The sequence below is a fragment of the Drosophila innubila genome, assembly GCF_004354385.1.
Source record: "Drosophila innubila isolate TH190305 chromosome 3R unlocalized genomic scaffold, UK_Dinn_1.0 2_E_3R, whole genome shotgun sequence".
NCBI classification, from domain to species: domain Eukaryota; kingdom Metazoa; phylum Arthropoda; class Insecta; order Diptera; family Drosophilidae; genus Drosophila; species Drosophila innubila.
In genome coordinates this window covers 8,755,360-8,877,255 of record NW_022995380.1, presented here as the reverse complement: position 1 = coordinate 8,877,255, position 121,896 = coordinate 8,755,360, and the positions used below count along the sequence as shown (strand labels likewise).

The window sequence follows — 121,896 nt, the reverse complement described above, 5'->3', positions numbered from 1 at the left end:
AATAATATTGCCAGTACTAATGCTTATAATAATAATAAAATTATTGTTTTTTGAACATGCCGTTGACTCCTTTGCAGATTCGTGAAACAGCCGCAACTCCAAGTCTAACATTTAATACCCTACAATTTACAATTCATTGACAGCTCATATACGCAGCTGACGACGTCGACGTTGACGCCGACGCTGGCATCGCTGCTACCGGCCTGGCTTTGAGTCTGGCTTGGCGAGTTGGTAAATGAAGTTACCTGGCCTTGTCGCGCGCCAGTCTGCGCTTGGTAGTCAACGCTGCCGCCTCCAACTCGCACAATCTTGATCACAACGCGCACAATCTTGTCGACGCTCCAAGCTCCACGCTCCACGCTCGACAGTTGACATTCGGTCTGTTATATTTTTGGCAAAAGCGCTAACTTGCGTGCCATCAAAGCGGCTTAAATTATAGAATCCCATTTGCTTTGCGATTTATCAGCCAAAATGTCACTGGCAAACTTCAAAACGGTAATTACGAAACGGGAACCAGGTTAACAAGTGACCAAATTAAACTTACAATTATTGATCTATTGATATAAATTCACGTATGCTATTTGAAATGATATTTTATATAAGCTAAATCAAATGCAAAATAAAAGAGTTTGAGCTAATTAATCACAGTGACAAACATATACAGAAAGGTATTTAAGATTAGTTCACTTCGGCATAGTTTTTAAGACAATACATAATATAAATATTTTAAATATGTTCAGTGATCTTAAATCTGTCTCAAAGTTAGTGTTTACAACTCGTACTAAAAAGTTGCATAGCTCGATCAGAATAAACAGTGATCATCACATCAAATATCAAATTCTAAGATTTTTCATCTTTATAATGATCGAGTCCTATCCAACAGTCTTACATAGATACTTCAATCAGGTTCTTTTATAGTACTTACAAGCTTTTACAAGCAAACCATGATCTATATATTAATTATACTGCAAAAGATTCGGTGATTTTCAAATAATGTTTATTCTAATTAGATTAATTTATAGATTCTCATTAAATGTAAAAGATTTTCAGAGGTTCCGATTCAGATTTTATTGATTCTCTATTAATATATTTGCAGCTCCTGGCGCTACTCTGGCTCTGTATTTGCCTCGGATTAAGTGTCCACACAGCGGAAGCAGCGCCCGCTGCACGTTATGATGATAATTTTATTGATTATCCAACGTCACCCAGTGAAGTGCTGCCCATTGATCCGCTGTTAATCTACCCGGAGCCACGAGAGATGTATTATCAGGCACGTACCCTCAACGGGAATGAAGATCGGGACATAATCTTTGTGAAGCTACTAAAGGGCAAGACGAGTGGCTATCGACCCAAGCAGCAACGACTCGTGGAAAAGGAGAAGGAGCAGCGTCGCAAGGAGCTGAGCTTCAAGGATATATTCTTTGTGAAGGCGCGAGCCAATGGACAATTTAGTCACGAGCGCCTTAAGGTTTACCGATTGCCAGAGTTCTATGCCATCAGCGTGTTCCGCAACGATGAGAAATAAGAAATAAGAGAAGCGGGAACGGGTTGCATTTTTACGATGTACAAATGTTATTTAAGTTATGTGTAAGACGCTATAAATAAATACCTCAACAGTTGTTTAAGTGCTGCGTTTATGCCTGTAATCATATTGAGGGGATCTTATCAACGACACTTTGTGCGAAAATTTATGTACATCCCATTTACATATTCATAAAGAAGTCGCCGCAGGTCGTCAATGCTGAAAGATGGGCGTCAACTTCAACGCCAGAAGCTATGCCAATATCTCTTCTAAAGCTTCACTTTAAGCATTTCTCGTCGAATTCACGTCAAGTCACAATTAATAACTGTCAGTCAATTGGTTGCTACAACCACAACCAAGAAAACGCTCCAGCTTCAGCAAAATCTTCAACTCCAGCTCTTCACAGCCAAGACCTAATCTCTTTTGTCATTGCGAATCAAAAAATTACGTCAAAAAAATCATAGAAAGTCACAAAATGATACAAAAGAACATGAATGTGAAAATAGATATTCAAGTCGATTCGTAAATACCCTACCGAAGATTTACACAAGGGGAATTTGCTAAAGACTCATGCGTATTTTTGAATTTCCAACGATGCGTCATGAGTTTAAAATTTTACAAAAATCTTGTTAAAACGGGAATATTGCTAATTGGATTATCAGCAAAAACAAAATGTGTAATAATCCAACGGGGGAATTTACTTTATATTATAGGGAATTTATAATATTTTTAATTGCGTCAACAACTTTCTGAGTGACCCACAAGATCCACTTTTTGAAAGCGACAAGCAATTTATCTAATGCAAACCTAATGACGACTTTCGTCCAAACATTTTTGTGACATCCCCACGTACCTATATTTAAAATTCCGTACAGGCGTTTGCTCCAATTTTCACCACGAGGAGCTTAGAAGACAATTGACAAAGGGCTTGAGGTTGTCACAATTTGTGTATATTTAATTAATTACTTGACAAATCAGAGCAGAAGTCGGCTCTAAAAAGATGCTTATAATAAAAAGATTAATTAGATTTAATTGACCATGAGACGCGGTGCGATGTTCATGGACATGAGCTCCTGGAAGAGCAGTTTGGCCGCATACGGCAGACGCACCTGCGATATTTGCGTCTTGTTCTTGCAACCCTTGCACTCGAACGTGTTGTTGCGCAGATTGGCAATGGCAATCAGGCCACAGAAGTTGCAAATGTGCACGCGATACGGATCGGACACTTCGAACAATCGCTCACGCAGGAATTGTGCGGCGCCGTGAGAGATTTGGCAATCGCGCTCCATTTCACCGAAACGCAGGCCACCATCGCGGGCTCTGCCCTCCATAGGTTGACGCACCAGAATCTGTACGGGACCACGAGCTCGCGAATGGATTTTGTCATCCACCATGTGCTTAAGACGTTGATAGTAGGTAGGGCCAAGAAACACCTGAGCATTGATCTTGCGTCCCGTGTGTCCGTTGTACATAACTTCATTGCCACGCAGATGATATCCGTACTCCTGCAGGAACGTAGAAATCTTCTGTACATTAACAGCATCGTTAAAGGGCGTAGCATCGCCAATTTCGCCCTTATTGGATCCCAGCTTGCCCTGCAGGCACTCGATCAAGTGACCAATTGTCATACGAGATGGAATAGCATGTGGATTAATGATAATATCAGGAGCTAGGCCCTCGCATGTGAATGCCATGTCCTCTTGTCGATACTGAATGCCGCATGTGCCCTTCTGTCCATGACGCGAGGCAAACTTGTCGCCGATCTGTGGTATGCGAACGGAACGCACACGAATCTTGCAAAACTTGTAGCCCTCGCTGTTCAGTGTCAACATTACTTGATCCACAATTCCCGTTTCAGAGTTACGCAAGAATGTGGAGGCATCTCGCTTGGCAAACCGCTTCGTATTGCTGTCCAACTCATCCTCGTTCTCAGGCAATGTAATTGTCTTGCCAATGACAACATCATCGCCAGAGACACGTATACCCGGTGCAATGATGCCATCGTCATCCAGTTTGTCGTAGTGAGCATTGCGCATGCCTTGGCAGGTGCCACGATGTGGTTTCTCAAAGTTCTCCTCCTGATCGCCGACGCGCTTGTTCTCCGAATCCTTGTACGAACGATAAAACACTGATCGGAAGAAGCCACGCTCGACAGCCGAGGCGTTTAGAATGACAGAATCCTCCTGATTGTAGCCAGTATAACATAAAATTGCCACAATCGAGTTAATACCCGCGGGCAGCTCACGGAAACGCAGATATTCCATGGAACGTGTGGTGACCAGCGGCTTCATTGGATAGTATAACACATGGGCCAGTGTGTCCATTCGCACATGGAAGTTGGTGATGTAGACGCCCATAGCTTGTTTACCTACAGATCAGAGAATAAGAATTTTAATCAGTGAATGGAAGTTAACCAATAGAATAGATATACTCACCCATAGCACTTTGATAGGTGTTACGTGGACTCTGGTTGTGATCGGGGAAAGGTATAATGGAGGCACAGACGCCCAATATCATGGCCGGATGAATCTCACAGTGTGTGTATGTGGTACAGTAGGCATAATCCTTGTCCTGCTTGAGATCATAGGGCGACATGGCAATCATCACCGTCTCCTCCTCCAGCGTGTCAATATATTCAACGACACCGGAGGCCACCAGCACCTGCCAGCTGTAGTTGTTGTAGTCGCGTTCCTTTAACATTTCCACATGCGTTTTCTTTAAGAGCAACGTGCCATTTTCCACAATGAGAAGCGGTCTACATATGCGTCCTGCATCCGTATAGATCCTGATCTCACGATCACGAATGTCGCGAATCATCGATACCTCCGACACGATGATATCCATCTGGCGACGCAGTTTACGCAACGTGGCCATCAACTGCTCCGGATCTCGATGTATGCCTACCCAGCAACCATTCACAAAGATTTTGGTTGCATCGGCAATCGCTGAGGGCGCAATTTCCTCCAGATTCTCCATGGACCACTCCTCCAAGAACTCCAAGATCGGCGACGGCTGTGAACCCACCGAGATGTAAGCCATGAGTGCCAAGTTCTTCACCAAACCGACAGCAGCTCCCTCGGGTGTCTCTGCTGGACACAGCATTCCCCACAGTGTGTTATGCAGCTGACGCGGCTTGGCCAACTTTCCATCGCGTCCAATGGGCGAGTTGACGCGACGCAAATGGGACAAGGTCGAGGCAAATGTGAGACGATTCAACACCTGCGAGACTCCGGCACGGGCCTGATGCGCCTTCTTCTGGTCACCCCAGTTGCCAGTGGCCAAGGAGTAGCGCAGACCGTCCGTAATAATGTTGGTCTTGATGGCCAGCTCCAAATTGAAGTCCTTGCCGCGATCAATGAACTTTTGTGTGTACATTCGCACTTCCTTCATCAAGTTCTTGAAGAGGCCACGGAAGAGGAAGGCCAACAGCGGACCGGCCAAATCCAAGCGTTTGTTGCCATAGTGATCACGATCGTCGAGCTCACGTCGACCCAACGAGGCCAGCAACAGTCGATGCACCATGTAGCCCAGAAAATAGGCTTTCTTTGTTTCACAGAAATCGGAGACGCCCACATGTGGCAGCATCTCCTTCTGCAGAATTTCCTTGGCGTACTTGATACGCTTGTCCTTGGTGACGCCGGGTCGTGCACCGCGAGCGCCAATGAAATTGAGGGCAACATTCTGCTCCTGCACTACGAAGGCCTCATCCAGTGAGGGCTTTACCATCTCCATCATCTCTGGATCGTCAAAATCGTAGATAATGTGCTCCAAGATATCGCGATCGGCCACGAAACCCAAAGCACGAAATACAATCATAATGGGTATCTCCTGTTTAATATATGGCAGAATAGCAATGATGCGCTGTCCAATCGCAGACTTTTTAATGTTCTGTGAGCCACGCGCCATCATGTTCACCCAGAGCGTCGACGTGGGACGCGAGCTGTGTTCCAGACAGGAGCGAATCTCCGTTTTGAATGCGTACTTGCCGTCCTTCATGCTGAACACATACACCGTGTTTGTGGCCATCTTCTCCTGCGCAATCAACACCTTCTCCGATCCGTTAATAATGAAATAACCACCGGGATCCAGTGGGCACTCGTTTAACTCGGTCAAATCACGATCGGTTAACTGGGAAAGCAGGCAATAAGTTGATCTCAACATGATGGGAATTTTGCCAATAAATGTTTTCTGATGCTGTGTCTCAACGGGATCCAAGCCTTCCACGTTCTTTGTCTTTGTGATATCCACATAAAGTGGCGCCGAATAGGTAAGATTCCTCAAGCGAGCCTCGTTCGGCATCATGGGACTCGGTGAACCATCCTTCTCCCAATGTGTGGGCTTCGACAGATAAATCTGCTCGAACTTAAGGGAGAAACGCGGTGGCGTCTCCACCTCGCCTGACGTGTGCTGTGCCTCCGCTTGTAACTCAATAGCTGGCGAATCCTCCACAATGCGCTGCACGGACATCTGAATGAACTCGTCGAAACTGTCCAGCTGCTGACGGACCAGACCCTTTTCATCGAAGTACGCGTTGATCACAATCCAGCAGGCCTCCTGCCACAACTCGTGCGAAATCTCCTCCGCATTCTCCTCCTCGTACATCTCTACAAAAGGATTTGTTTAATATTTGAATTTGTCTAGAAGAACGCTAGCGTTCCGGCCGCCATGTTCGTTTTTTTTGCTGGCAAACAGCGTGCGTTGCAATTTTGGTAGCAATGTTTCCTTACCTTCCTCATTGTCGTACATCATGTTGCCCAAATAGCTTTAATGCACTGGGTGTGCGTAAAACCAATTAAAATTATTATACACTTCTTACAACAATTAAAACCTTATGAAATTGTCACACAAAAAATTCCACAACAACGCAAACTTGCGGCGTTTTTCTTTGGGAATAGTGATGTGCGAAAATAAACATCGTGTTACCGGTGTATCGGTAGTGGGTAACATTTTTATATCGATACCACTATTGCAAATATTTGGTCGGCGTTTACACGGGAAATTATTATCTTGATATCGCTGTCTTCCAAGGAATTATGCTTCAATCAGTTGCGCATTTCATGGTCTACTGGTCATATGCAATGCAAATTAAGCATACAGTACACGAAAGAAATAGAATTTCATGAATGGATGATTTTCAAGCTCATGTTTTTACGCTCCATGAGTTATGCAAAAAATGGTGCATAGGCAAAGCCCCTCATTTTACAATTAAAAAGAGTTCATGAAATTGGAAAATGCAGGTTCAATTGGTCGATAATATTTTAATGAATTATCGTGTATTTTGAAATCGATATTTCAATATTTATATATCGAAACTGATAATAAACAGCTGTTTATCTCGGCGCATGTTTTCTTCTTGTTTTATTTTCTTTTGTTATTCAACGCTGGACTTCTAATGAGATTCTTTACAAAAGGTGGTCGGTTTCTAATAGCCGGCATTCTGCCGGGCATTGACCGTAATGCCGATGATATTGTCGATAAGGAAAGCCCAACTTACAAGTCGTTTTTGGAAAACAAGAGACCGGAAGAAACCGGCATGGAACGACTAAAACAAATGTTTACCGTAGAGTAAGTGGCGCATTAAACGAGCTACATCTACATATATCCAAGATCTTAACAAAATAATCCCATTTCTAATTAGTGAATTTGGCAGCATATCATCAGAAGTTAACTCTATATACCAGGCAGGATTTCTGGGATTTCTTGTGGGAGCCATTTACGGAGGTGTTACACAATCGCGGGTCAGCTACATGAATTTCATGGAGAATAATCAAGCCACGGCTTTCAAGTCACATTTGGATGCCAAGGTGAGAATTCATGTAAAATACAAATCTATTACTATGCTTACTCCTTTGATTTTTGCAGAAAAAGCTGCAGGATCAGTTTACAGTGAACTTTGCCAAGGGCGGATTCAAATGGGGCTGGCGTGTGGGTCTCTTCACCACATCCTACTTGTAAGTGTGCTTTTGTAATACACCTAAGAAAGCTCCTAACTAGAATTCTACTCCAAAAGCGGCATCATCACCTGTATATCTGTTTATCGCGGCAAATCGTCCATTTACGAGTACTTGGCAGCAGGTTCCCTCACTGGAGCCATGTACAAGGTAAACTTGGGTTTGCGGGGCATGGCTGCTGGAGGCATAATTGGTGGATTCATGGGCGGCGTTGCGGGCGTGGCTTCGCTGCTGTTGATGAAGGCATCAGGCACCTCCATGGAGGAGGTGCGGTACTGGCAATATAAATGGCGCGAACAGCGGGATGATAACATCCAACAAGCGTTCAGGAACCAGGCCCAAAAAGATGCTCCAGAACTTTTTACAGCGCACGACACTCGCGTGGGCGAAAAGATCACATTGGACTCGGTCAAATGAATAATACACTTAATATTTGTTAGGTTTTATGTTGAAATATTTAAAGTTTAAACAATATAAGTTTAGTTGACTTTTATTTAAATAATAAATTGCAATTATGTCCATTTGAAGTATTACAGACAAGAACACAATTAAGGAAGCCCAAATTGGCTACTGCTATGCGTTGTTTCAGTTTATGCTTAGTGCAACTAAGGATACAGATATGACTCGGTAACAGACATGACATAGGAAAGACATGAAAATGGAGCACTCGATTTTCTCGCTACAATAAATTAAATGCTTTGATAGGAAACGAAGAAAAGAAAAGTGTAAACTTTCACTCGATGGGTTTCAGACTTCGTCTTCGTTGGAGGGTCGTGTGAGGCGTTTTGCCCCGCGATTCGGTGGGCCCTTTGGTTTGGCAAATGCTGGTCGATGCAATATCTTCTTGGGATGCAGTTCGTCTTGCAGGAATTCCTCGGTGAGTTCGTTGCCGCTATCTATTTCCAACTGCAAAGTATACACAAATGTGTTTAAAAATCTTTAAACCAATTTCAGTTACTCACCTTTTTGATAACATCTACTCCTAGAGCTGTGAGTTGTTCCAGAAAGGGAGCCTTACAGCTCGAGTACATCATGCGCTCGCGCACGGAGCAAGAGTATCCTGGCATTGAGTATATGAATACAAAGGACTCCAAATAGTCGCCCTCGTGAGTGTGCTTAAACAGATACAGATGATAGCGCGCATGATCTTCGGGCACCTGTTTGGGCAGATCACTGAGTGCCATCTTTGCGGCATGGGAGACATGTATGCGTTCCTCTTCCAGGCTGATGCGGAACTGCAAGTAATCATAGTTGCCACGCAACAAATCCTCCACTGCCGCGAGCGTTGCATCACTCAGTGGACAGGATATGCCACCCAGGGTCTGGTGACGTGTCTCCGTCGATATTTCGGTGCGCACCTCCGATTTACGCAGCTCCTGAATCTCCTCCTCACGTGTAGTAAGCGGTGCCGGCGCAGCAAACTCACGCTTATGCTTTTTATATCCCTCCAGGGTGGTCTCCTCCAAAGTCGTAGCGTGCAGCTCCTCTGTGATGTACGCAGTGCCGAATTCGGTCTTTAGCGTTGCCTTTGTCGAAGCGTAGACCATTTTCTGGCGAATGCTTGCCGTGTCCGGTATCCAGCTTATTAACAGCCAGCCATGGCCGAGCGGTATTTTGGCATCCAGGCGATACAATATATAACAGGGAACATTCTCCTCAAATAGCGGTCCCAGCAGCTTGTCGTAGTCGCGTTCCCAATCCTTTTTCACGTCAGCTGTATTTCTGCAGCTTAGCTGTTCTGCGCGGGCGAATCATTTAGCGGAAGTTTTGTTAGTTATCAGAGCGTATAGATACATACACACACATACGTATCTTAATCTATATGCATGCATATTCCACTCACCATTTTCAATTGATACTTTTATCACACGAATTTTTCCATTTTTGGCCTTTCCAAAAACTTTCGATAGTTGCTCGTTGGCTGTCAAGAATTAGAGCATTTAACTAAATCGTTTTGATTTTTCTCCGTTTTATAGCTTACCCTTAATGCCTGTCTGGTGCGACATGATTAACTAAAATTTAGCACTTTATACTAAATCTTAATCGGCGGAAAAAAATGTATTACTCACAAAATGAGCAGAGATGCCAGCTCTCTTGTTTTCCAGCAGACTGGCAGCACCTTTGCTTTGTTTACGTTTTACAGCTAAACCCTTTGTTATCTGGCAGCACTAAATAGCTCCAATGTGACCATTCAAATTGAGGGCAAATTTAATTTAGTTATAAAAAAATTTTATTTTAAATGAAACAAGATAGCTATTACTGAAAAAAATTTTAATTTTGAGTACAAAAAAAAATGTAATTTAAAAATAAAAAAAAATTATATATGAAATTCTTATTATGAATTCAAGGCTGCCAGAAGCACTTTAAGGTTGCCAGACGTTCAAATAAACGGACTGCAATAGGACTTGAATGAACGAACGAACTAAAGTGAAATTTGTTCGTTCATTCGCCTCACTGAATAGTTCAATTGAACTTGATCCGAAAGATTCGAACAACTCTAACATTGCGTTCTTTTCACGTCTGTACAATGTAAACAGAAACTGCATTTAATTGCATTTAACGCGACGCAATCCACATCAAAATACATTTCAAGTGCAAGCGGGTAGTTAATCAAGTGAGTGCACCCAAAAGTTAGTCGCACATTTGCGTGCAAAACACCAAACAGGGAACGCTCTAATTACCAATCAGCACAGCGCTGTCTTTGTCTCTGCCGACGTCAGCGTCAGCGCCAGCGCTTGACTCCGCCCTACAAATGACTGTGTTTACATCCGCTTGTAGTTTTGTTGTAATGTGAAAAGAGAAAATAAGTAATAGTGGAATCTCTGTAAATGTTCCTTTACAGCATCCATGTTAACCGAAGCCCCAATGGCCAGTGACAACATAATGGACGAACTAGCATCTTTGATACGCACCGAAATTCCCGATGGCCGCCAGAGTCTGCGCGACAGTTATACGAATCTTGAGCGGGTGGCCGACTACTGCGAGGACACCTACTATCGCGCTGACAACAAAAAGGCGGCCCTCGAGGCAACCAAGAACTACACCACCCAATCCTTGGCCAGTGTTGCGTATCAGATCAACACGCTAGCCTACAGTTACATGCAGCTGTTGGATTTGCAGGCGCAACAGCTCAGCGAAATGGAATCGCAAATGAATCATATTGCCCAGACGGTGCATATACATAAGGAGAAGGTGGCCAGGCGGTAAGTCAATGAAAGCAACAACCACATACAGATTAATCTCACTCGCAATTTGCACTTGCAGGGAAATTGGCGTGCTGACGGCAAATAAGGTGAGCTCGCGTCAGTTCAAGATTGTGGCGCCCATCAATCCTGAGAAGCCCATCAAGTATGTGCGCAAGCCCATTGACTACTCTATACTGGATGAGATTGGACATGGTATCAACTCGTCGGTCCAGCATGTGGTTCGACAAAAGCATCGTGGCTCGAGCCATGGATCTGTGCAATCATTGGTGCCCCCGTCGGTGGGTCCGCCGCCTACCACGAAACCGCCAACGCCACCGCAAATGTCGCGGGCCGGCAATACAGGCACTCTGGGTAAATCGGTGAGCAATACCGGAACACTTGGCAAGAGTTCGCGAGAATATCGCACTCCGCCTGTGGTCAATCCACCGCAAGTGCCCTCGCACTATGCACCCAACTATCCAATTGGACATCCCAAGCGTATGTCAACGGCTTCGTCAACCATCACCACCACCACCACTGGCGGTGGTGCAGCGGGCAATGAGCGTGCCGCTGGCTACAGCGCGCTGCCAATGCCGCCAAGCCAGCAAATTGCCACGCATGTGAATCTGCCCTCGGCGGGCATGATGCAATCGCTGCCACCACCGCCGCCTACCACATACGATGACAGGAGCAGCATGCCACGTAAGTTAAGCCATTTACTTGAATTGCAACAATGGACTAACAAATCCTTTTCAACTCTTAGCAGCGCCTCCCTCGCCGTTAACCGTCTCACAGCACGAGATGACGGAGCAGAGTCACATTGGCATGCACACGTTGGGACGCAATATCAACAGGTAAGTCAATGCACCTTTCATTCCTTCCAATCACTTGTTATTGTATATATAACTCATGTCAAACTTTCCATTCAATCTGCTTCCGCTCAGGAATCCTAATAGGTAAATTGCATGCATAATTGAGTTGAATAATTTAATAGAATCTATTATTAATTCTTTACGTTTGCATAGGAATCATTTTAGCTTGAATTTTGCGCGTCCTGGGTCGCAATCACCACCATTGCCACCACCACCGCCGCCAGAGGACGAGCATCAGGACTTTGGGCGTCCACGCACCTCAACTGGGCCCCAACTGGCGCCCATTGTACCCGAGGATCAAAACTTGCCTGGTTGGGTCCCTAAGAACTACATCGAAAAGGGTAACTCTAAAATGTTTTATACATACAAAGAATATTTATTTATAGTAAAATCTTTTCAGTGGTAGCTATTTATGATTACTACGCCGACAAGGATGATGAGCTCAGCTTCCAGGAGAGCTCGGTGCTGTATGTGCTCAAGAAGAACGACGATGGCTGGTGGGAAGGAGTTATGGATGGTGTAACCGGTCTGTTCCCTGGCAATTATGTTGAGCCATGTGTCTAAGCACTGCCAAATGGAATTAACAATTTACAAAACAACAATAAGACGATGACAATTTGAGCCTATTGATAATTATATACAACTACAACAGCAACAACAACTAAAGCCACAGCCACGCTCGAGAAAGTATTCCATATATAGCATATAGTTGAAAATATGAAGAAAAATCGTCAACACACATGGTCCTATATATACACACAATCCAGCAATGATTGACTTATTGATCAATCGATGCATTTATCTGAGCACTTTGCTATTTTATACGTAAACTATAAACTAACTAACTTAACTTAATAGCCGAAAATAGCCCAAAAAACAATGAAAATTTCAAGAAGTATATAGATATATTATGACCTACATAGTAAACTGACATAGACGAATTCGGCCCCTCCCGCCTTTGCTACGTCAAGACGTATTTAAATATTTGCCAGTTTTGTTTTTACTGCGCTTGCCCAACCCACACCAGCCAGCCCCCTTTTCCAAGCCATGTCGTAGGTTATACGAATTTCAGTTAGCCTTAAGTATTGGCAAGTTGGTATTGCGTTTTTCTATAATGAATAATTACACATTAATTAACAATACAACAATATGCATACTAAATATTTAGTTAAAATGAAATTACAACAAAGAGAAAATCAAATTTATTAAATATACTTATATAAATATTACCCAAACCACATGCATTATATGGTATAATAGCTAATAAAAAATTGCAATTTTCAAAACCATCGTTTTTGTGTTTGACCATGTAATTTGGCCATCGACTGACCTTTTCGTGTCGGATGAAACGAAGCTACAAAAATCTTTTATTTAAATTTTGACACGGCGTGAGAATGCAAATGTAGGTCCTTGGCATGCACATGTGAGTGACGCATGCCTCGTTGTGGCATGAGGCACGAGGCACAATGGTGCTGTTGTGGGTGCCCCAAATGAAATATTTACAAATGCCAACACTCATCGGACTCGCGCCCAAATCTATCAATCAATCATATATTGAATTGGGAGCTCATAAAATATATTCCAATTCAATGTCGTGCTCGGTTAAGGAAATCCAGCTGCTTGCTGTGAATGTGGCAAGGACTAGGACGTCGAAGGACTCGGAAATGAACGCTTTCGTGATGATATGTGGCACTTTTTATTTGCAACATGTATAATCAAACTATTCCCCTTCAAATGGAGGCAAGTCGATGTGGAGTGGAAAGTAGCGGAAATGCTTTAACTTCTTTAGCCAGGTTCCACTGTGTCATGGCAAATGATTTGCATAAAAAAAGTGTTAACACGGCTAGCGAGGGTCTATTCAAAAAGTTCGATTTCTCTATATATATTAAAGTAAATAGAATTTCTAGAAACTAACAAGACATTAGAAGGACAACTAGTAGATGTTTGACAATTTGAATATTTAAGTGGTAGTCCAAGTGACTTTATTGGTATTCTGGGGTTGGAATCCGCGTATGAGGCAAAAACTGTACAAGCACACTCCCAGAGTGAGAGCCAGAACTGGCCAACGCCAAAGAAATGTATGCAAAATGGCGCATTAGCATTTCAACAATTCGAAAAACGAGGGAAAAATAAAACACAACAACTAAAGTAACAACAATGAGAACTAAGAAATTGATTGAGCCACAACACCACTAGACCACCACAGGACCCACCCAACTCTAGACTATGCCTATAATTTCGTTCGTTCTGACCAGAATGAGGCAGACCAGAGTCCAATGGTGTCGCTCGCCTTTCAGTTTTGTTCAGTCAGTCCACGCGAACGGTTCACCGGCATCGCGAGTAACACGTTGAGAGTTTTCCCCAGTTTTCCCCCACACTGTTGTCCCTTTAAACGTATTCGAATAGTTTGCGAGCAAACAACATTTCTGAGTGCGGAATTTTGCAGAGGTGCTGAAAAACTTTACTTATCAAATGGCCAAAAGTTTTGTGGTTTTATATAATCGATGATAAGTTTGGGCTATTTTTATTATGAGTAGTTGTTGGGTTGACGGGTTCCTTCCTTGCGGGTTCCGCATATAATTGACCTACTTGGTCGGCTTATCGCGGCGCTCATCTCCATTTACATTGGATTTACTTTGAGTTTTACTGTAAAATATTACATTATTATACTCTGCTTTCATTTATATCGCAAGGGTATTATTCGTTTGTAAAAAAGAGCAAAGATCGAGGATTACATTTTTTTTTTGTTGGAAATCGAAGTACAGGTTAATATTTAAGAAGAACATGATATCTTTTTCCATCAATCGTGAAATTTATGTATTTACATTACATATAAGATCAAAATGAATATTAAAACAAAGTTTATAATAATAATTTATATTTAAACATATGATGTTCTATAAAAATGGACAGTAAAAATACATAGATAAACAACTCAAAATAAATCATAAATCTAATTCCCTTCTGGTTTGCTTTATCTCCTACCAACGAACACGACTGAGAAATCATTTATACTTTCTGCGCTTTGGACTCTGTTTTGATCACAGTGGGGATTGTGGATGCTACAGTTGTGGACAGTTGCATCCATAACGTTTCCTTGTATTTGTGCTTTTTTTTGTATAAGTCCCCAGAGTAGGAGTAGAACGCATTTAGATTACAGGGTATCTGCAAGTCGCGCTCCCATTAAATTGTGCATCCATGTTTTGGTTTCATTTTGAGATCGGGGCCAACGCCGCCATTTTGTTTTGAAATGTGCGAAATATGCGAAAACTTCTGTAGCTAATATAAACAATGCGGAGAAGTTGGCCCACTTAAAGTCGGGCCAAGTTCTTGAGATTGCAGCACGCACACCTCTTTTGTATACTTTTCTGGACTTTTTAATTGCGGCCATCACTAATTGCCTAACTTGAAGGTTGAATGTTGGCACTAAGGTATTCAAAAGTGACGTCAGAGTGGCGTGGAAAATCCTCTTAGCAAGGATTACACTTAGTGTAAGAGGTATGCGTACACTTACTTTATGATTACGCATACTCATTCCATTTGATGAGTTCTATAAATAGCCGTCAGACGGACTCCCGACGTCCCTGCGGTAATTAACTGTTCACCGCAACAACTGACCATCAATCACGCTCCCCCCTCTCCTTTGTCGGTATGTAATTATTATTGTTGAATAATTTTTTTGTTTTGCCTTCATTAAACCTAATGGAAAGTTAAGTATTTGAAGAACCGAGCCGCGCTTTCATTTCTTAACAATCTGTAGAATAAGTAAAAAGTAAAACATATAACTTAATTATCTGCATTATTAACTTTAATGGATTTGATTCAATAATGAGATTGTTATACTTGGTGAGCTAGATACAAAACAGATATATATTTTTCTACGCCGTTGATAAATTTATAATAATTTAATTCCAATCTATTTTTAGACGTACAAAGGATAAATAGTTCAATTGCTTAGCTTTCATAGTTATCAGATAATTAAATGTGTTTCAAGCCACAGTATTATTCAATAGCAAAATTCAATTGCCTAAAATAACACATAATTATTTACAGATTTGTCGCTAAACAAATATTTTAGATATCTGATTTACCTTTAATATTTATGTCTCTATGTAGTCACTAGCAAATTTAACGTTTCTTAAACATAATTTCAAAATAAATAATTTAACACAAATGACTATTTGGTTTTAGTGCCATTGAACTTTTAATTAGGAAAAGAATCCCTTAACAAATCCGAATTATTATTGTAGATAGCTAAATCAAAAGTGAATAAATTAAAGGAATTAAATTAAATTCTATATTATTTGGGACAAATCACAGCAAATAAAATATAACGAGTGATGTATTTTAGTGACTATTCTCATGCGAATTTGGCTAGACAGTGATTTAGGCTAAATAAATGTAAACTAAGCACGTTTACCGCGTAGATATTTGTGTCCGGTAGATGGGTGGGTTTTTTGCCCCTTATGAATATGGAAAAATGGAAAAGCTCATTGAGGGCACACGCCCTGACACACCATTATTTATATAGAATGTACACACTGGCTTCTAATTATCCCTACTACGAATCAAACCATGCTAGTGACATGCTCTAACCACAAAACGTGTGGCTGCTTCATCGCTTAGAGCGGCTCGCTTTATGGCTATCGCAGAGTGGTATCTACGCTAAAAGGGTGGGAACGAAGGGGAAGGGGATAGGCGACAGAAACAAAATCAAAATGCGGCATTCCATAGTATTAAAGCATTAACAACAAGCGTGCCATAAATCCAAAGACACAAACTATATTGCTGGACTTTAGCTGGACACCAACGAACTCCTGGTTGTCGTGTCTATGGGCAATTTACACAAATTCAATATACCACAAAGTCACAAAGAGGTAAAAAGGGAGGGAGTCAGATGTAGGGAGGAAAAACAACCAAACAGCACAACATAGAAAAATAACAGAATGCGAAACAAGCTGGTGAAACAAGAAAGGCTGAAAAAATATTGCCTTATTTTAGGACAAATTTTAGTTGCTCGCTGCGAATCGATTTTAATATACAAACTTGTTTTAGATTTCTACATAGATATATCGTTAAGGGAATTCCCCAATTGACTGAACTTGGAGGCCTGGTCTTCCATTGACACTGTAGGCCTGTAATTTGAAGTCCACCTTGTGTTTGTTTGCTGTAATTTGTGTCACATGAACATATAAAATATTTATGATACGCCTTTCACTCTCTCTGTTGGCCAACAAGCTTACATTGCTGCCTGCACACTTTATAATTGATTCGCTTTTAAGGAAATTAACCAATGGAGGGAAATTGAGTATGCAGGTGTAAAGTGGTGACTGCCCAGGAGGTCAGCAGGTGACGATATTAATTAATAATAATCATTTCAATTGAAAATGTCAAAATATAACTCAATTCGAACCTATTTCTATTTTAATCTAATCCATTATTGATAGTCCTTTAGTATATATATAATGGATTATTTTGAATCTTACTTTCACATACTAAAATTTAAACATATTAGAGGAATATAAATTCAACGAATTTTGTAATGAAACTGAGCTTGTAAAACTGTTTTACTAAAACATATTTCAACGATTGATCTATTCTATCCAAATATTTTTATTAAGTCCATTATTTTAATGTTTAGTTAAAAGAGGAATTTGGACTTTTTCAGAGAGTTGTTAAGACATTCAGGGGTGCCACAGAAATCGAAACCAACCGAAAATCTCCCAAAAATGTAGGGAGATTTGAGAGATTTTTGGTTGGTTTCGTTTTCTGTGGCACCCCTGATAAAGTATTTATAATACGGAGTTAAGATAGGGCTTAACAAAATCCTATTAATGCTTGAGTACACATTTTCTTTTCAAGGATAAGAGTTGCTTAGCTTTTGCATAAGCAACGCCTTGGATTAGGTTAGTCATGAGTCCGATGATGTTACCTTTTTTGACCTGCCATCGAACTCTGGAGGTCTTTGGGCCCATTGATTTGCATGCAGAGACACGCAGTAACACGTCGACGTATTCAAGTTCACGGCTTGAGTTAAAGCACACGCTAACTTGGCCAACTCAAAAACAAAGCCCACAGGACTTTCGTCCCGACATCGCATTAGTGCCAACAACATCGATTATCCAAGTCGTGTTAATGCCGGGAGAGACCTTGGCGCGAAAGTTTACAATCCATTAAGACGGGGCATTTCAATGTATCGACGGGGGCGGGGGTGACACGCCCAGTTAATGACATTTTTACGATTGTTGACAACAAATTGACACCATTTGTAATCATTTGTTTTTGTCGTTGGCTGCTTTGCTTAGGTTATCGGCACGTCGAGGCACGTGGCAGACCATTGAAGGACATCTGATCTGATCAAAGGATGGCAGCTAGCGCCGGGGCCAACAGCTGGTCGGGCAGCAGTGGGGGCAGCACATCCTCGCAAGGACGCCAGCTGGCGACCGCTCAACCCGCCCAGGAGGAGCGTCTGGTGGTGAGTGTCAAGCAATTCCGTATTTTAAGCGATTACATTTCAAGGATTTCCCTACTGACTAGGTGGCGGTGCGAGTGCGTCCGAGTCTGGAGGCCTCTGAACGCTGCATTGAAGTCATCTCAGGCGGCTCCCTGCTATATGACGATGGCGGCAAGAGCCGGCCAAGGAAATACACCTACGATCATGTCTTCAAGGAGAACGACACACAAGAGCAAGTCTATAGGACAACGACCGCACCACTTGTGAGGGATGTCCTCAATGGCTACAATGCGGCGGTGTTTGCATATGGAGCAACTGGCTCTGGAAAGACGCACACAATGCTGGGTCCTGTGCCGCGCAAAAAACCCTCAACAGCTGATCGCGGACCATCAACAGCCGCAGGATACGAAGCGGATGTCAATAGCCAGGACATTGGCTTGATGGTGCGTGCCATTGAGGATATCTTCGGATACATTGAGGCAGCTGGACCGGAGAGTGCCTGCAAAGTGTCCATATCGTATTTGGAAATCTATAACGAGCTCATACGGGATCTACTCAATCCGGGCGGTCCGCTGGAGCTACGAGAGGATCTTCGTGGTCAGCGTATTACCGTAGCTGGCCTTTCCGAAATAACCACGTCCAGTCGCAAGGAGGTGGTGAGTCTGCTCGTTAAGGGCAACAAGGCGCGCACCATGGAGCCCACGGCGGCCAATCAGACATCCTCTCGGAGCCACGCCCTGCTCAGCATCACCGTGCAGACGCGTACGCCTCTGGGCACCAAGCAGGGTCGACTCTTTCTAACCGATCTCGCTGGATCGGAGCGAGCCAAGAAGACTAAAAATCGTGGCAAGCGGTTGCAGGAGGGCGCCCACATCAATCGAAGTCTTCTGGCGCTGGGCAACTGCATCAATGCGCTGTCGGGTGGAGCCCGCTATGTGAACTACCGGGACTCAAAGCTAACACGACTGCTCAAGGAGGCACTCAGTGGTCGTTGCAAGACGGTGATGATTGCCCACGTTGCACCAGAGAGTAAACATCGAGATGAGACCAAGAATACTCTGGTGTATGCGGATCGTGCCAACAGCATCACCACCAAGCTCCAAAGTTCCGTCTACATCGATGAGTTCAAGAACTTTCCCACCAAGCACTACCAGAGTCTCGTCTCTGAGCTGCGGGACGAGGTCACTCGCCTGCGCACCAAGATGCTAACCGAGCGTCCACGCAGTGGAGCAGCTGCAGCCGCCGCGGCAGCCGTCTCAGCTCAACAGCCGCCCAGCGGGGAGCTGAATGAGCAGCGGAAGACAGAGCTGCGATATCTGCGAGAACAGATTGTGTTGACCTTCAAGCAGCAGATGAAACTGCGACGCAAGCTGCTTGAGGCAGAGAGTCATCTGCTCGGACTGGAGCTGGATGCCGAGCGGCAGCACATGATCATCTCGCATTGGCAAGGACGCATTGGCAAGCTCTACGATGCACCAGGCGATGATGGTGAGTAAACCAAACTCTACTCCTAACTATGACATAATAACCCTTATTTACCCTCGCAGATCTGGAGTCGGAAGGTTCAGTAGCTCTGAAGAATGCCTGGGGTGAACTGGCGGCCATTGAGAAGGAGACGCGACGCTATAAAGAGATACGTGAAAGCACAGAGCACGAGTTGGAGCTGTGTCGTCAGAAGGGTGTCAAATTGGAGGATGTAAGAGTCTAATCTTTCCTTGTCACCCAAAATGTATTCCTATATCTTATTTCAGGAGCTTCCCGAACGTATTACCAGCGACGAGGAGCGCGAACTGCTCGCTCTGCTCTGCCGAGTGCACGAGCTGGAAGCGGATAAGGTCTCGTTGCAGGCGGAACGACTGGCACGTCAGGCGGAGCTGCGACGTCGTGATCTGCAGTTGCTGCGTGCCGAGCGGCAGCGACGATTGTGCGAGGATATTATTAGTTCGCAGCGTCGGCTCATCGAGGAAGGCAACGTGGAGCTGCCGGATGAGCTACGAGAACTCTACGGTCTTTATCAGCAGGAGATACATGCCGGTGTCGTCACGCCCAGCACAAGCAACTATGAAAAGAAGCTTCCGCCCATCTACACAGCTGGGTAGGTTAGCTGACAAACCTCCAAAAACTAATGGCAGTGTATTAAGATTGACTCATCTCATTGTAGCTCCGACTCACCCGGTTCCAGCTCGAGCTCTGAATGGTCTCCCGCCTCGCCATTGCCCGCCATCGAGGGCCATGCCGAGCACGTGATGACAGAAGGTCCGGATCGCCTAATGGGTCCGCCTGTCAATCCGCGTCTGCCACGTCTGTCCACTGCAGTGCCCGCCACTGGAATGCGTCGTCCCTCGTTACGACTGGGAAAGCAGACGCATCCTTAGAAATCGAAGCGCCAACTCTGTTTGAGTTGCTCAGGTATAGTTTGTAAAGGTTTAGGCTAGGATTAGACAGGCGGCACAGTTTACAGAAATGCTCTTTATGTTAAATACATTAATTACATATCTAAATATCGAGTACATATCTTTAATAAAAGCGTATATAACGGAACTAAATCACTTGGTTACTTTGAATATAAAATTAAATGGTTGACAATTTGCACAATGCGTTATTCAGGTTTTTCAATTTATTTGAATTCAAAATAGTGATGTAAACTCGAAAATTTGGTTCTGCATCAAAATTAGAAAATCCAATTATTTTCATCACTGTCGACTTTTTCCACATTTTTCCCTTCAGAATTTATCAAAGTGATTTGGGAAAACTTGATTTAGTTTTATAATTATATTTAAAGCTCGATTCACAGTTTGAATTTACAGCTCTTATTCAAAAAATCAATCGGAATACCCTTGATGTGTGACCACGACATTGTTTTTATTTCAACAGTCTGGCAACGAATACGGTTTATATTTGAAAACGACGTAGTTTTTTCCAACAGTCTGGCAGCTTTAAACGAATAAAATTATGCATAAAGTTGGCTGCGTTAACCGTTACACGAATGGAAGCAGAAGACAATTGCGCGCCAGCAATAAATTTTCGATTCAATAATTCTGGCAAATGGATACTAATACAACAAACGGGGTGGGTACTTTTTATATTTTTATATTTACATGTGTAATATCCTATCAAAATGTTACCATTAAAAATGTTTTAAGTTGTCAATGGCATTTCAGTAACACAGCAGATAACACAATTTTTTTTCATTGTAATTGCGCGGAACCAAATCGAATTCATTGCGACATTCAAGCATACATACACACATACACTTGTAAGCATTTGACGTTTAAATTGCCAGCCCTTTACTCATTCGAGGGCTTCAAAAGGTTCGCGCCGTGAACACTTCCTACGCAACAAAACTAAGGTCACTGCCGGCAGTAGAATTTTAGTTTCTTGTTTTGTTTTTTGGTTGTTTTGTAAGTGGGTCAGCAACAACAAACAAAAACAACGCGAGAGCGCACAGATGGAGTGAGAATAACAGCAAGAGCGAGAGAGGGCGAGGGAGAGTTCATGTAAGAGCGCAACGTGGGACAGAGAGAGCACGCTGAGAACGTGAGAGCATGCGTTGCTAGGGAAAATTTATCTATAAAGTTGCTCAAATGTATCTGGCAGTTTGATTTTCATTATTAGATACACAGCTGTGTGCCCTGTGCGTGGTTTGCTTCCGTTGGCCCTGCCACTGGTACTTGGAAATTGTAGCTCGAACTGCGAGCAGGTTGCTGTCGAATAAGAATAACATCATCAGTGAAAAACATAAATAGTGAGAAATCAAACAATAAACCAAAGATCCGTGCAATTAATGCACAATTAATCACAGCAAATATTGTGGAAAAGTCGTGGATATTTTGAAAAGCACAAATAAGTGCGCATTTTGAAAGAGCTGCATATGCGTTAAATTAAACTCATTTATTATTATCATTCAATGAAAACAAATTAAGTGTTTGCATGGGAAATAACTTGTCAACGGGAGGAATTGTACGGATTGACCGGGGAAGAATCGTGTTCTTTGATAGGCCTATTGAGTCCCAGGTAAGTAAGTGAAAATGGTGTGGGTTAAGCCTACCATTGTCCATTGCATCTGTGTGGGTGTTATGTTGGTCAAAATGCACTTCTTTACTTGTATCTATGTACATTTGTCTATGTATGCGTTGTAAACAATCCAGGCTCAGCGTCTGCGTGAGCGTTGTTGTTGCATTGCAACGGCCAATGTAAAGGCTGCTGCCCGGGCAATCTTATCACCTGTATGACTGCATTGCGGTAACCGTGGCTGGTTTAAAAGTACCCTATTAAAACCAACACAGCTATGAATTTATGTTGGAAATGCTTCTTAAATGAATATTTCTATAATACCTCCTACTTAAAGTTTTTTCAGTTTAAATATACTCATTTAATTATTTGAAACATTAACAAAAAGCATCTTCTATCTTTCACATTTTATTTTATTTTTAATATATAGATTTCTTAGTAATGATCTTCGTTGACTAACTGAAAGTTATTTTGAAATTAAATTCAAATTAAAAATGTCTTTCAGTTAAAATATAATTTAAATATTTAGAGATATTATTTTACTGTTTGAAACAAAAATGTAGATTGGATTTAATTAAATTCGATATATCGTTGACTAAAATTTGAATTTGATTATTGGTATTTGATTATATTGTTAGGGTGACCTTTACTTGTATACTGTATTTTATGGTAGAATTTATGTGGGCACAGGCTTTGGCCCTCGCAGGATGAAAAGTCATTTTCCCAACTGCACCTGAGTGGGTGCTGTGTGGGTTAAGCTGCATTTTGCGCACCTGCAGTATGTGTGAGTGGTTGAAAATATCCGGGCTTGAGTTGAGTTGCCCAGGCAACCAGCCAAATTCCCGGAATCCAGGCAGCTGTGGCTTTTGTCTAAATTTAGCCTTTATGTATAAGGACAAACGCAAGCCTGGAAGTATGTAACAAAAATAAATGCATGGAATGCAATTCTTAAAGCTCTATCGCCATAATATTAATAATTTAATTCAAGGAGAGTCCTTAGTTAGTTAATCCATATTCTAACCTTTCCTATTCATTCTTTCCAGGATCTTAAAGTGCAGTCAGGGATGGAGTCTCTATCTGCAGGTAGCGAAGAAGCGGAGACAGCGACGATGAGCGGAACCCACATCGAGCAGTTGCCAAATGATCTCTGGATAGAGATAATGTCGTATTTATCGTACTTGGATCTGCAGCAACTTCGCCTGGTCTCGTGGCGCTGTCGTGATTTGGTTAATCGTCGCTACTTTCTGAACAAAGGCAAGGTGATAGTGACGAAGGATAATCTAAAGGAAATGAAGCTGCATGTGGAGCGTGGAAATTCCTATCTGAGTTTTGAGTTCGTCGAGTTGCGCAACTTGACGCAGAGTCCCGAATTGGATCAGTTTCTGAAACTTGTGGGACCGGAGGTTAAGGATATAATGGTGCGTCACTCGCCGGTTTTCCGGAATATGGATGGAAAGCTGCCCAATTTGAAGATACTGAAAATAGCCACCACTAGCTTCTTGGAGGATGCCAGCATGACGATCGATGGTATCAATTTAAAGCAATTTCTTCATTTACATGGTTTCGAATGCGATGGCGTCAGTCTGGACTCATCGCTGAAGCTGTTGATGCTGATGCAGCTGCGCCGTATGGAGAATAAGGTGCGTTTGCGACATCTGCAGTTCGAGTATCGACGGAACAATGAGTCAGCTCTGCTGCAGGTGCTCTACGATCATGCACCTACCTTGGAGTGTGTTGACATCTTCTTCAGCTGCTCGCCTGGCATCGATACGGAGGATTGGTGCTTGGCCTTTGAGCTGATGGGTAAACTGCGCTCTTTAAAGCTCTCTGGCAACTGCCATCTCGTTCTGCTGGATGATATACTCTACTCGATTCCGGAAACAGCACAGCTCCAGCATCTGGATCTCACTGGGATGCTCTCACTGACCAATGACATGTTGATACTTATTGCCAGTAAATGGCACAAGACTCTCCGCTCTCTTGATCTCATGTTCTGCGTGCAGCTGGACGTGCGTTGTGTCCAGGCATTAAGTCAGTTAAGCGGTTGCCTACAGTCCTTGACCATGGCCTATTGTCGTGCTTTGACCGGGCGAGGATTAGTCGAGGGACTCACATCTCAGATAAATAATACTCTACAGGAACTTTATCTGGAGGATGTGTGCTTTATTGATGAGTCATCCATGTGCACAATGATAGAGCGTTTACCCAATCTTCGCAAGCTCAGTCTGGACAACTGTCGGCAGGCAACCACTGACAAAACTCTTGCCACAATCTTTCAGCATCAAACTCGATTGCGTGTGCTCAAGATTGATTACTGCGCCAAGATTACGGATAGTGGCTTCATTGGCTTTGGGGAGGAGCCGTATCCCATCACTCGGCTGAGGGGTCTTCATCAGCTGAACGTTCGAGGATGTCGCCAGCTCACAAATGAGCTGCTTGAACAGGCTCTATTTCTTCCGGAGTTACTCAGCCTAACATTGGACTATTGCAATCGCATGGACACGAAGGGCATTGCTGCAGTTAGCGTCAATTGTCCCTCCCTGGAGTTTATCTCTTTGGCCAGCTGCTCACTGCTAAATGATGAGGCAGTGCTTCATGTTGTCAGGAATCTTAAGCGTTTGCGCACTCTCACTATCAGCAACTGTTCCATGCTCACCTTGCAAGCATTTCATCATATTGCCAATGAAGCTCACAATCTACGGCACCTCGTGGCTTGCAGCATTGATGGACTTGATCACGAGGCCGCTCAGAAGGTTCTGGAGCAGCAGTTGCCAGAATTGAAGCAGGTGATGCTATAGCAGGAGAGGCTCGTTCACTGACTAGACGAGAACAATCCCCACGAAGGCTGGGGAACTGACGACGAGGACGAAGCTGAGATTATCGAAATTGAGGTATAAACTGACGCAGTACACGGAGCACATTGAGAAGTAGATGAAGGAGCAGATGGTGTAGCAAGAGAAGAACAGAATCAAGAGCTGAAAGAGACGCAAAAGGAGAGGGTTTTAGAATTCAGAACAGACAAGGAAGGAGAAGCAAATGAAAGTAGCATAAACATTAATTGCTTCTTGTCAAGAAGAAGAGACACAACAATTCGTTTAAGAAGAGCTGGAAGCTAAACAAAGGAAGAGAAAAAAAGCATTTGAAGCATGAGCAAAGCAGTGCAATATGATCGAATCTGTTTATTATTTACAACTAATTTCTAAGAAATTAGACTATCATTTGTTTTCATTTTAATTTATATTGTATTCATATTGCTATGAAGTTCAAATGTGAGAGAAACTATTGTTAAAACCGGGGGGAAATTATAGAATTATTTATACATCTAACGTAGTTTTAATTTTTACTTCGTATAGCCATAACACTACCAACTAAAGGTTTTCAACTCAAACAATAATATGTTACAAATACAAGCCAAAAAGAAAAAACAAGTCAAAGTACTTAAAATTACCTCCTAATTGAATGTAACTCAACATTTCAAATATGTTATCCAAGATTCCTCAAAGATAACACCAGGCAGCTATGCAATATACTTATAACGAATAGATTTATAACAGATAATCTTTTTATATATATTATCTGGAAAAAAACAAGCATAAACTAGACTTACCTAGACAACTTATCGAGCTTGAATAAGACTATGATTGTGAGTTTGACACATTTAAAAAATTGAAAGATTTTTGATATTTGAGTTTCCAGCATATACAAGCATTAATTGCTAAAATACTTATAATATTTACAAGAATATATACCTTTAAGTAGTACTTATTACATATATGTATTTATGTGCTCATTCTCTATATAATACTACAAATATTGCCGGCCATAGTGAACTTGCTGAGCTAACTGAGTGTTCAATGTCTAAACGATTTTACTCAAGTTCTTTCGATGAAAGCTAAGAACTCATATTTACACATATATACGATGAAAAACTAAATACCTATTGATTGTAATTGCCCGAGTTTTGGCCATATTCACACGTATTCACAAAAATAAAATAACCATGCACATATTGCGAATATAAGCCAGTTCTCAATTCCACAATCTTACAAATTTCACAGAAATCTTAACTGTGCCAAAAAGTATGCTACGCCAATTTTTGTGGAATCGAGAACTCGCCTTTAATAATACCCATACAATTTAATCGATTTTAAATGTATCCGCAGAATGTATGTTACAATGTAAGACGATAAATACCGAAATGAATTAAATGAAATTTGATTTCTGATGGAGGCTGGTAGGATAAGATATTTTCGTTTTATTTTTTATAAATGTATATCCATATATCCCCTATACTTATACAATACATGGCATTATATATTATAGATATTAAATATATTATAAGTATCATACTTAGCTACAAATATTCTCTACATGTGTTGGAGAGTTTTAAATATCATATAATTGATCCTTTTTCAAATAGGTTGCATATTTTAACAATTGGAAAATGCCTATTAAAATAACTAAAAAGAAGAATCCGGTGAATATAACTGGTAATGGCTGGTTGAAAAAGTGTCCAGTGTTTTAAAGATATATTTAATTATTGAATTTTACTATGCTATAAAAAGAATATATACAATATATTCATATAGTACCCTCTACATATATTTTTATGTATTTTAACAAAGAATATTCAATCTGTTCTAAGTTGACCTCAAACTTACATATAGGTTTACCAATACAATATAATAAAATTGATGTCGCACAACTAAAAAGGGTGTTTCAATACGTTTTTCTTAATTTTAAAGAAGGCTTTTGAACTTGAGGTGTCCTAGCTGGTTAACATAATCGTGTATTTCATGGCATAAACATAGTTAACACAAATGCAAAGTACTTTAGCTACTTGAAATTCGTTAAACACTCAAAACATTCAAGTTACGCTTTATAAACTGACAAAAAGATGCGGTTGCATTTTGTTAGACAGAGCTTTTGAAAGCACGAGTGCAAGCACTTGTCAAAGCTTGTACAAAGCTTCAGACGACAAAAAAGCAAACAAACACACTCGAAGACGGGGAAGAACACATTGAACCCGTGTGTGTGTGTGTGTGTGTGTAAGAGAGAGAGTATGTGTACGACCATTTCAAAGGCAGTGCACGCACTTTGACATCAATGGTTGGGAGGGGCGCTGGGACGTAGGGGCCGTCGAGTTAGTTAGTGTGGCGCTAAACGAAATAAAATAAATGAATGAATATATGACAGGGCCACAGAAAATGTCACTCATCAGCGTTGAGCATGTGGGAACCAGGGAGTGGAAAAAGAAAAATGGTGAAAAAGAGCGAGAATGTGAGAAAGAGAAGACAATGGAGGTGGGGGTTGCCAAAATGACAAAACGCATTCGCGTAGAGCAAAACATATTTTCCTCTTTTTTGTCAATGTGGCGTTTCTTATTGACTTTTATACCCTGTAGCGAGGGTATAGTACGCATGAGCAAGGTATGTCACTAGTCAAAGGAGTCGTGTCAAAAAATATATAGAACTGATCTTAGAGAAGGTAAGAGCTAGAAGCAACAAATGTACAGTAACATTAAGTTTATTTTAGTTTTTTCCAAGGCTGCAACCCGGTACTGAACCGAACCTCGTAGAACCGGTTCGGTTCTGGTTTTAAAGCAGCCTGAACTGGATCATGAACCGAGCCCTTGAAATTGTTTACTTTGCGATCCCGAACCTAAGCCGAACCCCTTTTTAAAATAAAAGGTTCGGTTCGAAAAAAAAATAATTACATTTAATTTATGGTTTTCTAACATTACGCAATCATTTGAGACTTCGGATTAAAATAAGTCATATTTAAATCTTCAAATAAATTTAAATTATCATCAAAATTTGATTTCTTACAACAACAAAAAATTAACTTAGTTCAAAATGTTGAGAAAAATGTATAACAATACAAATATTTTTTTATATGAAATTGAACCAAGGTTCGAACCCAAACGTTGGGTTCAGGGAGTATATAAACCAATTCGCGAACCGCCGAACCGAACCTTTAACAAAATTTTGGAGGTTTGCAGCCTTGGTTTTTTCAATATTCCCCTTTTCACGCAAATTAAATAGATCGTATGAAGAGAGTATTTTTTTTGAGCTCATATGATATTGATTTCACCTGACAAAATTCATTAAAATCAGATAATAAATTTGGAAGATATTCAAAAAAGAAAAATATATGATTGTGTTTATTTATATTTGTTGTTAGGGTATCAAATGAACTAAGCACAGAGTATCTCGTAGTCTGCACTCTCAACTGAAGCTTTTTTACTTGTTGTTATTGCCTTTGGGGCAGCGTCTTTTTTTTTCTTCTTGCCGCTGTGGCCCAAAAATACACTAACAAAATCAAACTGAGAGCGAAATACTTATGAGCATGCACATGTCAGTCCGCAGAGACGCTGGCAGAAGCAGCGACCGAGACAGCGACAGAGACAGAGGCAGAGACAGCGACGTCGCTCATTGTAGATAGAAATCTGAATGGAATTACCGCGTAGCTGCTTATCAGATAGGTTTAGAGCGAGCAAGCGTACGGTTCGAATTTGGATTGAGATTCGGGTTCGCAGACAAATTGGCAGCTACTTCAAATGTTACCTGAACTTATTGTCAATGTTATAATATGTTGAGGTCGGTTATAGTCAAGTAAAGGCTGTGAAGTGCCGGATATATCGCCGGTTACGTTGCCGGGTACGGTTTCGATTAAGGCTCGGAATTTGTCTCCAAGTGACAACCTCGATGACTGAATATCGTTTATATGTTGCGTGTTAAGTTGCTTTTTTTTCTGTCGGTCGTGACATCGAATTATAATAATTAGCATAAAGGGAGACATTGCCAGGTAAACGACGAATCGGTATCCAAATTCTAGCAAGTGGAAATTTTGAAAAAAAAAAATAAGAATATAAACAAAGCGCTCAAATTGAACAGAACTGAAACGAGAAATTCCAACACAACATGACACCGACCCCACAGCCAGCATCGATCGATGTTGCCAATCAAAGTGCCGCAACAATAACTCATTCGCTTGGCGCCCAACGAGATCCCCTGGCCATTGTAATACCCGTAACGGTTGTCTATTGTCTCATCTTTCTCACCGGCGTGGTGGGCAACATAAGCACCTGCATTGTGATCAAAAAGAATCGTTCGATGCACACGGCCACCAATTATTATCTCTTCTCGCTGGCCATATCGGATTTCATACTCTTGCTGTCGGGCGTGCCTCAGGAGATGTACTTTATCTGGTCCAAGTATCCGTATGTCTTTGGGGAATTCTTTTGCATCGGTCGCGGTCTGTTGGCCGAAACGTCAGCCAATGCCACAGTGTTGACCATAACGGCATTTACGGTCGAGCGTTACATGGCCATTTGTCATCCATTTTTGGGCCAGGCCATGAGCAAACTGAGTCGCGCCATACGCATCATAATCCTCATCTGGCTGCTATCCGTGCTTACGGCTGTGCCACAGGCAGCCCAATTCGGCATTCATCACTATACGGGTGTGAAGAAGTGTGTTGTGGTGCGGGTTATAGTTCAGCACTCCTTTGAGCTGTCCACATTCATCTTCTTCTTTGCACCCATGTCCATAATCCTGGTGCTTTACCTATGCATCGGATTGCATCTGTATCGCTCAAATGTGATTGGAGGCGGAGGAGCGGCAGTTGATGGCAGCCAGCGAAGACCGCAGACCATGAAGACAGTCCAGAGCGATACCATACTCTATCGCTATGCCGGCACAGGCTCCATTTCGGGGCCACAGCTCAGCTCGGTGCGGGGACGTCTCAATCATTATGGCACGCGACGAGTGCTAAGGATGCTGGGTGAGTTATAGGCTTTCAGTTATGCAAACGACTTATGGCCACAGGCTGTGCCTTAACTATTAACTGCTCAACGGCTCAATACCCGGCCATTTATCTAGCCCAGCAAGGGGTTTGGGGGATGATGGCACGTTTAATCAGCCATTCACTGGCCAATTTATCGCGTCTGACATTTATGAAGCGCGTGTGTCCCGAAAAAAAAGAAATAAAATAGATATAAGCCCATAGAGAGTACGAGTGTGTGTTATTAGTTCGTTGTACAATTGTTTGTTTATTTATCTTGTCGTTTTTATAGTCGCCGTTGTCATCTGTTTCTTTTTGTGCTGGGCACCATTCCATGCACAGCGTCTGATTGCCATTTATGCGCCCGACCATGGCGCCCAGTTGCACGATCAGCATGAGCTTCTCTACACGGTGATGACCTACATCTCTGGAGTGCTCTATTATCTCTCCACCTGCATTAATCCTTTGCTGTACAATCTCATGAGCAACAAGTTTCGCGAGGCCTTTAAGGTAAGTTTGAATCAACTATGAAGCTGAGCTCTAACTGAAATAATTATTTTGCAGGCTGTGCTGTTTGGCAAAAAGTATTTGAAAGGATCACTGAACTCACGACATCAGCTAGAGTCTCGTCGATTGCATCGCACTACAACACTAAACTCATCAACGCAAACACAACGCGATTCGAACGAATCGAAGCAGACAATTATGGAGGTTTGTGGCACACGTCGTATGAGTAATATTTTCATCAAATGTTTACACGATCTTGTTTACTTTCTCTCTATCTCTCTCTCTTTTTGTAGACTACTCTCAGTGAACGGGTGCCGCAAGCCAAGTCGCAACTTGTTTCGTAAATTGCAATTGCAGTTTGCAATTTGCAATGCATAATGCAACTAATTATAGTCATTTCAGTTGTCTTCTTCTACTTATATCAATATTTATCAATTGCCGCAAATCTGTCGTATTTGTGCAATTTTTATTTTTGCTGAATAGTGTTAATTTATTATAATCTATCCATTGTTTATAAATTAACCCCATTGTTTAGCATTTAGTTTTATATTGTTGTTGTTGACAAATATTGTTATTTTGCTACTGCTACCAAAGCATTTAGTACAAGTTCTTATTTCGATTATTTATGTCTGAGGCGATGCAATCAAGCATTTAATATTTATAATTCTATATTGATCACCTAATGCTTATAATTTTTCCTTTTTAATTGAGTTGTTTAACTAGTCTCTCATATCTCAAATCAACAGTATAATAATATTATTATTAATTAAGTTTAAAATTAAACGAAAACTATTAAATATATATTACACCAATACAGTTTATTAATCAAATTAAATTCGAAATATAATCGGCTTAATAAGTTGATTAGTCGGTTGACTTCTTAAGAATAATTTAATTTTAATAACAGTAGTCATTCGATAATTGAATATTGCGCAAATGAAAACTGTGATTTTATATATTAATTTATTATATACGTTTAATTTTATATTATTATTTTTTTATATTTATGTGTGTTGTTTTTAATGAAACAAATATATATAAAAAATCATATAACTTAATTTTGTTTATCAATATTCAAACCCAAACATAATATAACAAATATAAATGTTCATTCATATTATCTAGAGCTAATTGTTTTAGTAAAGAAGGATGTTAATCTTGAGCGTTTACAGTATTTCCAATAGGTTTTAGCCGACAAATTATGTAAAATTATTTACAAAACTTATTTATAAACAATTGATTTTCTATTTACACAAGCAAAGTATTAACTTACATAGACTCTGTTAGCTTAAAATTAAATTTTAAATATTACAAGCACCTAAATTTAAAAATATCTTTTGTTAAAGTTCGCATGCATTTTTGTTGATAAACATTTTCCGATTCACATACTTAAGAATGATTGAGTATTATTTTTGCTATTTTTTAAACATCAAGTGGGAAATTGAGCGGAAAATGGGCGATAACTGTTACTAGGAAAAGTTTTAACTGACCCTGGGCAAGATTCAATTCAATTACGTAATAAGATGATGTGCTGGTGAAATTGAAAGCTTTGTTTTGTATTTGATCTTGTGTAGAACTAAATACTTACCAATGACTAAATATGTATAAACTAAAGTTGTATATTTACATATGTACTGTTATTATGTTGGCCATTGCTAAGGCTTCGACAAGTTGTCTATTTTCAGCTCTTAAAGATGTCAGCTTAATTAAAGTGAAATATGTAATTTGGATTCAATGAAATGCGCATAAACAAAATTATATCGAGTTCAATTGGACATGCGAATGGAACTGTGAATAGAACTGTGAATGCTGTATGAATGAATAAATAATATGTTAATGAATCAATTCCCCTTACTGCCCTAGCTGTCATACTTTATGTTGATAATCGTCCAAGGTCACCAGAATAGAAGTGCACACAGGGCGTATGAGTAATGTGTGAGAAGTTGGTAGTCGAAAGTGCATTTAATATGAAAATGCAATCAGCAAAATGGAATTATTGGCCAAAACAAAGTGTAAATACGCACACACACACACCCACACACACACACCCGTCACACATTCTCTATTCGCAGCTGTGATTGAATTCACACCCCTTGCTACTGCATCCAGATATTATCGTAGCATTTGCTTACGTACAAGAGTGCGTGAATTTGTTCCCTGTGCTCATAAATTCTATTCAAATGCGTCATTTTTATATGTGGAATACAAAGCGCAGCATGCCATAAACACCATAAACTCCAAAAAATGTGTTGCAAACAATGAGTAAATGTGTGGTGACAGTGATAGGCTCAGAGATACTCTGTACGAGTTTACAATAAACAGTTTATGTGCAGAATATGCGAAATATGCAAGCTAATTATTTACTCAATCACCTCTAAAAAGTATGCTATTCTTCATTAAGTTTGCTGATTCTTAGCTAATTTAATTACACAAAGAAGTATTGTTCCGAAGATATAATTTGATCAATAACTATTTGGTATTGATTTTATGGAACGTTGTGAAATATTCTACTGTATATTTAGAACAATAATAGTCTTTTGAATAGCTGCTATGCTTAGTAAACAAAAATAATGAGTGCGGATCAGTAAAATATACAAAATTAAAAATAATCTTAAAGTGATTTTGATTTAAGTGCACACTAAATTCGGTGTCTCTAGCTTTTATAGTCTGTGAGATCAACGCATTTATGCGGGTAGACAGACAGTTGGATTGTTAATGATGACCAAATATGTTTATAGTTAGATTAGAAGCTCATTTTTTCTGTATCTCAGACATGCTGGCATAAAGTTATTTAGCCCATTTGCAATCAAAAATATTTACAGGGCATAATTATTATAACCTTTGCATTTGGTATAAAAAGTTTCCATGTACGTGACGTCCAACTAAAAAAAAAACAAAAAGCCAATGGAATAATGCGGCAAAAAATTATGGCAAGCAAAAGGAAATAATGCACACACGCACACACACTTACAAACAAACATAGACACAAACACAGACACACGCATAAGCTGTAATTTACGGACTCTCCCACTGGCAGAAAGCCGCCCGCAAAATGACGTAGAAAGTGTGAAGTATTTTGATTTACGAGCGAGTCGGGAAATAACAAAAATGACAGCAACAACCACAAAATTGACAGCAACAAAGAATGAGAGCAAAAATTGCGCTGGAATTAGCTGCCTGCAAGTGCGGCAAAAAGCGACTCGCAATGAAACGTTTAGACAAGAAGCCAAACAGGAAACAGAGAACAGAAAAACACATCCGCAAGCACACAGATACGCAGACACACACATATACAGATATACAGTTAGTAGTTAGTGCGCCGCAGTGCCAACAGGTGGCGCTGACGTTAACAGCGTGGGAATTTCATCAAAACAAACGTGTTAACATGCACAGATACAAATACACACACCAATATTTAATTACTATTTATAAAGTGTTTCTAAAGTTCAGTAAATTTAACCATTTTTAGAGTAAACTAAATACACATAAAGTTCAGTAAATTCAACAATTTTTAGAGTGAACCCAAATCGAAGTTGGCTATAAATTGGGCTAAAAATACTTTTAAATCGAGTAGGCCATGTACGTAGCTGCTTACAATTTCTAATATATCTTTAGATTAGTCTGCTTCTGGCAATCGAGCTGAACTGTCCTAAAATCTCCAAAAAACTTAAAAAAAAATCAAAAATAAATAATAAAAATATTATAAATTTGGTAAAAATTAAAATTAATTTAAATTCCGATCTCATTCATTTCAAGAATTTCCATTTTATTTCAAGTAGGACAATGTCTAGCGTTATCAAGAAGGTGCTACCTATGCTGGATCGCATTTTGATAATGCGGGCTGAGGTGAAGACCACAACAGCTGGAGGCATTCTGCTGCCGGAGGACTCAATGCCCAAGGAGATGCAGGGCGTGGTCGTCGCTGTCGGACCCGGAGCACGCAATCCCGCCGGAGCTGGCCATCTGCCCGTTGCCGTCAAGGAGGGTGATCGCGTCCTTTTGCCCAAATACGGCGGCACTAAGGTCGACATGGATGACAAACGGGAATATGTGCTGTTCCGCGAGAGCGACATTCTGGCCAAGTTGGAGTAATGCCAACACACACATTCGCACACACACATATACAGAGACTCATATACCAATATACACGCACTTCATGTTTAACCGTAGAAAGATATATATATCGGGGCTGCCGACACTACAAACATCCTGATCCGCACACGAACACCCTCATATCTCTACACACACACACACACACACACACACACACACACACACACACACACACACACACACACACACACACACACACTTGCGTTCGAAACTAAATGATTGATGAAATGTTGTATTTGGTAGCTAAAACACAACTACAATTAACAACAACAATCATAATTATTAACATTTTAACTGTATGAGATGAGAATAAACAATTGTTCATTTCGCGTTTTTTCTTTGAAGAGCATAAAATTTGTGTGTTTTCCTTTGGGCTTGCAACCTGCTACTTGCAACATGGGCAGTTGCAACAAGTTGTCCTCAGTGTCCATAACTTTTGTCGTATTTCAAACCAGCCCCCATTCCAACCTCGGCCCTATCCAGCCCCCAAGTCATACGTCAGCCTGTTGCTGCCCCATTCGCAACGCTCATTGGCGGCATTCACTTCGTGCGTTGGCGTCCTCGTATCGCACTTCGGTCGCCTTCGTATTGCATGTCGTTATCAATTCCGTGGCGTTCTAACGGTTACGGTAACCCAGTCTCGATATAAAAGCCGCCAGTCTATCGCATTTTGTTGGCAATTCGAAAAGTGCTTCTAACCCAAACGCAGTTGATAACAACGTCCAATACTGTTGCACCAAGTTCAGTGAAAAGTGCATTTTAAGAGTCGCAAACCTAAAAAAAATCGTACAAATTCAATCTAACTTTCAAAAAATTGTGTTTAGTTTGTGTGAAGAAAAGTTCAAAGTCAAAATGTGGTACAACAAATTTAACTGGACTATTTTGGTATTTCTGGTGCTCTTTACACTCGTGACAGGTAAGCAACAATTAAAGAATTTAATCTATTAAATAATGTTAATTACATGTATGTTAATATAATTTTAAAGGAGGATCTAATTTCTAATAGTCTTCGCACTTTCGTGATATATGTTGCAAATGAATCAATTTGTTATGTAAATAATTTAAAAAAACTTTAATTAATTTGACTAATTTAATTAAAACAGCTCTACATTTTTGAGTTAAGATACTGCGATGTGTAACTTCTGACAAATATATATGTTATTTATATACGATTCAGTTACAAATTTAAACTATTCAGCTAGATTCAATCATTTATTTAGCATGTAATAATAATTTGTACAAATTTTGCGCAACCAAAAAATTATTTCCCACACAGCCTTAAAATATGCTTCAGAAAATAATTGAAATAAAAATTGTAAGAGCCTAGGTTTAATATCATTCATAGATACATGTAATGTATAATTCATGCATAACATGAATAATAATAATATTGATAGATGTATTACATATTTAATGCAATGAATTGAACCAATTAATTTACCAATTTTTCCACAACTAATAACGATCATCACAACAGAAAAATTTTTATTCAGCCTTAGGTGGTAGAATTTTTAAATATTTTTGATATGTTTATGTTGCTTAGTAAGGCAGAAGGACACTTATATTTCATAAAGTAAAATTAAAAACAAATTTCTTACTGATTAATTTAGAAACAGCTAGCGAAGATATGAGTAATAATAAAAATTGATGAATGACATTATATATAAATTAATATAATAAAATAAATTTCACAGCTTGAAAAATGATTCAACCTTCTCCTTTCATCATTTGACACTTGCAGCCTGAAAGTATGCATCAGAAAATAGTCGAAATTTGCGAAATTGAACATGTAATTCCAATTGGAATGCGTCATGCAAGTTCCTTCTAAGAATTTCCCGCGATATTGCCTTGTGATATCGGACACGTATCCGTAACCCGTATTCCGTATCAATGTAGGCCATAAAGTGACAAACTACCTTATTAATATATGTTGTTATTACAAACTGTAATACGTATTATCTATTTTATGCACATTTTCCTGTTGCTCTTTGGTCTCGCCATGATGCCACGCCCCATTCGCCTTTTTTGCGGTGTTTCTATAATTTGGTTACGTTGCGTTGTCACCTGGCTCGATTGTCAGACAAATGCCTCAATGATTTTAATTGCAGTCGTAAATTAATCCAAATTGCGTGCCAAATAACAACAACAACAACAGCAACAATAGCTAAAGGGACTTTAGCAACAACAGCAACAACAACGGCAACAAATAGGAGCATTGGTGAAACAGCGTAAAAACGTGTGAACCACTCAAGCTGTGCCGCCTGCAAGCGTCAAATTGACACCACTGCAATTGTGGGTGTTGGTGGCTTAGTTCGGGTTATGCTTACACACACACACACACACACACAATCCCGACAAAGAGATAGGTGTTGATGTTGGGTATAAAAAACGACAAGCACAACAACCATTGTTCCAGTTAAGATTGTAATTATTGGCGGCATTTGACTTTGAAACAAATCGCAGATAAGTAATAAATCGTTGGGTTGGGTTAGGTTCAGGTTGATTTAATAGAATCTGGAAAAGAAATTAAAAGCCTAGGCTAGAATTACATAACCATACAAATTAGATAAAATTGTCAGTTAATTAATATAATATTTAATTATAGACCTAAATAAAAAAAGATAGAATGCCAATTTCTCTAGGATACACAGATGAATTAACAATATATTTAATGTAATGTTTGTTCTCCGGATATTCATACAATTTTTTTTAATTTATATATTTGTTGATCCGGAAAAGAAAGAAGAAATAAAAAGCTATAATATTAGCGTCTTTCTTTTATTAAAGAATTGCATATCCAAAAAAGATTAGAAGCTGTTCAAATATTTTAAATAGGCTTAGACTTGATTCTTGATAAGCTATTTTATAGCAATTTTCACCCAATATTAATATCTTTTTTTCCACTTGGAATTAGTAGTGGAATATTCAGCAGCTTTCAGTTGCTTTAAGTCTATAATTGTCTATCATAACATTAAACGTACTTAAGATAATAAAGTAATACATTACTTTAATTAATTTTGATATCAGAAACACGATCTTTTTTTTATAATTTATTTCAACAATTTGAAATCCCAAAACCCATTTAGTTTAATAGTTAAACAAGTTGTTGATTGTCAAGAATATTTTTAACAGCCAAATTTAAATGCAGTGTGATTCCCCTGTCAAAATGTAAAAAAAGAACATTTGAAAATAGAAAAGGAAAGGTTATAAACTTGTACCGTTCCGGCTAAGATTTTTTTATAGAGAAAACAATTAAAAATAAGTTTATTGCCTGATGGCTCATCAGTTTCTACTTTGATGTGCGACTTTTGTTGGGCAATAAAAAAAAGAAAAAATGACGTTAGGTAAGAGAGGGTCAACACAAACGCAAGTTGACCATTGACTAGCGTCACAGTCAAGGGTTGACCCCATTAAAGTGGATGGGCATGTTAATTAGAGGCTTCAATGAAGTCCTTTTAATGACAGCCCCACTCGATGAGGGATCCAAAGATCCTGGCTATCTCTGATGGCCCGTCAACCGCAATTAATCCACGGTTTAAGTAATTGACAAATGATTACACGTTTAACATATGGCAGCCAAAGGGCAACAGGGCGTTAGCAACAGTTGAACGCGTCGAGTCGAGTGGAGTAAAGTCATAGATAGAGTCATTGTTGTTCAACAACAACGTGATAGAACATTTATTTTTATCAATGGCTTATGCAAAGGTCTTACCAACATTTCAGTGCAGCACACATCTGTGGCATGCCTGTTGCCAGGAGATGCTGACGCTTGTTGTTGTTGCGTAAACTAATGCTCTGGGTTCCCATCTGCCTCTTATGTTGACTTTTTGACGCCTCGTCAAGTCAAGCCAAGTCTTTTGTGTTGATGGCCGACTTGGCTATCCATTTGTACGATTAGTTTCTCTGGCCAACACAATGAGCTGCATTATCAAGGACATTGCATAATAGTCCATCTCATTCTACATGGCTCGTAGCTACGAGTACTTCATGTTAACCACGCACTTCATGCCACCTGAGTGCTGCTTTCAACACATTACTCAGCTGCTCTCGCTTATTACCTGGCTGCTCATACGACTCTCTGTAATGGTTCACATATATCAAAGGTCACGACACAACATAACAGCAGCAAAAATAGCAATAATAACAACGCCAACGCCAACGCAGCCTTTAACTTTTTTAAGCCAAGACATTTGCCCCGCTGTTTGACTTTTTAAGCCCTGTTGTTTTTTTTTACTTCCCCTTTTCGTGATCAATGCAACTCAGCGGGAGTTGAGGGGGCTTTCCTGACATTCTTTTGCAGCATAAATTCACAGACAAAGCTTAACTCTTCAGCTTGATGATGATTTGTGTTAAATTAGTTGAATAATAAATATTTTCACATTTGGTTTTCAGGCTCCTGCCTGGAATATGGACACTCCTGTTGGGGTGGTAAGTACTTTTTTACTCTCAACACACACACAATTTTCTTACCTAATTTTCATTTTTCCTTTGCTTTCACAGCACACGGCAAACGCTCGGGCAACAGGGCAGTAGTTGCAGCTAAGCAGGTGAGTTATCAATTACACAAATTGTATCTAATGTCGTTGATAGTCTGGTATAAATAACCACAATTAATTTAATCTAATCCAAACATAATCTGTATATTAAATATAGAACTAAATCAACGGTTTAACCAAATCAAATTAAATTGCGCCGTTTGTACGAATAATTTATGACATGACCAGGCAAATGTTTAAGGAAGTTATTATTGGAATGTTCAACCAAGCTGTGCTAGTCTTAATAATGCATTTAATGTGACACTTCCGGGTCAATAGCGTACTTAAAGCCATTGAAAATCGAACTTAATGATCTTCCTGAACTTTCCACTCCTATGACTCATCTCAATAACCAAGCGATTTATTATGCGACAAATATATTGATCATTGTTTTTGATTTTACAAATTTTTGGGAATTAAATTTGCTTGAAATCAAAACGGAATTTATTTCTTACTTTTTCATTTGCAATATTATTTTATAAAAAAATATTTTACAACATTAATAAGTATTTGAAAAAAAAAAACGCCTTAGATATTGAGTTGAAAAGTTCGTAAGTCTATGTATAATACAATATTCCGAGTTAATTCTATTTAAACTTCCTCCCAAAACTTTGCAACATATATAGCTAATTTGTAAAATCAAACATTTTTGACTACGTGTATACTCATTACTGTAAAATAGCAATTAATTTCAATTTTTTCTACATAAATTAAAAATAGTTATTAATTTCAATTTTTACTATAAAAATCAAAAATACAAATTATATGTCTATTTTTATTGTAAAAATTGAGAGATAAAAATTGAATAAAAATTGAATGTAAATATCCTTTAAACAAACTAGTGTATTTCCAAAATCTAAAAATATTTATGATGTGTGGCTCAATAATTTGATACATTACACGACCTTAATGGACGTATATTAAGGGTATTTGAGGTATTGATATTTGCACTCAATTTTTATTCTTCAATTTATATAATAGAAATTGACAAATTATTTTTATTTATGATTTTTATAATAAAATTGAAAATAAAAATTATATTTAGTTTTCACAGTTAAAATTGAATTATTAATTATGTATTTTTAATTTTTATTATAAAAATTTAAATTAATAGTTATTTTTCAACTTTTTTATAATAATTGTTTTGTTTTCAATTTTTTTTAAATTCATAACTATAATTTGCAGTCCCTGGTTTAAAATGTTAAATGATCACTTTCTTTGCTTCTTCTTTTATCTATAGGCTACACCCTATGGCGATAATTTAGCTGACCAGCTCCTCGACAATAACAACAATAACAATATTAACCTTATGGATGACGACAGCAACAAAAGCGACAACAACAATAATAATAATAAGCTCAATGATTTGTTGCTGCCCTCAGCGGCCTTGCCACCACCAAGGGAGGAGGAGGGGGACGCAGCGTTGTCGCGTGATTTCAACGATGGAGGCAAATGGAGGCAGCTGCTGCGCCAGCACCGCTACCAGCTGAAGCAGCTGCAGCGTCAGTTCGATGCCACCGATGCGGCTGAGAGTTGGCGCAAGTTGCAACAGGCGATGGCCGAGGCAGAAAAACAGCGACGACAACAACAACAACAGCAACAGCTGCCAATTGGCGATTTCTTTGAACTCAAAAAGTGAACTTTGACCCGTAATTGCTAAATAAACAAACGATACACACACACACACACACACATGCATACACACACTGAAACGAAAACAATTAAACGATATTTATGCCATCATTCCGAGTGATCTGCACACAAGCCTCGCATTGCATGCTATGGCCTAATTAATAGCACAAATTGCGCATACGCAACGTTGGTCAGCAGGCAAAGCGAAAAGATACATCTACCTATATATGTATACATTCATAATAAAATTAAATGTAATTGAAAATAGGTTTTTTCTTTTGTTGTTTCGTCTCATTGTTTTTTATATGTAAAATGTGTATTTAATCTGTTATCTGTAATATTTAATGTTTAATATTTAATTGTGCAATTATTAACCACACATTATATATATGCATTATTCATATATGTTGCAAGCACAATATTGCGTCACTGGCTGGATGCCGCAATATTGACCACAGTTGTTTAAACAATTCTATATTAACTTAACTAATCGTTACTCTTATCTACTTTAATAATAACAAATAAAACTTATAACCTTACGACGCGACTCAAAATACGACTCGTTTTGACTTATTTAGGCCTTAATTTTGGCAGGTATTTGGAAACAGGCAGCATCGCCCTGTTTATCGCCGAGTCCCCAATGTATCTCCAGACTCACAGTCGGATAGACTGGCAGTATCTTGAAGCTATTCTTGTAGGTGTATGTCTCGCCGGCCTTAAGGGGGCAACCGACCTTTTTCTCACCGGTCGCATCATAGATATGGGGACAGGCGCTGGTGCCATAATACCCTGGGAATGGCAACGGCACATCCAATATGATACCCTGTATGTCTGACGTGAGTTCCGTAAAGTCGCGCTCCGGCTTCAACTTCATTGTAATGCTTGCCTCCGTGTTGCGCTTCAAAATGCATTTATTCTTGGGGCAGTTGGAAATCGTCACTTCATCGGAAGTCAGCGCACGTGACTTGGCTGCAAGTGGCAAGCAGTTAGTTGCAACACTGTAGGCTAACAATGTGCTACTTACATTTGGGACATGGCTTCACATCTGTCGCCGTGGCAAGGCCGAGAAGTGCAGCAACAGTGCAGATCAACAACAGCGATGTATTATGCCTCATTTTGGCTGTAAGAAATGATATAATTTTAAGTAAAGATTCACGGCGCATGCTCGGTTTGCAATTGACCAAAACTGGGCTTAAACCACAAGCAGTTAAAAGTAGTAAATGTAGAAACCGGTTGAAACGAAAGATTGACCTTGACTTCAAAACGTCAAACGGATTATTTGCAATGAGATGAAACTGACTGTGGCTCATAGAGTATCTTTAAGATACTTTACATGTCATAATCTTAATTGACACTTGACTTGGCAGTCCAAAGTCTAGTTCACATGCACTTTTACATAAGACTCGAACTCTAGCTCTTAATAAAGCAATAGACACAGCTACAGCAAAAGTATCTTTTCAGCAAGTAAATGCAACTTATTTTGCTAGACGAATATTCAGTTTGCTCGCTTGCTTACAGCACAATGGTAAGTTTTGTATCGTCGGCTTTAATTTAATTGGTTGCTCACACTGCACAAGCGTAGATACAAAATGTATCTATGTATCTCAAGCTTAAAGCACAACTGACGACTGTCAAACGACAACTGAGCCAGCGACGCCTCTGACTTGAAGTATATATAGATATAAGAGTACAACCGACAGACTGATCGCTGACTAATCAACCTATCTCAAATGGACGCTTTCCGATTTCTTTGGCAGTTTCGTATGCGTGTGGCATACAATTATCTCTAGAGAAGCTACAGTGATATACTAAAGAGAGAGAGTGGGAGGGAGATGAACTGTTTGAGATGCGGTATTAACGCAATTTGTGCAATTGGTCGCATCAATTGGACGCATCCGTGACGTTCTACAGACAATTTGATTAGCTCTTTTCTAAGTCTGAGCGCACATACTGTGTCTCTACTGTACCCATTTGTTGTTTATTTGTTAGATGCGTTCATTTACACTCGCCAAAATCAGCTGTTTACGTTGTGCAAACAGCAAAAACGATTCAATATATCAACATAACTGTGCAAGTCAAGCCAAGTACTTCCCTAAAGCCTATTTAGGCTTCACACAATGGGAAGTGCTAATGCCTGACCAAGGCCAAGCCCAGACTTGAGACTTCTCGAGTAAATGAAACTAAAAGTTTTTATTAATACGTATACCAAATACAGTTTCCAATGATACGAGTATACAATGTCTATATCTTTTATCTTTTACTGATCTCTCAAATATTCATCCGATTTCTAATAAATATGTGTGTATTGAAATTATTTGATTTATCTCTTACAAAATCAGTATTGAGTTCACTCATAGATTTATTCCTAAGAATTGATGCTATACATTGCTGATAGATATCTTACAGATATCTTATTTTAGATCTTTTCTTGATATATTCTATGCCACTTTTTATATATAGATCTTTATTTATATATTAGAGATCACTTAAATATCAAATATTCATTCAAATTAATTTTAATTATTTATAGCATATCTCATATATATTTTAATGATTTTTTCACAATACCTGATTGCAATTGTAATTACAACATATCCCATTCAAGTGCTCAATCAACTTCGTATACAATTACACAAATAGACATACGCTTTTAGAGGATTCCAAATTACAAAACCAAACAAAACAATTATTCACTAATAACGATATAAGAAAAATTTATATACATCTACTTATAGGTCTCTAGGCAGTCAAGAACTTAGCATACAATCATCGTCCGTTTTATTTATTTACTGTCTTAACGCCTACGTGTAAAGTGAGTCATAAAATATATAATTTTTGTGTACATTAATGGTATTCAAATGCAGCTAATGTATTTTATTTTTATTTCAACTGAGTAACAGTTTATATATATTCATAAAATATTTACTTTTAATAGAAGATTACGGTAATTTTAAATAATGACGTTAATAATTGCATTTTTTTTATAATTGTTAATTTTTAATTGTGGAATATTATCAATATATTAGTTTTTAATTCTGAATTAATTTCACATTATAATGAGAACGAATCAAAATTAGAAAAAGTCGGAAACAAATAAACATAATGAATTTCAAATCCAAGAAATTAATAAATTGACATTAGTTAAATATTAAGCTAAATATTTCAAAATTCTTGTTCGTTATTTGTAAAACGTATAGAATATTAAGAAGGTTGGTTTAAGAAGTTTCCGCTGTATTTTAAAAGTATTACATTCTCTCGTAATTTGCCAGTTAATGACGAAGCGGTCCACAATTGTTATGCAGAGCATGACATTAAGATTAAATATTAAAATTGTTTTTAGTTGAACTTTAAACACCCAATGATTGACGCAGTCAGGAAGTCAAATTTACTTGGGGCGTGAGACGAGTTTTAAAGAGCTTTCAAACAGCTGATCAATAGTTGTGGAAAGCTCACCGCATTAGCATATAGAAAGTTGACCAAGCACTAATCTCGATATTTAAGCACATTTCATTAATTCCAAATAAAATCTAAAAAGTTACTCACGTTTTTCGAATCTTCGGATCGACCGCTCTGAGCACAGTTTAAAATGCAACTAAAAACTGAAAGCGAAAACTGCTTCAGCTTTATACGTATGAGAATTTGACAAAATGAGTGAATGATGACTGACGACGCTTATTGTTGTTGTTGTTGAAAAGCGACTAAGCCGGTTTAAGCATCGCCGCTTTACACGCTTTACACAAGATTTGAGATTTGTTTTTTGTTGTTGTTGATATTTTTTGTGTATTTGCTACGCATGCGACAGAATTGAAAATTTCCGGCCTTTTGTTGCTCACTATGCAATCCGCTCACACATACAAAATAAGCACAGACAATCGAGACTGCTCGACGCGGACCTACCCTGTACACAGTTCGAGCTAACCAAGAGACCTTGACATGCCAAATATATCTTTGTTTATATGTCTGAATCTGTTTATCTGAATCTACGCTCTTTCAACATATGTTCTATGAATGGCTTGCGTGTTATTATCTGACTATTGTAAAACTTACAGAATACTGAAAAAGCACACAAATGCAAGCATGTACCTATAATCAAGACATTATATATTAAAAATGCGATTGAATTGTTATATTTTTTAGGGAAATTAAAATAATATTAAATGATAGATTTCACCCTGATCAGTGATGTTTATTACTTATAATAATAGATTTTGTGGTCTTTCTATAATATACATTTGCAAAACTTTAAACTTTTCCCCGCTAACACATTTTATATTTACAGGGTATGCGCTTGAGTCTATGTTAATATGTAAATATATGTTACACGGTGTGTAATTGTGCTTGTGCGGTCAACGTACAGCCTAAGGAGCCAAAGCAAAACAGTTTAAGTATAAATAATTAGGTGCAATTGATTTAAAAAATATTTTCGTAACACTTTACTTATGAAATTTTACTGGAAATTTTACTCAAAGTATGAAATTAAATGTTAGCGATGGTCTTTTGTTTTTTTGTTAGAGTTTTGTTGATGTTCGGATTTTTGATATCAAATTTAAAATAGATTACCTATATTTAATTTAATTGCGAATTTAAAGCGTTTTGTCATAATCGATCTTATTGCTTTGTAAATCCATTTAAATCACCCACCGTTTCAGTAATTTTCTCGCTGAGCATTTTGCGTTAACATTACATAGTTCGTTTATGTATCTGTTAACTTAGCCGCTTATGTTAATATTAAAAGGGGGTGAGCAATAACATTGCTTACATTTGGAAATTATTGGTTTTTTAAAATCGCAAAACAATCGCAATGCAAAACAAAATCGAAAAGAAAAATAATATTTAAAAATAGTCCGTTTGACCTGTGATTTATGTCATGTTATTAGCATTTTGTTATTGTTTGTGCAATGGAGCTGTAACACGACCACTTTGAGTATTACAGCTGCTGTTGTTAACTGTAACATTGTGCCATTTTGAGTATTACAGTTGCTGCTGCCAATGTTAATATTGTGCAACTCTGTGATTTAGCTGCAGTAAGAAGAAGACTTTATTAGAAACTATATCGGAACGCGCACAAAATGCAATAATACAGCAAAACTAACCAAAATTTGTTCGTAATGCGTTAGCTAGCGCAATTGTGTTAATTAAGTGATCTTTTCTATTGTGTTTTTTATTTTTTTTTTGCCTCGATTTGCATACGCTAGAAATCAAAGAAAAAAAATTACTTCTAAATTGGCACCAATACATACATGCGGGACACAACACGCACATCTATAGGGCCTGTGTTGTGGACTGCGTTGGATTGTGACTGCGACGGCGACTGCGACAGCGGCTGCGACTGCTGCTGCTCTGCTGTGGGCAACAATAAACAATGAAAGGTGCAAGTGAATCAAATTGTGTAAAATAATTATTATTATGTGCTTGGCTTGTTGTTGTGGCGGTGGAGCTCTAAGTGTGACGGACGATGAAGCGCTGCACCAGACAGCGAAAAGAAAAACAAACTAATAAGCAAGGCCAGCAGCAGCAACAAGAACAACAACAACAATAACAACAACATTAATAATATCGCGCAAATACATACAAGTATAGTGAAAAAGCAAGCAAGAAATATCGTAACGAAATACACTGTGTAACAGTGGCAAGGTGTTTGTGTTGTGTGCAAATAGCCAAAATTACGTGGCTGTTGCCATTAGCCGCCTAACTGTACACAGTGCCGCCCTCGACATTCCTCCTCCCCCCGCGCATTCTACTACTACCATCTCTAACATAGCTATCCTGCCGCAGCGCATAGCAAAGGAGTAGCAGCAGCAAACCCAAGAAGAAGAAGAACAACAACAACAGTGGGGAAACAACCACCGAAATGTCGTCGCTCAAGGTTGCTGTGAGGGTTCGCCCCTTTAACTCGCGGTAAGTGGGACTCAAGTTATGGCTTTTGTATTGGAATTAGTTCGAATTGGAACTAGAATTCAAATTGGAACTGGATTTTATCTCGATAAGGCGGCAATTCGCTTAAGTAAACGCCCCCCAACTGGCATAAAGAAACTGTTGCGCATTCCCATTTAATAAAAATTGTAAAATTGTATTTGTAAAACCATTCACCAAAATTATTTACGCTGCTGACGTAGCCAAGTTCTTTTTGGACCACAAATTGGGCAAGCAAACGACAACACAGTACGTTGGCCCTCTTCAGTTTGCCTAACGGCTACTTAAAGCCGCATTAAACAAAAATCTTGATGTTTTTCGAAGTTTTTGTCGTTGTTTTATTAACCTGGTCTAGCAAGCGTTTTTTTGTATGTTTATCGTGTTGTTTGTTGGCGCGGTCATTGCTTTTGGCACAGTTACTATACTTGGCTTAAACACGTACAAACATATAAATGTATTTGTATTTGTAATTACAAAGCGAACAAAAGCCAGAAAAGATATTTGTGAACGGGCAACAAAGAAGATGAAGCTTTCTTATGATGTCATTCATCTCAATTATAGCAACAAATATTTTTTTATATACAAATGAGTTTAGCTTCACCTTTTATTGGCCTTTCATGGTGTTAATTGTGCATGAAAAATTTGTTATATTAAGGTGAAAATAGACTTCATCAACTCCCTCTACTTCTCTCTTTCTCTCGCTTGCTCCATCTCGCTCTTTAATCCACCGTCAGTGACGTCATCGGTCATCTGCTTTGTTTTTGTGTAAAGCAGTTCACAAATGTTCCCCACTCCACAAATATACACACACACACACACACACACACATGCAAACACTCATACTTATTAGTAAATACATATTATTAAGCACTTTTGCTGTTTTGTTTAGCGTGAATGCAAATTTTTCACACTGAGAATATTTATTCATATTTGTAAAATAGAAAACAGGAAATGAAGTTCATTTTAAAAATGTTCTTTGCATATTATTTAACATTGATTTGTCAATTTTATTTCTGTTCTCTAAGCCCGACAAGACTTACTGTTGTCGTTTGATAGCATATACTATCTTATCTGTATTTTATTATAAATACAGCAGTCAAAAATAAAATTATAGATTAAATGCTAGAGTAATTATAATAATTTGTATTTTTTTTTAAACTTAAATCAAAGTTTAAAAGATGTAAACCTACATAATTACAATTGTAGCTGATAAAATTTCTACAAATAGTTTTTAAATATATTAATGCAAATTATAGAAAAAAAATCATTATCTCTAGCAACTATATGTAAAATTATTGACAATGAAAATAAATAAAATCATAGTCCACCGTAGGTAAAATGATTGTCATTTAATATTCTTATATATTGTATATTCTTAATCTGGCTTAACTGAACTTGAAACAAATGGAACATAAAATACATTTTTTGCAGTGTAGTCATGGAAGAGCGCGCTTCTCTATCAAAAATCTGACAAAATATAATAACGATGTTTATTATTTAATACTATATAAAGTTCAACTCGAATTTTCTTTGGGTTTTCATCTTTTCTACACATATTTCAACTTAGATATATAAACGTAGATGTACGATGAATTTACGAATATTATGCATGATATTATGATCACGCGATTTTTAATAAAGCAACTTCCATATTCATTGTGATGTTTGCCAACGATTCATTCATTTGTTTTGTTTTTGTTTTTATTTATTTTTTTTGCTGCAGAAATATGAGTCAGATATTTGGTCATAATTGAAGGCGCTGCAGTGTTTATGCTTGTGTTTGTGTTTGGAATTGAGGCACAAATCAGTGCCACAGATTTAGATAACTTGCTGAGGGGAATGCGCAATAAACTGAGTGAAAATGCACAGAAAACCAAACAGATTAAAAATTAAAACCACTCGCAAGCAATGAAATGAGTGGAGAACAACTCATACCCATACACATACTCATAGTCATACCCATACTCATCCCATACTCACAGTTAGACTCGTCAAATACAAGTACATGTTGAAAGTGGAGCGTAAGCATGCCACCAACAATGCGCATTGAGCCTATGAGCAAAGAGGAACGACCTAAAATTGCTGAAATAAATGGGGACAAGACGCGTGCAGATAAAAAAAATAAAGAAGATGTACTGAAATAGTAGTAATAAACAGATACTTGCATCGTTTGTGTTGTTGCTGCGGGGCCATTGACAGAGTGAGTCAATGTGGCAAGTCTTTTGAATTGGGTGGCACATGCAACTGCGTTGGGTGTATCAAGAACTCGATATCAAAGTCAAACGATTACCCCCGTACCCATATTCAAAAGTTCTAACTGACCGAGTCGAATCTTTTTTGCAATCAAGTTTTCATTTAATGATTATCTACAAACCGGAATTTTATTTGTGTTGCTTTGCCGCCTGGAAAAGTCATGTGAATTCTCGTGTCATTCAACATTTTCAGATCATGCAAAACGCTTATAAATAGCGCTATTTTATGGCCAAGTCGTTGCGAGCTGCTAGCCAAGTTAATGGGGCCCTAGGAAAAATGCTAACAACGATAACGACATCTGTATGATGTCAATTAGTTTAGGTTTATTTTCTATCGGCCAAGGTCATTTACAGGGTGTACTAATGTCTTCTCTCTCCCTCTCCTTCTCTCTTCACAGTGAAAAGGAAATGGACTCTGAGCTCATTGTGGAAATGGAGAACAAAAAAACGCGGCTGGTGAAGCCTCGTTTGCAGTCCATACGCGATGCAGGTCGTGAGTCTCATCACGATTTCACCTTTGATTATTCTTATTGGTCATTCAATGCCGAGGATTCACACTTTGCCACACAGGAGCAGGTGTACAACGATCTGGGCACCGATGTCGTCGATTGTGCCTATGAAGGTGAGTAGTTGACATTTAGTGTGTCATTTACATATATTTTGTTGCTTGTAAAATGACAACTTAAATGATGGCAACTTAATTAAAATTTTTTAAATTGAAATAAATGTGTTGGTAGTAAATATTATTAATAATTCTTAAGGAGCTCTGAATTGACAAAGTCTGATGACGATGACGTCATTTTGTGACGTACTTACTGTCAAAATGGCAAAGTAATCAAATACAAGTTGCTCAGCTCAGCTTAAAGCTTGCAGTTTTTTTTTCGGCCATGACATTGGCTTTGTTGGCTTTTTGTTGATGATTTGGCTGTCAGACAGGTTGTCGATTTGCTGCCTTTGATGTGATTTGTTTACATTTGATTTAAGTTTTTAGCTGAAATTTCCCTGTTTAAATATGAAAAAACTTGTCTAATAATGAAACTAGCCCACAAAAATTTGCTCTACTCGCATTTAAATTTTCGCGTGCTCGTATGTAGTATATGCCTCAGTAATCATGCAAATTTCCGCCTAACGTTGCGGCTACGTAATATTTTTCCTCGATACAAACAGAGAGAGAGAGAGAGAGAGAGAGACAAAAGAGAGAGGGTCAGAAAGAGAATATTGATATCAGCTGAATTTGGTCCCGCTTTGAAGGGATTGTTTTCGACACGATTGTGTCATGTGCCTAACTCTGATTTTCATAAGTGCGTAATATTTTATGCGCTTTCACTCGCGGAAAACTGTAACAGAAGTCGAATTTCTTTTATTGTTTGGCGAAAAACTATGCCGAAAACAAAACAAAAACAAAAACTAACTTTCGCCCACAACTACAACAACAATAACACAAAATGGCAAGCGAAATGGAACAGCTGTTTAGCTGTTTGTTGCAGCATCTTGTTGTTGTTTGCGTTATTGTTGCTGCTGCTTGGCACGCTTTCAATATCAAATTGCTCGGGCCACGACTGGTCGAGTGGGAATGACAAAACAAAACAAAAACTGCAAGTGATGTCCACACATAGAGCCTGGCTTTGAATACTTGATGACTGGCTAAAAGCGACAGTAACTTGGCTAAGCAATTGTTGTTGTTGTTGTTACTGTTGCGCCACTTGTGCGGTCTCAGATGACGCCGTCGAAGCAATCTCTTGCCTAGACATCAAACCCAACACAACAAGCTGTTGTGGTGCTTAAACGCCCATTGGGTGGGACTCATCTGTCTGTCCGTCTGTCTGTCCGTCCGTCTGTCCGTCTGTCTGTCGACTGACACTTGAGCTGTAATTACAGTAAAAGTGTTTTTTGCCTGATCGAGAGGGGTCATTCACAGATGTGCAATGCCTGTAGCATCCCATGACTTTTTCACAATTGTTTAACCAAGTCTTTATCATACAATTCAATCATGTGATTAAAAAAGTGATTCACATATTCGGATTCGTTTTCCTGTATTGTTTCTAATATAATCCTAATGAGTGTTTTTTTTATAGCCATAGCTTATATAATGTTATATTATTATTGGTCTTTGGTGAGTAAGGTTCTTAGGTAACAATGAAAACCATAATATTATCCACTTAATAGCGGATAAAAATAACAGTCAATTTTCATACGATTAGACCTTGCATTTGAAGTAAGATTGAAGCTTAAATTTAAAATTGTTTCTGTGGTTCATTTTATTATTATTACATATGTAAGTCTTCTATAAAGCGAAGGCTTTATTTTTAAATCATACCCAATTATACTGAGTTTCCGTTTATTTTATTCTATTTAACCATCTTATTTGTATTGTGGCATTATATTCATATTATTTCTCTTTCAAATGAGCATTTATTAGAATAGTAACTGTTTAAATAAATTTGTAGTTTTATAGACCCAATTATTTTTGATGATATTATTCGCAAACTATTTTTTTGAAACATTTAGAAAAATTACTTCCAGCGACCTATATTGTCTATCTAAATTACATTGATAATTATTCTAGTCAAAGTCGAAAATATACAATTTCAGAACAACTTGAAACTTGAGCCCGAAGCTTCGCTTTAATGACAATCTAATACAGTAGACAGCTGACCTTGTTCTTTGAAATTTGCTACTTCTCGACAAATACTATTACAAGCATAATTACTTGCAAAACGATTCCTTTTCTAATGCCTTCCAGTTACTTTTCAATTAAAAGTTGACAGTGAGTTAAAATTGGTCAAGCGTTCTAATGCAATGTGAGCCTTAAGTCGGATTATGAGAACGCAATCCTTTGACCTTTTTTTTTAATTTTATTTTTTATTCATTTACAGGTTACAATGCCTGCGTCTTTGCCTACGGACAGACGGGTTCGGGCAAGACGTTCACCATGATGGGAACACCGAAAAATCCCGGACTTATACCACGCATCTGCGAGGAGCTGTTTGCAAGAATGCGTGTGAGCCAGGAGTCGGGTACGGGATATCGGACACATGCCAGTTATCTGGAGATCTATAATGAGAAGGTCAAGGACCTGCTGGCGACACAGAACACGGGACATTCGTTGCGAGTGCGTGAAGATCCTAAATTGGGTCCCTACGTCGTGAGTTTGTCGCAGCATGCGGTGTCTGCCTTCGAGGAAATCCAGGTGAGTTGGAGAGTTGTCCAGTGGCTTAGAAAGATTCTAATACTTATCCTTTCTTTCAGGAGTGCATTGCACGTGGTAATGCACGTCGCACTACGGCCAGCACAAACATGAATGATACGAGCAGTCGGAGTCACGCCATCTTCACGATCACATTTGTGCAGGCCGTCTTCATGAATGACATGCCAAGCGAGACAGTTTCCAAAATCCATTTGGTCGATTTGGCTGGCAGGTGCGTAAGCGGAGCATGAAATTGTGATTCCAACCATTAAAATGTATCGTTTCTTTATGCAGCGAGCGAGCGAATGCAACGGGTGCAACGGGGGATCGGCTGAAGGAGGGCGCCCACATCAACAAATCTCTCGTATCGCTGGGCAGCGTCATCTCAGCATTGGCGGAACAATCGAGTGCCGCCATCATGCATAACTCTACCTCGATGGCCACAACTCCAAATAGTGCAACAAAGCGCGTACTTTACATTCCGTATCGAGACTCCATACTCACCTTTTTGCTCAAGGATAGTTTGGGTGGCAACAGCAAGACAATCATGATAGCTGCATTATCGCCAGCGGATTGTAACTACAGCGAGACGTTGAGCACACTGCGATATGCGAATCGTGCCAAGAATATTATTAACACGCCCACGGTCAATGAAGATGCCAATGTAAAGCTGATACGTGAGCTCAGGGAGGAGATAAACAAGCTCAAGTCCATGTTAACTGGGGATACTGTAAGCATTTCAATAACATAACTTATTATACCCTATACCATGATGATATTGTAGCCTTTTGAATTTATTTTATTCTGTTAAATATAATTCCTTCTCTTGTTCTCCTTAGCACTCGCTGCAGCCTTCACTTAAGGTGCTGGCTGATCTGCAGAAGAAGGAGGCGCAGGAGAAAGTGCTCACAGAGGAATGGACGGAGAAGTGGAAAGTGGCCCAGTCCATATTGCAGGAGCAGAAGAGTCTGGGATTGCGCAAATTAGGCGTTGGCGTTGTCTTAGATTCAGAAATACCACATTTGATTGACATACACAATGATATGACGACTGGAGTCACACTCTATAGCTTAAAGGAGGGCGAGACATGCATTGGCACGGAGGATGCCGAAGTGGCGCCCCATATTGAGCTAGTGGGTGATGACATTCGACCACAGCACTGCAAAATTGTGGTAAAGGGAGGTGTGGCAACTCTACATCCTTATCCCCAAGCTCAATGCGCGGTGAATAACATTTCTATCGACAAGCCTAAGCAGATCTCACAGGGGGACTATATACTGCTGGGACGCAACAAAATATTTCGATTTAACAATCCCAGCGAAGCAGAGAAGCTGCGCAAGGACTTAACACGTTCGAGGTTGGATATCTATCTATCACAATCAAATCTGCTTACCTCGTCCAGGGAGAATTTGCCGGATATTGAAAAGGATACCATGACGGGCAGCATTTCATCGCCCCATAAACGCACTCAGTATTTTCCACAACAACCCATTTCCCGCGATGATCCCGAACTGCAAGATGAAAATCGCAAAATACTTGACACCATTGAGAATGCCTTGAAACAGCTGAATGTGGTAAGTAAAGCGTCAAGATCGACCTAATCATTATTATACATGCTTTCCACCTTGTCAGGAGCGCGTTCAGATGCACGATCAGTACAAGGCGAAGGTGAATCAGTTGACGAAGGAACTGAGGCGCCTTGAGCTGGACAAATTGGATGGCATGCAGATATTGAACTGTCGCGAACAGGAACTTATTGCCCGCAAGGAAATGCTCCTCTGGGAAAAGAATAACGAGAAGGTTCAGGTGCGTCCTGTATGATCGACTATAATTCGCATGGAACAGATTCTTGTGTTTGTTATTTTATGCTTAGATTATAGTTTTTTGTATGTTTTGGACTTTTTTTTTATTACTTTTCTGTTCGTTTCATTTTCGTTTTAGATCGACATTGTGTGTAGGCAAATTTTGGCGTTTCAAACGCAGCTCGACTCTAAGAAACGTGATTTCTCTGAGTATGTAGCGAAAGAATTGCAGGAACTGCATGATTGTGGCACACTGGATGAGGTTTGTTTGCTTTCTTTATAATTTTTCTTATTTAAATATATATTCATTTGCTTGTCCAAAAACGTTGCTGTTGAAATGTTAAACTTATTTATTTTACAGATGGGCATAAAGATTGAGGAAGGCACTCCGCTAAACGATGATCTTTTGCTAAAGGTGTCCGAGTCACTAAATTCGTTTTGGATCATCAAGGATACGGTGCGAAGAAACGTAAGTATGAAAAAAAAAATGCAGAAAAGTTACTCGAATAAATTGAATTGTCTTGCAGAATGAGGAGATATGCCGGCTGGACGAACAGATAGCCGAGAAGGAACGCATACTTAATGCAAGCACCAATAAAATCGCAGAAGTGGATGAGGCCTTGCTAGAAATCCAAGCGCAATTGGAGCGCCTGTGTCAGGAGCGTGCTGAAAGCGAGAGAGAATCCCAGGCAAATCGATCAAAAAAACTGAGCCTGCAATTGCAGGCGCAGAACTCTAATGATATGGACGATGTGTCCAAGTCGGACACGTATAAAACATGTGATACTTTCCACTCTGACTTCTCGTCGCCCACAATCACGGAGGGACAGCAGTCGCCGCTGAGCAATTACTCGTGTGAGGCCGGATATGATACTCAGGATACGCGCAAGGATGACTTATCAGGAAGCAGCGAGGATGCTTCGCGCACCTGCACGGCGGGTCCCAGCAGCGGAAGTGGCAGCATCTCAGTTGGTCAGCAGATGAGCGACAGTGGCGTCGAATTGGACAGTCGCAATCCGGCGCAACTTCAAAATAAAGTCAACGGTAATAAGCGTAGCGATGAGGAGACATGCTCCTGTTCGTCCGGCGAAAATGCCCGAAGCACAAGAATGTCACGATCTTACTGCCCGCTACATGTAATGCGATGCAAGATTGCTGCACAAAAGGCATTGATTATGAAGAATCTCGAATCGGATGTTAACAAAACAGAGCTGGATGAGCAGATTGCCGATTTGCAGGATCTGCAACGAAGCTACATTCAATTGGAACAGAATATGCTGCAATCGGTGCAGGATCTTGAGACGCATTCTACGTGCTGTGAGGAAGATCGAGCCACCCAGATGACCAGTTCCAACTCGGAAATATATCCGCCAGGCACGATCAGATCGTGTTGCTCCATTAGCGAGTTTTGTAAGTAAACGATTAAAGTCTCAGTGAACTTTAAAACTAATTAGATCGTTTGTTGTGTTCATAGCTGAAGGCGAACACTTTATAACCATACCAACATTTGTTATGCGCGGAGCTGGCAAACAAACTCACTACGAGTACGAGGTGCGCATTGCACTTCCAGATGGCAAGCTCAACATATTGCGTCGATATAGTCGCTTTCGCGAGTTGCATCTGTGCATGAAGCACTGCTATGGCGCCACGGCAAGTCTGCAATCATTCTCTGGCTATATTTTTGTTGTAATCAATTATTTTTTGTTGTAGATCTCTGCATTGCCCTTCCCACGCCGGGAACTTTTCGCCTCTAACAGTGAGCCCGTGGCAAAGCATCGTCGCCGTCTGTTGGAGCTCTACCTGCGACGCCTTTTTGTCGTCTGCTCGAAGATACCGCAATGCCCAATCTATGCCGGACCTGGTGGACCGGGCCTCACCCGTGCCTCGCTCGTACAGCTGTCGTCTTTTTTCAAGAAAGGCCTGTTCGAGAACGGAAAGCATGGGACGGGATAATAGTTAACCTACTGCTGAATTATCTCCTGCCTACAGTGTGTCTATTTATTTATTTGTACTACCTGCTGAGCTACATGACCGACAACATGGACATGTTTTGACTAGTTAGCCCAAGTAATTAGCAATTTGCATAGACTGTAAGACCTTGTATGTGTATAAGACCACCAGTGTCCTTCCAATATGTTATTATTTTAAAAACCAATATGAATATATCTATACATGCATAGAACTCTATTCTGTATAATTAATCATCAGTGTATGGAGCCTTACCTTAAACTAATTGTAAATCTAACTGCCAACGGCATTATTGTATCTTTTATTATAAACATATACGTACATATACATACAATATTTTCTTCCACACAGTTGAGATTTGTCAACCAATAGACTTTGTTGGTTTGGTCATTTGTTTGGTTATCAGAGGGCGATTGTCCATTTTAAATAGCTAATTTGTTGTCTAGTTAAATATTGCATAAGTTATTCCAGTTATTCAGTCTGTGATTACGAATTTGAAAATGATTGTTATATGACAAAAATCCAAATGCAAACAAGAAGTACGAAACTGAACATTTCACGAGAATGAAAATCTAACTACAATATATGTATTATAGCTATAAAAGTACATTTGAATAGTTGTGTAAGTTAGTAGAACACTGATGGGTCATGGGTAGGCAGATATTTAGCAGTAGGTGATAAGCAATATATAGCATATAAAAACACACTTAATCATAAGCCGAATGTCGCAATAACACTTTACACTAATTATGAGTACAACTAACAGCAACAACAAACATAAAATGTTTAATAAGGCTTAGGTTAAGATAATTGATCGTTGAAGTTGCAGTTGTCTTTGCTCGACTGCGATTACCGAAACAATAATAGTATAAATGTATCAATAAACTCTTTTCATATGGAATTAAAATGTACCAGTAACATTCTTGAATTAACGACTTTCTTAAATGTTAAGCTTTAAGCTTTTGTTGAGCTTTTGCCGTTGCTTGATAAATTTAAACGTTGAGTAGGCCTATTTTTCCTCCAACATCGCCTGCATTTTGAACTGTATTAATATTATAGTATAACTGATGATGGTAACAACTATCTGTAATTCAAAAGAATAAGATAAAGCAAAATTTATTTAAATTCATTTCACTTACGCCTGCAAAGTACTTGAGATTAATGTCGAAAAATCCACCGCAAGTAAATCTCAATTTTAAATGCTCCATCTGCAAGGCATACTCCATAAGGATCATCTTGAGAGGCTGCGGTGTAACCAGTCCAGACCCACCTCGAATACTATGAAGAATGCGGCTAAAGCTGTTGTACTGCAATACATAAATGAGCCCTGCGAGGGAAATACTATTCAAAAATGTACTTACAGTTTTGATGCAGTTGTGACTGATCCAGCAGGGTATAAGGAGATTAAATAGTAGTATCAGCAAGTGACCAATGCGGGCTGTAATCACAATATATATAATTTGTAATTCTAATATGTTTCTAAGCTTACAGTAACGACAGCAATCGTTTGGATTGACAGCCTGCATATAGACCCAATTGACCCTATGCAGAATACAAACGCCATTATGAAGAAAGAACAGCATCATTGGCAACATAAAGTATTCTTCCAATTCAGTCACAAGCTTCCAGATGCGAGCAAGTAAGTGTTTATTCTTTCGCATAGCTTGAACCAGCGCTTGAAGCAGGACATGTTGTTCGCAGACTGTCAGCTCCTGTTGAATCTGAATGAGCTTGAGACGCAAACGTAGAAGCAGCTCCTGAATTAATATTACAAGCAAAGTATATTCTATGCTTTTACATTGCGTTACAAGCAGTATAAACTCGGTGACGATCTTTTCGTGCCATGTCATGAAGATTGTAAACAATGCGAACGTTATACGTGGCATGGCTAAAAACAGGAAGATTATCCACAATCCGATGCGTTTGAAAAGGTAGACTCGAACATTAGAATGCTTTCGATGACTGCTGAATGCATGAAATGCTGTATCGATGTCCATTTCCAAGGAGGAAATTTCCCAATAAATGCGACCCAATTTATGGTAATAGATCAGCATATAAAATGAATTGGTGGCCAAAAGAAAAATGTAGAAAACCTTCTGAACCACTCCCAAAGCGCTGGTGAAATCTTTCACCGCTAGCTCTTCAATCTCGACGTCAAGTATAATAATGTTCACGTAGCTAACATAGACACTTAGTAGACAGGTGCAGCAAGTGTAGCAGCTGAAGATGAGCATCAATAACTTCCATTGAAAGGTGCGATGACTTCCCTCATAACTGCTAGGAGGTGGCGTCAGGCTGAGGAGCGAGAAGAGCTGCAGATAGGGACGCGCTGAATCTAATAGTTGACCCTTCATGACGAGAGTGAAGCTACGTTTTGAAAATGTTACGCATACGCCGCATGGTCGCATTGCCGCAACGTTGCTTGCGATTAATTGTATGGATAAGTAAGTGAATTCAGACTTGTGTGAAGATGCTTAACTAATTGCATACACAATTTTTATAAACATATAGTACTTTTCCAAATGGATGTCCGGATAGATAAAAGTTAAAAAAATTAAAGCAATAATAATTTTGTCAATCTGTATATATTATTACAATTAATGTCATGTTCATACAAATTGTTTTCCGAATTGAATAATTATTTGGTTTTTGTGAAATTCAATGATGCTAATTCCAAAACACGTGGGGCAATTTCGGTCGCTATACGGAACTCGTTTTTATTATATGGCTTAAGAATACTTTTTTTTAGGAAACTGCTAATGGATTCTTATCAATGTTACCATTTTATATAAAATTTGATATTTTGTATATTATAACTAAAAAAAAATTAGTCTTAATGCTGAAAAATTTTTTCACTTAACTTTTTATATTTATTTATTTAAACATTGTTTTAAAAATATTTTTTATATAATTTATCTTGAAATTAAGGTTGCTCATAGAGTTTAATAAACAAACTTCATACGAAATTTAAACGTAATTGTTCAGTTGAGAGTTCTCTTAAATATTAAGCTTTAAGCATTCATTGAGCTTTTGCCCTTGCTTGTTAAACTTAAGCTCAAACGTTGCGTAGCCGCCTGTTTGGCCTCTAGCATCGCCTGCATCTTAAACTGTATCAATATTATAGTATAACTGATGATGGTGAGAACCATCTGTAATTCAAATGAAGCATTAAAAGTAACATTATTTAATATTAATTTAACTTACGCCTGCAAAGTACTTGAGATTAATATCGAAAAATCCACCGCAAGTGAATCTCAATTTTAAATGCTCCATCTGCAAGGCATACTCCATAAGGATCATCTTGAGAAGCTGTGGTGTAACCAGACTAGAACCACAGCGAATATTATGAAGGATGCGACTAAAACTGTTGTACTGCAATACATAAATGAGCTCAGCGATTAAAGTATTATTCAAAAGTCCACTTACCGTTTTTATGCAGTTGTGACTGATCCAGCAGGGTATCAGGAGATTGAATAGTAGTATCAGCAAATGTCCAATGCGGGCTGTTATCATAATACATGCAAATTTTTTAATTTGTAATTCTAATATGTTTCTTAGCTTACAGTAGCCACAACAATCTTTTGGATTGTCAGCCTGCATATAGGTCCAATTGACACTGTTCAGAATCCATACGCCATTATGAAGAAAGAACAGCATCATTGGCAACATAAAGTATTCTTCCAATTCAGTCACTAGTTTCCAGATGCGAGCAAGTAAGTGTTTATTCTTTCGCATAGCCTGAACCAGCGCTTGAAGAAGGACATGTTGTTCGCAGATTGTCAGCTCCTGTTGGATCTGAATGAGCTTCTGACGCAAACGTAGCAGCAGTTCCTGAATTAATATTACAAGCAAAGTATATTCTAAGCTTTTAAATTGCAGTACAAGCAGGATAAACTCGCTGAGGATCTTTTTGTGCCATGGCATGAAGTGCGTAAACAAAGGAAACGTTAGACATGGCAAGGCCACAAACAGGAAGATAGTCCACAATCCAATGCGTTTGAAGAGGTAGACTCGAAAATTATAATGCTTTCGTTGACTGCCAATTGATTGAAATGCTGCAACGATGTCAAGTTCTATTGAAGAAATTTCGCAATAAATGCGACCCAATTTATGGTAACAGATCAGCATATAAACAGAATTGGTGGCCAGAAGAAAAATGTAGAAAACCTTCTCAGCCATGCCCAAAACGTTACTGAAATCTTTTACCGCTAGTTCTTGAAGCTCGACGTCAAGTACCAATTTGTTTATGTAGCTAACATAGACACCAAGCAGGAAGATGCAGCAGGTGTAGCAGCTGAAGATGAGCATCAATAACTTCCATTGAAAGGTGCGATGACTTCCCTCATAACTGCTAGGAGGCGGCGTCAGGCTGAGGAGCGAGAAGAGCTGCAGATAGGGACGCGCTGAATCTAATAGTTGACCCTTCATGACGAGAGTGAAGCTACGTTTGAAAATATTACGCATTCGCCGCATGGTCGCATTGCCGCAACGTTGCTTGCGATTAATTGTATGGATAAGAAAGTGAATTCAGACTTGTGTGAAGATGCTTAACTAATTGCATACCGATTGTCATAAACATACTATATAGTAATTTTCCAAGTGGAAGTCGGGACAGAAAACAGTTACCTGTATAAGTTTAAAAATAAAACAAAGACAACAATTATTTTGTCAATCTATATATATTTATACAATTATTGTCATTCCCATTCAATTTTTTTTCGATTTGGATAAACATATGTTTTTTTTTAATTCTATGATATAAAGAGCCATGTAATTCTAATTTCAAAACAAGTGGTGGAATTTCGGTCGCTATGCGAATCTTCTTTTTATTATATGGCTTATATTAAATCCATATAAATATATATATAAATGATATATATATGTAAATTTATTATGTGACTTACGAAATAATTTTTATTTAAAAACTGCAAACTAATTCTTATCTATGTTACCATGTTATATTGAAAATTGGCAGAAGAAGAGTCTGATATTCAATATATTATAACTAAAATAAAAGTAATTTTTAATGTTAAAAAAAGTTTTTCATAAAGCTTTTTTAATTTATTTCACTAAAACTGTCTTTTAATCATAGATGTGGGTGTGGCGACTTTTATACTCTGATAACCTTCCAAATCTAAACTATTTTTTAACCATTTTTTAGATAATTGATCGTTAAAGTTGAAGTTGTTCAACTGCGATCACCGAAACAATAATAGTATACAATTTGGAATAAACTAATTTCATACGAAATTGAACTAAGAGTTCTCTTAAGTATTAAGCTTTAAACTTTTATTAAATTATTGCCCTTGTTTGTTAATCTCAAATTCAAAAGTTGTTTAGCCGCCTGTTTGGCCTCCACCATCGCTTGCATCTTGAACTGTATTAATATTATAGTATAACTGACGATGGTGACAACTATCTGAAATTCAAATGAAGGATTAAAAGTAACATTAATTAAAGTCCGTTTAACTTACGCCTGCAAAGTACTTGAGATTAATATCGAAAAAGCCACCGCAAGTAAATCTCAATTTTAAATGCTCCATCTGCAAGGCATACTCCATAAGGATCATCTTTAGAAGTTGTGGTGTAACCAGACTAGAACCACAGCGAATACTATGAAGGATGCGACTAAAACTGTTGTACTGCAATACATAAATGAGCTCAGCGATTAAAATATTATTCAAAAGTCCACTTACCGTTCTTATGCAGTTGTGACTGATCCAGCAGGGTATTAAGAGATTAAATAGCAGAATCAGGAAGCGTCCAAAGCGCACTATACGTAAAATATCATTATTATCTATATTAAGTATATTTTTTGCAACTTACAGTAACGACAGCAATCGTTTGGATTCACCGCCTGTATGAAGGCCCAATTTACAATATGCAGCATGCACACACCATTGTAAAGGAAGAACAGCAACATTGGCAACATAAAGTATTCTTCCAATTCACTCACAAGTTTCCAGATGCAAGCAAGTAAGTGTTTATTCTTTCGCATAGCTTGAACCAGCGCTTGAAGCAGGACATGTTGTTCGCAGACTGTCAGTTCCTGTTGAATCTGAATGAGCTTGTGACGTAAACGTAGCAGCAGCTCCTGAATTAGTATTACAAGCAAAGTATATTGTAAGCTTTTAAATTGTAGTACAAGAAGTATAAACTCGGTCAGGATCTTTTCCTGATAGGTTATGAAATCCGTTAACAAAGGGAACGTTAAACGTGGTATGGCCACAAAGAGAAAGATAGTCCACAATCCAATGCGTTTGAAGAGGTAGACTCGAAAATTATAATGCTTTCGTTGACTGCCAATTGATTGAAATGCTGCAACGATGTCAAGTTCTATTGTAGAAATTTCACAATAAATGCGACCCAATTTATGGTAATAAATCAGCATATGAGCAGAACTGGTTCCCAGTGCGAACAAGAAGATGATCTTTTGAGCCAGTCCCAAAGCGTAGGTAAAGTCCTCTACCATCAGATCTTTAATCTCGACTTCAAGTATCATAATGTTGACGTAGCTAATATAGGCACCCAGAAGGCAGGTACAGCAGGTGTAACAGGTGAAGATGAGCATCAACAGCTTCCATTGCCAGCTATGATGACTTCTCTCGTAGCTGCTAGGGGGCGGCGTCAGGCTGAGGAGCGAGAAGAGCTGCAGATAGGGACGCGCTGTAGCTAATAGTTGACCCTTCATGACGAGACTGAATCGAATTTTGAAAAAATGAAGCATACGCCGCGTTGGTGCTGTTCTATGCGATTAATTACATAGATAGGTCAGCGTAGTCAGGCATGTGTGAAGAGTCTTAACTATTGACACAGTCAATTATCATATAAAAATATTAAATTTTCAATTGGGACAAGGACATTGAACTAAAAATAGTCTGTTATAATTTGATTATTAGAAACTTTGAAAACATACATTTTTTAATCTGTATAATAAATCGCTCAGCATTTCTCATACAAATTAATCGCAAACGCTTTTAGAAGCCCCTTATCATCCGATTGGGAGTACCAAAAGCCCAATTTGTTCCTTACATAAAAAAAGCTGTTCTTTCAGCATGTCTGCGTGTTTCAGTCACTATGCAAAAAAGGTTTTTGATATACATATTTCTTAAAAATGATAATTTTTTTTTTAGAAATGCAAAGTCATAGTTACTATATTATTATTTTAATTATTATAGATGATTATACAAGCCAACAGCCCAAATTTGAATTGAACCAAACCGACTTTTTTGGATAGATATGAGCCCCAAACGACGAAAACCATTTTTTTTTCTACGGGAAATTTTTTTTTATAGAATTTTTTAAAATTTGGCATTCTTTTCATGCCGTTTTTTAGATGTGCGCCCACTTTTGTCATTTCATCATTTCTTGAGAGTGCCAATACCGATTTACTTTTTATGAAAGCTAATAAATGTATCTGTAATTTATTCATACACAGTCTAAGATTTAATCCAGTAGTTTAATAGCTATTAATTTTTGAATTATGAAAATGTTGTTTTTTTAAAGCTTTTTCTTAAAAATCTTTTATTACTTTAAAATTCAAGGAAAACTCGAAAACATTTCTGAAAGTTAACATTGGTAAGCTTTACAGCTCCCGTAACTGTTTAGCTTAAGCATTCAATGAGCTTTTATCGTTGCTTGATAAACTCAAACGTTGCGTAGCCGCCTGTTTGGCCTCCAACATCGCCTGCAGCTTGAACTGTATTAATATTGTAGTATAGCTGATGATGGTGAGAACCATCTGTAATTTAAATGAAGGATTTAAATTAACATTAATTAAAATCAATTTAACTTACGCCTGCAAAGTACTTGAGATTAATATCGAAAAAGCCACCGCAAGTAAATCTCAATTTTAAATGCTCCATCTGCAAGGCATACTCCATAAGGATCATCTTGAGAAGCTGTGGTGTAACCAGACTAGAACCACAGCGAATATTATGAAGGATGCGACTAAAACTGTTGTACTGCAATACATAAATGAGCTCAGCGATTAAAATATTATTCAAAAGTCCACTTACCGTTTTTATGCAGTTGTGACTGATCCAGCAGGGTATCAGGAGATCAAATATCAAAATCAGGAAGCGTCCAAAGCGCACTATACGTAATATATAATTATTATCTATTTTAGGTATATTTCTCCCAACTTACAGTAACGACAGCAATCCTTGGGATTGACCGCCTGTATGAAGGCCCAACTTACAATGTGCAGCATGCTTACACCGTTGTAAAGAAAGAACAGCAACATTGGCAACATAAAGTATTCTTCCAATTCACTCACAAGCTTCCAAATGCGAGCAAGTAAGTGTTTATTCTTTCGCATAGCTTGAACCAGCGCTTGAAGTAGGTCATGTTGTTCGCAGACTGTCAGTTCCTGTTGGATCTGAATGAGCTTCTGACGCAGACGCAGCAGTAATTCCTGGATTAACATCACAAACAATGTGTACTCAAGACTTTTGAATTGCATCATAAGCAATATGTACTCGGTAAGAATCTTGTCGCGCCAGGCCATATAGTTCGAGAACTCAGTAATATTAAGACGCGATAAAACCACGAACAAAAAGATGGCCCACAATCCGATGCGTGTGAAGAGGTAGACTCGAAAGCTAGAATGCTTTCGTTGACTGCCAAATGATTGAAAGGCTGCATCGATTTCCAGCTCAAAGGAAGAAATTTCCCAATAAATGCGACCCAATTTATGGTAATAGATCAGCATATAAACTGAATTAGTTACCAAAAGAAACAAGTAGATAATCTTCTGAGATAGGCCCAAAGCGTAGGTAAAGTCCTCTACCATCAGCTCTTTAATCTCGACTTCAAGTATCGTAATGTTGACGTAGCTAATATAGGCACCCAGAAGGCAGGTACAGCAGGTGTAACAGGTGAAGATGAGCATCAACAGCTTCCATTGCCAGCTCTGATGACTTCTCTCGTAGCTGCTAGGAGGCGGCGTCAGGCTGAGGAGCGAGAAGAGCTGCAGATAGGGACGCGCTGTAGCTAACAGTTGACCCTTCATGACGAGACTGAAGCGACATTTGAAAAAGTACGTATACGCCACTTGGCCACATTGCTGCGTCCTAGCATTCGATTAATTATATAGATAGGTAAGCAAATGCACACTTGTGTGAAGATGCTTAACTATTTGCTTCGCCAATTGTCATATTAACATTTGTAATTTTCCAATTGGAGATATAAATGTGGATAGCAACTGATTTTTTGTTGTGACCATATAGTAATCAATAATGCCCCTCTTTTCTCTTTCTTTGTGTTTGGTCTGGTTAATTTCTGCATACGTTTGCCAGCAATTTTCCACTTCCATTCTTCATTTACCCACTTGTAAACATAATTGCACTTCTTGTGCGCTACGATGTGAAAACAGTAGCAGGATATGCATTCACACACATACTTTAACATACATATGTGCCTGCAACATGCATAAGAACGTGGACAAGCCAAATCAAATGAAAACACTCTATCTACTCAACTAGAGTCCAGCCGGAGTGAGAATCCGCCAGCTAATCTCGAATGCCCTCGTTGGCTGACTGGCTGGTATTTCACTTAGCGGCAGCAGCAATGACAGGATCGTGTGTCCATTTTAATTTGAAACTACTTCACTTTAGTTTATCCTTTCAATGGGTGAGTCGGTGTATGTGTATGTCCTTTTTCAAGTTCTTTTCTTTTCAGCTTGATTAAGCACTTTGTGTAAATGGAGCACATGCAAATGTCACATGCACATGCCCAATGGCATTTTTAATTTACCAAGCTCGGGAATTAGTGTCAATGCATCCTAGAATAAAGTATTTTCATCTGGTTGAAGTTATCCATGGAATTGGAGTTAAACTAGTATTTGTAAAGTCCTCTTATGCTCCCCATTCATGCAGCAAACAATTATTGAAGTATAATAAAATTATATAAATTTGAACAAGCCACAGGAAAACGGATGTGCTCACACAACCAACACACACCACGCACACACAGGGGGATAAGCTGACACAAAAGCCAATCGCTTTACATCGCTCACGTTCCTTTTTGTTGTGCTTATTATAAACACTCCTGGGTATTGTTTAAATTGCATTCTGTTAAAAAAAAAACAATATATAATATTATAATAAAAAAATATCCCATATATTTTATTTGCAAAGGTAAATAAATTCGCGAGTAAGCTGACTTCTGAATGTGTGCGTGCAATAAACAAATATATTTTTATTATTTATGTATTCATGGCCATTAAACGGATATCCGTGGCCATTGCGCGTTAAATTGCAATGCATCCCGTTTTACCCCTCCTTCTACCCTTACTATAATCTTATATATATATGTATTTGTTTATCGACGACTTTAATATGCATTTCAGCGTCTACATATGGCAAAGGCAGCACTCACATGTTATTAAATTACAGCAGAAATTAACAAAAATTACGTGAAGCTTAATGAATTTTCACGATTTTTTATTCCGACACGATGAGCTCAGCTCATGCTCGCCTGCAAATCTGTTTAAGGACTCTACATGGTTACAGAAACTATCAGAAATTTAACGAGCTGATCGTTAATTATTTGCAATTATTTGTTTACATTGACAAAAATTACGCAAACTACGTGTATTAATTATTTAAGTACTGATAAGTATGTTGGTTTATCTTTACTCATTAAAAAAGCATATCCAATAGAAATAGAAAGTGAGTGCATTATACAATATTATCTAATAAATGTAGTAAAATAAAGTAATATATGTGTTTATTTAACTAGTATTAACATAAATGTGGTTAAAGGCGAGTTTATTGTTCTATTAAGCTGCTTCCATTTATTCATTTCTTTAAATCACTTTTTCAGTACTACATGATGAATTGAATTATTATATATTATCCGGAAGCAATTTTACAGTCTCTACGTATACTTAATAGTCTAAATAGGTGATTAATCAAATTGAAGATAATTTGATTTTAAGCTCTTCTTAATTTAATTCATTTATTAAAGTTACTCAAGACCTCCTTTCTTTACTTTACATCAAATTATTCTGTACGTTTACTTAATAACACTTAAAGCCTTGGCAATGTTAAATTGAACGAAATAGCGCAGGACCTGCACCTTTAATTGATAAGTGTAACAAATTTTTTGCATTGATGGCTTACACCATCAGATAAGTTGGCTAAGCAAAAGAAAGTCAACAAAAGCAAAAAAAACCATAAACATTTCGTTATCGCTAAAAAGCGAATGCTTAAATTCCAAATAGCGGCAGAATTTTTCTTGAAAATTGTAGGAAATATCAATTGTCATGCTGGAAAGAGAAGATTGGCGGTGGTTTGTGGTTATCGCTGGTTGGGTGGATATCGCTCTTGGTGACTTTAGTCTGGCTAGATGTTCAACTGCTCGGCTTCGATATGTAATCAATGCTTTCAAATAACTTTGCAATACTCAACACGGCTTTTGTTTTGTACAATTCAAGTGCGGGAGCCCAATCCCAAGAAGCAGGAAAACAATGGAGCGTAAGTGAAGTGTGGAAGTCGAGTAATTGTGCAGTGTGTGTGAGTGTATGTGTGTGTGTGCTTGTTTTCCTTAAGGCGCACGAAAAAGGATTTCAATAATGCGCCGCACAATCTGTGCTGAAAGCTTAAACAATAAAAATTGAAAATTCCACAAAGCCTCATACGTACTCACATGATGTGGTTAAGCATACGAGTATTATCAATAAAAGGGCCCATCTCAGTCTGTCTCTCCGTCTATCTGTCGGCCCCTGAAGCCGCTGGACGAGTTACATTTGCGGTTGGCAGACTCAATACATATGTATGTATCTCTCTTCAATGTTACAACAAGACAATGCAGATTAGCAGCCTTAGATTGGAGTCAGACACAATGAAGACTCTTACGGAATACAGACGGACCTCAAGACCACTTGGCTTTGATTTAAACGAATAACAAGGTTCAATTCAGGCACCCATATCAATTGAAAGGGAATTTTCAAGTATCACAGCCGAGGACAAGAAGCACGTTCAACATATGAATATGAATACGAGTATTGATTCAAATGGAAATCAATTTCCTTTACATAACTCAAGTAGCAGTTGTATAGTATATTCTTCTTGTGTTTATTCTGCCTACTATATTTTGTTGGGTAAGTGATTATCCTGCAGTTACTCCTGCAGTCTGTTGTCTTCTCGTTTTGGCCTGCGGCTTATTTGAAAAGTTAGTTTGCCTGATTGCCAAAACGTATGCAGTTGGCAGTAAATGTCTTCCTCTACACCTTCTGTCGAAATTTATGCTGTACATTTTAAGCTGCAACTGATTTATGTTAATGGTCTTGCCAAATATTTGCAACCACTTTAGCAATATTGTGAACACAAATACGAATATGATCATTATTATTAGTCATGTTTGCCTTCGTAGTAAAACTGTCACACGTGTCTGGCCTGCAGTTGGCAACATTTGCGACAGTTAAACAAAAAAGTAACAAAGATGAGTTTGATCAACAACATTGATTAAGAAATGACTGTGTAATCAGCAAATATCCTGTAAAGTTCGAAAGAATTATACAATATTGATTTTTATACGGATTCTTTTAATTTTTTTGCATAACAGTAAATCTCATTTTATTATAAAAAATTCAAAAATGTTCATTTTTAGCAATCTTAATCTCCAGCCAATACATAACCTAAAATCTGATGATTTATTCGAATAAATTGTGAATGTTAAAAACTCTTCAATAAAATGTCCGTTTCTGTTTATATGAAAAATAAATTATTAAGATTTATATGTTGAAAAAAGTAAGCATACTTATTAAAGACATTTTAGAGTATAAGAGCATACAAAAACTAAGTTGAGATGGGACTGAAGTGAACGTGCTGTGCAGCGGACAAACGCGAAACGTGACAGACGTGATGTTTATGTGAAATACTCATACAGAATCCATCGACATAACCAACATAATTTGCAAAGTGGCAAAAGGGAGAGGAGAGAAGTAGAGAGCGATTTTCGTAGTAGGGCAAAAGGCAAATGGACTAATAGCAAACTAAGCAATAAGCTTTACCGATTGCGACTTGAATGGCGACATCAGCTGTCGTTTGTCGTTGTCGTTGGCTGAACCGCTTTAGCATTCATATGCATATCAGAGAACTGCAACGGGTAAGAGATGTTCGATCAGACTCGAACATTGACTCGTACTCGTTGTGATTTTTTCACTTTGTTCAAGCGATCGGAGCGGATCGTTCGAACTGAGCGTTTGATTCGAACGGTCAGCTCGAATCAAATCGTCCGCGACCATGCTGATCGTTTGTGAGCGTTCGTTTCGATCGAGTCACGAGTCATGATCGAACTTGCTGGTTGATTTGATTTGATTCATACCCGTTTTGTTCAAACGATCGGATCAATCAACGAGTCATACTCGAGTTGACTCGTTCAGAAAATGTGCGAGGCAGAGCGCGCACGTGGCAGCGTTTGCGCTTGCAATGATATGTATTTATGCGCGTAAATATGTATATAAATGCAATAGTATTTATGCTTAAGACGTTTATTGTAAAATTTATTACTGGCTGCGTATACAGACATACGTACATACATATGTATATACATACATACATGCAATTACACATGCCCATAATATAATAAAACTATTTTAATTTGTTTAAAGACTGGAAAAACTATCAAACTTTAAATTATTTAAAATAAATTATACTTTTATAATAATAATTAATTTAATTTTTTCATTTTACTTTTAATTTAAAACTTAAATTTTTTACACACATTTTTCACCATTTTATTTTATATTTTATAAACTATTCTAAGTTGACATTAAATAAATAAAAAAAATTAAAACTAAATAAATAATTAATAATAAATAAATAAATTATAAATAATAGTTTTAATAAAATGTGTGTACATAATTGCGTTATATAAATATGAATTTGCATAAATATAATATAATTACATAAATATAAATGTACGTACATGTATGCGCACATTTATTTAGAAGAAGAAGCCGGAAAAAAAATACAAAATCAACAGTGTCGTTTTCGATCATACTCGAACAATCACAATCAAATCAAATCAGTCAGCAAGTTCGATCATGACTCGTGACTCGATCGAAACGAACGCTCACAAACGCTCAAAAATCATTTCGTTCATTGCTACTCGAACGTGATTGGATCGAAACGAACGCTCACAAACAATCACAATCAAATCAGATCGTATGACTCGAACGCCACTCGACCCGAATTGTTCGAAAGCAAAAAAATCATACCCGCGACTCGATCGTAAACAAAGAGACCCGTGACTCGATCGAGCCCGTTGCGACCGAGTCTCTGAGTTGATTTGATCGAACTTGTCGCTCTGGTGCTCAATCATACTCGAACATACCCGTTGCAGTTCTCTGATGCATATCCCTGGCAGCAACACTTAAAGTCAGCCGAGTGCCCAGGCAACTACGTGACAAGGAGTGCCACGTTTACTTTTGTCTCGCCCGCTTTTCCCATCGGAAACTTGTCGCGCATATGTCGCCAAGACGGTGTGATGCCACACGGCAACGGTGGCATCTCCTCTTTCTTCTAACCCCTCTCGTGCTGCTATTCGTAGTGTAAATATTTAAACAATAATAAGTTGGCGGAAAAACGCAGGAAAGCTCTTGTGTTGTCGCGCGGCAAAATGGCGAAAACTTTTGTTATCTTTTCACCATGAAAATGGCACAAAATAGGTTTGGGCTGTCTGTTGGTCGGAGAGCACAGAATGTTTACTGCACCGTGGTAGGTGTTAGGACGGGGTGGAATAAGTATACGCCGAGTGTGACGTGTTGAGTGTTTGTCTATGCTGCGATATATCGCATTTCATGTTTTCAATTAGCGTTCATGTCACTGCGTCGTATGAGTTGGGACTAAATTGAAATTGTATATGAGCTCAGGGGAGAATTGCGCCTCAGCCAGGGCATCAGACACATGATTATTGGATCGATATGAGCACAAGAACCTATTGTAATACTCTAAGATGAAACAAACTAGTAACTACTAAATAAAATACTTAGGCGTACTTCTAAGTCAAAGAAATTAGGTAAAGGAGTCGTTATTAATATTAATACTATGCTACAAATTTTGGATCATTTAGTAATTTAAATTATTAAACTAATCATGTAAAATTCTTTTATTTAACCTTGAATTTTAAAAATTAATTTGGTTACCTGCTCTCAGCTGAAAGAAAATATATTAATAAACTGAAGCAATAGTTTTATTTGGTTTAAGTCCTCGTCCAATTTAATCCAAATAAACCAGTCCGGTTTTTTTAAAAACTCAAAAAAATAGACTTTACAAAAGTATATTCGAGCCCACGAAATGGAATAATTGAAGAAATTCGGCTTTAAGTAAAACATTAGTCCAATCGTGCCTCTGAAATTCTGAATAGATTTCATATATATTGTGTTTATGTATGTAAATGGGTAAGAAATGTATAAAGGGTTATATTTATGCAGTTGCTGCCTTAAAAATATTGTCGTACCCATAGTCAGCGCAAACGAACTGCGCCCGTTTTCCCAAAATATCATTTGCATAAATGTCAATCATACGCCGCGTGTGCCACAATGTTGTTGACTTTGGCTGCCTGAAGTCTCTTGCAACAAAGTACACGAAACATATTCGTTGTATGCCCCATTTTATATGGGGGCACAATTTACCTTAGCCTTACCCTTACCCTTCCCTCCCATTCCCAGCACGTGTTGGGAAAGTAAAGCGAATTTCGCTACTCGATTTGCGTTTTATTTCAAAATTGAATTTCAGCACTGATTATGTACAATGTATTCGTGTATTCGTTTGTGTGTATTCACTCCCATGGGTATTCACTTTCAGTATTCGTTTGCTCTTTTTTCTCTGTCTGTCTTTCATTTGCTTTGCCCAGGGTGCATAAATAAGCAAGCGCCACTCAATTATTCGTGTTGTGGCTGAATCTATATTCGTAATCCTTTATCCGTGTACCTGTGACGTGCCGATTTGATTTGCTTTTCCAGTTTATTGTTAAGTCACTCACTCTAGACACAGATGTAGCTTATAGAGTTTATATACAATGTACATATCTCAATATTGGCATGATAAACGCAACATAGGCCTTATGTTTATGCCAATGTTCTTGCCGCGATTTAATCGAAGATCTCAAGTTATTCGGATTAAACTTCAAAAAGTGTCTAATACTTATTGCTGTAAATTGAGCGAAAAATCAAGCAAAAATTTTCTTTGTTGTTATCTTTGGGTTGAATTACAAACCTTTGGCCCCCGTCCCCCTGGCAATCGGGGAAAGTTCGAGGCTCGATGGGAATTCATTTCAGCTGTATGAAACGACGCCAAGAATTTGTCTGCATTTTGAGGCCATTTAATTGTGGCCCATCTCATTCTTTTTATTTGCAATTTGCCTTTGAGGTTTGTCGTGTTACATTTAATTGAAAATATCTGTTCCACAAAGTAGCCCTCAAACCATATTCTTTTTTGTGTTTTTCTTTCTGGAATGTTCAGCTCATTAAAAAGCAATTGGTAAAGTTTATTCACCCGACGCAGTCGAAAATTATTGGAAAATTGTTAAGGTCGTTTAAAATTTGAAGTATTATGGATTTCATTACAGCTGCTGATCATATGTACATTAGATTTTACAAAAAAAAAAATATCAATTAAAATTAAATTGTGTACTATTCATATGTTTTGTTTAACCTATTTTTTAAGTTTGAAATTTATTCATATTATTGTCATTAAAATGATTGATGCCAAGACCACGAGAATTGATAGACATTTGATGTTGCTAATGAAAAGTCAGTGAGCTGACACGCCAGTGGATAATTGGGTTAACTAATTATATTTTGATCGTTGCATTAAAATTTATACAAATAAGCCTATAGACGCAGAGTGCTTTTAAATTGCACTTGAAGAGTTATTTAAAACGGACAAATTAAAAAACCAACTGAACAGCTCGCAGTTCAAATTAAATATATTTACTCATACTAAGAGCACAACATTCAACGGAGCTCCAATGACAATCATGATGTTGCTGCTGTTGATGATGATGATTCATCATGAACAATGTCAATTTTCCATCCGTATTTAAATTGATGGTAAAAATGTCAGCAACAGTTACCCTGGCAGCTCCACGAGTTAATCGAAAAGTAAAAATAATAACGAGTTGCAATACATTGTCTGGACGCTTTTCTACTGCGCTTAACTACAGTGGTTTCTCCTTAAGCAGAAATGTTTGAATATTTGAGACATATGTGTAAAAAAGATATATCAATATTTTTGCTATCTAAATTAAATATTATAAACTGTGAAATATATAATCTTTATATTTATTAATTTTATGATTATTATAATTTTTATTTTTTTCCAAAATTTCTTTGTAATAAATATAAAAAAAAGGTTTAAAGAATTATATATTTGTATCATATATTTCTTTAAAAAGAAAGCTCTATAATAAACTGGATTATTGTTAATAAAAAACCAAGATTGCAAGTCTGAAGTTCAGACTCTGAACCTCATATAGATACAAAGATATAATTATACATAAACGGTTTCTTCTCCTTTCATATGAATAACATCACGCACCTTTGTTGTTAATAATTATTAAAATATCAATTAAATTGGCATTGTTGACCTTACACAGGTGTCTTTATGCCTATGTGAGTGTGTGTGTGTGCACTTCATATGTATTTGCATAAGTATATGGATTCTACCGGCCTTAATTAGCATCATTGCCAACGGGAAAAGTTGGTCAACGAGTTGACTTTGTGACAAACAATCAACCCATTTTACTGACAGTTGCACTTCTGGCAATCAACAGCCTGGCAGCTGCAAATCCTTAAAATGGGGCCAAATTCAATATGATGCACATTAATACATATGCACTATATATTTCTGAGGTCAGTTTGGGAAAGTCAAGTTTTAACAATATTGTACATTCTGTATGTGCATCACGAATACAAAAATGAAGCCCACACACTGAACTATACTGTAATTAAGGTACAGTGGACATTCGTATATGCGAATAAACTTACATCTTGTGAAATATTTTGAAAGTTACAAACAAGCTACTAATTTTAGCACTATAAGCAACACCATAATTTCAGTGGTCTATATTTGTGCTCGTTTTCTTAAGCTGAAATTAAGATGTTTTAAAATTCTCTTATATTAATCTTTCTTTTATGCTGGCAGGTGCATCTCCTTCATAAGACCAAAAAAGTCTATAATATTTTAATATTGAAAAGACTCTCGACCTTATTGATGTTCAGCATAATAATAACTTTTATGTTGTATTAAAATGGAAATTTGAAAAATTCAGAAGTTCCACTGTAACAAATTTATTTAATTTTATGGAAACCAAAACACAATAAAATATGTTATATTATAATGAGGGAAAATGAGCTGCCTTTTTTTTGTTTATTAATATTGAAGTTTTAATATGTGTTATGAATTAATTCTAATAAAATATTTCTTTTTTATTTGTGGGATTTATATTTTGTATGTCTATGCATAATCTCTTATTTTTTTTCATTTAAATGCCTAAGTTATTTGAAGTGCTTTTTGGTCTATTATTGTAAAATATTTCATTACTGGTATTAAATTTTTATTGTTTTCTGCATTTAGCTGAGTATCATGTTTATGACGTAGCAATTAGGTTAATGTCCAACTAATAATATTATTTTCATTTATCTCCAGCGGCTGATAACAGTTTTAAAAACATTTTTTTTGTAAGTTTTGTTTTATTAGTTTAAAATGTTATAAATATTTTAAAACATCTTTTGCGATTCACAGAGCTATTGATAATTTAATAAGTTCTTCTTGAATATGCACATCAACAAATTCAAACAAGAAATGGAAATAGGTAGTAAAAAGGGAAAAATGCAATGGCCATAAATTGAATGCGGTCACAGTGAATGATCAGTGAATTGGTCAACCATTTGGTTAACCCAAATGGCAGCAAATTAGAGCTCAAGTGTTTTCAGCTTGTTCTAATTCTTCGCCTCGCTGCCCGTTGAAAAATCGAAGTCACTCTCGCTGCCTGCCACAGGAGTTGCTCCCGCAGCAGCAGCAGTTGTTGGTGTGGCGTTGTTGTTGCTGGTGGCGTTGTTGTTGGATGGTGCCTCCTGGACTGGTTTTGCGCTTGAGCTATCATCCGTTTCGCTGCTGTCAACGAAATTAACGCGCTTCTTCTTCTTCTGCTGTTGCTGTTGTTGTTGTTGTTGCTGCTGCTGATGCGCATCATTAGACGTCGTTTGTTTGTCTGTCGTCGCAAGTATCGATGTGGGTTTGACAGGTTTGGCGGCAAGAGCCGCAGTAGGAGATAGTGAGTGAGTGGCTTCGCTTTTTGCATCAACGCCGCCATCAATGGGTGGTGCGAGTGGCGCGGTGGTTGCTTGCTCCACTTCCTGCGGCTCGGCTGCTTCGCTGCTGTTGTTGTTGTCGGACATTGGATATGCGGCTTCCTGTTGTTCCTGCTGCTGTTGCTGCTGTTCATGTTGCTGTTTCTGCTGCTGCTCGGCATAGTAGTCATAGTTTGTTGTACCGGCATCGTAGTCGTGCCCCGCGTAGCTGCCATCGGGGGCATACTGCGTGGCATTGGGATCGGCAATATATTGGCCAGTTGTCTCGTCGTATATGTAACCTGGATAGGCATTGGGATCATAGCCAGCTGCATATTGCGACGCATCGTAGTTGCCGTAATCCATATTGGAGTATTCCTGCTGTGTTGCCTCTGCATCAGCAACAGTCTCCGCAGCAGCTCCGGTGGCAGGCGCAGTCCCTGTTCCAGTTGCAGTTCCAGTTCCTGCCTCAGTTGCTGCATTTGCATCCGTTGCATATTGCTGATAGTCTGTGGGATTTCCGATTTCACTGTATAGTGGCTCGCTCGACTGTTGTTGCTGCGGCGGCAACTGTTGCAGTTGGCTGGACTCAATGCTGGCATAACTGGACTCACCTGGTTCCCCATAACTAATGGCATCATACTGCCCGTAATCGAGCTGTGCCTCATGTTGCTGTTGTTGTTGTTCCGGCAACGTTTCCACTTGCAACTCGTGCTGATGCTGCTGCTGCGGTGCGTGCTCGAATAAATCCAACGTTGCTGTTGTTGCTGTTGCTGCTGCCGTTACTGCTGCTGCTGCTGGTGTGCTTGTTGCTGTCAAACGTTCGCCGTAAATGGCATTTTCAATATTCTCAATCGACACTCTGGGCTTAGCAGCTGCCTCATTGCCGTTGGCTGCCATTGCTGCCGTTGCCATTGGCGTTGCCGTTGGTGACAATTGATTACCTCTTGCCAGCTGCTCATCAACCGCAGCCGCTGCCTTTTGTAAAGCTGCACGGCTGGCTTTGACTTCGTCTAGCAAATCGTTGCTGATGCCAATGGAAGCACTACCACTGCCAATTCCACTCCCACTCCCACTTCCATTACCACCTCCACGCACGTTCAGCTCCCGTTTGTCTTCGAATTGTTCTCGGGGCTTTGTCAGAGTTGTTGTTGTTGTCGTTGTTGGCGGTGGATGCCAGGGTTGATCGATTTTAAGCTCGCCAAAGTATGCTTCGAAGTTGTGTTTTTGCTGTGACTGTTGTTGTTGCGGCTGCTGCTGCCGCTGGAATGGCTCATTATGGCCAGCGACACTTGGCGATATTTCATGCTCGACTTTAGTCAAGCGTGAATTTGGCCAAGTATCCTGCTGCTCCATTGTCTCCCTCTGCTGCTGATGCTGTTGCTCCTGCGACATTTGCGGTCGTCCGCTTACGTCATCGATGTCGCCGACTGTTGCAGTCGCCAGCTCCGTCAACGTTGCCATCTTTGGCAATTTATCAAATGTCAACGAGGATGTTGCCAACGTCGAGGATGTGCTGCTCAGTTTCCTTGCACTGTTGTCTTTCGGCGTTGTTGTTGCTGCTGCTGCTGCTGCTGCCGCTGCTGCTGTTGTTGTTGTTGCTGTTGGTGCACCTGCTGCCTCAAAGTGCGTCATGCGCTCCGGCAAATCGGCATTGTCATTGTCCAAAGCGCGCAATGTGGCACGCAGATCGAAGAGGTTCGAGGTGCCTAGTGCCTGTCCACCATATAGATCCGGCACAGGCATATAGACGGGTTGGGGCGTAAACTGTGGTGCATACAACATGCCAGCATGTGACGGAGTGGGCGCGGCCATGGCATAGGCCCATTGCTGTGGAGTTGCAGCCAGCAAGGTCTGTCTTGGATTTGATTGTGGATTTAGTACCGCCCCAACTTGAATAGGAGTTGGTGTTGAAGCTGTTGTTGCTGTGCCTGCTGCTGCTGCTGCTGCTGTCGCCTGTGGCTGCAACATCACGGGAACAGACGTTGTCTGTTGAATACTTCTCAGCGTTTGGTGCTGCACCAATTTGGCAAAGTACATTTGATATTGCAGCTGGAAAGGAACAAAAGGCATACGAGTATAGGAACATTAATTACAAATGCCAGCGCTTTGGCTTATTCACGTGGCAGACAATCGAAGCCCACCTTCATCATTTTGAGTCTCTCGCTGCGCTGTGACATGACTGCCGTTTGCTCATCAATACGCTCCAGCATCTGTACCAGCTTTTTGTTCCGTTCATTTCGCTTTGCCTGCTCCTCCAGAAATTCCTGATACTTCTGACGGCTCTTCTGCCGCACGCACTTATCGCTAAGGGATACCGAGAGGAAGTTGCATGTTGCATAACGTTCATTTCCATTAACAGGTACACAAAAGCTACTTACAGTTCGCTCCGCTTTTGTAGTACTTTATCTAGTTTGTGCTCCAGCTGCTGTCGATTGTCCTCGCTGTGTTGCAGGATGACGAAGAAGGAATGAAGTTAAGGGATGGCAAAAAAATTTAATCAATTCAGTCAGTGTGACGAGTACAAAGTCTAACTTGTACTATAAAATAGTTTAGAATTGTTATTATTGCTTTTATTTAACAGTCCGTTGACGACATATTGATTCAATTTGATTCGAAACTATAGTTTTTATAAACCTATCCATATTTAATACAATTGCTTGAATTTCTACTCTACACCTTCTAGAAATCGATTGACATTCACTGGAACTTTAACCCTTTGTCTATTTTTGGCTATTTGCTAAAGTCATAAGTTTCGTTTCATTTAACCTTATTCAATTTATATATGTAGAAACTAAATTAAATTAAGAATCAACAAATTTCAGTAAAATAAATCTTCATTTATTTCAAGTCGTGTATTTTCAATACTTTTAATTTACAGCAAATGATGATACATTTGATAATATAAGCGAATAAAATAAATAATATAATATAAATAATTTTTAGCTAAATTCTTTTAAATATCCAGATAAATTGCTATTCATTATTAATTATAATTATATGTCGAGTATTAAGCAAAATTTGTTTATATAAATAAATGAAAGTTGGAAATTGTTCAATCATTTGCTTTAAATATATATGAGCTTATAACAGGGTATATTTATGTCACCTATAGTGACTTTTTTTTTTTAATTTTACTTTTATTAAAGGAGTTCGAAATATTAGGTATAACTTTGTATATATTTAAATTGTTAAATTATAATTAATCTTTCATTCTAGAGACACAAGGATTTCCATATAGATTACAGGACTTATTAATTTATATTTGTTTGCAAGTTGATTTTATAAATAATTGCACAAACCTGCGCTGAAGTTTTTCTTGGAGCAGCTCCACCTGCAGCTTGTAATTCTCCAACTCCGCCTGCGGATACATATCCAAGATGAGTTTTGTGTCTTCTGCTGATTGTGCTCGTCGTCCTGGTCGTCCTGATCGTCCTCGTCCGACTGCCAGTAGCAAACTGCACTCGAGTATTGACACAGTTTGCGTGCCAGCGAGCAGCCGAGCACGGAATACAATAAATGCGACAATGTGTGCTATTTTTAAAGCAACATTATTTGAATAAACGTGTGTGTTCCCACGTGTGACTGTGTGTGTGAATGTTTGTGAGAGTGTATTTACCATTTGTTTATTGAGTTGCGCTGTTGTCATGGCTACCTTATTTCTTAGCTCTGTTTTATTTAGTGGTTGCTTGGCATTGGCCCCGGAACAACTGCAAAGCGACCTGCCTTTATTGATTTTGCTTTGGCCGCTTTGTGGCCTTTGCCACACAATGTGGCAAGCATTGAGAGCGGCTGACTAACTTTCGATTTTGCGCATCATGAATTATCCATGCAGCAATTCACAAGACTGCGTTGGGTATGGCCACTAATTACACGCCCGCCAAGTGGGTCACTTTTTGTACGTATTTAAAAACTTTTGTCACGCCTCACAAAGAGTGGAGTATGGGCCAGGGGCAGGGGCAGGGACAGAAATAGGGACAGGGAGTGGGTCAGTGGTAGGAACTGCTGCTGAGGCTAGCCAAAGCATTTGTCATGCATTGCACGAGATTTGCCTGCACAAGCGACCGCAGCTTCTGCAGCACTCCCTGCTGGGTTTGGCTGAGGAACACATGTTGTACCCATACACATGTACATACATATATATGTGTATATATATATTTATAAATATATGTATTATCCAGCCAAGCGTGCGGCACCTGAATCTGAATTAATGGTAGCGTCTATCACTCGCAGGTCACAGACAACAACACACTGACATTTTCACAGAGTCACCGTCACCAATGTCGTCGGTTAGTGGACACCAATACCCTCCCCTGTTCCTGCACCTACCCTTCCTGTTTATCTCTCCTTTTTTGGCATATGCCGGTGTCGTCACGGTGTCGTGGTTAAGGCTCTCAGTATACAATTTTTGGTTATTTACACTGGCCAAACTGAAGCATGCAACATAAGTGCGGCTGGTTATGCAAAGTGTAACTGTATGGGTAATATGTGTGTGTGTGTGTTTGTGTGTTAGTGGACAAGGGTGTGTGTAATGCATGGGCGTAGCCTAAGGGGGTTAAATTTTACATCTGATTCTTCTTTAAAACCTTAAAAAATATTATATAGATTCATTTAAGGTAAAAGGGTAGTATGTTTGTATGAAAATGTATGTAAGGTAAGGGAAGTGAGTTGGAAGATTAAAAGAGACTAAGGACGCCATAAATCAAGAAGAGAGGAAAACTAAGAACCTAGAAGTATATCAGACTAGTCCATTAGAAGATATAGAAAGTGATAGACACGAAGACTAGAAATCTAGGAGACTACACTGATAAAAAAAATGTTTTTAAATCAAGATTTTGGTCTCAGAACTAAGATTTTTGGTCTAAAAAATTCGTCGAGAACATAAAATTCTTTAATTAGGAGAGCACATCTTAATTTTAGGAACATTTTAAATAAGAGCAAGTTCTTACTTTAAGAATAAATGTTCTTAAAATTAAAATCAAAAAATAAAATAGTAATTTGGTCTTGAAATAATCTTAATTTAAGAACAAAATATTTAAGATGAATGTTCTTGATTTTAGAAGTTGGTCTTTTTTTTCAGTGTAGCAGTTAAGAAGTCTCCTATTACATCTTCTATTAGGGAACTACGGCACCAGAGGGGTTCACCACTAAAAGAGAAAAAAACTAAGAGACTAGGATCAAAAGAAACTAGAAACTGTGAGACTAAAAGAAACTACGGAGATTAGAAGTCTTAGTATGAAAGGATTTGTGAGACTAGATGTGCAAAAAACTAGAAAAGTAGGAGACAAAGAGTAAAAGTCTTGTAAAGTAGTAAACTGGATTTGAAGCCGAGTCTGATAGTCTAGAAGATTAGAAAACTAGAGACGAAGAGGCTAGATTATGAAGATAATAAACTAAGAGACTGGGAGAGTTGCCTCCTGGGAGACTTCAAAAATAAAAGCTCAAATAATAATTGACTATTAGAGTAGGAAAGAGTAAAATATAACTCCCCTAGAATAGATGGTTGATTATTTATTTGGAAGCCTCCTTTCGGAGCGCCTTCCCTGGCTTTTAGTTAGGTCAGCAGCTGGCGAAATGAATTTGTTGCTGGGAAACTGAAGTAACTGAACCTGCAGCACGACAGACAGCAGTGTGTGTGCCACATGCCATATGCCACATCCACTCAATCGCACGACCACTCGGAATAACTGTCAAAAAACTAAAGTTGAATATTTGATAGGGAAAATGTCGCTGACAACGGCAAAAATATAGACAGATGCGGGAGATTCACATTCCAATATGAATAGCACGAATAAAGCGAATGACTGATTGATTTTTAGTCGATTATAATGCGTGTAGATATTTTTATATATATTTTCGAAAAAAAATAAACAGTTTGCAACAAAAGTTCTATTCCTCTGTTTGAATATTCATTGAATGCGCTTCAAATTCGATAATTCATGAGATGTCGCGACTTGCGAGGAAAATTTGCATTGCGAATGCTGAAAGCAGAACTGCGAAATTTGGTCAATGTGAATTTATGTGTATGACTTTTTGCCACACTCTGAGTGTGTGTGTGTGTGTGCTGCTTATCAGACGCTGCACAGCATACTTTTTGGCGCACTTAATTTTAGCTGCCATTCTCTCCAATGGACAAATGGGGGCAGGGGAAAGGGTAACCTCTTCAGCTGCTGCGCCTTTTTCTTTTCCCGATTCGAAGTCAATGAAGTAGAAAACTGAAAACTTTTTCTTTGCAGTCTATTAAAAATAATGGACGCTGACAGCGAAACCACTCGCCAAGTGCGAAAAAGCGCCACATGCAGTCCACCACGTATGAGTGTGAGTGTGTGTGTGTGTGTGTGTGTGTGTGTGCATGTGCGAGACAGTGTCGGGCATTAAATTAATATATATGTATACATATATATGTATGTTATGAATGTATGTGCGGGGAAATTTCTCATGACGTTCCATTCCGTTTCATTGGTTCCTTTGTAATGTTTGACCTGTAGGTTAAATGGTGTTGCTACTTGCGCTGAACTAATAAATGGAGTTAACTGTACGAAGTATACAACAAATATTTAAAATAACTCAAGCGAAGCTCTATTCTTTCATAGGAGAGCAGTAAAAGGCTGCACTCAATTGCAGAGCATTCAATTGTCGCATTTGGCATTTGTGAATCGTGTTGAACTTGTTTTTATGTTTATACCCTGCACACATGGTTTGAGATCAGTTTCTATTGGTCAAGTTGATTTCAATTTGATACAAATACAACAACAAATACATCGATTGTTCTTGGTTTCTATATATTCTACTTTAATTGTAGAATATTCAGCAGCTCAGCACGACAGGTGTTAAATTAAAGGGAATTTTAAATTATTAAGTACTGAGAAATTGTACATATTATAACTAAATTTGTATACAAATATATGTTTATACAACTTAAATAATTTATAATAATTTGGTAAAATCTCGTAGTTGAGAAATCTAAGTATTTTAAATGAAACTGAATTTCTGCAGAGAATTATATATTATTTTTGATCGTTTCTTCCTGCAAATGACAGTGTATTTTCCATGTTACTACTTGTATTGCATCCTATTAACCAAAACTTTCTACATTCAAACTTTTTTAACTCAAATCTTTTAAAGGGTATTCACGAGTCGCATTGCAGGAGTTGGACACTTTAACACCGTCACTGCGGGCATGCTTAAAATATGCGAAAAGAATTGTTGGGCAATGCTGCGCTGGATTTTGTGGTTAATGCGATAATTTAATTGTAATGCGGGTCTGGCGTCTGGGGTGTCAATAATTTAACTTGCAATCAGCGCAGCATTTAATGGGTTAAGCATATAGGCCAGCAGCGAGAGAACACCAGACAGAAAAATTGCAATAAAGCGAAAGAGAGAGAGACAAAGAGACAGAGAGATAGAAAGAGAGAGGCACACATGCCACTTGGATGGCCAAGAAGTGAATGAACCCAGAAAGAAGCAGTCGCAAACGCAAAAGGATGCAATAAAGGAGCTGGCAAATAAATTCAGCGAAGACTCCTGCTGTTCCGCCAGCTGCTCTTCTCTAAAGGCGGCAGCAACAACAACAACAACTACAACTACAAAAACAACAACAACAACAGCTACAACAACATCAGCAGCTTGGCATTTTTGCACGTAAGCGTTAAGAACGAGGACAAAAGGCAGCAAATGCGTAGAAAACTTATTGGCGATTGGCCAAACTGAACAGACAGCGATAAAGACAAAAAGGGAGATAGAAAGAGAATGGAAAGAGAGCGAGAGACACGGTTGCTATTTTGGTACATTTGTATAAAAGCTGGTACATTTTTAATAAGTTGGTACATTTATAATATTTTTCTCAAAAGCGTACAATCTCTGTAGACTTAGCGAATTATTATTTTATTTTAAAAATTTGAAACACGCAGACAACAATTTTGGCGTGCAATTAAAAATATTTAAAGAAGTGTAAAAGCTGGCTTAAGGATTTGTATATCTACCTGTAAAAATAAGTTGAATTTTTTTTCAAAATATTGACGAATAATAACAAAAAAATATTAATTTCGTAATAATGTAGTTTATTTATGTTCGCATTCAATGCATTGTTAAAACTACATTAATATATAACTAAGATAAAAAACGAAATATTATTATTTTTTTTAATATACAATAGATGTTAAACTTTTTTCTTGCAAAATGTTATTTGTCATTTAATAACATTTATGTCTGATATAAAATTGTTTTTATGAACTGTTAATATCAGGAGGAAGGAGAGCGAGTGCAACACCTTTTGCCTAGCCTAGAAACAGTTGCCGTGTCAACATCAAACATTTCATTTGAATACAAAATGTAGCTTCAGTTTAGTGTAATGTCAGAGTCCTCGGCGTCAGGTTGCATTGAGGAGCAGCAGGCGGAGAAGCAGACTGTGAAGCAGAACGCAGGACAGCCGAAGGAGCAAATAGATCAACAAACAAAAGAACAGGTTGAGGAGCATCAGGCAAACCAGAAGACTGAGGAGCAGCTGGAGGATCAGGCAGAAGATCGACCGGAATGGCAGCGTCTAATGCTGTCCATTGCCTTCAAGGAGGCCGGCGATAAGCTGGCGTTGCAGCAGCGTTCACAGCGCTTGAACATGCAGAAGCCGCTGCCGCCTCTGCCCGCCTCGCTGCGTCGACTGCGCAGCTCCTCGATTGGGCAGAAGGCGATGCCGGAGCGAGTGCTGCTCACAGGGAAGAAGCTGCCGCGACTGCAATCGCTGCTGGGCGAGACGGAGGAGGATGCGGATCAGCTGGACGAGTGTGTGCTGAATGCGTTGAAGTATGAACGTGATATGGATGCACTGCGTGCATTCTTCGAGGCGGCCAGACAGCAGCTCTTCATGACGAAGGACGAACGGCAGCGGGAGCAGCCAAGTCGCCTGGAGCTGGCAATTGGCCAGATGAGTAGTAACAACAGCGAGGAGTCTGTGGCGGCCAAAGAGCTGCAACAGTCCAGGGAAGAGCTGAAGCAGCTGCAGGCACAGCTGGAGCAGGTGAAGATTGAGGGCGTGGAAAAGCTGAAGGATTACGATGAGCGCATTGCCGATGCCAAATACAACTTGAAGTGTGTCTCCCGGGTCAACGATCTGGAGTACAGCTTAGTGGAGCGCTGGGAGGCGGCACGAGTTGGCCAGGCAGAGATTTGGGGCGAGAACGCCGAGCGAGCCTATCTGAGGGATATACTCGACTTCAAGCAGCGTCTCTCGCGGGAGCAGCGCGTCAGCCAGGAGCTGAGCTCCTTTCGCAGTCGGGAGAGGGCCGATCTTCAGCAACGCATCACGGATTGGCAGCAGCGTTATGCGAGTGAGCTGAGGAGAGTGGAACGTGAAAGCGAGGCCTGGGAACTGCGCATCCTGGAGCTTACCAAGTCGCTGGCCCGTCATCGCGAGGAGAACGCCCAGCATGTGGTGTTCGTGAATGAGTACAACGCCAAGAAGGAGGAGGAGCAGCGTCTGCTCGACCTGCAACTGCATCGCATACAGTGTGCCATCAAGTTGCAGGCTTGGTGGCGTGGCACGATGGTGCGACGTGGACTCGGTCCCTTCAAAAAGAAGCCGAAGCGTGGCAAGCGGGCTAAACCAAAAAAGTAGCCTAATAAATTGCGACTCTCACTCTGTGACTATTTCTTTTTCTGCCTAGATGAAAATCAAGTAGTAACTTGTATAATTATTTATTTTATTTTATGAGAAAGAGCGATAAAGCCAGATTTCTGGCTGGACGGCTAGTACAACAAAATTATTTAATTTTCTCCATTATTCCTGTATTTCCTTGAGTTCTTAATGTAAATTTAAAGAGAAACCAAAAATGCATTATAGAAATTTGCAAGGCTGCAAACCGGCTCTGAACCGAACCTCGTAGAACCGGTATGGTTCGGGTTCTTAAGCAACCTGAACCGGATCATGAACCGAACCCTTCAAATAATTTACTTTGCGAGCTTTTAAAAATAAAAGGTTCGCTTCGAAAAAAAAGTAATTAAATAAATTTTATTGTTTTCCAATATTACGCAATTGTTTGAGAATTCGGATTAAAAAAGGTCATATTTAAATCTCTAAATAAATTTAATTTATCATCAAAATTTGATTTCTTTCTTTAAAACAAATTTAATTAGTTAAAAATGTAGAGAAAAATGTATAACATTAAAAATATTATTTTGTATAAAAGGGAACCAAGGTTCGAACTCAAACCTTGGGCTCAGGGGGTATATAAACAACTCTCAGGTTCGAACCGCATAACAGAACCTTTAACAAAATTTTATAGGTTTGCAGCTTTGGAAACTTGTTTATTTTTCAGTTTTATTATGTGTATGGGAAGGTTAATTTTAGTTTCATTCTTATACATTTAAAAGCATACTCATGACACATTGACGGTGTTTAAATTATATTTTATTTCACTCATGACTAATCTGCGTTGGCATTTGGATTTTGTGCTAATAATTTCTATCAGTGGCAGAGTGGCGACTCTAGATTATAGAAATTTATTTTGAATTATGTATCCCACTCTATTTATCTCACTCTCTGTATCCCTCTTCCTTTCTGGCCTGTCGGTCTTGACTATATAGAAATCAACTTGCGACTTAAAACCAATTATAAAGTTGACTCGCTGCAGTTAACACATCAGCGGTCAGCGGCCTACGTCAGCCTTAATGACAACCCGGACTCATTGTCAACAGCCTTGGCCATTGTTTACGCTCCGCTAATGGGCCAACCAGCCACCCAGCAGACTGAACCTGCAACTGCAGCTGCAACAACAACTGCAACTGCAACTCGACCTGGCAGCTGCAGCATCAGCTATTCTACAGTTGAAGTTGCAGTTGTTGTTAAAGTTTTTCATATTTTTCATTTATTTTGTTTCTTTTTTTTTTGATTTTGTTTTTGCTTTTTCTTATTATGTTGCTGCCTGACGCTGGCCAAGTGGTTTCTACGTGTACTGCCAACAATGGGCTGTCACTTTATTGTTTACGTTGTTGTTGTTCTCTGTTGTTGTCGAGTGGGTTGGATGCATGGCGATAAACTGCGACAATTTGCCTGCTGAATGAGTGCAACTTTCTCTCTGTCAGGCAACATGGTAAAAAAGCAAAAGTTACCCATGTATATATATGTGTGTGTGTGTGTGTGTATGTGCAATGTAATTTAAAATATAATTAATGGCCGTTGCCTTAATTTATTGAATTTGCCTGAAACGCCAAGAACGTTACCATTTTTTCGCTGTCTCTCTCTATCATTTTTTCACTCTCTTTTGTTCTTTTCTTTCTCTTCTTCTCTCTTGGTTTGCTGGTTATTGTTTGGCTTAATGCTCTCCTTTGTTTTATCCACACAACAACAACAACAACAGCAACAATAAGAACCCAATAATGACTGCCGCAAGTCCATTTCGTCGAGGCCTTTTGTTTATTTGTTGGCGGATGAATTAATGGAAGATGCTGCACGATGAGTCCCCAGCATTTCGAAAACAAATACCGCACCACACACATGAGTTTTATTTATATATATATTTATTCCCTGCAGATAGGTTAATGCCCCAATTGGGTAGCAAAAATTATTAAAAATAATCCATCTGCTTATTACTCGATTTTTGTTATATATTTTTTTTTAATTTTAATTTTTATAACTTTGTCAATGCTTAAACGAAGTCGACGTTAAATAAATCAATCAATTTGTGATTGTATTTTCTTTCCTGTTCATAACTTTGTCTATGTAATATCTGTGCTGATTTATATTCCTTAGAGCGGTTCTTCCTTCGTAGTGTCGAGGGTACTCTTAAATTTAAAAATAACTAACTGAGCTTGTCCCCATTTAGGGTCCTCTCATGTGCGATGCTAGTTGAAACACACTTAAAAACAAAATGGTTTGCTGAAATCCTTTAAAAATGGCGGGTCGCAAGTTTGGAGGAGCTTCTTACGCCCCTTGGGGGAACGGTGAAGGCAGAAGGAGAGGCTCAGCTAGGGCTCCCTAAAATTTACATACAAATTAGGGTTAATGAGCAGTGAAATTGTTATTTAACTTCAGTTGGCCGTTAAGCGCTTTAAAGTATGCAAAACTTGAGCCATGGCTGGGCTTAAATAACCACGCAGTTTGCGACACGTTTTAGAAATTTCATAGTGCATGAAAGAGTTGTTGCAAGAGTTTTTGAATGGATTTCTGACTGTGTTTAGGGGGAATGCATAAATTAATTGAATATTGCGCATACGCCACGTGCTCGTCACAAATTAATTTCATCTTTTTACAGCATACAAGGTTTTTTTTAAAATTTAATCAAACACTTTAATTTGATTAACAGCGCACGTCTTTCAATATAAATTTATGGCCACACGACGCATAATCAGAGACCAGATCCAACACTGACCATCCGTAAAAAAGGGTTAGCTGCCATGCCATATACACACACACACACACACACTTACACCGCTGTGCCACCTTACACTCGTCAAAGCTTTCAACACTCCAACGCCGTCATTTAATATGCGTGCGTGACGTGCTCGAGCGCGGGGGGAGAGTGGGAATTGGTGTCGATGTGTTTTAACGTCTAATAGCAACACGTACGTCTGATAAAATATTTTATTGGCATGTGTGGCTGCCGTCCTGTCGGTCAATTTATTTTATAGATTTTTTAAACGCCCCTCCACTTTCGATATGATAACTTACGACCCCAATTGGCCATGCCCACAATTGTATTCGATATCAATTCTCTCAAAGATTTCTACTTATTGTAGCTTTCAATTTGTGCATGACTATTAACATTGATTTTTATTAATATTTTTCTTTTAGTAAATGTTTGTTTTCTTGTTAGTATATTTTTTGGTCATTTTCCAATAAAATTTTAAATTCAAACTTACTCTTGTTGGAGCCAAGATAATTTATTTTGAAGTCTAGAAGCCGTCAGGGAATATATTCTATAATACAATATTATAATAACAATATTGCTTTATATTGGCAGACACACAAAATTTAAAATTAAGCATATGTTTCAGAGCACTTTAAACATTTTTAAATCTATGGGATGTGTAATACACACATTGTGTATATTTTAATTTTATGTATGTTAATGTTAATGCTACGAAATGTGCTTGCTTTATTCTTTGTGATTGTTAGTCATAGGTTAAATACGAGTAAGAATGTATAGATATTATTATTCATTTATTTAGTTTATATTTTGGTATGCATAATTGATGGTATTATGTTAGGTTAAAGGCGTTTTACGGTGGGCTGCCCGTACAGAAGAACTCGCAGATATAAATCATTTTAATATACAAGCTAAACTGTAAAGCTAAACAAACACCGGAGGCACTTTTATTTGCCTACGTGTCGTCCTTTGTGTAGTTCCTGCTCCCTTCATTACTCACTACTCCCTAGACCCAATCCCTATTCCTTTTTCTACTCGTATCTCATCATGCAAATCGCAAATAAATCTCTCATTTCTGGTTCACGGAAATCACGGCAGGCGGTCGGTCAGCAGAATTTTGGTAATGTATTTGTTATAAATTTAGCTTGTGTGTGTATGGCAAATGCCAAATGGTAAAGGCCAACTGGCAACTGCTGATGCCAAATGTTGATTCAGTTACGTGTGTTAGTGTTTGCGTGTGTGTGTGTGTGTGTGTGTCGTTGGGTGGTTGCTCTTTCCATTATCATTTGAGTTCAGCAGTCGCTTAAGGCGTTCTTTGTCTGCGTTTTGTGTGTTTTCATTGTTCTGCGCCGTTAAGCATGCTACGATTTTTTCTTATTATTTCAGATTCCCTTATTTTTGGCATAATTCAGCAATTAGCCACCATACAAGGCGCAACATTGATTCGCATTAGCCAAGTGTTGTTCAATGAGCCAGCCACAAAACTTTTTCAAATCAAAGCGCGACCCACAAAAATCAATTCTCTCTTTAATGCGAGAATAGACAGAGAGAGAAGGAGAGAGAGAGACAGTTAGTTAGAGTGAAAGATATTCTAAAATGTAGCGTGAAAGTTTTTGCAATTGGACAATTCGCTGTTATTTCGTTTGCTTATTTTGACGTTGTTGTTGCTGCGCCGTTTGGAATTTTAAATATGGCGTCTGTTTTGTTTGAAAACGGAAACGAGTGTCTGTCAGTTTATTTGTTTGTTTGTTTGTTTTTTTTTTGATGTTGATGTTGTCGTCGGCAACGTCAACGACCCAAAATGAAGTCAAGCAACTTTTATGCCGCGTCCTTTGCCAAAGGAAACGCCATCTAATGTGTTAGTTCTATGTGCATCTGTAATTGTTGCTGTGTGTGTCTATTTCTAAATGTCATGATCAGTGGCGTTGTCAAAAACAACCAAAGTGGGTAATTTTTTGCCGCTCCTGTAACTTCCTCTTATTCATTCTCTATCTTTAACATATTAATTATTTCTCTTCATTTGACTAATTCACCCCTTTTAGCTTTGTTTTATCCTTGTGGCCCCGCCTCTGTGCATTGCCTGAGCGCCTTGCTGTTTATGAAATCAACTCACATAAACATTTACAGCACAACAGTGTGAGCGGCAGTGTGCACTAATAAAGTTTGCTTTGCATTTTTAATAGTCTACTTTTCGGCGCATTAATTTTAATGCTTCTATTTTCGCCAGCAAAGACAGGAAGATAGACCCAGGGAAGATATGGAGGAAAAAATTATCTGCCAAGTTAAAAAGAACTTAAAGTTAATTTAACTAACCCTTTTCACCACACAAAACAAACTTGTCATTCATTATACGAGTCAGTGATAAGCAAATGAAATTATAGGAATTTGGATTTTATTGATGCCCCACGCGATTATAACTCAATGCCACAGGACTTTTCAACCTACCGTTTATGGGGGGAAAATAAATTCCAAAAGTACCAACAGCTTATCGCAAATTTGCAATAGTTTTGGCCTTCAGTTGAGTTTATATTGTAAATAACTACAAATAACTTTGTGTGCGCGTATAATATTTATGCAGATTTTAAATTTTTATAATGTTGCAGTTGCAGCAGCTGCATGAGATAAACGTGCCAATAAATTAATGTGCTTTGCATTTCATTATTTGCTGCTGTCTGTCATACGATAGTAATTTTACAAACTATGTACAAATTATATGAATTGTACATTTGAATGTCCTCTGTTCTCCCTCTTGATCCTCTCTCTCATCGTTGTTGTCCTTCAGCTGCTTTCTAACTGCATTTTCCGGCTAGTTTGGCATTACACAAAAATTTAATTAAATACAATCTGCTGCAGGCAATGCGCATATGTAAAATGCAAATGACCAACGATGGTTGGAGAAAATGTGAAAAAAAAGACGCAAAGTACTTATTTGGTATACAATGCAATATAATACTTGAAAATTCAAGTAACAAGGAAACGAAGCAGAAGGAAATTCTTTAGTGGACAGTATCCTGTAATTAGGAAAGAAGCAATACAAAGTTTATTCATATTTATTTGAATATACAAGGAGTACTTTAGTGATTTTTTTAAATACAATTGATTAATTTTGATATTATCGAGAATTTTAAGGTAATCAACTGAGTTTTTAACTAATTTTTCATAAAACTCAATAAAATATACTCTTATTTAATTAATGATAAATTTTAAAGTGTCCATATATTGTCTATATAGCTAGAATAAACATAAATACACAGAAATTCAGGACGTCAATAACAAATTCTCATCACTACCAAATAGCACCTTCTTTAATCCTTTATCAGGTACAGGATATACAAAAGTAGTCTAATTACCATACCATTAAAAAGAGAAATGGAAAGACTGATCTACTTTGCTGTCATGCGAAGTGTTAAGCTGCAGTTGTAAAGAGGTTTTCATAAAATGATTTGTATTGGCAAATAAAGCAACTCATTTACCATTTTCAGAACGTGTGAATACGTTGCACAAATTTGTAAAATATGTCAAATGCAATTTAAAAAAGAAGATGAAATAAAACGAAATACAAAATAAAAAATCATACAAATTTGTTGCATGCAACTGCAAAATGAAGAGGAACAAATTGGGAGCTGCTGTTGCACTGACAGATGGGTGAACATTTTGTTAGAGAGACAGAGATGGAAAGTTAAAGGGAGAGTATGAAAAAAAAAAAACAACAGAATGAAAATGGACAAAAAACAAAAACAAAATGACTGACGCCATACACAAACAATTTGCAATTCAACAGCTGAAAGGATCAGCAGTGACAAGCGCATTTGCTGGATGTTTGGACTGGTGATATGGACTGCCTAAGGGGAAGCAAGGGGAGGAGGGGGACGTACAGCTTTTGTCACCCAAAGCGTTACCCATACACATGTTTCGGTTTCGTTGGGTGTTGCATACAAATGTACGCTCCATTTTTTAATACCCTTCAAACGGGCATATGAAAATATGTTCACTGTTCTCTATATATAATTCCTAAATTGCTATGATTGTTGTCGTTCTTGTAAAAAGTGAAGAGTTCTGTTTCAGATCTTTTATAATTAATATAATTAATTTTTTGTATATCATAAATTAAAAATGAGTTTTTTATATTTAAAATTGCATCACATCTCTCAAAAAATATTTCCAAGGATTTGATTGTATGTTTTCAGCAACACCGACAATTCTTAGAGATTTTTAGAACAATTTAAAAACTATATTCTGCACACTTAAATGGGCCAATAACTTGCAGAAATAATAAACTCAATTTTGAAGTACCCTTGAAAAATTGAGAAAGTGTATAAAATTGTTATTTATTATTTCAAATTATTTTCTATAGCAACCAGTAAGAGTACTTGGTCGTCTGAGTGTCATATGGCTTTCTGTGTTCATTTTTTGTATCACACAGTTTGCATGGCACTGGTAAATGCATTTGTTATTGTTGTTGTTTTGTCAACACACCGATTTGTTGTTGGCCATGTTGTTTTGTTGCCGTTTTTATCGCATTGGTGAAATTAATGAATTTGTTCGGTTTTGCATGATGAGTGTGTGTGTGTGGAATTGTTTTCTTAAGCATCCCTAATATGATGTGAAAAGAACGATAAAATAAATGAATTTTATGTGTATAAGAAAGATTCGAAAAGTTTTAATACTCATCTATAGAAATTGTCTATGTTTATTGTCAATAATAAACAAATATAAACAAATGCAAACATTAAAGTCAATTGTTTGATGGGAAGTCTAACGGAGCCTAGGGAGAGAGCTCGAATATGGCTTAAATGTATTGCAGACCCGTTAATTGTCAAGTACAAGAGTCCTCTGTTAGTAAATTGATTGAGATTAATTCATAATCTGTACTAATTTTTGTTTGTTTGGCCAATTAGTGTCACGATTGCCAAACACTTGTTTTGGGCGTAATTAATTGCTTATTAATTAGCAGTGTGTTGCATAACCTGTGGCTAATAATGGCCAATCAACTGGGGCAATTGAGGGAGCAAATTCATATATTATTAATAATTTCGAGTGTTGGTTTAAGCCAGCATCATTATGGGGTATTAGGTTAGAATTGAAACGTGGTCAAAATTTCTGAAAAGAAAACACTTAATGAAACTATTACGCGAATGCGAGCAAATTGAAAGCGAAATGCATTTTAATGCCGCATTTTCAACTTAACTACAACACACACACATACACCAAGGCAAACATATCCGGTCAGAGGAAGCCACAATGCGCCATAAAGATTGCAAGGCGTGGGCTGCCTGACAGACGGCAAAGGTTAGTTGTAGCTTCAGCTTCAACTTTGGCATTTAGGGCTGTTGCAAGTGGAGTTGCTGCGTTGCAAGCACGTAGAGATCGTTGCCATTGATTTATGCGCCGAGTGCCAGCGGCAGCATAAAGCGTAAAGCGTGAAGCGTGCAACAAGCCAAGGCAAACGAGCCACATTTACTGTTGGCCAAGGGTCAGCTGCTAAATAAGTGTGTCAACGCTGACTCGCCTTTGCCACGTCATTCACTCCACTCAACTTCAGGCTACTCAACTCCACTGACACTGCTCAACTAAATGAAACGTGCCCGAAAGTATGCTGCGATTTTTGTTCTTCTTGTAAAACGTACTCCATTCAGTTCGAAGTGGAAGCTTGCCAGCCATTTTATGCTACAAAATTTGATTAAGTCCATGCCAGCGATAAGTTCATTGCGCTGTAAACGCTTCGTCTTGCCATCGTCTATGGCCCTTGCCATTTTACATAATTTGACATGGTCATGATGTGAACGTGAACGTGAACGAGCATAGCAATTAACTCACACACCCATACACTCGCACTCACTCACACACACACACACACACAGACACACAACTGTTGTGGCGAAACGCAATTACAATTGCAGAGCCAAAATTGCGCCTGTCGCCGACATTGGTGTTCGATTTTTGTCATGCATGACATGCGAGTAGGGGGCGTGGCATTGCGGTGGGCATAGCCCATTTCAGGCAGCCCACACACATTGTTACAAATGCCACAAATCGAACGTTGACGGTTGATGGCAGCATTCAGCTTTTGCGGCTACCGGCAGTAAAAATAACTCACAATCAGTGTAATTACTCATACGACTCGTTGGTCGATTTTAAATCTGATTTACTCAACGAACACAAAGTAATTACACGCCGCGCATGCAATTGTAATATTTTTAATTATTAAATAACATTATTAGACATGGCTAATCAATAACTAAATCCATCTTGATACGAGTTGATAAAAACTGTCGCAAATCAGCCGATTATGAATTTATAATTTTAGTCCATTGCTTAAAAAAAAATGTATTTAAATAAGCTTTTTTTTGATTTACAGAATTTTAAAATCAATTTGTTATGGTTGTTTACCCAAACAATAATTTATTTCTTATGTGGCATCAGAATTGACTTGATCAATGCAGTTTTAATAAAGTTTTAATAACATGGACAAAGGTATAATTTAATTTTCATGCCTGATTAGATAATAATAATTAGGTATAAGATCAATAAAAGCTTTTTAAATAATTTGTTGGCTTGTCCAAATCAAAAACTTCCCCTCATTTCGAGTTTCTGGTTGAATTATGTTGAAAAATTAAATTTTTAATTTATTCTGTATTCTTTTTTTTTCAACATTTTATGAGCTTCTGACAACGTTTCAATTATTCATATTTGCTGTGGTAGCTGCTAATGTTATAATGAGCACAAATAAATGATAAAATATGCATGGGTAGAAAGTGCATAAAAACTCGAGAGAAGTCACGATGGATTGATGAGTTGGCCATGGGAATGGGGTGGCAAAGGGAGTGAAAGTGCAACAGGATAGATGCTATGGAGCAAGCAATTTCCGCAACATTTGCACAGCTGCAACCGACGTGATTTGCATTAGCCACGCCCATGTGGCGCCTCTCTTCTGACTCCCTCTCTGACTCTCTCACTCGCTGTCTATTTTCTTTTTTGACTGTGGCACATTAGAAGTGAGTTTTTGTGCAATCTATGTGCATGTTGCACGTCATGTTTGGCTATGTTGCACTTATGGTTTTATTCTATTGCAGTTAAGGATTTATGGCTCAGTCGTTTATTTGCCAGTTTGCAAGTTGTGACCAAAAGTTGCAACCGTCTGCTGCTGTTGCTGCCCCTGATGCTGCCTCAGATTTATGGGCGCCAAAGACAAACCACAAGTTGCGACTTAAGACAACGTTCTAACATACAAATAAACTGTACCAACTAATAAACGCAGCAGCAGCAAAAGGATGCCAAAAACAAATTCGGACAAAAAGTTGTCTCAACTTTATGGTCAACTGAACATAAATCGTTCCATTGAGCGTGTCATGTTGCAGCAACAAAGAAGACAGGACAACAAAACTCAGTCTGTTGGTATGTAGGAGAAATTTGTTAGCGGCCAATTGTTGGTGGCTAATTGTTTGTATGGGCTCACTTTGTTTTTTTTTTTTGTCCAAGATGCTGTCTTAGACATTTCATTTTACACTCGGAATTGGCCAAGAAATGTGCCCATAAATTTAACTTAGCCAACTTTTAGCGCTGTCTGCCAAGCGAGGCAAGAAAGAATGCCAAAAGAAGTGCAATACGCGATAACAACAATAAGTTGCAAGTTGCAAGTTGCCAGTTGCTAGTTCCCAGTTGCTAGTTTTTCGAATGCACAATGCAAAAGTCGATAGTTTTGAAATAGTTTTGGCATTACCAATGCCTTTACCCTCCTCCGCTCAGTACCTCTTTTGATAAGGCTGTCGAAGAGTCAGCGCCGTTTACTGTCACTTCAATTTCCAAGTCGACGGCAAAGACGAAGACGAAGACGGCGACGGCGACGAGGGGAGCTCAAAAGTGCTTGGCCAAAATTTATGCCATTTTAACAAGCAGGCAAACAACAACATGAAGTTCCGTTACAGTTTCTTTTCGTTTCGTTTCGTTTCTTTTTGCTGCAAATGGGCATAAATTTGCATTTAATGCAGCTCAGAATGAAATGGTCTAAAATGAGGATAGCAAATGCCAAAAATTATTTTGCTATTTAGTATATAATTTTCTGGTCTCAGCTTTGGCTCTTGCCACATTTCTGGCTGGGGTTTGGTTGCAGGTCGCAGGTCGCAGGTTGCAGGTCACAGTTACCGCTAGGTGCCATAAAAGCGGCATAAATTTTTAAACTTTGCAAAAATTTGCATTGCAAATGCCTCACACACATACACACGCACACACAAACATACATACATACATACATACATACATGTAGTTAGACTTGTTTGCTGTAGTATATTTCGCGTTCCGCATGCGGTTTTAACAGCGTTTGGGTCAGTCTATTAAAATGCAAAAACCTCAGCGCCCGTTTCCCTCTCCCACACACCCTGTATCCTCCATTTTTTCGTCCGGAAGTCCATTTTGTCTTGTCGTTCACGTCATAAATATGGCCAGGCAAATGGCGTCGGTGTTTATGTCTTAGTGTGTGTGTGTCTGTTTATGTTCGCCGCTTTTAATGACAATTTGCTTGGGGTTTGCATTAAATTTGAGCGAATTTCACTTGACACACATACATACATACATTCGTTTGTTAAGTGCATAAATTTAAATATTTTCCACTCTTTGCATTTGCTTTTACAACTTGCTTTCTGTATCTGGCCATTACTTGTAGTAAGTGCGAGTATTCGTTTGATGAAAGTGGCATAAACCAAGAGGGAAAAGATTGAGCAACACTCAACAGGGTATTAAAGCTGTCAATTCAATTTATCTAACTATCTAACATATATAAGCTTGAATAGGTTTCACTCTTCAATCGATTTATTTTCACATTCATTTTTCAACCCATTCGTCATGTTTTTGATATGCCTGGGGAAATGCTTTATTATTATTAATTTGAATATTTCAATGCCAACATCATAAATCAAGTTCAATTTATTTACGCACAAAAAGCTGTTTGAAAACCAAAAATGCAAATTGACTGCAATTTAATTGCTTATATAAAGATGAATATTTATAAATACATAAATGGAAAGTTGTTTGTGCTGTATGTCTTACTATTTAGTTATTATTTTCCCCACGAATGCTTTAACATGACGGAATTTACTAGCCAAGTATAAGACAAAGCTGTCGCTTGTCACATAATGTGAAAAACAATTTTTCTTTAGCTATAAAGCTGTATTTGGTGTGTGTTGGTGTGTGTGTGCAACTATCAAAAAACCAATTTTCGTTGCTAAATTGATGTTTATAGCAATGTACGATGATGACAACGACGAGCTAGATGATGCTGCTGCCTTTGATGGCGATGATGAGCTTATTGTGACCACCCAGCTCCTCCGACAACTGCTCCCCTCCCTTCTCTCCACTGTCTTAGCAGGCGCTGATGAAGACAAAGTGGCAATGTGAAAAACTAAACGCCCAGCCGACAGTCTGGGACCTGACTTGCTACAATGCGGCAGAGAAAATCCTTTGCGCCACAACTAGTGTCGACTCGCGTCGAGTTGAGTCGAGTTGAGTCGAGTTGAGTAAAGTCGAGTCGAGTAAAGCCGTGTCTCCTCTCATCGCAACTTGATAGCATTTTGATGCTTGCGCTTGTAATTTATGTGACACTTGCAGTACCATAGATCAGATAGAGCAGAGGAGCTGCGGGCTATATCCTGATATCACTATGATGTGCTTGCTGTTGTTATAGTTATATTGGCTTTTATTATATTTGTTATGAACTGTTGATTTGCTTGAGCAAATTCCATCAATAGCTATCAGGATCTAAATGCGCGCATTGTTCAGTAAAATGTCCGAGACATATCAATATTGTTATGTTCTAATCATTTAATTAAACGGGATTTAAATTCACACATACACACACACACACATTCACATGCACACCGATTGTCGGCTTCCTTTTGTTAGAGATTTGCGCGACTGACGCTTGCACTTGAGAAGCTCAAATGCAATTGCATATTAATTGAAACTCACTCATCCATCAGCGCCAGTCGCTGAAGGGTCGAATGCACTTGAGCACCCCTCGCTGCATCACACATCAATTACTTCACCCTCGTCGACGTCCTCGTTTCATACGCCCCGTCAACCACTGACACTTACCACTTGCCACTTGCTGCTTGGCGCTTGCCGCTTTACGAGTATTCTGAGTAAATTAAATCGTTTCGTTGCACACTCACATTTTAATGAATGCCTTTCAAATGCTTTTCTCATGTTCACAATTCGATGCATTCGAGCCCTCCTCTCACCTTGTTTTCATTCCTGGTATTCTGCATATGTCGGAAACAGATCAAAGCCGTGATACTCTAGCCCTCTTTGCTTTGTACTCCTAATGACATTAGAGGCAATTAGATGCCGGAAAGGAGCTTATGCAAATAGCGCCATTTACGACAAATGGTTTCGCAACATTTTCTCTTACATAACATTGAATTATGCGTTTATAATTATTTTTCATAGAAATGGGAAATAAAATACCAAATATGAAATTTATCTTAAATTAACCGACTGATGTTAAAATAGACCCCAAATTTATTCAAAATATGAAATATAAAATGTATATTTAATTAACTGACTTATATTAAAATAAATAATATTGTATATTTAAAGTTCAGTTTTATTTCTGCAGTCATATACATTTTTGTTTAATTTTATATAGACTATTGGCACTAGCTATAATATCGCTAAAATAAAAATTTAGCAAATTTCATTAAGTCAAAAATAAATTAGCTAATAAATAATGAAATGAAAACATAAGTAATTTTCTTCGATTGAATCTTAGTATAAAGTCAGTTTTCACCTATTTTCTTTATAAAAATAAACTTTCATTTGTGGCTTTCTCATTGAGATAAAATTCAGTCAGTAAATCAGCATAGGGGAAAGAAGACTTAAGAGGAAAAGAGAGTTAAGAGCAGTAGCTTTCTCTTATGCTCAGTCTCAATTATAGCCAACTCTAAATAAATTGCTACCACTGTTCTACCTGCTAAGCCACCTTGATATTCTCCCATTAATAAAGGCACATAATTGCACAGCTGTTTATTCAATTTGTGTCATTGTCATAATCTCCAAATAGTCTAAACGCGACTCGAACAAAAGTCTAGCGTGTTGCTCAAGCTTTAGACATTAGAAGCGTTTAACTAGCAGCTGCAACATCAATCTGACTTGCGGTAATTGGCATTAAAATGAAACTGTTAGTCTGGGCGTTTTCATTTTGCCTGATTGCTCATGGCGTAAGTGGCCTGTTCTTTGAGGAGATAAGTCAATTCTTTGGCGGCAAGACGGATAAAGCTGCTTCTGCTGGGATAAATGCTGTCAATTCAAATGCAACTACGATAGGATTGCTTGATGAAATGGAGCATGCAGCCGACAGCCTAAATGATTTTTATCAACAGTTTAGAAAGGTAACTTGAGTGGCTCAAATAGAAGCACGAATAGTGAACATTATGCGAATTGCAGGAGCTGCATAATCTCATGAAAGGCATCAGTGCCAGCGATGACGTTGATGGACATAAGACATCATCCGGTAGCTCAGCGCAACTGAAGCCCAATTTCAATGAGAGGAATGCCAAAACAACAACTAAAAAATTGGATACAGCAACAGCAACAACAATCAACATTATAACCACTAGTAAGCTTGAGTTACATTCAAGCACGCCGCTTCCGTAATGAGTTAAAGATGAACAACACAACGAGAACAAAGATCAGTTTTCATTAATTTAATTTAATGCGGAGAAGGTCAGACACATTTGTTTATTAAATAATCCCAACACAAATATCAATATGAGAATTAACAGCTTTCATTAATATTTGCACAGCTGTCACGACAAGTCATCTGTTTTCACAATCAAAAATATTTCCTCACTTTGGAGCGACAATCAAAAGTTCATTATCATTACATCAAAAGGCATGTTGAGGCCATGTTTTTACCTGCCAACACTTTTGGTAACACTGAGTGCAGCGCTGGTTCAGGTATGTCTTAATAATAGCTTAATTGGAGAAGTGTCCTTTAGTAAAGTGAGGTTAGGCTGCGCCTTCAGGTATTGCTGTGATGGACATCGATCGCCTTAACTTTCCCTCAGATATTCCGGAATATGATTACATTCTAACTGATAAGGCAAAATTACAGCAGTTGAGAAAACAATGGAAAGAAGCAGGTAAGACCCTGCCCGTTTTATGAGTAATCCTTGACAATAATGTCCTTTATCCAGTAGATGTTAACATGATGTTAATGCAGTTTCTGCAGCTCAACATGATGAAGATTATGTTTATGTTGGATGTCCTCATCCTAATATGCCTTTTCTTCCATATCAACGAAAGTAGCTAAAAGTATTAAACATAATTTTAAATAATAATTCTACACACTTTTATAATACCTATAGAATTTAAAATCAAAATAAAGAAACATGTAATTAGCTTTCCTAGTATTTAAGCTTTCCCGTACCATAAAGTATAATAAAACAAGGTACATATAGAAACATCCGTGTCTTACAATTAATCACCTATATTTGCAACGGAAATTGCTAGATATACAGCAGTTTGCTAACTAAATACAGGGTATTTACTGGGTGTACATCCCTCAAAGCAAAAAGTAAATAGGTCTCAGACTTAAAGTGAGCAATTGGCATTTGTGTAAGCTCTAATTAAGTAGTTAAGCGTACATGTGAATAGCCTTCTAGCGGCATTGCGTATACGCCGCATTAGCCAATCATTTGCTGCAACAAATGTTTTGGCAGCTTTGCTTTTGCTGTTGGTACACACACTCGTTCATTAATTATAAGCCACTTTACGGCTGGAATGGTCAGAACAACGAACACCATCCAAATCGATTATTAAATATTGGCAGCTCAGTGTGCCAATTGTTGTAGCCGGTGTCTGCAGCAGCTGCTATTGCTGTTGTTTGTTTATTTGTGTGTTTGTTTGTTTGCTGGCAGTTTTCCATGAAGTCGGCTCATAAATATTAACAGCTATTAAAACACTGAGCAGCCATGCAAAAGCAGGCTTAAAATTAATTTTAAAGTTTAAAACTGGTTGCCGCGGGCTTTACGCGCAATTTAGCAGACAAGCTGCATGAAAAGAGGGCTGAGGAGAGGAGAGTATGTATGTATGTGCATTGTCCATGCATGTGGATGTACGCTTCAAAGCATTCACTGCAATTGTGCAGCCTCAATCTAATGGCTCATTTAATTAAAAACGGAAAAACGGAAATTGAGCAAGTGAGCAAAAACGAAGTCGAGTCCGAGTCCGAGGCCGAGACCGAGCCGAGAGTGTCCGGTTGGCCAAGTGGCCGACATAAACTTTTTACCAAGTTGTAGGATATATTAAAAACGGGAAAACACTTTGGGTCAACTAATTCTCTGGCACTTGGCTTGGCTGCCTCTCTGCTTAGCACTTTTTGGCCATTTTGGCAGCTTTTGTGGTAGGTTTGAGATTTGGCTGGTTGTCCACTTAGCCAAGCGTAGTGAAAGGGCGTCGAGTGCCAAGAAAGGAAGTCAACGCGCTGCAATTAGTAAGTTTATTGCATGAAATTATGAAACGCTTAGTAAAAAGCCGGCGAAAAATGAAAGCTACTACGGATGAAGTGAGAAAGAGCGAATGTGGCATTAGATGGATGCGTATATTAAAAAAAGATTCGGGTTCAAAGTGCTCCCAAGTTAATTAAAATGTTCACATATTTGAAAAGTTTGCCATCGCTAGCGCCGCTGACAAGCTCGACGTAGTTTAATCATGTAAGTGCTGGCAAATTGTTGGCTAAAATTAGAGCCAGATAAATATTGCGCATACGCCTAGTACGCGCGTGTTAAAAGGATGCCAGGGAGCCCACAGGCCGGGTTTAGTTCGTTTTGTTCTTTCCGCATAGCTCGGCTCTGATGATGCCAAGTTTTATGCTAATGGCTTTCGTTTAAAGCCAAAAGTAATTTATTGTTGTCAGTGGGCACCATCAAAAATGTTGCTGCACATTCATTATGCCCAACTCTATGCGCCTCTTTCTCTCATTCTCTCCCCCTACGCATTCACGTATGCATGTATGCATCCTGCACTGCATGTGTATGTGTGTACATTAAAATTTTAGCCGAAAACATAAAGCCACCTCCCTGCCAGCTTAAAAACTTGCATAGAAATTAAGTTAGCCAAGAGGAAAAAATGCTGGAAAACGAAACTAAATGCTTTTCCGCATGTCTCGCAGCTATTTGTTCTGTTAACATTTTTAATGCCCTGTAAACATCAAAAGTAGCATGTGGAGTTTTTGTTGCTGTAATAAACCTTAAACAAAGCGGCATTAAATTTTATCATCGATTGAGACTTGACTGAGGTTAAGAGAAAAATGACAGTCAAAAAATGACAATTAAAAAATATCTAATAAATTTTGTATGTATTTTTTATTAATTATAATTATAATAAGTATGAAAATATATTGATTGTATAGATAAGCTTAGGTTTGTTTGAAAATATTAAGAAATAAATTAATAAAAATATTAAAACGATTAAAAGAATGGCAAATGAATCTAAATAAGAAATTCATTTAAGAATATTTGTTGTTTAAATCCGATTAAAGGGTATCTCCAGGTTCAGTCCTCTCATCTCTACCAGCTTTTTATTATTCAGCATTAAACAGAAAATCCAAAGCTACATGTTTTATATCCCTGCCAGGCTGAATGTATGTTGGTTCGTTGTGTTTTGTATAAGAAACAAAATTTAAATATTTTAGCAAGCGGTTGGGAGCTGGCCACGCGACACGTCTTTGACGTTTTGGCCTACTCGTTTCGTTTGCTGCCATCCGCAAGTATGCAAAAGATAAAACGGCCGCGAACTTTGCAACATGTTTACGGTAAAAACGTGATTTTCGAGCCAAAAAAGACAGAGCCCGTTTGGCGCTGACCAAATGTGGCTAAGGCCGAACCCTTTACCAACCGCAAATAAGTTAAGTTAAGTGGCAAGGCACGCCAGAGTTACCACCGCACCATTGCAACATATTCACAACCCACCAGTCCGGAGCCCAACCACAGTTATAAAAATTAAACATTTGTAGCTTTGTCACGTTTGTGTTGACACTTTCTTATCACAGTCAGGCAAAATGAGTCTGCGGCTCTGACTCTGACTCCGGCTCCGGTTCCGAGCTTCAGCCAGCTGTCCACCCGCAGCTCAGAGTTAGAGCACTCGACCTGGCCTAAATATGTGGATGTGCGTGATAGTTTTGACTGCGGCTCTCTCACCACGAATCTCACCTGACCCAAACTCACATAAAACTCGAAATGCACGTATTTGCGTTTGTCATAGTGTAGAAGGAGGTTGTATAACGTATGTGGATAGGCCGCAGCCATACCCATTTAAACACACATACACTCACACACCCAAATACATATGCTGCGCGTTTTCATTACGGTTGAAATGCCCAAGTGCGACGACAAGATGTCAGACTGAACAACTGACTCTGCCAAGTGAATTTGAGCTCTATTATTTGCTCCACTTTTATACCCTGTACGTATCAAATGGAAAAAGGGGTGGCATATGGTCACTGGTGCTGGATTGGAAAAATGTATTGAAGAAAACGTGAAAAGAAAAGAACTATAAATAAGACTGTATGTGTATTAAGTATACTTAAAATATGATATTTTAATAAACGTAAGGAATTTATTTGTTAATCATGTTTATTTAACGATTAAAATCATCCTTTTAAAATAAAATTAATATTAAATTATAAATTGTATAAAAACTTAAAAAATATGTATAACAAAATTATAATTACTAACCCAGAGCTAAATAGTTGTGCTTTGAATTTTAGAACTCTTAAAGATCATAATGGGTTAATTTTAAAGCCATAATTGCATTTTATTTGCTTATGTGTGATATGCAAAAATTGGCATGTGAATCAGAGCAATAACTTGAGCTTTTAATTCATTGCCATTGCTGCTGTGGCTCAATAATTTAATTTGCATATTTAATATGTACGAAATTGTCTCTGGCAAAGCTGTGCGACGAGTACGTTTTCATTTTCAGGCGGAGAATATTATGCCAAGTCATTCCGGTGTGAGTTTCAAGTGTATGAGAACGAGTAAAATAAAAGTAAAAGTAAAGTTGTGGGCAACTTTGTTGCCATGCAACTTTAATGAGTCGTCGCTCGAGACCACAAAACTTGACAGCCAAAGGCTTCAAATTGAAAAAGTTTAATGAGCATGCGTATTTGATTAAGCTACACACACACACACATACACCTGCACATGTAAAAGTGAGAGAGAGACCGAGTCAGAGAGAACGAGAGAGCGAGAGCGATGGGTTAAGCTTCAGTGTGAACACCTTTGTCGTGGTTTCGGTTGTTGCATCACATTCGGATGCCTTTCAGCACGAATGCAATCATAAAAGTTGACAGCGAAACACGGCGCAAGTTTATTGACAAGTCTGCTTTTGACACCTGCCTTGGAAGTTGGTAATACGTGCACATATCCTGCCACGAAGTTATGCCACAAAAAAATTCTAATTCATTTGCCTTTTCTGTTTGCCATTGACCGGTTCAAATGCTATTTTATCGCCTGCTGTGCCGGACTATTTTCAATTGGAAGTGACTGACAGGCTCCATGACTTCCTTCTCCCATCCCATCCCTTTCCATATTCACGTCTTTCGAAAGCTTTCTGGCAATTCAATTAAACGCAGAGCTGCATGAAATACACTTTGCCGTTCAATCGAGAGACTTGCCACAGGCAACACCGAAAAGGAGCAAATGTAAACGAAATACAAGAATATCTTCTTACTTATATACCCATTTTATTTTTAAATTGCACTTGGGAAAGTTTAACTGATTAAAATCTAGAAAATACTTTAAATAAATACTATTTAGTACAAGATGAGTTAATAAATTACTGAATAAGGCACACTTGGAGAAAATACCTGTCTAAATATTTAAATTATATATTGACTATATAACTTATTGCTTAAATATTTAAAGAGTATTTTGTAGGCGATCTTAAAATACCATCACAGGCTTGACATTTTCTTATGCACAGGTATTGCTGCTTTCAATGTGAATAGGAAAACCATAAAATGCATCAAAAGGCTTCAAAGGCTCGAAACTTTTGGCATAGGTGCCAAGACGTTTATTATTGTAAGGAGCTGTGACGATTTTGGGCCAACAATATTTGCAAGAAATCCGTTAGGTTGGGGAACCAAAGGCACACATACAAGTAACCTACTCGTTTTATTTGTCTCAATGGCAATCAAAGTTCCAAGCTTTTTGCAAGGCAAATGGCACAAAAGTTGAATTGACTTGAGCAGGAAATTAAGTTGATGGTTTCTTTCGCTCGACTTTGAGTGCAATGTCTTTACTTTGTTTCTCAGCGTGTAAGTGTGTGTGTGTGTGTGTGCATGTGCCATTTTAAAGAGTATTTATTTTACTATTTGCAATCCATGCAATTGCTCGTATTCGCATTCTTTTAACTTGTAGCTCTGCCGAGCTCAAAAGCATTTAAAAGTTCTTCGAAATAAATATCTGATATATACATATATAGTAAGTATGTTGGACACCTGATTCAATTTATACAAATTTTTATTTTTTATCGTAAGAGTTAATTCACAATATGTCACTTGAGCTACAGTTATCCATTGGCGCACGACTCACGTTGCGTATACGTAATCCGCTAATTCAAAGTCGAAATTAGATCGAATTTCACAGTGCGCTGATTGTTGTTGGTCTTGTTTTGTTTGCTTAAAATGCCCAGTCTAGCACAGAGACAAAGAGGGAGAGAGACAGAGAGAGAGAGAGAGTGAAAGAGATGGAAAGGAGATGAATGTTGTTAACAGCGCAGTTGAGTATATTTAGCAGGATAGTCATTTGCATTTCCCATAGTAGTTTGTTAAACTTTGAACTTTTGCAAATTACATGAGTCCTGCCACAGGATGCTGTCATCCTGTTTACGAGGCACTGATGTCGCTTTCGTTGCTGTTGTTGTTTTTGTTGGGTGTATTCGTATATATCTTAATGTTTGTATGTGCTAATGTGTCCCAATCTCAGATTCAGCTGCTGTGCAAATCCTGACCCGTAACTATGTCCTGTCAGGTAATGAAAATGCATTTGCCCAGCATTTACAGTTTTGGCACTTTGGAATTGAATTTGTTATCAAATTAGTTGCACAAATTGTTGATGAGGGACGAAGTCATTTAAATGTCTGTGCTAATATGAATAGTAGGATCAAGTGCAAGATGTACCCAATGGATTCAAAATACCCTCATTATAATTACGCTTTCAGTTGTTAGGCTTTGTAAGTTGCAGATATTCCGGCATGTGAGCGGAGTTAATATGGAACTTGGCTTCTTCATCTCCTTACTTACATTGAATTGCAACCAAATAATGCCACTAGACGAGTAGTCGTATTATATTATGTTGTGGCAATATTATTCCAGCTACAGCTACGTTGCCCCAATTCAACAACAGTACCATCTGGCATTCTGTTCTGTTATCAGCTATCTGTGTTAGTGTTCATGTATTTTATATATGTGTGTGCCTGTGTGTGTTTGGTGTGCATGTGCGTGTCGAGGACTCTTCAGTAACAGAGAACTGCAACGGGTAAGATTTGTTCGATCAGACTCGAACATTGACTCGTACTCGTTGTGATTTTTTCACTTTGTTCAAGCGATCGGAGCGGATCGTTCGAACTGAGCGTTTGATTCGAACGGTCAGTTCGAATCAAATCGTCTGCAATCATGCTGATCGTTTGTGAGCGTTCGTTTCGATCGAGTCACGAGTCATGATCGAACTTGCTGGTTGATTTGATTTGATTCATACCCGTTTTGTTCAAACGATCGGATCAATCATCGAGTCATACTCGAGTTGACTCGTTCAGAAAATGTGCGAGGCAGAGCGCGCACGTGGCAGCGTTTGCGCTTGCAATGATATGTATTTATGCGCGTAAATATGTATATAAATGCAATAGTATTTATGCTTAAGACGTTTATTGTAAAATTTATTACGGGCTGCGTATACATACGTACATACATATGCGTATACATACATACATGCAATTACACATGCCCATAATAAAATAATACTATTTTAATTTTTTTAAAGACTGGAAAAACTATCAAACTTTAAATTATTTAAAATAAATTATACTTTTATAATATTAATTAATTTGATTTTTTCATTTTACTTTTCATTTAAAATTTAAATTTTTAACAGACATTTTTCATCATTTTATTTTATATTTTATAAACTATTCTAAGTTGACATTAAATAAATAAAAAAATATTTAAAACTAAATAAATAATTAATAATAAATAAATAGATTATAAATAATAGTCTTAATAAAATGTGTGTACATAATTGCGTTCATATAAATATGCATTTACATAAATATAATATAATTACATAAATATAAATGTATGTACATATATGCGCACATTTACTTAGAAGAAGAAGCAGGAAAAAAAATACAAAACCAACAGTGTCGTTTTCGATCGTACTCGAACAATCACAATCAAATCAAATCAGTCAGCAAGTTCGATCATGACTCGTGACTCGATCGAAACGAACGCTCACAAACGCTCAAAAATCATTTCGATCATTGCTACTCGATCGTGATTGGATCGAAACGAACGCTCACAAACGATCACGATCCATGACGATCGCTGCTACTCGAACGTGATCGGATCGAAACGAACGCTCACAAACAATCACAATCAAATCAGATCGTATGACTCGAACGCTACTCGACCCGAATTGTTCGAAAGCAAAAAAAATCATACCCGCGACTTGATCGTAAACAAAGAGACCCGTGACTCGATCGAGCCCGTTGCGACCGAGTCTCTGAGTTGATTTGATCGAACTTGTCGCTCTGGTGCTCAATCATACTCGAACATACCCGTTGCAGTTCTCTGTTCAGTAAGCGCGGCTGGTGCGACAAGAGCATTACAATATGTAAGTAAAAGGTTATTGATATATGTTTTGCCCTCTCATTCAACTGCTGAATACTGGCAAACATGCTAATAATGCTTGTAATTCAATCAAATGGAAAATAATATTGCAAAATATAAATGTCCAATTCATGTACAGATAACAAACATCAAACAATACTTCTATGGCTTGCAAACTCGACGAGTTTAATAATAATACGAGAAATCAATTGCACTTGTAAAACATAAATATATTTTATAGCTAACAAAACGAGAGGAAAACAAAAAATATATAACTTTAGTATTTTAATAATTATGCCTATGACAGATAAATTATATTATTATTATAATATTAAGGCAACAGTCAGCAGTTGACTAATAGTTTCTGTACATTACATAAGAAATATATATATTTTTTAATGTTCCCAATAAAGTGTATTAAAAGCTCACTGATAAATTGCGCAATGGGTGTACTATTTTAACAAAATTCATAGCTTGAAAAGCTCGAGAGTGCTCAATGTGAGAATCAATGGAAAACTAGCTCCACTTAAAAGCCCTTTGATGATAGACGCAGCAAAAGGCAATTTAGCACATATGCACATACAGAAAGTTGGCAATGTATTTATACAATTTGGCCAAATGAGTTTGCTTGAGCAGAAATTGCGGTTTTATTTCGAAAACCTTTTACATTTACTCACTTCGAAAGAAGCTGCTTCAAATTGAGGTCAGTTGGACTTCAATCAACCTTTAACTAAAGTTTTAGCTGAAAATATGAAATATTCGCTTAAAATGTATCAATAGGAGTGAGTAAGTGAGAGAGAGAGAGAGAAAGAGAGAGACAGACAGAGAAGAAGCTTTTCATCGGAGCATATTTGTGCAACAATGTTGCCTAAAAGGATAAACGAAACACACTCAACGAGCGCTCTTTTCAAAATAGTGAGATTGAACATATGAGGTAAACTTTCATAAGAATTTTATTTTTTACTTTTTGTCTGTTCGAATGAATAGCCAAGGGTCGGTGCAAATAAAGTTATATAAAGACCAACTGTGGACTCAAATATTAATTAAAAGTCATGCAAAGCTCAAATGGAGTTAAAGATCCGATTAGTTTTTAAGTTATATTCAACTCAATAGCTTTTACAGGCAAGTTTTTCTCATTAAAAAGGCGTTGATAGGTAAGCAACACTTTTTGCTCAAAGAGTTTGGTATTTTGCCAAATTTTCTGACTACTGCCGGTTATGCAAATGGTTTCTGGCTCCTGGTTCCTTGCTCCTGCCTTCTACCTTACAAAAAAACAATGTATTATCACTCAACTCATAATTTTCCTCATCTTTCTAGTAGCTGGGAAATGCACTCAAGAGCGCGAAGACTGGAAAATCGATTAACAACAAACGCCAAGCGCTAAAATAAATTAATACATATTTAAAAATTACTGCACCTTGCTGTTGAATGTTGTTGCAACATGTTGCAATTGAGTGCTTTGCTTGTCAAGCAAGTAGTTACTTGGTATATAACTAAATACATTTAATGACATCTCATTTTATAAACACATTTTTAATAACTTTTAAGCTGAGTATTTGGCAAATATTTGCACTGCATTTAAATGAATTTGTGCTCGAAATTCATCAGTTTGCCAATATTGTCGAATTATAAAATTGTCAATGTGGCAAGGTGGCAAGCAACCAACCCAAAGGAACCAACAGGCTGTGGAAAATGTGCGTTGTCAACTGTCGTAAATGTGAATAATGCTCCACAAATAAACAAATCAGGTGGTGCTCGAGTTTCGACCATTTTGTGTATAATTTATGACATAAGCCGGAAGGGTACCCAAAGCCAATGGCATACTTGGCTAAGACTCGACTCGGCCATGTCTTTGCATGAGGCAGGCACTAAACTGAAATATTGCTCAACATTTTTATTATTTGCACACATTCGCATTCACATTCACTTTCGCATTGGCATTCACATTGCTTTCTATGTCGACCAACGTAAGTAGCTCTAGTTGTTGACTGTTGTGTATTGAGAGTTAGCCTGGCCAACAAAGAGACCAGTGGCAGCTGTGGGAGCAACAATGCAAGCTCAGCCAGCAAAAAGGCTCACAAATAAAGTCCTGTAAATGCTGACTGAGTTTGTGGCTCTGCTTTGGACATTGCCCATAGAAACAACAGCAGTTGAGAACAATATCAACGATTACAACAACTAATACAACGCCGACAATGGGCATCTTGTTCGGCTTATTGAGCATAAATCTTTAAAGACGCAAAGCAATTGTTCTCCTCACTACAAGCACTTTGCTCATCTGACCTCAATCTGTGTACTATTCATTAGGCATTGTACATTGTACTGAAACTATAAAAATTACAACAAAAATTAAGTTACATCAATCAATGCTTTGAACACAAAGAAAGGGTATATATAAGCCGTTCATTCATTTGCTTATAAAACTAAGCACAGGAAATATCCTAAATTTATAGATGTTTGAACTTTTTTCTAAAGATGTTACAAAGACTCATGCAAGCTAAAGGGTCTCAATTAATTATAAAGGATGCCATAAATTACAAGTTTATCGATTCTCCATCGTATTTACACTGTACTTGTAGTCTTAGTTTGTTCAATAGTTTAATTAAATTAATTTACTTATTTATTATTTATTTATCATTTTATTCAATTTCGAGATACTATTTATTAATTTATTAAGGATATATTTTGGATGAGTTAGGTTAAATTTTATTATTATTAAATTTTATTTTCTACTTAACTGTTTGCTTCTTATCAACAAGCTGTTAAAGTTGATAGGAAATATATTTAAAAAAGAGTTATAAAGATACTAAAAAGCTGCATTTACATTTCATCCTTTGACAATCATGTCGTGAGTTTCACAATTATAAATATTCATATAGTTCATTTCTCACATCATCAAGCCTTCCGTCTGTCTGTCTGTCTGTCTGTCTGTCTGTCTGTCTGTCTGTCTATCTGTTTATATGAACATTACAATGTGAAATGTGCACTCTGAGCGTTCCTTTGGTTGTCACTTAACTCAAGCATAAATTCCACAATTGTCGAGCACTTTAGCTGGGTCACACGGCCAATGGCAATGGGTTTATTGTTGTTTGCCTTAAATTAGTTCAGTTCCCGTTCCAGTGGCAGTGGCAGTTGTAGTTGAAGTTGCAACACAGCAGAGAGAGCAGTATACAAACACACACTCTCACATTGACGAACAGACATTGCCTTAGCAATATTATCTTGCATTTATCGCCCATTCACAATGCCACAGATCAACATGCAACGTGGGGCAAGTGGTTGGTCGTCATGTGCAGCGCTGATTGTGGGTTATTTGTCATTAATATGCGAACAGTTAAGTACAGCATGTGCATGTGTGTATGTGCGTGTGTTGCTTATTGTGTATGCAACATTGCCAGTATCCCCCTCTCGCTCTGACTTCAATCAGTGCCGGAAGCGAAAGTTAATTGTGCGCATGTTGCACGCAGTCGACGACTTTAAGTCTTTGTATTGGTAATGTAAATTGTGAGCACAGCCTTTAAAACTCAAAAATTCAATAATACACACACACACACACATGCACGCACACATAGACTGTGGCTGTAGGAAAAATAAGCAGAGAATGTAATTTGTCGCTAACCAAGTGTGTACTAACCTCATTTTACTAAAAGCATTAAAAATAAAATGTAATCACATGCTTCATAAAAGTAATAACTACACATGCAGAGATACTAACACAGATACTCACACATACACACACATAGGCGAGTACACTTGTGTATGTATGCGAGAGACATGAGTTTCCTGCACTTCAGAGCAACGCTTACTACGTGTCGCTATAAAAGTCCCGCTGAATATGCGTGTGTGTGTGTGTGTGTGTGTGTGTATATGTTGATATGTGTGAAAGCCTTGACGTCGCCATCGCATCGCTGTCACTGCCAACATCCAACATCTAACAGTCATAGCCGTAGACGCAGTGGTCGTCGTCATCATCGTCATCGTATGCCATTGTCTATGTCAAAACACGCACAAAGTGAGTATGAGTATGTGTGTGTGTGTGTGTGTGAGTGTATGCATTAGTGTGCGTGTGCGCGTCTGATTTTTATGAGACGATTATGGCTTGCTTTTTATTATTTGCCATTGAGCTAAAGTGTTGTGGCATGAAAATGTGGCTTGAAAACTGGCAAGCGTTCGCAAGTGCTACGATTCACCCCTTGGCAGCAGACACCCCTCTCTCTATCAAGCTGAATCTGAAATGAAATTCTTGTGTGTTAATTACTGTCAAGCCAGAAAACTTGTCGAAGCTGTCCAACTGGTTGACCTGACTACGGATTACTCATTATGCCAGCAGCCTGTCAGGTGAGCTATAGAAAACCAACTCTCTGCTCACTGTCTTTCTCAGGCTATGTTACAACTGCCACTGCAAGTGCAACTGTAGCTTATTGCTGCCAAAAATGCAGAATACCAATTACAATAGACTGACATTTATCGAAGCAGTTCGGGGCAGTTCTCAGCTTCTTCTTCGAATCGGTTTGTGGCATCAATACTGCAACTGAACTCTGACAAATGTTGATAAATGCAGTGTCAACGAAATGAAATATTAAGGCCAGTAATCGAAAGTTCAAGCTATGAAATTGGTGGATAAGGAATGTGTCAGAAATTTGCCCAGATTCTAAGCGTTTTATCGTGTTCCACATGACAGACAGACAGACAGACAGACAGACAGACAGATAGTCGGACAATTGACAACTCGCTCAGGCAAAAGTTATTAATTTGTTAGTGTGGAAATGAAATGTTTTTTTTTGGAAAATTCTGTCTAAAAAACTAATGAAGTCCCATCAAGCTCAGATTCAATTCATTATCATCATCATCATCATCATCATCAACAGTTGGTCTAAGTCGAAAGTTGAAAATCAGCTCGTGCGAACATGTGAAGAGCTTTTCAGAGACTGTGCTGTCTTGGCCTGGCCAACAGTAGCTTGGCCTTATGCACGCTCACTTACGCACGAATTTGTGCGTGGCAACAATCGCCAAAGGCGCAAACAAGGCCAATACTCGTAGCTGGCTCGGATATGGGATGGTTAGTCATGCGTGGCAATTTGACCCAAAAAATAGTTACTACTTATGTTACCATGTGGACAGTTGACGTTGGCAAAAAGTTTATAATGGAATTTGTAAGCATGAATAATTATGTGCACGAGACTTCCTTGAAAAGTTGTTAGAGATATGCTGAGCTCCGTTCGCTGCATGTCCTTTTCCTACTTTTGCTTCTGCACGAGTTGATATTAAATTTGGTTAAAGTTGGCTAATTAACTTTGATTTTTCCAGCCACGTGGCGTATGAGCAATATAATACATAGTCTCCTGCTGTGTAAATAGATTATCCAACAAAAACAAAAGCCATCAGGCGACAAATATAGCATCTATATTTGCTCATCTTAATCTGTCTATTCACCTGCCTAAACCCTGACTAATTAATTATTTTAGCTGTTGCCCTTGATTAATGCTAATTGCGTCTGCTCAGCGTGGTTTCAATTGTTTTTAATGCTGATTTCTTAGAAAATGTATTAAAAACAAATCCGCAACCAGATTTTAGCCAAGAACTAAGCATCGGTAGCGACAGTGACAGTGACAGTCTCAACGGCATCCGTGGGGCTTTTGGCCAACAGAGTCATTCGAAATTGTATGCAAATGACAATGTAGCTGGCCATGCCAAAAATAAACTGAAATGAAAACGCAAATCTTCAGCACGAGTCTTAAATAATTTCTGCCTTTTACCTTTCCCAGCGTTTCGTTGTTAATAACCAAGAAGCCACCGGCACTGAATTGGCAACTCTCTTGGCCCAGATGGGTCGAAATGCGCAATAGATATGAGTTCAGTTGGACATCGCTACGATCTGTGTTGAGGCTGTGAAATATCGAGCGAATTTGACGCTGAACAAGCTCACAGCGGTTCCAGATTAAGCAGGGAACAAGCACTTCCAGAAACTTGCAGAGTTCCTCAGCTATGCAATCTGAAAGTACGAATTATATAAGATTGGCCATACAAAAAGAACAAATCTCACCTACAGTGCACGACAGAAGTATTCGTTTGGTTTAGCAAATTAATGAAAATCCAATAGGGCAATACGAAAATGTCCACAAAAAGTTTCAAGGTGACTGTAATCACACTCAGTTCAAAGTTGCACTCAATCGAACGAATCGTGTTCCAAAGTAACCCATGAAGTTGCCACAAGGTCGACAAGCGTTCCAAGGAGACACGTTGAACTGACCAGATCTCAGAGCGTGTTCTTTCCAGCTCCAGGAATAGATTTAAGCTGACTTCATGCAACTCTTGATAGAAGGCCAGGATCAGAGCTGAATACAAACTGAACTCACTGATACGCGTCAAGAGAACCATTTCCGAATAGAAATTGTAGTATAAAAGCAGGGATACATCCGTGACCATATTGTTATAGATGGTCATACCCATGAGTAATAGACAGCGCAGGAACAGCGATCCATAGATACCCTGGCAATAGCGACGAATGGTCAACAGATTCACTTTGTAGCCAAATTGCACTCTTAGCAAGAATCTTATTTTTTCCAGCTGTTGCTCAATCTCCTCGCCGCGATTCTTCCAGAGCAGCTCCATTGCCACCACGATGTGGCATGTGATTAATGCCAAATAATTTAACACGTCGATAATTCGCGAAAACTGATCAAGTTTAATATCGTAGACAACGTGATAATTAAAGCTAATTCGCCAGTTGACGATAAAGCCGAGATACACGAACAATACAATCATATACAGGAACTTCAGATACCGCAGTGGGCGTGGCGGCAACAACAATATAAAATGCATAATGCGGCGCATAAGGCGTAGCGAAGCTTCGTGCAACTCAATGGGTACATGCCACATGACTGGCATAATTCTCGACAATCGTCCTAATGGATTATTACCTAATTAACATTTTTATCAATCAAGCGGAAAACATTTAACTTGTTCTAATCAGAAAATTGATCTAGTTCGACTTGGTACGAATTTGAATACCCGCAGAACTTTATAAATATTATTTTTTTAATTTCATAAAGAAATCAATTTAAATCTAATAGAAATTATTATTTGGACCAATAAGTAATTAAAGTGTATTTTTGTAAAAAAAATCATTGCCTTACAGTTATGTTTTTATATCAATGCAGTCTCTGAATGATTATTAAATAAAACATCTTCTTTTAAATCCTGTGCATCCTTAAAGTTTATGCGAAATTGTATGCAAATGATAATGTAACTCACGACACCGAAGAGGAACTGCAAATAAAATCAAGTAAAGTATCTTAACAATCGAGTTGTTTGAAACTTACTTTTCCCAACATATCATGGTTAATAGTTATTAAACCACCAATTCTAAAATAGCATCTTTCTTGTCCCAGCTGAGTGGAAATTCGAATTAAGTTCATATTTAACTCTTCGTTGCAGCGATCGTTGGAGACGCCATGAAAGAGTGATCGAAATTGTTGCTGTAAGTGATCGCAACGTGTGCAGATCCAGCAGGGAATGCAGATCTCTAGCAGTTTGCCGACTTCCTCACTGACACACCCTACAAGAAAAAGAATATCAAAGCTTAGAGATAATCCTTAGGTATACTTCCCACCTATATACATACATGTGTTCAATGCTATATTTCCCAGTTTTCTACTTAGAAATAGCCAATACGGTAATACTGCTATGTCCACAAAGTTTTTCATCATAATCACAATTAAGCTTTGCTCAAAGTTAGACTCGATTTCTCGTTGAGTTTGCCAAAGTAATTGATGCAGTTCTTGTAGCACATGAATTCTTTGCAGCATCAATCGATTTTTAATCTCCAGCTCAAATATAACTTGGGAGCTGGCCGAATGTAACTCTTGATACATGGAAAGAACATGAGCCGAGTGCAAAGTGAATTCGATGCAACGCAATATGAGCACAACTTCCGAATAAAAGTTCCAGATCATCAACATGGCTGTGCTTGTAGTTATATAATTGTAAATTGTCGTTGTCAAGAGAGTTATTACCCGCAGGATTAAAAAGCCATAGATGATGTTGCAGTGCAACTGAATTCTCCTGAGATTCACTTTGTGTCCCAGCTTTTCTTGCAGAATTAGTTGCATTTGTTGAAAGTGTTGATCGATGAGAACACTCCGATTTCTCCAGATCAACTCCATGGCCACAACCAGATGACCCACCATCAATGCCACAAAGTTAGTCAAGTCGATAAAGCGCGATAAATGATCGTGTAGATAATCGTAATTGGCCTTGTACTGAAAGGCAAATCTCCAGCGAGATATAATGATAAGGTATCCCAACAATGTTATGTTATAAAATAATTTCAGCTGCACTTTTGGGCGTGGCGGCAGCAACAACAAAAAACACATGATGTGCCACATGCGGCACTGCGAAAAGTCGTGTACTTTCATTGGCAAATGTGCCATGACTGAGGCGCCTCCCAATGTGCTGCGTTAGTCCTTTGCCACATAATTATTAGAGTTAATTGATCAATTGAAAAGATTATAAGAACTGAAAAAAACCTAATTAAAATGCTATTAATATATAACTTTTTATCTTAGATGAGTCAATTGGTAAATAGTTACATTTAGTTCGTGAATTTATTTCCTCATAAACTGAACATCGTGAATATTGACATATTTATTATTAAATAGACTTTCTTCTAAAAAAAAAGTCTACAAAATTTAAGTTTTAACATATGAGCGAAAAATTATTTTATTAATTCTTTACTTCTTAAATTTTAAAATAATATATTACTTAGTGTATACAGCTTTTATCCTCAGAAATTAGAAACCATATAAAATGACTTAAGTTAGCAAAAGTTCCATTCATTAACTCTGTGATATATTTTGACACAAGAAGGCAACGTTGATAGCATCTTTTTCTAGGCTCTTCTCTGTTAATAGTATGCGAAACTGAATGCAAATGATTAAATAACTTGTCATACCAAAAAGGAACTAAAATTGACAAAAGAATTTAATGTGATAAGAGTGTCGTATGATCTGCAAACTAACTCACCTTTCCCAGCATTTCATTGTTGATAGTCAAATATCCTCCAATGCTAAACTGACTCCTTTCCTGAGTCAGTTGAGTCAATAAACTGAGAAGGGCACAGTTCAGATCCGCATTCCGACGATTTGTAGAGACTCCATGAAAGAGAGAGCGAAATTTTCTTTGTAAATGATCGCAACGAGTCCAGATCCAACAGGGAATGCAGATTTCCAGCAGCTTTCCAAACTCCTCGCTGATACAATCTATGAAAGGATCAAAATTAAAACACTGTATAGATTCAAAAGTTGATCTATCAATTCCTACACAGCTGCATGGCAATCGTGTTTATTCTGGTGCTATTGAGATACACCCAGTATGGCATCACTGATGTGTCTATAAAGCTCTTCATCATAACCACAATCAAACTGCGCTTAAAGCTCATCTCGATGTCCCGATGGGTTTGCCAGAGTAACTGATGCAGTTGTTGTAATGTTGATAGATGCTTCACCGTTGAAACATCGTTCAACTTGGCTATAATTTCGTTGCCAGCATCAATCAGTTCCTTGTAAAAGGCCAAGACAAGAATCGAATGTAAACTGAACTCAATGCAGCGAAGTGTCAAGACAATTTCCGAGTACAAATGGCAAATGAGCAGCAACGAAGTACTGGTAGTTATGCAATTATAAATAGTTAATAGCAACATAATCATAACTCGTATAAATAATATTTTATAGATGACATTGCAGTAGCTTTCGATTCGCTTAAGATTCACTTTATGTCCAAAATAAATTCGTAAAACATATCGAATTTGTTGGAGCTGCTGCTCAATCTGATCGCTGTGATTTCTCCAGAGTAGCTCCATGGCAACAACAGAGTGCCCCACAATCAATGCCACAAAGTTGACCAAGTCCAAGGCTCGGGAGACATCATCGTGGATAAAATCGTAGATCACATTGTAATTGAAGGCGAATCTCCATTGAAGAATGTACATAATATAAATGAATAAAGTGATATTGTAGATCATCTTCCAACTTAAATGCGGATGCGGAGGCAGCAACAGAAAAAAGCGCATTAAATGTCGCATGAAGCGCAACGAGGCGTTGTGTAATTCGCCTGACACATGCCACATGACTAATACATCAGCTCGAGGGAGTTTTTAACTCGGTCGCATCGGGAAAAATTTTAATTAGCAAATTGCTTGAATGCAAAAAGGGAAAATTTAGACAGAAGACGATATAAATTAAATGTATACATTTTACCACACCATTAAAAAATGTTGAATACAGAACATTTTTTGCGGAACCGAATGAACAAAACGAAATAGAAGCTTTTACGGGAAGAGTTGTTTCAGTACCGGATACATACCGAAACAGGAATCAAACCTCTCCCAAATATTTTTTGTTAATGTTTCAACTGATGTCTAGAATTAAGTATATGGCATGTGCATCGTTGTAGTCTCAAGTGATTCATTGGCTTTCATCTGCTGTGCGTATGTGTGCACTGATAAGAGTGTGTTTGAAATCACTTTAAATGCCATTTTCCCCATTCAAATTATCATCAAAGTGACGTCAACAACTTGAAATTGGGCCATGAGAAGAATTATTTGTTAATTTCATTACCCCAAAGAAAGACTCATGTACACTCACACATACTATACATAACCACAAAGAACGTTGGAAATTGCTTCTCAAAAATGTGGTCAGGTTGGGCTCAGGGAAGGGGAAGGGGCAGGGTGCGGGGGCATGGGTCGGTTACTGGGGGTTGACTGTTAAACACACACAAAAAAACATCACATAAATTTGCATGCCGTTATTGCAGCTCAAAAGAGAGACGACAGCCAAACAAACAAACAGAGATACACAAAAACACACACACAGTTATATAGACACATATACACACTTACACTCACACAGGCTATGCAACCACTGAGGAGACACTTTGTTTGCACACTTGCTAAACACCTACACATTGCCTCAACGTGATGTTGGCAGCAATACGCCTCCAGTTATTTGAGGTAATGACTTAATTGCCACGCTACTGCCACGCCCCCACTTGAACAAGCTCTTCCGCCTCCTGCTCCACCTACTCCTCGTTCCGCAGAACTTTCACTCGTTCGCGTTACTTCGTCTGCAATCGGGCTTCATAATTTGTGCAGGTGTCGAGAACGCTTTGTCTTTGATTGCGCGTCTGGTGCGTCTCTAATCTCTGCCAACCACATCGCAATCATTGAGCGAGGAAGAATAAGGAGCAGGAGTGTCCTTTGTGCTAATACTGCTGCCACTTGAAGCACTCAAAGCAGCTGCCAGTTCCAGGGGTGGAAGTGGAAGCTCTTGCTTAAATTGAAGCAATCGTGTGGCGTTGATTTGTATAATTTTGTAATTTGTATACCAGAATGTGGCCACACATGTGTATTTGCATTAGACTCTGGAGTTGGCAATATATATATATATAAATAAATTTAAGTAAAAACCGCTTTTACAAACATACTATATACTTATTACGTGTATGTACATATGTGCCACATGGGGAGCTTGCAACAATTATAATTGTCAGAAGTACAGTTAAAATGTATTTTATTAAGATGAGTATACATTTTATATTTATAAATCGAGCTCCTAATGTTATATAAAATTAAGTTAAAGGCACTTCTTGTATGAGTTTATGTGATACAAATACAAATAATATTATAAATCAAATAAGTTTAAAATAATAAAAAACGTATCTTATGTTGGAAAAAAAATGGCTGAAACTCATTTAAAATGTTTATTAAAAATTGAAAAAATGTACCATTCTTATTTATTGAATAGCTAACCACAAGCCTTCAAGTCAACATATTTATTAAGCAGTCCAGAATTTTAAGAAATAAGGATATTAAATAATTAAAATAATAAGGAAATGCAAAATCAAAGTATTATTAAGAAATTATCAAATTTTATAAGTAATTATATATAAATGTTAAGCAACATTCTCAAGAATTCGTTCGTAATAATTTATATAGTTGCTTTCAGCTCTTTCTGTAACTGCCCTCGCACAATTGGTGTTGCCCATTCTGGTTGAAGTGCGGCAATGAAAACACTTTTTGCAAATGTAATTATCGGCATATTTGGCACAAGTACGAATATTCTTTAAGCACACACACATTCAATGCCTCATATGTGTGTATGTTTCGATGTGAACATGTATGTATGTCAGTTGCTGTGTATTTGTAAGCACGTGCCTACCAAGATGATGACATACACTGAGTTGGAAAGAACCTGCTTGCCTTACCACAAATTCGTTCTACCTCCATTTCTCCCCTTACCAATTGGGTTTAAGTTTCGAGGATGTGGCTGTTGTAGCTCTGCTTTGTAATGGATAAATACGAATATGAGGCAGGAGTAGCATTGCATCAGCTGCTTATAATGACGACCCTTCGCACTTGCAACTTACCCGAATACGTGAACAAATTGAACTAAGTACTGGTGTGAGCATTTACACTGTAAGTCATTTCGTGTTATCTGATTTTAATTTGGCGCAATCTACCTGTTTGCACCTGTTGACCTATGTTACTCCATCCCCGCCACTGGCACGGCCTTTCCCTTAACATTAAAATATGCAAATACTAACGAATGTAAATATGCTAATTTCGGGTGAAAATTGATTTTGCAATTTAATTGAAAATGCCAAAGAAAAGCAAAGCTTTTTGTTGCCACAGCACATATCGTTGTCGTATTGAGCTGATTGTTGTAATTTCATTGTTGTTTGTTGCGTGTTTCGTTGTTCAAGCAGCTGCCACAAATTGCATTAATACTCATGCTTCAAACACATATATTTCTACAGCTTCCTTGATTTTTATATTTGCACATCATTTGCAACTTTTTCGGAGATGGTTTTTAATGACATTCAAATTGCCAAAATTACAACAACCACACACCAACGCACACCCGAGCTTAAAATCAATAATCGGAGAGTTCAATTGGAGTCATTGACAAGCCAGAGAAAATATTTCCCCCCAGCAATGCCCAGTCTAAAAGCCATTGACAATGGCTGACAAATGTGCCTGATATATGTATGTCTCTCGTCTGGCTCGATAAATTCTCTCCCTCTCCGTGTAAGTGTTTTTGTTACAAAAATATCTGATAGAAGAGGGGAGGCGGTGTTGACATGTGATATATGTACGTGCGGCAAACATGACACCTTAACATACATATACAATGTACAATAAAAATTAATTGCATTTCCTTTTTTAGGGTTTGAAAAGCACACAAAATTATGATGAGAAATGTGCTAAAAGCTAGCAAGTCGAGAAGTCAGGACAGTTTAGATAATTGCAGAAAGTCAGGTGCTAACAATGTCAATACAGACACACAAACATTCTCATATACAAACAAACGATTGTGCTGCTATCGACAACATCATTTATCTTTTTAGTGGACAGTGCGAGGCGTTGCCCAAGTCACAGACAGAACGAGTCCAGAAGAGAGGAGAGGAGAGAAGATCTAAAAATATTCGCTCTAGTTCCATTTATTGGCCAACCCACCACACAGAAGCCAAGCTCAATTTTTCACATTAATTGGCAAGGTTAAGCGAAGTGTGGTATGTGAAAAGTTGTCATTCCTTTGAAATCAACTTGAATTCACTTAGTTTTCGTGTAGAGAAAAGACTCTGCTCTATGGCTCTTTATACAGCTGCTATTTGTCAAGGTCAGTGTGACAATAAAAACCATTTTTATATTGGCCCAATGATGACAACCAAAGCGATTGCGACAACCACAATGGGCAGTTGGTTTTGAGATGTAATGGTATCTATTGGTGTTTCTTGGCTCTGTCTTGTTTTTCTTGCCTCGCTGACGCCACAATTAGGCCAACAAAGGCGCGAAAGGACGACGACTTTCAAACGCAACAACAATCGAAGATTTATTTACTCCCTGGGACCAAAAATCCACACACTCTGTCTATGTATATTTTCAAAACTGTGTGAAAATTGACAAAAATACGAGCATTGAACCTTGACAACGACAGCTCACATAACTATGCTACAATTTTTTTTGGCCACAAATCATAATAAATGTATATTGTCAGGACGAAGCCAGGAATCGTCTTGGGTGCTGTCTGTCTTTCTGACCGTGTATCTGCCACATTAGGTGTCATTTTCAGAGTCTGACAAAGTCTGCTGACTGTCTGTACTTAACTTATTATGCAGAGTCTGTACAACATATAAGGCAGACAGGATTAGCCATGTATTTCTTCAATTGTCGCACAGTTGTCTGAGCCTGTCAATCAATAGAGGTCGTGTCTAGCCTGAACCAAGACAAGAAAATCTCTGTTTAATTAGAGAACTGTTTAGGGAAATTAGGGAAATGTTTTTGCTTTATTTACTTTCAGTTAAACGTATACTTAATATTTGTTGAAGTCGTTTTTAAGGACAAGTTTGAACTGAATAGAGGTCTATTTATATTGGTAATTAGAATATTAGGGAGTATAAATAATTAAATTGAGATATTTAAGTGAGAAATTTTTGTCAGGATAGATTTATGTGAAATTGAGATTTTTTCTGATGAAGTGTTTATTAATTAGAACTTGTGTAAATTAGAGAGAAACATTTTCTCTGTTCTAGTCATAAGTAAAATGTATGCGAAATATTAATGTGAATTTATAAAGAAGTATGTACGAAAGCAGAGAAAATGCAGT

General features: G+C 38.3%; 20 protein-coding genes across 30 annotated transcripts; 11 read left to right on the top strand and 9 right to left on the bottom strand.

The window, feature by feature from the left end:
* Nucleotides 1-278: 278 nt before the first annotated feature.
* Nucleotides 279-1,625, top strand: LOC117791082. The gene is made up of 2 exons (XM_034630731.1): nucleotides 279-495; nucleotides 1,097-1,625. Exons 1-2 carry the CDS (start codon nucleotides 472-474, stop codon nucleotides 1,523-1,525), a joined length of 453 nt encoding a protein of 150 aa, XP_034486622.1. The 5' UTR covers nucleotides 279-471; the 3' UTR covers nucleotides 1,526-1,625.
* An 825-nt stretch (nucleotides 1,626-2,450) lies between these two features.
* LOC117790188 (DNA-directed RNA polymerase II subunit RPB2) lies at nucleotides 2,451-6,425 on the bottom strand. Its single transcript, XM_034629515.1, has 3 exons — nucleotides 6,250-6,425; nucleotides 3,958-6,126; nucleotides 2,451-3,890 (listed from the first exon to the last, which is right to left on the bottom strand). Exons 1-3 carry the CDS (start codon nucleotides 6,269-6,271, stop codon nucleotides 2,551-2,553), a joined length of 3,531 nt encoding a protein of 1,176 aa, XP_034485406.1. The 5' UTR covers nucleotides 6,272-6,425; the 3' UTR covers nucleotides 2,451-2,550.
* Nucleotides 6,426-6,854: 429 nt separating this feature from the next.
* On the top strand, nucleotides 6,855-7,947 carry LOC117791286 (RPII140-upstream gene protein). Its single transcript, XM_034630996.1, has 4 exons — nucleotides 6,855-7,087; nucleotides 7,161-7,326; nucleotides 7,385-7,473; nucleotides 7,533-7,947. Exons 1-4 carry the CDS (start codon nucleotides 6,915-6,917, stop codon nucleotides 7,888-7,890), a joined length of 786 nt encoding a protein of 261 aa, XP_034486887.1. The 5' UTR covers nucleotides 6,855-6,914; the 3' UTR covers nucleotides 7,891-7,947.
* A 2-nt stretch (nucleotides 7,948-7,949) lies between these two features.
* Nucleotides 7,950-9,604, bottom strand: LOC117791285 (twinfilin). The gene is made up of 4 exons (XM_034630995.1): nucleotides 9,455-9,604; nucleotides 9,317-9,394; nucleotides 8,436-9,211; nucleotides 7,950-8,379 (listed from the first exon to the last, which is right to left on the bottom strand). Exons 1-4 carry the CDS (start codon nucleotides 9,477-9,479, stop codon nucleotides 8,221-8,223), a joined length of 1,038 nt encoding a protein of 345 aa, XP_034486886.1. The 5' UTR covers nucleotides 9,480-9,604; the 3' UTR covers nucleotides 7,950-8,220.
* A 347-nt stretch (nucleotides 9,605-9,951) lies between these two features.
* On the top strand, nucleotides 9,952-12,670 carry LOC117791703 (abl interactor 2). Of its 4 annotated transcripts, none has more exons than XM_034631521.1 (7): nucleotides 9,952-10,087; nucleotides 10,316-10,676; nucleotides 10,738-11,360; nucleotides 11,425-11,512; nucleotides 11,603-11,614; nucleotides 11,684-11,871; nucleotides 11,931-12,670. In XM_034631521.1, the coding sequence occupies exons 2-7, from the start codon at nucleotides 10,321-10,323 to the stop codon at nucleotides 12,092-12,094; spliced, it is 1,431 nt and encodes a 476-aa protein (XP_034487412.1). In that variant the 5' UTR covers nucleotides 9,952-10,087; nucleotides 10,316-10,320; the 3' UTR covers nucleotides 12,095-12,670. The 4 variants fall into 4 exon arrangements, with proteins under 4 accessions (XP_034487412.1, XP_034487411.1, XP_034487414.1 ...); XM_034631520.1 differs by having other exon boundaries at nucleotides 11,422-11,512; XM_034631523.1 differs by lacking the exon at nucleotides 11,603-11,614.
* Nucleotides 12,671-17,894: 5,224 nt separating this feature from the next.
* Nucleotides 17,895-20,530, top strand: LOC117791290 (kinesin-like protein KIF19). The gene is made up of 5 exons (XM_034630999.1): nucleotides 17,895-18,005; nucleotides 18,068-19,472; nucleotides 19,532-19,680; nucleotides 19,736-20,079; nucleotides 20,146-20,530. The coding sequence occupies exons 1-5, from the start codon at nucleotides 17,895-17,897 to the stop codon at nucleotides 20,357-20,359; spliced, it is 2,223 nt and encodes a 740-aa protein (XP_034486890.1). The 3' UTR covers nucleotides 20,360-20,530.
* A 1,094-nt stretch (nucleotides 20,531-21,624) lies between these two features.
* Nucleotides 21,625-25,415, top strand: LOC117790531 (dynein regulatory complex subunit 6). The gene is made up of 2 exons (XM_034630008.1): nucleotides 21,625-21,998; nucleotides 23,039-25,415. The coding sequence occupies exons 1-2, from the start codon at nucleotides 21,915-21,917 to the stop codon at nucleotides 24,791-24,793; spliced, it is 1,839 nt and encodes a 612-aa protein (XP_034485899.1). The 5' UTR covers nucleotides 21,625-21,914; the 3' UTR covers nucleotides 24,794-25,415.
* Nucleotides 25,416-28,498: 3,083 nt separating this feature from the next.
* LOC117790749 (pyrokinin-1 receptor) lies at nucleotides 28,499-31,006 on the top strand. The gene is made up of 4 exons (XM_034630295.1): nucleotides 28,499-29,780; nucleotides 30,073-30,290; nucleotides 30,345-30,491; nucleotides 30,581-31,006. The coding sequence occupies exons 1-4, from the start codon at nucleotides 28,919-28,921 to the stop codon at nucleotides 30,629-30,631; spliced, it is 1,278 nt and encodes a 425-aa protein (XP_034486186.1). The 5' UTR covers nucleotides 28,499-28,918; the 3' UTR covers nucleotides 30,632-31,006.
* Nucleotides 31,007-33,839: 2,833 nt separating this feature from the next.
* Nucleotides 33,840-34,754, top strand: LOC117790134 (10 kDa heat shock protein, mitochondrial). 2 transcript variants are annotated; one of them, XM_034629426.1, is made up of 2 exons: nucleotides 33,840-33,998; nucleotides 34,067-34,754. In XM_034629426.1, exon 2 carries the CDS (start codon nucleotides 34,071-34,073, stop codon nucleotides 34,377-34,379), a length of 309 nt encoding a protein of 102 aa, XP_034485317.1. In that variant the 5' UTR covers nucleotides 33,840-33,998; nucleotides 34,067-34,070; the 3' UTR covers nucleotides 34,380-34,754. The 2 variants fall into 2 exon arrangements, with proteins under 2 accessions (XP_034485317.1, XP_034485316.1); XM_034629425.1 differs by having other exon boundaries at nucleotides 34,064-34,754.
* A 331-nt stretch (nucleotides 34,755-35,085) lies between these two features.
* Nucleotides 35,086-41,118, top strand: LOC117792919 (neuropeptide CCHamide-1). Its single transcript, XM_034633246.1, has 4 exons — nucleotides 35,086-35,316; nucleotides 38,793-38,828; nucleotides 38,901-38,947; nucleotides 40,176-41,118. The coding sequence occupies exons 1-4, from the start codon at nucleotides 35,253-35,255 to the stop codon at nucleotides 40,572-40,574; spliced, it is 546 nt and encodes a 181-aa protein (XP_034489137.1). The 5' UTR covers nucleotides 35,086-35,252; the 3' UTR covers nucleotides 40,575-41,118.
* LOC117792921 (ecdysteroid-regulated 16 kDa protein) lies at nucleotides 40,865-45,844 on the bottom strand. 3 transcript variants are annotated; one of them, XM_034633247.1, is made up of 3 exons: nucleotides 45,808-45,844; nucleotides 41,592-41,687; nucleotides 40,865-41,536 (listed from the first exon to the last, which is right to left on the bottom strand). In XM_034633247.1, the coding sequence occupies exons 1-3, from the start codon at nucleotides 45,827-45,829 to the stop codon at nucleotides 41,142-41,144; spliced, it is 513 nt and encodes a 170-aa protein (XP_034489138.1). In that variant the 5' UTR covers nucleotides 45,830-45,844; the 3' UTR covers nucleotides 40,865-41,141. The 3 variants fall into 3 exon arrangements, with proteins under 3 accessions (XP_034489138.1, XP_034489139.1, XP_034489140.1); XM_034633248.1 differs by lacking the exon at nucleotides 45,808-45,844 and adding an exon at nucleotides 44,111-44,179 and having other exon boundaries at nucleotides 40,912-41,536; XM_034633249.1 differs by lacking the exon at nucleotides 45,808-45,844 and adding an exon at nucleotides 42,084-42,199 and having other exon boundaries at nucleotides 40,912-41,536.
* LOC117792918 (kinesin-like protein Klp98A) lies at nucleotides 45,494-56,596 on the top strand. Of its 3 annotated transcripts, XR_004618200.1 has the most exons (13): nucleotides 45,494-46,465; nucleotides 49,131-49,354; nucleotides 51,609-51,922; nucleotides 51,982-52,151; nucleotides 52,214-52,649; nucleotides 52,759-53,493; nucleotides 53,552-53,725; nucleotides 53,861-53,983; nucleotides 54,083-54,190; nucleotides 54,249-55,131; nucleotides 55,196-55,371; nucleotides 55,432-55,757; nucleotides 55,788-56,596. XR_004618200.1 is itself a non-coding variant. In XM_034633245.1 (12 exons), exons 1-12 carry the CDS (start codon nucleotides 46,419-46,421, stop codon nucleotides 55,672-55,674), a joined length of 3,621 nt encoding a protein of 1,206 aa, XP_034489136.1. In that variant the 5' UTR covers nucleotides 45,494-46,418; the 3' UTR covers nucleotides 55,675-56,596. The 3 variants fall into 3 exon arrangements, 2 of the variants coding, with proteins under 2 accessions (XP_034489136.1, XP_034489135.1); XM_034633245.1 differs by having other exon boundaries at nucleotides 52,771-53,493; nucleotides 55,432-56,596; XM_034633244.1 differs by having other exon boundaries at nucleotides 55,432-56,596.
* A 102-nt stretch (nucleotides 56,597-56,698) lies between these two features.
* On the bottom strand, nucleotides 56,699-58,043 carry LOC117792507 (putative gustatory receptor 98b). The gene is made up of 5 exons (XM_034632678.1): nucleotides 57,498-58,043; nucleotides 57,179-57,446; nucleotides 57,051-57,127; nucleotides 56,829-56,996; nucleotides 56,699-56,773 (listed from the first exon to the last, which is right to left on the bottom strand). Exons 1-5 carry the CDS (start codon nucleotides 58,041-58,043, stop codon nucleotides 56,699-56,701), a joined length of 1,134 nt encoding a protein of 377 aa, XP_034488569.1.
* Nucleotides 58,044-58,700: 657 nt separating this feature from the next.
* On the bottom strand, nucleotides 58,701-60,117 carry LOC117792506 (putative gustatory receptor 98b). The gene is made up of 5 exons (XM_034632677.1): nucleotides 59,572-60,117; nucleotides 59,253-59,520; nucleotides 59,116-59,192; nucleotides 58,894-59,061; nucleotides 58,701-58,838 (listed from the first exon to the last, which is right to left on the bottom strand). The coding sequence occupies exons 1-5, from the start codon at nucleotides 60,115-60,117 to the stop codon at nucleotides 58,701-58,703; spliced, it is 1,197 nt and encodes a 398-aa protein (XP_034488568.1).
* An 853-nt stretch (nucleotides 60,118-60,970) lies between these two features.
* LOC117792505 (putative gustatory receptor 98b) lies at nucleotides 60,971-62,380 on the bottom strand. The gene is made up of 4 exons (XM_034632676.1): nucleotides 61,516-62,380; nucleotides 61,386-61,462; nucleotides 61,164-61,331; nucleotides 60,971-61,108 (listed from the first exon to the last, which is right to left on the bottom strand). Exons 1-4 carry the CDS (start codon nucleotides 62,378-62,380, stop codon nucleotides 60,971-60,973), a joined length of 1,248 nt encoding a protein of 415 aa, XP_034488567.1.
* Nucleotides 62,381-63,298: 918 nt separating this feature from the next.
* LOC117792500 (putative gustatory receptor 98b) lies at nucleotides 63,299-64,702 on the bottom strand. The gene is made up of 4 exons (XM_034632669.1): nucleotides 63,838-64,702; nucleotides 63,708-63,784; nucleotides 63,486-63,653; nucleotides 63,299-63,430 (listed from the first exon to the last, which is right to left on the bottom strand). The coding sequence occupies exons 1-4, from the start codon at nucleotides 64,700-64,702 to the stop codon at nucleotides 63,299-63,301; spliced, it is 1,242 nt and encodes a 413-aa protein (XP_034488560.1).
* Nucleotides 64,703-74,426: 9,724 nt separating this feature from the next.
* On the bottom strand, nucleotides 74,427-78,454 carry LOC117792491 (myb-like protein AA). Its single transcript, XM_034632656.1, has 4 exons — nucleotides 78,295-78,454; nucleotides 77,374-77,436; nucleotides 77,137-77,299; nucleotides 74,427-77,044 (listed from the first exon to the last, which is right to left on the bottom strand). Exons 1-4 carry the CDS (start codon nucleotides 78,363-78,365, stop codon nucleotides 74,642-74,644), a joined length of 2,700 nt encoding a protein of 899 aa, XP_034488547.1. The 5' UTR covers nucleotides 78,366-78,454; the 3' UTR covers nucleotides 74,427-74,641.
* Nucleotides 78,455-83,190: 4,736 nt separating this feature from the next.
* Nucleotides 83,191-84,631, top strand: LOC117791097 (dynein regulatory complex protein 9). The gene has a single exon (XM_034630753.1). It carries the CDS (start codon nucleotides 83,343-83,345, stop codon nucleotides 84,600-84,602), a length of 1,260 nt encoding a protein of 419 aa, XP_034486644.1. The 5' UTR covers nucleotides 83,191-83,342; the 3' UTR covers nucleotides 84,603-84,631.
* Nucleotides 84,632-98,468: 13,837 nt separating this feature from the next.
* On the top strand, nucleotides 98,469-99,743 carry LOC117791049. 3 transcript variants are annotated; one of them, XM_034630678.1, is made up of 5 exons: nucleotides 98,469-98,732; nucleotides 98,788-99,066; nucleotides 99,147-99,300; nucleotides 99,356-99,485; nucleotides 99,543-99,743. In XM_034630678.1, exons 2-5 carry the CDS (start codon nucleotides 99,056-99,058, stop codon nucleotides 99,653-99,655), a joined length of 408 nt encoding a protein of 135 aa, XP_034486569.1. In that variant the 5' UTR covers nucleotides 98,469-98,732; nucleotides 98,788-99,055; the 3' UTR covers nucleotides 99,656-99,743. The 3 variants fall into 3 exon arrangements, with proteins under 3 accessions (XP_034486569.1, XP_034486568.1, XP_034486570.1); XM_034630677.1 differs by having other exon boundaries at nucleotides 99,540-99,743; XM_034630679.1 differs by having other exon boundaries at nucleotides 98,788-99,300; nucleotides 99,369-99,485; nucleotides 99,540-99,743.
* A 13,068-nt stretch (nucleotides 99,744-112,811) lies between these two features.
* Nucleotides 112,812-114,109, bottom strand: LOC117792485 (putative gustatory receptor 98a). The gene is made up of 3 exons (XM_034632651.1): nucleotides 113,278-114,109; nucleotides 112,987-113,222; nucleotides 112,812-112,931 (listed from the first exon to the last, which is right to left on the bottom strand). Exons 1-3 carry the CDS (start codon nucleotides 114,107-114,109, stop codon nucleotides 112,812-112,814), a joined length of 1,188 nt encoding a protein of 395 aa, XP_034488542.1.
* Nucleotides 114,110-121,896: the final 7,787 nt, after the last annotated feature.

Bases quoted from the DNA above. Each gene is read 5' to 3' on its own strand.
- LOC117792491 (XM_034632656.1), bottom strand. From the start codon at position 78,365: ATGTATCCGCAGGCGGAGTTGGAGAATTACAAGCTGCAGGTGGAGCTG. The intron at 77,300-77,373 runs GTAAGTAGCTTT...GGTATCCCTTAG, and splicing joins CTACAAAAGCGGAGCGAACT to CGATAAGTGCGTGCGGCAGA. The intron at 77,045-77,136 runs GTGGGCTTCGAT...GTTCCTTTCCAG, and splicing joins AGAGACTCAAAATGATGAAG to CTGCAATATCAAATGTACTT.
- LOC117790531 (XM_034630008.1), top strand. From the start codon at position 21,915: ATGGGAAATAACTTGTCAACGGGAGGAATTGTACGGATTGACCGGGGA. The intron at 21,999-23,038 runs GTAAGTAAGTGA...CATTCTTTCCAG, and splicing joins ATAGGCCTATTGAGTCCCAG to GATCTTAAAGTGCAGTCAGG.
- LOC117792500 (XM_034632669.1), bottom strand. From the start codon at position 64,702: ATGAAGGGTCAACTGTTAGCTACAGCGCGTCCCTATCTGCAGCTCTTC. The intron at 63,785-63,837 runs GTAAGTTGGGAG...TATTACGTATAG, and splicing joins CAAGGATTGCTGTCGTTACT to TGCGCTTTGGACGCTTCCTG. The intron at 63,654-63,707 runs GTAAGTGGACTT...TATGTATTGCAG, and splicing joins GTCACAACTGCATAAAAACG to TACAACAGTTTTAGTCGCAT.
- LOC117792505 (XM_034632676.1), bottom strand. From the start codon at position 62,380: ATGAAGGGTCAACTATTAGCTACAGCGCGTCCCTATCTGCAGCTCTTC. The intron at 61,463-61,515 runs GTAAGTTGCAAA...TTTTACGTATAG, and splicing joins AAACGATTGCTGTCGTTACT to TGCGCTTTGGACGCTTCCTG. The intron at 61,332-61,385 runs GTAAGTGGACTT...TATGTATTGCAG, and splicing joins GTCACAACTGCATAAGAACG to TACAACAGTTTTAGTCGCAT.
- LOC117791286 (XM_034630996.1), top strand. From the start codon at position 6,915: ATGAGATTCTTTACAAAAGGTGGTCGGTTTCTAATAGCCGGCATTCTG. The intron at 7,088-7,160 runs GTAAGTGGCGCA...ATTTCTAATTAG, and splicing joins AAACAAATGTTTACCGTAGA to TGAATTTGGCAGCATATCAT. The intron at 7,474-7,532 runs GTAAGTGTGCTT...CTACTCCAAAAG, and splicing joins CTCTTCACCACATCCTACTT to CGGCATCATCACCTGTATAT.
- LOC117792506 (XM_034632677.1), bottom strand. From the start codon at position 60,117: ATGAAGGGTCAACTATTAGATTCAGCGCGTCCCTATCTGCAGCTCTTC. The intron at 59,193-59,252 runs GTAAGCTAAGAA...TTATGATAACAG, and splicing joins AAAAGATTGTTGTGGCTACT to CCCGCATTGGACATTTGCTG. The intron at 58,839-58,893 runs GTAAGTTAAATT...TTTGAATTACAG, and splicing joins ATCTCAAGTACTTTGCAGGC to ATGGTTCTCACCATCATCAG.
- LOC117791285 (XM_034630995.1), bottom strand. From the start codon at position 9,479: ATGTCGCACCAGACAGGCATTAAGG. The intron at 9,212-9,316 runs GTGAGTGGAATA...TCGCCCGCGCAG, and splicing joins AAAAGTATCAATTGAAAATG to AACAGCTAAGCTGCAGAAAT. The intron at 8,380-8,435 runs GTGAGTAACTGA...TATACTTTGCAG, and splicing joins GAGTAGATGTTATCAAAAAG to TTGGAAATAGATAGCGGCAA.
- LOC117790188 (XM_034629515.1), bottom strand. From the start codon at position 6,271: ATGATGTACGACAATGAGGAAG. The intron at 6,127-6,249 runs GTAAGGAAACAT...ATCCTTTTGTAG, and splicing joins GATGTACGACAATGAGGAAG to AGATGTACGAGGAGGAGAAT. The intron at 3,891-3,957 runs GTGAGTATATCT...TCTGATCTGTAG, and splicing joins CACCTATCAAAGTGCTATGG to GTAAACAAGCTATGGGCGTC.
- LOC117790134 (XM_034629426.1), top strand. From the start codon at position 34,071: ATGTCTAGCGTTATCAAGAAGGTGCTACCTATGCTGGATCGCATTTTG.
- LOC117791049 (XM_034630677.1), top strand. The intron at 99,301-99,355 runs GTATGTCTTAAT...AAGTGAGGTTAG, and splicing joins TGAGTGCAGCGCTGGTTCAG to GCTGCGCCTTCAGGTATTGC. The intron at 99,486-99,539 runs GTAAGACCCTGC...TCCTTTATCCAG, and splicing joins AAAACAATGGAAAGAAGCAG to TAGATGTTAACATGATGTTA.
- LOC117792485 (XM_034632651.1), bottom strand. From the start codon at position 114,109: ATGTGGCATGTACCCATTGAGTTGCACGAAGCTTCGCTACGCCTTATG. The intron at 113,223-113,277 runs GTAGGTGAGATT...TCGTACTTTCAG, and splicing joins GAATACTTCTGTCGTGCACT to ATTGCATAGCTGAGGAACTC. The intron at 112,932-112,986 runs GTAAAAGGCAGA...TTTTCATTTCAG, and splicing joins ACAACGAAACGCTGGGAAAG to TTTATTTTTGGCATGGCCAG.
- LOC117791703 (XM_034631520.1), top strand. From the start codon at position 10,321: ATGTTAACCGAAGCCCCAATGGCCAGTGACAACATAATGGACGAACTA. The intron at 11,361-11,421 runs GTAAGTTAAGCC...TTCAACTCTTAG, and splicing joins TGACAGGAGCAGCATGCCAC to CAGCGCCTCCCTCGCCGTTA. The intron at 11,872-11,930 runs GTAACTCTAAAA...AAATCTTTTCAG, and splicing joins TAAGAACTACATCGAAAAGG to TGGTAGCTATTTATGATTAC.
- LOC117791097 (XM_034630753.1), top strand. From the start codon at position 83,343: ATGTCAGAGTCCTCGGCGTCAGGTTGCATTGAGGAGCAGCAGGCGGAG.
- LOC117790749 (XM_034630295.1), top strand. From the start codon at position 28,919: ATGACACCGACCCCACAGCCAGCATCGATCGATGTTGCCAATCAAAGT. The intron at 29,781-30,072 runs GTGAGTTATAGG...TCGTTTTTATAG, and splicing joins ACGAGTGCTAAGGATGCTGG to TCGCCGTTGTCATCTGTTTC. The intron at 30,291-30,344 runs GTAAGTTTGAAT...ATTATTTTGCAG, and splicing joins AGTTTCGCGAGGCCTTTAAG to GCTGTGCTGTTTGGCAAAAA.
- LOC117792919 (XM_034633246.1), top strand. From the start codon at position 35,253: ATGTGGTACAACAAATTTAACTGGACTATTTTGGTATTTCTGGTGCTC. The intron at 35,317-38,792 runs GTAAGCAACAAT...TTTGGTTTTCAG, and splicing joins GCTCTTTACACTCGTGACAG to GCTCCTGCCTGGAATATGGA. The intron at 38,948-40,175 runs GTGAGTTATCAA...TTTTATCTATAG, and splicing joins CAGTAGTTGCAGCTAAGCAG to GCTACACCCTATGGCGATAA.
- LOC117791082 (XM_034630731.1), top strand. From the start codon at position 472: ATGTCACTGGCAAACTTCAAAACG. The intron at 496-1,096 runs GTAATTACGAAA...ATATATTTGCAG, and splicing joins CACTGGCAAACTTCAAAACG to CTCCTGGCGCTACTCTGGCT.
- LOC117792918 (XM_034633244.1), top strand. From the start codon at position 46,419: ATGTCGTCGCTCAAGGTTGCTGTGAGGGTTCGCCCCTTTAACTCGCG. The intron at 52,650-52,758 runs GTAAGCATTTCA...TGTTCTCCTTAG, and splicing joins CCATGTTAACTGGGGATACT to CACTCGCTGCAGCCTTCACT. The intron at 55,372-55,431 runs GCAAGTCTGCAA...TTTTTGTTGTAG, and splicing joins AGCACTGCTATGGCGCCACG to ATCTCTGCATTGCCCTTCCC.
- LOC117792921 (XM_034633247.1), bottom strand. From the start codon at position 45,829: ATGTGCGTGTTGTGTCCCGCAT. The intron at 41,688-45,807 runs GTATGTATTGGT...CATTTCTTACAG, and splicing joins GTGCGTGTTGTGTCCCGCAT to CCAAAATGAGGCATAATACA. The intron at 41,537-41,591 runs GTAAGTAGCACA...TGCCACTTGCAG, and splicing joins TGTGAAGCCATGTCCCAAAT to CCAAGTCACGTGCGCTGACT.
- LOC117792507 (XM_034632678.1), bottom strand. From the start codon at position 58,043: ATGAAGGGTCAACTATTAGATTCAGCGCGTCCCTATCTGCAGCTCTTC. The intron at 57,128-57,178 runs GTAAGCTTAGAA...TTGTGATTACAG, and splicing joins AAACGATTGCTGTCGTTACT to CCCGCATTGGTCACTTGCTG. The intron at 56,997-57,050 runs GTAAGTACATTT...TATGTATTGCAG, and splicing joins GTCACAACTGCATCAAAACT to TACAACAGCTTTAGCCGCAT.
- LOC117791290 (XM_034630999.1), top strand. From the start codon at position 17,895: ATGGCAGCTAGCGCCGGGGCCAACAGCTGGTCGGGCAGCAGTGGGGGC. The intron at 18,006-18,067 runs GTGAGTGTCAAG...CCTACTGACTAG, and splicing joins CCCAGGAGGAGCGTCTGGTG to GTGGCGGTGCGAGTGCGTCC. The intron at 19,473-19,531 runs GTGAGTAAACCA...TTACCCTCGCAG, and splicing joins CGATGCACCAGGCGATGATG to ATCTGGAGTCGGAAGGTTCA.